Source organism: Podarcis filfolensis, assembly GCF_964270895.1.
Source record: "Podarcis filfolensis genome assembly, chromosome: 1".
Taxonomy (NCBI): Eukaryota; Metazoa; Chordata; class Lepidosauria; order Squamata; family Lacertidae; genus Podarcis; species Podarcis filfolensis.
The window spans coordinates 92,245,162-92,366,042 of record NC_139604.1 but is presented as its reverse complement, the minus strand read 5'-3'; the positions used below and the strand labels follow the sequence as shown (position 1 = coordinate 92,366,042).

General features: G+C 43.7%; 2 protein-coding genes and 1 long non-coding RNA gene across 3 annotated transcripts in view; all 3 read right to left on the bottom strand.

Moving 5' to 3' along the window:
* Positions 1–10,296: 10,296 nt before the first annotated feature.
* LOC310759455 (cytosolic phospholipase A2 epsilon-like) lies at positions 10,297–53,323 on the bottom strand. The gene is made up of 20 exons (XM_083606728.1): positions 53,177–53,323; positions 46,818–46,890; positions 36,257–36,393; positions 34,853–34,984; positions 33,123–33,163; positions 30,932–30,974; positions 28,889–28,943; positions 27,561–27,718; positions 26,834–26,911; positions 25,686–25,723; positions 24,022–24,181; positions 23,430–23,566; positions 21,459–21,681; positions 19,724–19,838; positions 18,194–18,331; positions 16,868–16,975; positions 15,850–16,041; positions 13,363–13,529; positions 12,424–12,610; positions 10,297–11,040 (listed from the first exon to the last, which is right to left on the bottom strand). The coding sequence occupies exons 1-20, from the start codon at positions 53,201–53,203 to the stop codon at positions 10,817–10,819; spliced, it is 2,433 nt and encodes an 810-aa protein (XP_083462854.1). The 5' UTR covers positions 53,204–53,323; the 3' UTR covers positions 10,297–10,816.
* A 5,320-nt stretch (positions 53,324–58,643) lies between these two features.
* Positions 58,644–106,279, bottom strand: LOC310759448 (cytosolic phospholipase A2 epsilon-like). The gene is made up of 21 exons (XM_083606715.1): positions 106,173–106,279; positions 105,809–105,841; positions 94,428–94,503; positions 89,541–89,677; positions 88,393–88,524; positions 86,713–86,753; positions 78,145–78,187; positions 77,096–77,159; positions 74,224–74,390; positions 73,117–73,209; positions 72,294–72,331; positions 70,644–70,779; positions 69,757–69,893; positions 66,940–67,162; positions 65,154–65,268; positions 64,736–64,873; positions 63,534–63,641; positions 62,403–62,591; positions 61,430–61,599; positions 60,827–61,013; positions 58,644–59,357 (listed from the first exon to the last, which is right to left on the bottom strand). The coding sequence occupies exons 1-21, from the start codon at positions 106,197–106,199 to the stop codon at positions 59,149–59,151; spliced, it is 2,463 nt and encodes an 820-aa protein (XP_083462841.1). The 5' UTR covers positions 106,200–106,279; the 3' UTR covers positions 58,644–59,148.
* Positions 106,280–116,333: 10,054 nt separating this feature from the next.
* Positions 116,334–120,881, bottom strand: part of LOC310759951 — a 5,753-nt gene continuing 1,205 nt past the window's right edge. Inside the window, exon 2 of the long non-coding RNA XR_014546667.1 lies at positions 116,334–116,535. This is a non-coding gene — a long non-coding RNA (uncharacterized lncRNA). The remainder of the gene's footprint in view (positions 116,536–120,881) is intronic.

Sequence of the window (120,881 nt, the reverse complement as noted above, 5' to 3'; positions counted from 1 at the left end):
CATCTTTATCCTGACTTTCATCGATAAGATTTCAGGGTGGTATACAACCAGGGTGTCAGGTGGCAAAGGAAACAATTTCCACAGCAGGTTGCCAGGGACAGATAAGACAAGAAAAAGTCCTTGCAACCTGCTTTTTATTCAATATATACAGAGAGAGGCTTAGAACGCAGCCTCTTGGAATAATGGTGTTGTCTCGAGTGAATCTCCACCCCACCCCCGTCTCTTCCACTTTCTCATTCGTCAAGCTCAACTTCTTTACTACGGGTGCCAAGAAGTGCCCTCTGTCTTTGAGCTCTTTGCTCTCCTACTTTCAAGGCTCGCTGGGTTCTTGGAGGTGGGGTCTGGGATGCTTTCTAAAGACACTGTGTCCCTCAGCTATCACCTCCCTGCTGCTTCCTCTCCTCCTCCTCTCCCATTATTTCCCAACTTTCCCCCTCTGCCTCTGAACTGTGAGCTCCCTCAAACCCCTGTTGTAATTCTAAACTGTCTCCCTCTTCTCTGGAAGGGTCATGTCAGCTCAGAGGCGAGAGGTGGAAGGGCAGTTGTGTTATAGGGAACCTCCGAAGATCTTGCGAAGCAGTTCCTCCTCTGGCGAGAAGGAAAGCCCCGCCTCCAGTGGGGAGGAGGTGCAGGGACCAGGAGATGCTAGGGAGAGCCTCAACACAGAGCCTGAGCAAAGCGGAGGGGGAGGGAAGTACCCCTTTGCCAGCGCCCACTCTGTGCACGGCTGTTATGCTGGGGAAGGTACAAGGACCGGCCACGCCCAGATTCTGTGAGCGACTGAGCCAGACATGAACTTGTGACGCTCTTCACTGTAAATAAAGGTAAAGGGACCCCTGACCATTAGGTCCAGTCTTGGCCAACTCTGGGTTGAGGCGCTCATCTCGCTTTACTGGCCAAGGGAGCTGGCATACAGCTTCCGGGTCATGTGGCCAGCATGACTAAGCCGCTTCTGGCGAACCAGAGCAGCGCACGGAAACGCCGTTTACCTTCCCGCCTGGAGCGGTACCTATTTATCTACTTGCACTTTGACGTGCTTTCGAACTGCTAGGTTGGCAGGAGCAGGGACCGAGCAACGGGAGCTCACCCTGTCGCAGGGATTCGAACCGCCAACCTTCTGATCAGCAAGTCCTAGGCTCTGTGGTTTAACCCACAGCGCCACCCACGTCCCTTCACTGTAAATAGTTTGCACTAATAATAAAGCTGGAAAGGACAGGTCGGAGTCTTGCCTGTTTGCTCTCAAGCAACCACACCACCACCTGAGAGGTCAGGCTGGGGAGGCAGTCTCCACCATTCCTCCTCTGTCCAGTCGCTGATACAGGGTGAATCATAGTACATATTGACTACCATCTGGGCTGTGATGCATGTGTCATAGCAGCAGTCAGCATCTAAGAAGATGGAGGAGGTGGAGAGGACAGCGAGTGAAGAAATAGGTTTGAGCGAAGGTGCACACCATCCCCGTGGGTGAAGACATGATGAATAAAGGGTGGAATGAACTAGACCCAACAACTTTATGGGATTAATAATTGGCCACAAATTTTTTGATGACTGATGTAGATAAGCTTTGGCTTAGGCATTGGGTGTGTATCCATTATTAGCCTCCTGGGGGAAGGCTGAGGTTAGGTCAGGGTCAAGCCTGGGTTATGTGCAGTGGTGAACCTACATTTCTGGGGTCCTGAAGCTTGAGGGGCCCTTCGCAACCAGCAATGAAGTCTGGGTAACCACTGTTATCTTCTTCCATGGGGTTGCTTACAACAACCTATACAACATCTGTGCTACTGACGCTCAAACTTTGGGACTGTTGAAATATATTCAGCAAACTGAGAGGGGTAGCTAATGCCGCTGAAGACAGAATCAGAATTCAAAATGATCTTAACAGATTGGAGAACTGGGTGCAAGCTAACAAAATGAATTTCATTAGGGAGAAAGGTGAGGTTCTTTGGAGGTCTTTAAGCAGAGGCTTGACAACCATATGTCAGGAGTGCTCTGATGGTGTTTCCTGCTTGGCATGGGGTTGGACTCGATGGCCCTTGTGGTCTCTTCCAACTCTATGATTGCACAATGCACAAATATAGAATGCGGGACACCTGGCTTACTAGCTGTACATGTGAAAAGTATCTAGGGGTCTTGGTGGACCACAAGTTTAACATGAGTCAACAGTGTGGTGCAGCAGCAAAAAAAAGGCTAATGCTATTCTAAACTGCATCAACAGAAATATGGTGTCCAGGTCAAGGGAATTAGTAGTATCATGCTATTCTGCCTTAGTCAGACCACACTTGGAATACTGTGTCCAATTCTGGGCACCACAATTTAAGAAGGATGTTGACAAGCTGGAACGTGTGCAGAGGAGGGCAACCAAGATGATCAAGGGTCTGGAAACAGACTTATGAGGAGCTCTTGAAGGAGCTGGGTATGTTTAGCCTGGAAAAAAGGAGGCAGAGAGGAGATATGGCAGCCATCTTAAAATATCTTAAGGGCTGACACATGGAGGAGGGAGCATGCTTGTTTTCTCCTGCTCTGGAGGCTAGGACTCAAACCAATGGCTTCAAGTTGCAGGAAAGGAGAGTCTGACTAAACATTCGGGGAAAAACTTTCTGACAGTAAGCAATGAAACAGATTCCCATGAGAGGTGGTGGACTCTCCTTCCTTGGAGGTTTTTAAGCAGAGGTTGGATGGCCATCTGTCGTGGATGCTTTAGCTGAGATTCCTGCATTGCAGGGGGTTGGACTAGATGACCCTTGGGGTCCCTTCCAACTCTAAGATTCTATGATTAGGCAAAAAATTAATAATTTGAGTTGTGTAAAAGAAAGAACTGTGAGTTGAAGGGGGACCTTCTGTACCAGAAACTGGGTGTGGATAGTGCAGCTGAAAGGGGAACAGCTGTGGACAGCCTGAGGAAGTAGCATCTAACAGGGGCCTGCCTATAAAAAGCAAATCTAGAGTGAGAGATTAGGGTGATGTCCACTGCTTCTAGGAACTCTTAGGATACTTTTGTGGGTGAGCTGAGGTTTGGGACCTTGGGTGAGTTTGGACCTTGGGTGAGAACCGGGAGGCTGCGTGGGAGAGTGCGTCAGAAGCAAAATGAAATGATATTGATTTTTATATATTAGTAGCTTTGTATTAATGTAACATTTTTATATGTAACTGTATCTTTGCATGGTATTGTTTTAGTTGTATTGTTGCTTCAGGTTTCTGTACGCCACTTAGATATATTTTAAATATTTTAAGCAGTATGGAATGTAAATAATCATCAATTTCCCCATCAGATTTTCCCAACTTGGTGCCCTCCAAAGATTTTGAACAATATATCCCATTAGTTTCAGCTATAATAGCCAACGGTGGGGCATGATAGGAGTTTTGATTTTAAACTTCTAGAAAGTGCTATGCTGAGGAAGACTGAAATAAAACAGCAGTATCAACACCATAGTGAAACAGGTATAAGCCACAACATATGCCAAGGCATTACAGTCATACCTTGGTTTTCTAACAACTTAGTTCTTGAATGTTTTGGCTCCTGAATGCCGCAAACGCGTAAGTGACTGTTCTGGTTTGTGAACTATTTTTGGAAGCCAAACGTCTGATGGGGCTTCCACGGTTTCCGATTGGCTGCAGGAGGTTCCTGCAGCTAATCAGAAGCCGCACTTTGGTTTCCACACGTTTTGGAAGTCAAATGGACTTCCAGAACGGATTCCATTTGACTTCCAAGGTACGACTGTATCTATCTTAAAATGTCAGTGTTCAAAATATTGTTTTGACTTGCTGATAAAAGTTTGTCACGTAGGTTCTGGGTACACCTCTTTAGGTGTACTGAAATTTTTTTCCACCGCTGAAAAATGAACAAGAAAAGGGGCCCACCCTTGTAGTTACAGCATTTAAAATCTAACAGGTTGCCATGCTCAAATACAGGGTCCAAAAGTAAACCAGTGTCAATAGGTAAAGCTTTTGCCATAATTGTATTTCTATGTATGGCCCAAACATCTTTAAAAACTGCCTCTTCGCTACAGATTCTCTTGGGTCTTAAGTTCAGTGGAGGGACCTTCTTGATGGTTTCACTGCCCTCATCAGTTCAGGTGGTGGAGGCCCAGGAGAGGGCCTTCTCTGCAGCAGCCCCTAAATTATGGCATTCTCTCCTTACAGAGTTCTGTCAGGTACCTTCATTTTGCAGCTTTTATCATGTATTGAAGACACACCTCTTTAGCCTAGACTTTGACGCTTGATCCTCATAGCTATCAGTATTTATTTAGGAACCACTTCAATTGTGATTGTAATTTGTTTTAAACTGTTTTTAATATTGTATTTTAGATTGCTGGTTTACTCAGGCATTTAAATCCATTGAATTAAGCATGTACAGTATAAACTCTCTCCCCAAATCCCATGATTACTAGGTGTTAGGACTCGAGTTCCCGGCTTGATAGCACAGTGAGCGTAGTTAATTAAAAAGGACGATTTATTGTCAAAACAAACAGAAAGCTCTGGACAGCTTTACACAGTCTCCACCATCATCAATCAAGATGACCCTTCTGAAGACTGCTTCCGGTGAGACCAGAAGCAACTGAACTTTCGCTCCATACATCTTTTGTTTTGCTTCCTATCTTGCAGCCCTCCCATTCGTCGAGACCTCAGACTGAGTGGGTCAGCTCCCTCCTCTTCTCCATTCTTAGAGAGGATGTCTCTTAGCTCTTTCCCACCTGTTTGTACTTCCGGTGAGCTTTGCCTGAGTTCTGGCTTGCTCTCCACCATTCCCTTATCAGCCAGCATTCCAAAGGGCGGGGGAGTTGGCACTAACTGATGCTCATCCTGCATGGCAGTTAACCTTCTCTGTTCCTGGCTGCTTCCTTCAGTTGGCAGCAACTGGAAGCTGGCTGATTCCTGACACTAGGTGAAGTTGCCAAATTGTGATTAGATAGTATTGCACAAAACGGCGTGGGGGTGATTAATAAATTTAGAGTGCTGCATTCTTCACTTGGTGCATTTTAAATGTAGCAGTCTTGCAGTGCTGAGTATGGGGAGATTTGCACATTTTTAGCAGAATTCATGCATGGTAGTGGTTCAACCTGTGTCCTAGCTTTCTGCAAAGAATGCTAATGAGCATAATACAGTGGTACCTTGGGTTACATACGCTTCAGGTTACATACGCTTCAGGTAACAGACTCCGCTAACCCAAAAATATTACCTCAGGTTAAGAACTTTGCTTCAGGATGAGAACAGAAATCAAACAGCAGCGGCGCGGTGGCAGCAGGCGGCCCCATTAGCTAAAGTGGTGCTTCAGGTTAAGAACAGTTTCAGGTTAAGAATGGACCTCCGGAACGAATTAAGTTCTTAACCCGAGGTCCGATGATGGGGGTCAGATTAAATATGGAGGAAACCAATTGTCTAATCCCCATACTCTTGCTTTCCATTTCACCAACAAGTTCTGAATTGTGAAGAGAGGCAAGTCTTTTTTTAGAGTGAACAAAAGCAGGTTACTTAAATGTTTCTTTCCAGATTTGTTTTATTTAAATTTTTATTTTGTCCCATTATGAAAGTCTGGGCTGAAAAGCTATAGCAAAGATCTGCAGAACAGGTTTTTAACCCACCTTGGTTGATTTTGCCCTAATTCAGAAAGGCCCAAACAAAAATTTCTTCCAAAATTGGGGAAAAAATGTTGGAGAAATTGAGCATGAGAAGGGGTTAATTTCCTTCATGAGTGTAACTGGGGTCATGGATGAGCTAAACACAGGTGCAATGTTAATAAAGCCAGTTACTATAGTAAAGGCCCAGTGCACCAACTATATCTTGTGATTAATGCATGCCAGCTCAGTGTGTCAATCTGTAGTTAGTCTATCTGTCTCTTAGTCAGTTAGCCAATCAGTATTAATTGTCCAGTGTTATGTCTTGAATTGCTGAACTTATTTAGAGCAACAGATATTCTTTGTACTTGTATGTATCAATATATATATATATGTATCTGAAAAAGCCTACAAGCTGTATATACAAGCTGTGTCCAGAACTGTATTATTGAGTCTTATCTTCTGCAACAGTAAACTATCTGACACTTTATCAGATTTTGTGTGGTGACTGGTACTGGGAGCAACCAGTACTATGTTGGTATCTCACCTAGGATCCTCAACAGGTATCAGCTGAAGGGAGTTCCCTTCAAAAATAAAATCTATTCATATTTTCCTTGCCTGGAGTGTAACATTGGCTACTGATTTTGATAAAGCCAGACCTGCAACTGCTCTTAATATTACAGTGATAACTATCTTGGGTGGAGAACCAGTTGCTCCTGTTTTATCCCGCTTGTTCAAAGCATAGCAGTGATTCCATGTGGCTGACTGCCAATGAAGAGTTTCTATTTCAGGCTGAATTACTGTCGTAGAATAATATTATTAAATATGAGCAAAGATTCTGCACTGGGGAAGCAGGTGCTAACTAGCTATTGCGAAAAACCAGCTAGCCATGGCTTACAGCAGAGACAAAACAATAGTCCAGTTGCATTTTTAAGGCTAAGAAACACATTATTGAATAAGCTTTCATGAATTATAAATAATGATCTGGTGAAGTGGAATCCAGTGCAAAATAACTTATGCCATAATAAAACCGTTTGCACCCTGGTATCTGACAAATGATCCAGACATGTTTAGTTGGATTAAGCTAGGGGCACTTTGTCAAATTTAAACCAGATAAACAAGGAAATACCTGCAGAGGAAAAACTCTTATAGGTATGGAAATCAACTGACATCAAGCCAAGCCTGCAGCTAGTTGGGCAACCCAGCCCTGTCTGTGGAAAAAGAGGATATGGCCTAAGTGTCTACCCCTTACTCCAGACCCTCTAAGTGTCCCTATTTTCCATGGAAGCCATCCTGGTTAGAGAAGCCATCCTGGTTTCTGATTTGATCCCAGAATGTCCCGCTTTTCCATCAGATGTCCCTGTTTTCATTGGAGAAATGTTGGAGGGTATAGAGTTATCCAGCCTCTGAGCTGTCTGAAGGCAATCCTGTCTAGGGATATTTGTTTAAATGTTTAGTGTTTTGTTACGTTGGAAGCTGCCCAAAATGTTGGGGCAACCCAATAAGATGTGTGGGGTATAAATAGTATAATTATCATTATGGAATGGGACGTCCCTAATTTCATTGTAGAAATGTTGGAGGGTATGTTATTCTAAGCCTCAACTTCAAGGTGAGTAGAAAGGCTTTCATGCCCTCCAACATTCCTCAGATGAAACTAGGGACATTTCTTACTCCCCCCCCAAAAAACCCCGAGTCCACTCAACCCCCCCCCCATTTTTGGTCTTCACCCCACCCCTGCAGAGCATTTCGTATCAGAAGGGTGAGTGCGACCACCATGACACCAACAGGACTCAATGCACACACCCTCCATGTCCTGAGAAAACTCCTTTTTCTCCTCTCTCCTCTCTCCTCTCTCCTCTCTCCTCTCTCCTCTCTCCTCTCTCCTCTCTTCTCTTCTCTTCTTGATTTACCAAAAGCATAACATACACCAATAATAATTTTTTGGAAAGTGGTAAGATTAGATGCAGACACACAAGATTAGGGACGCGGGTGGCGCTGTGGGTTAAACCACTGAGCCTAGGACTTGCTGATCAGAAGGTTGGCGATTTGAATACGCACGATGGGGTGAGCTCCCGTTGCTCGGTCCCAGCTCCTGCCAACCTAGCAGTTCGAAAGCACGTCAAAGTGCAAGTAGATAAATAGGTACCACTGCGACGGGAAGGTAAACAGCGTTTCCGTGTGCTGCTCTGGTTGGCCAGAAGTGGCTTAGTCATGCTGGCCACATGACCCGGAAGCTGTATGCAGGCTCCCTCGACCAATAGAGCGAGATGAGTGCCGCAACCCCAGAGTCGGCCATGACTGGACCTAATGGTCAGGGGTCCCTTTACCTTTTTAAGATCAGATGCAGACACACAAAGTTGTTGTGGGTTTTTTTAAAAAAGACTCCTTGCACTCAACCCCACTCCCCCTTTCTTCCTGCCCAGAGTGGCCCTGCCCTCTGCCCACCCCTCAGAGCCAGTGCGTCATGTGGGGCTGGGCCTTGGTGATGGCAGCTTCTCCTCCTCCTCACCCCCAATCCAGCAGCTGCTATGAGCTGCCCAAGGGAAGAAGCTGGCAGCAGCCTCCATGGAAAGACAACAGGGTGCTACCGGGGCTCATCCTTTCCGCTGATCTCAGCAGCGGCAGCACTGGTGGGGGAAATAGGGACATTCCAGGATCAATGAGCAATTCCTGTCTTTCCCCCACAGTTCCTGCCTATTTCTCACCTTGCCCATGCTAGCGTGAAAAGGACTGGAAACTGGCCATCTTGTTTGCTTAACAAAAGGGTGAAAGACCTGAGAGAGCAGACCTGGCTCTCTCTTTCTTTTTTCTGCCTTCCAGTATCCTTAGCATTGTGTAGATGGCTCCCATTGAGGAGTTGAGTATCCTCAAATCAGAAACAGGGACAGCTTCTGTAAATCCAGGATTGCCCCTGGAAAACAGGGACACTTGGAGGATCTGCAATTTAATATCCTAAAAGTAAGTGCGTGTTGTGTGTGTGTGTGTGTGTGAGAGAGAGAGAGAGAGAGAGAGAGAGAGTGGGGGAGGGGACAAGGGCCAATCTCAACATGATAGGGCAGCTGCTTAATGTGTTGCCTGCCCTGTTTGCATGTAACATGGGGTCAAGCAGTCTATTATTTTCTCTTTTTTGAAGCTATGTTTGTAAAGGATAAGGGTAGTAAGCTGCTAGATTTTAAAGTATTACAATTTGATCATGTTTAAACTGTAGTTGCTGCATCACAGCAGCAGCAAAGGCAAACTCCACCTCCCCCTTTCCAGGGTCTTGTTCTGACCCTTCCTCATATTGTGCTGTGTGCCATTGCTTTCCTGCAGCAGCAGCAGTAGCAGCAGCAGCAGCAGCAGCAAAGAGCTGCCTTTAGAGCAGCAAATGACTGCAGGCGAGGACTGATTTGGTACCCTGCTGGGTGAGGATACACAAATCATGTGCCCTTCTTGTTATGCCACGTACAACAATGGTCTATGTGTCCAGGGAACAATAACACAAAAGAAGATGTATTCCCTAGTAGTAATGAAACCCCCTTCAGTTTTAAACATATTACTTTTGTATTTATATTCAGCTAGAATTAGTTCTACCTACTGCTCTGATGGAGCTGCAAAATGCCATGGGTTCTATGTTTTTAATTACTGCAATAAATCCATCAATAAAAAGATGTTTGCTTAGTGTTATTCTCTTGCTTTTCCTGTCCTTCCACTAGTAGACAAGTGACATGATATCCTCGTCCCATTTACTGGGTGGCATAGTTTTGTTGTGAGCAAATAGCTGTACATTTCTGAACACAATTCAAAGTGTTAGTGCTGACCTTTAAAGCCCTAAATGGCCATGGCCCTGTATACCTGAAGGAGCATCTTAACCCCCATTGTTCAGCCCAGACACTGAGGTCCAGCTCTGAGGGCCTTCTGGTGGTTCCCTCACTGCAAGAAGTTACAGGGAACTAGGCAGAGGGTCTTACTGAAAGTGCACCAGTCCTGTGGATCACCCTCAAGTCAGATGTCAAGGAGATAAGTAACTATACAACTTTTAGAAGAAATCTGAAGCCAGCCCTATAAGTTCTTAATGTGTGATGTTTTATTATGCTTTTATATTTGCTGGAAGCCGTCCTGATGGGAAGGGTACAAATTTTTATTATTATTATTATTATTATTATTATTATTATTATTATTATTATTACAGTCTGTCACTTTCACATGTGTTCACCTGTAAATACATTCTGCATTAATCTGAAAAAAGTTTTAAAATGCACACCAAAAAATCCTTTTCTTTTCTTTTTACAAAAGAATTTGAGTGGTTAGGAAATTGATGGGGTAATACATTGAAAAATCTGCTCCACTTCCCAGTGGGGAGGAGTTGCGGTGGACCACATGGCCACCCACTCCCCTCCGGGGGCAGGGGCAGAGTCCTGCGTCACCCGGAGGTCCCTGCCATGCCATAGTTCCAGCCAGCCAATCCGCTGGCTGGAGGGCATGGCCAGGACCCATTTAAACCAAGGTGTGAGCCAGGGAATAGTAAAGAATCAATATTTATGCCTACAGGGAAACATTTGAATAATAAGGGATCTGAAAATATGGAAGGAATTGCAATGGTCTGTATGCCATGATCCAAACTTTTGTGGGCTCAAGTGCACAGATGGAACTCCACCTCCCACCCTGCCAATTACATACTAGAACCATTGCAATAATAGTAAACCTTGGCTAGGTGAGGTCTCCCATGTTGAAAAAAACCAAGAAAGTCAGTTTTGAATTATCTGAGTTCCTTTAAAACCAACTACCATTTTGATCAGCTATTAGATCTCTTCCCCACTTACAAGTTTTCTTCTTAAGCTGGCAAGGAAGTTGGGATGGGCAAATCTCTCAATTTCAGTTTCTCATTGTTTCAGTCTTAAGTTCATTTATCTACCTTCCACATCAGTTTGCATTTTTTTAAAAGCACTCATGAAAATTCAACAGCATTTTAGTGCAAATTTCTTCTAAGACACAATTTTGTACATTTTTGCCTAACATACACTTTTTGCAAAGCACTTTCCCCACATGTAATGCACTTTTGTACATATTGCTTCACTATTATATGCACTTAATGCATAATTTATCCTAGCATATGAATTTTTGTACACATTACTTGACTGGAGAACTGCATTGCAAAATTCAGAGAAGTGCGAATTTTGAAGCCTTGCTGTGTTTTGGTTTGCATATACTTTTGGAAAGTGCAAACTGGCACCTTTCAGTGGTAACTGAACTGAATTTCTCCCCCCATCCCTACAAGAAAGGTGTATTCATGAGGCAGCCTGAGATGACCAGGCCTGTTTTTTCTGGTCTACTACTTTGTGCAAAACATGAAGGATTGTGCTTGCATTATTCTGGACATTGTAGTTAGTTAGATTCAGCAGCTTGTTGAAATCCTCGTCTTGCAGTGAAACCTGTCTTGTGGAATATGGAGAAAAGGCACTAGAGATATCAACATTGCCCAGTGACATTTCAGCAGTGCTACGTTCCACACCTACAGAAGAAAAAAAGAAAAGGGAGTCAAGTCCTTAAACAGATCATCTCCAAAGCTTAGCCAGTGGAATCAGAAGGCATGCCAGGAAGGGCAGCAACCCTGTCTCTATCTAAATTTCATTTTTTGGGGGCGTCCTTACTGACCCAGTGGGAGTGTGGTTCAAAGACTAGACTGTTGGCTTGGATGTGGGGCACTCAGGCTCAGATTTTTAGATGTGAAGCTATGTGGGTGGACTTAGGCCAAATCCAACTCATTCTGAGCCATTCTCAACTCAAATCCAACTCAAATCCAAGCCATTCTGAGCTTCAAGAGGAAGGGAAAATTACAAAAGTGTCAAATCAGTAAATTAATGAATGTTTCAAAAGGAAGCATTCAGAAGATTACTGTGTAATCCTGAGTCAGGAGCATAAGCAATTTGCACTTTAGATTCCATAGAACAGGGGTAGGCAAACTAAGGCCCGGGGCCCGGATCCAGCCCAATTGCCTTCTCAATCCGGCCTGCAGACAGTCCAGGAATCAGCGTGTTTTTACATGAGTAGAATGTGTCCTTTTATTTAAAATGCACCTCTGGGTTATTTGTGGGGCATCAGAAATCGTTCATTTTTTTTCCAAAATATAGTCCGGCCCACCACATGGTCTGAAGGACGGTGGACCGGCCCACGGCTGAAAAAGGTTGCTGACCCCTGCCATAGAACAATTCCAAACAGGAAAATAGTTCTTCTGTATGATCAGAAAATGTTCAAATAGTTTGTTATGTTTAATTGTGTGATTGATTTTATTGATGAAATACAGCTAAGGCAGAAAGGTGGAATACAGCAATAATATAGCAATTTTCATATCATTTTAATAAAATGTGGGGATGTGGAAAGCTTTTTTGGGTTGTAAATTGCTTTGAGTTATCTTGAGCAAGAGAAAGGGACTAACATATTTATTATTATTATTAGTTCTGATTGGAAAACAAATGTCCAAAATTTACACTTCTGGTGTATAATATTCCTCCCCAGTCCCAGATTATGATTTCAGTACTCATGGAGTTGCCCTACAAAAATAAATATTCCAAGCCTACCTAACTTCACCTCACTATAAAAATATGGTCTAAGATCTTAATTGAGAAAAATCCACCCTAATCATTGTGCAACGATTTAAATGAAGTATCAGATTGTAAGATAAAGCATGCTAGCTAGGAAATCATTGGACTCTATCAGACTTGCTTTTGAATATGATTAAGATTGAGCTGTAAGTTCACAAACCAAAACACATTTCAACTTCATTAAAACCAGTAGGACTTTCTCAAAGAAAATGTGAGATTGTGTAAAATCTGTTTTGGATGAAGTACTTGATATAAATGTTATTTCTGTTATATATTGGCTGCCATTAACTCACCGGGTGCAAGATATCTTTGGAAGGTGTCATTCACTAGTGGGAAATAAATCACTGTGGGAGCATCTGGGTTGTGTGCATCTTCAAACACGTAGCACTCCTTTAGATTTTTCTTTTCTTCATCATTCAGCAAAGTGTTGGGAAATGGGATTCCTTGCTCTGTGAAGTATGTAGAGGCCCGCTCCAAAGGCTACGGTTGCAAAAAGAAGCATTTTTAGCAGGGGCCAAAGAAGAAACCAACCATGGAGTCCTTGACGAGCAGTAATTTCATTTGAAAACATAATATGATCATGATGGGATGCAAAACAAGATACAGAAAACTGTCCATGCTGTCAAAACAGGCATTTAATTTGTCATGAGAGGGAACCACTAGAGCCGAAAGGAAACTTCGAAATTGACTTTGAAATTCAGCAACATTGATTTTTTTAAAAAAATAACTTTTTTCTAAATCTTAAACAGACTTAAGAAAAACACAATTTAACCTAAAGGCGTGTTTATTAACTTTAAAGCACTTAAATTCAATACCAATTTGCCTCTCCTATACTTTTAGACCTTTTTAATTAAAAAAAAATCAAACCAACAGCATCAATAAGAATCATGAAAAATGTGAACAGTAAACATTTAAATTTTTTGCAACCAAATTTAGGCTAGGAGCATATGAATTTTTTCTGAAATAAATTGCACTTTTCTTGACTACAGAAATAGCTGACTCCAACCTTGGAAAGTTGAGATCTTTTTGATAATGAATTAAAAGACCATTTTAATCCTAATGTTGTGGCAGACCTCCTTTGGTTTTGAACTATATTAACTGGATTGTTTAGAACTTTAATAACAATAATAATAATAATAGTTATTAATTTCTGGATATTGTTTTCAATACATACATTTGGATTATCTTTCAAAAAGATTTAATAATAGTAAAAATTAATATACCCATCTAACCTTAGCTTGTGATCCTCCAGTGTAATTGAAGTGCAGAATGACATCAACTTTCCTCTCTGGTCTCAGAAGTGGAGGGCAACTGGTGTCAAAGAAAAATGCTGTATCCACCAGTTCCAGGTGATCTGCTGAATCTCTCAACTGATTAGGGGATTCATCAAGCACAGTATCTACAAAACAAGGCATTGACTTTAAAATGAAAAGAACCAACAAAATCCAGAAGTAATCGCCTTTCTGCTTCCCTTCAGAAAAATAATTTTATCACAAAACTAGCACCAATAAGTCAACAGATGTGGCAAAGAAGAACAAATCGCATTTGCTGGTCTTCCTCCACATAATAATTTTATTATTTGTACCCCACTCAACTGACTGGGTTGCCCCAGCCACTCTGGGTGGCTCTGAACAGATGTAAGAACACAACCAAACATCAAACATTAAAAACTTCCCTATACAGGGCATAGCTATCAACGTTTCCCTTTTTTAAAGGGAAATTCCCTTATTCCGAATAGGATTCCTCGCAAGAAAAGGGAAAACTTGACAGCTATGATATGGGGCTGCCTTCAGATGTCTTTGACCTCTATATGTTCTTCTACACTGAGCCTATGGTATACAAGTATTACACACACATACAGTCTGCATCCTGTATTTATGTACACATACATTTTGTACAGGTTGGAAGTGAGTGGTTGATTAGGCCCAGGAACAGTGCGCCCACAACCAGGGAGCAAGGTTGGGAAGCTGCAATAATCACAAGACAAACATCCTGTGATTTAAACAGGCCACATCCTTATTGACCCCAGATGTTAGTAGGTTTTGGCTTAGGCAATGGATGTGTATTCCAAATCATCCAACCTGTCTGCTGATTGTTTGGCACAGTTAATCCTGGGTCAAGAATGGCATACATCAAATCGGGGTGATCTCTCCACGGAAGGGGGGTGCTGTGGCTCATCGGCCCCATCTGGGCATCTGGATAGAAGCACCTCCCTCTGGACCCCTTTAATGGGGTATCCCAATTCTTTGGAGCCAGAGGGTAGACTCCAAACCTTGCCTTCTGCCTTGACTAAGGATCCAACCCAATGCCTTATCCGCCAACAAGTTGTGACAACGGCTATGAGGCAGGCAAAAACCCCAGACAGGCCCAATTTCTCTGGAGGAAAATTCCTGTCTGGGCCTCTTTTTAAGCCTAGGGATAATAGCAGATGGAAGACAGGGGTGTGAAGACTTCCCTGTTTTATGCCCGCCAAGCCATGTCTCCTGGCTTGTTCATGATTGGCCAAAACACTGGGGCAGCCCAGACAGCCAGTGGAGGAGGAAGTGACAGTCTCCATTGGCCACTCAGGGACCAGAAGACCACCATGGATCAGCTGCAGCTAAGCTGGACCTCAATCACTGCTCCCCACCTTGCAGTAAGCCATCCTTTCCCCCAGAATCTGCACATGAGTCTTGTATTGTGGCCTTCCAAACACATAAGGGTAAAGGTACCCCTGACCATTAGGTCCAGTCGTGACTGACTCTGGAGTTGTGGTGCTCATCTCGCTTTATTGGCCGAGGGAGCCGGCGTACAACTTCTGGGTCATGTGGCCAGCATGACTAAGCCGATTCTGGTGAACGAGAGCAGCACACGGAAACACCGTTTACCTTCCCGCCGGAGCGGTACCTATTTATCTACTTGCACTTTGACGTGCTTTCGAACTGCTGGGTTGGCAGGAGCAGGGACCGAACAATGGGAGCTCACACTGTCGCGGGGATTTAAACTGCCGACCTTCTGATCGGCAAGTCCTAGGCTCTGTGGTTTAACCCACAGCGCCACTCGCGTCCCTCTTCTAAACACATAACAGTCCCTTAATGGCTCACACATTTCAGGCCTCGTTAAAGAAACAACTTAGCATTCAGCTACACCTGTAGAAAGCAACTTGCAACTATCACATGAAGCCTGCTAAAAATGACTTGAAGTTTACATTGTAGGTGTAGTAATAGTAATAAACATCTGGAGGCCAGTGGAGATTCAAAAGTCATACTGGGCAATTTGGGATCACCCTCTGCAGGATGCAGGGAAACAGTGTTTTCAACATAGCACAGCACGACACAGGTGACCTGCCCAGGGTCAGGCACACTCCACAGAGTACTGACACAAAAGGACTCTACTCCCTTTGTGCTAGTGCTGAGAGCTGGCTTCAGTTATGTAGAGTGGTGCGGGCAGCAGCTGCTGCCATATGCAATGATGTGCCAGAGGTGAGGAACCATTGCAGAGATGCCGATGAACACAAGGAAAGAGTCTTTTCACCTAGTAGGTGTAAGTGCAGTTTCCACTATCCCCTTACATTCCACCCTGGCCCATTCATTCATTCTCTCTCTCAAAGCACAACAGTTGGAGCAGTGACGCAGTAATAATGACAGTAGTGAATTCTCTTCGATGAGAAAAATGTAATTGATTTAGCCTATGCTATGCAAATTGTTTATTTCCAAATGAAATTTATGCTACGGCTATACCTTTCCACTTAGAAAACTGTAGATCCTGTGCATACTCATTGTGCAGTTGGAACCCTTTTAAAAAATTATGGTACTTTGACACCGCTGGACGGTCTGTCAAAATATCCCGTAGAGTATTGGAAAGGCTGCCTGCTGGAGTGAACATGCGAGTCGGCATCTCGTGAGGTCTCTCCGGTAAGTCAGGTACTTCATCTGAAGAACAACAAAGTTAATTAAGGTAAACAGGTACATGAAAAGGGATGAGGAACAACCTGTTTTAAAAACCAGGTTCTTTATCTAAAGAAAGATAAAATTAATTAAACTAAACAGATACATGGATAGGGATGGTGTACAATATGCTTGTTTTAAAATGATTCAGGGGAGCTAATTAAAAGGTGGGTGAATTTTAGGATCAGACCTTTACTCTTGGGGTAAATATAGATACCATTATCTATAGTCACCTTGGCCTAGTAGATAAGCAATTACTCACACACAGTGGAGAGAGAGAGAGTATGGCTGTACTTCCTCTGAACCACTAAATGTGCACATGGGAATAAAAATTTTCAATAGGTCTGTTGAAATATTACATCCACACATATACCAGAAATCTAATACCCATAAGACCCAAACTGCATGCTTGATTTCTGGATTTTATTTGGGCCAACATAGCCATGCTAGCTGGGATTGATGGAACACGTAGTCCAAGCCATCTGGAAGGCACCAGGCTGCCAAAGTTTGCACTGTATCCATGAATGGCCAGTGACCACAGAGGCGGGAGAGGTGTGCAAGGTGGGTGGAAATGAAAGGCACATTCAGGCTGCCAACCATGTATGGGAGTATGCTCAGACATGAGTATCGACCATTCTGGAAAAAGGTAATATTATGATGAACTGAATCTGGGTGTTGAAGTTGCACCTAAACAAACCACTTGCATTGCAAAGTTCAGAATGAGTTATTTCCACGCAGCAAGACGCCAGCCCCCAAACCAATCTGTATATGGTTACATCAAAAATCACATGGAGCGTGGACTATAATTTACCAATTTCAGTGATATTATCTTGGGTCCACCTGTTCCAGAAGTCCTCTGAATTGTCAGCTGCATGCCAGGCATCCAACAGATTCTTGGAAAATATGCTACTCCACATTCCTGTGAAAGAAAGAGACAAATGAAGTAGAAGCATTCTCCCCTCAAAACTTTATCCTGAACTGGAAGCTGGTCCAGCAAATTATCTACCTCGACCCTCTTATTCTGGGGCAAAACAGTGGCACAATTTAAACTAGTATACAAATGTAGTTGTTGTTCCAGATTTCAAATTACATTTCATTTGAATTTATATATATTCCTGTTGCGACTTGTTTCAGGTTTTTCCTGGCCAGGACCAGCTGGCTTGTTTACTGCTGCATTTGAAACAATTCCTGTAGTCTTCCTAACCCAGCATCTTCCAGATATTTTGAACTACCACCAGCCCCCAAAGCAGCGGTTCTCAACCTGTGGGTCCCCAGATGTTGTTGGACTACAACTCCCATCATCCCTGAGCTCTGGCCCTGCTAGCTAGGGGTGATGGGAGTTGTAGTTCAACAACATCTGGGGACCCAAGGTTGAGAAAGGCTGTCCCAAAGGCTACATTGATGTGATACTTAGCTATGTATATGGATCAGGATAGGACTACACAGAATGAGGAACACTGACATTTTGCAAGAAAGGAAGGAAGGAAGGAAGGAAGGAAGGAAGGAAGGAAGCTGGTAAACTGCAAGTAGTATCAACATTAGTCTGCTGCACCAGACTAATGGGCCATCAATGGCTACTAGACGTAATGTCTGTATAGAACCTCCATCTTCAGAGGCAATATGCCACTAAATGAAATTTGCTGGTAGCAGGCTTTTTGTTGGTCACTCTTAGAAACAGGATGCTGGATTAGATGAGCATGTGATATGATCCACCATTGCTCCTTTTATGCTATGGGGTGACTGGAACTGTATTTTGAAGTGTGGCTAGACTATAAATTTGTAAAAGGTCATTATGATACTGGCATATCATAATCACTGGCATATCATATCATATCACTGGCATACTGGCATATGATTCTGTCCCCCTTCCATATAATCCCTAGCATGGAATTTGCCTTTTTTGTCATTTAACCATAATATATAGAATTTAAAGTTTGCTTCCACCCCTGGGAGTCACAATGCAATGAAAACAAAAGACACAGTGAGTGTGGAAATGTAACAGAAACCTGATATGCATCAGCGTTCCACATTTTTTCCCAAGTAGTGCAGGCTGTACCCACATTACCAAATGCATCATCGCCTACCCTCTTGTCAAGGTATGTCCTCCCTCCCACCCACCCCAGACATAAAAAGTCACCTTGCATAAAGCAGATCCTTGATTCTGGGAGCTTCTTCATCAGGTGCCCCATGAAAAACTCGCTTCCAAAATCTTCAGCACGAACAAACGCCCCATATTTCAGGAAGCCCGCCTCATATGGTGTGAACTCTACCCACTCTGCAAGGAAGCCAACATTCAACACATTTGCTATACTATGAAAAGAGAATGGGAAGCTTTCTCAGTTGAAAGTAATCACGCGAGGGGATTATGCTTATTTTCAAGCTCATAATTAACCCAGCAATTTGTGTTCCTCAAAAAGGATTAGGTATTTAAATAACAACTTCCGCAACTCATTTCTGCTTTTTAACACCTACAGGAAATACAAAAGATACATAAGGAAGTGTTTAGAGACACAAGGAAGTGTTTTATTCAGCCCGACACATTCCAAGCCAATGTCATCCTCATGGGCCATACGCAATATTTAAAAAGTATAAAACAATGTGACTGCCTTCTGTTTCCCCAACCTTATGCATGCATCAGCAGCAGCATGTGAAAGGGACAGAGCAGTAAGGGTGCCCTCCTGATTGTGGCTCTGCACATTCCAGGACGAGGAGGCTGTGAGATCAGGGGAACTCCAGGTTGGGGTGGCCCATAGCTCCCCTGCCCTCACTGCTGCCTCCCCCTGCCTAGTCCCCAATCCCAGCAAGCAGGAGTGGCAGCATGAAAAGGAAGAGGATGTCACTGCTACATTCTACTGTAGATACACCAAGGAGTGTATATATGGGATCACTGCCTGTCCTAAAGTGCACATAGAGGACAGCCGTTGAATTATGCTACATCAAGGGTTCAGTGCTATAGCAGAATGGATTTTATCACAATGTGTGTGTTGACTGGTTTACCAATCCCAGGATGTTTGTATTATCAGCTACCGTTTTACTGTGAATGGTCACTGTCAATAAAGTAATTATCACAGTCAACACTTCTCTGCATTTTTACACCCCACTCCCTAAAATATACATGCCACATGTACTTGCCACTCAGAATAATGCTGTATACATCTGATAAAGTGGACAATGGTCCATGAAAGCTTATGCCATAATAAGTGTCTCAGTGTTCAAGGGTGCCTCAGGACAGATGGACTAACATGGCTACCCTTCCAGAAACGGTGACAATGGAAAGTCCCTTTAAATCTACACAGTTGGTTAAGAAAATATGAAGATCCCTGTTGGATTGGGTCAAAGGACCACCTAATCCAGTATCCTGTTTCAACAGGTGGCCATTCTAGATCTAATAAATGACTTGTAGGGTAAAGTTAAGATGGTGTCACCCGTTCTCCTTCATCACAATCTGGAAGGGTGCTGGCACAGTTGTATCATGTAGTGGGAACTTTGGGTCCTCCAGTTGTGACTGAGCGACAGTTTCCATCAATTCTAGAAAACTAGGCCAGCTTGAGCTCAGCTTGAGTCCAGAAGATGAATTTTCCCTTTTTGTTGGTTCTGATATGTGCATACCTGACCATGTAATTTGCCATACAAACTTAAAATATGAAAAATGTTGGGAAAACATTACCTCTAAAATCTCTTGTGGTAACATTGTCCTTAACGTTCAAAGCCAGGTAGATTGGAAGAGGGTTCTGGCCTTTGCTCAATGCTCGTCGTTGATCTGAGAGTTTATGGTGGTTGTTCTGGGTTTGTGTAGGGAAAATAAATACACATTATATATTTGATTATCTGGGGAAAAGAGGAACTTGCAAGGCTGACCCCCAAACATTTTGCTGCCTCAGGTGAACAGCAAATGGTATCATCCAGCCCTCAAATCGAGGTGCACAGTACCCAAAGCTGTCTGGGTTGTTTTGAAACCTGAGGTAAAACATTTCACAAGCACCTCTCCCCCTCTCTGGCAGTAAAAATACAATAATAATAAATGAAATAGCTAACAGTTTTCTGCCTTTAAGGGGGGATTTCAATCATGATACAGGTTAAAGAAGGAAAGGCTATATGTTTCCTCCCTACACAGGAGCGGCCCAAGCCATTTTGCTGCCTGAGGCAAAGGACAAGATGGTGCATTTCCCATTTTGTGCACAAAATCTGACTAGACAGTTAATTGAATCACTAGTGATGGGCCAGAGTCCTCCACCTCACCCTAGGACAGCAAGCTAGCTAGCTTAGGGGCTGCAGGGCAGACCACACAGCAACATTCCTATCTACTTTCCACCCCTCAGAATTTGCTGCCTGAGGCAGCTGCCTCCCTGTGAATCATGCAAGGGCTGGCCTTGTCCCTACAGGTTGCAATCACAACAAAAATCCCTCCTAAGTATTGCATATTTTTAAAGGATCCAGCATAAATTCAAAGCACAGCATGAAAAATAGCCATGAAAGGACAGTATAGAACAGCCTGTCCCAACTTGCTGCCCTTCATTTGCTCTGAGCTACTACCCCCATCATCCCTGACTTGCAGACATGCTGACTTGTGTTGACGGAAGTTGCTGTTCACAGTGTCTGGATGGCAACAGATTGGGGAAGGCTGATACAGAGGGTACCAAAGTTTGCAGCGATTTCACCTCTGTACTAGACACATATGGTTGCTTAGACTGCACTTTCCAAAGGCAACATCCTCCATACCCCATCTTATTCCATCTACAGTATATCAGGGGAATATGGTATAGCCTTTGTTTTATTTTATTAGCATGAGGGCAAAGTAAGAAAAGAAGAGCAGCTGGCTCATCCAAAGGGAAGAATTTCGTTGCTGAAGTCAATTTGGGAATAGACTTTGGCTGTTGGACCAACCGCAAATTGCACGGAGCTAAAATGATTAATAATAAAGTGAACCATCAGAAATATCCTGACTTTGTCCAGCACCTGAGAGCCAACCCTGGCATTCAGCTGCAATCAGTGGTCATCACCAGAAAACCTGTAAAGCAACAGAGGCAGGGAGTAGTTTTTCACCCAAGCGTTTCGCAGAGCTGTAGCTACCGGGGGGGGGGGGCGGGACTAGCCAGGTGTTTTGCCCTGGGTGAAGCCTCCAGAGGGGCGCCATTGAGGGTCCCAGTCTATGTGTGTGTGCATGCAAATGTGCATAGGGGGTGCCAAACTGGGTCTTTGACCCAGGTGAAATAAAGCCTCATTTTGCCCCTGCTTTTGAGAATGGTAAGTGAGATTTAGCAACGGTGTATTTTGATGACATTATGCATCAATTTGGCAAAGTATTGATTCTATTCTCCTCTGCCCTGAGATCTTCAGATGATACAAATAATTCTGAAGGAAGAAACAGATAATATTTCTGAAAACAAACACATATAGAATACCCCATCATTCAGCATGGCTTCGATCATGAGTCCCCAAAGGTCTATGAAGGATGTCTTATATCCTGCTATGGTCCTCTGGCATAGCTCCTTATGGTAGGCTTTTAGGCTTTCCAGGGAAAAGGCACTCATTTTAGATTTGGCTGCTTGAATTCGAGCTTTCTTGATGATCTCCCCAAGATCTTTCTTTGACCAATCAGCATCTTCATACAAATCTGACATCGTCCTGGAAAAAAAAGGAAAGGAGATATGATTTGTTTTTATTCCAGACTGTATAATACAGGTTAAGTAAACAAGTAGTGTTGTGCAGAACCTTTTGCAATACATTTTTTTTCAACCATTCACTAGTAAAGGGTGGGCGGAATTTCGAAAGAAATGGGCTCTCACTCCCGCCGCCGCCACTCTTTCTCACTTTTGTAGGCAGGTGTTATCTTTGAAAGTTAAACATATTGTCTTTGAATGCTTGAACTGAGACAAACTTTGGAAAAACAATTCAGTCACCCTATCATCTAAAATATGCTATTTATTTTTAGTTTAGCTTAAATGTCCTTTTAAAAGAAAACACAGATCAGCAGCCCATCATCAACAAATCACCACTCTTCCCGCTCTTCACCACTCTTCTTCACCTGAGAGTAAGTCCCCTTGAACTCAATGGGGCCTAATCCTGAGCAGGCATATGTAGTGTTGTATTAGACTGTTAGGAAATTTGGCTCAGCTCACTGTGTTCTTTGAAACCAATAAACTCGCTCAGCTATTGAGGGGGGGAATTTGCAAATACTGAGAGGCACTGTTCTCATTTCTCCACTCCCAGGTAATAAATTATTAGTCCTGCCTTGTGACCTGTCAGGGAACTGTCATCGGAAGAACCGGAGGTGCAAGGGCTCCCAGAGGTTGGGAGAGACTTATCAGCTGAGGAGGGAACCAGCAGGGGGAGAGAAAGAGCTCCAAGGGAAAGTGAGTCGGAGGGATGGCTCAGAGACAATTCCAGCGAGAACAGTGGGGAGGTTTCAGGACCTCCTATAGGGACACCCACTCCTCGCCGGAAACTGTCACGCAGAGAGTCCAGAAGGCGTGTTTCCGTTAAGGAGCTTTTATGCTGGAAGAAATTCCGTAAACGCCCACTGTCGGATTCTGCCAGCAACTGACGGAGCCATGCTGATGGAGCTCCGTTACAGACAGGGATTTGTGGACTTAGCCAAACCCTGAGGGACTAGAAATTTTACGCACAAGCAGCTCATCATCCCATCACATGACCTGACCAAACAACTGACTCACGGAGCAACTGAGGAAAAATTATTCTGCACAGACTCACAATACCAAGGGCGTTCTGGAGTTTCACAAAATGTAAGCACTTCCTTGCTGGTGTGGAAAGCCAAAGGAGAAACTATGTACACCTACTTAATTGTGACAGTATGCTACGAAATCAACTAATAATTGCCTCTGATTTCACTGGTAGTCAAATAATGACGCAATATTGGAAGAAGGGTTTCAGCACAAGTAGCTCACACAAATCACAATTTACAAAAGAAGAAGAAGAAGAAGAAGAAGAGTTTGGATTTGATATCCCGCCTTTCACTCCCTTTAAGGAGTCTCAAAGCGGCTAACATTCTCCTTTCCCTTCCTCCCCCACAACAAACACTCTGTGAGGTGAGTGAGGCTGAGAGACTTCAAAGAAGTGTGACTGGCCCAAGGTCACCCAGCAGCTGCATGTGGAGGAGCAGAGACGCGAACCCGGTTCCCCAGATTACGAGACTACTGCTCTTAACCACTACACCTCGTGGCGTAGCATGGGGGGTGCAGGGGGGGCCGGCCGCACCGGGCGCAACATCTGGGGGTTAGGGCAAATCCATGGGTTAGGGGGCGCAAATCCACGGGTTAGGGGGCACAAATTACTTGCCTTGCCCCGGGTGCTGACAACCCACGCTACGCCACTGAGTCTACACCACACTGGCTCTCGGTGTTCTCATCCCTTACCATGTTGTCCCTGATGAGCCTGTTATATACGAAACACAGTCCAAAAGCTTCAGTCTCTGGAGACCCCAAAGGGTGCCATACATAGCGGTTAATGCTCTCATTCCACCTCCTGTAGTTGTCACAGCAATCACAGGCACCTGTTGAGCGCAAGAAAATAACCAGTTTTTTATTGGTTGTTATTTTATTTATTAAATTTGTGTACTGCCCTTCATCTGCAGATCTCAGGCCAGTTTCCTGTGGCCACTTCCCAAGAAATATAGGATTGCAGAGCTAACTTTTTAAAAAAACTTTTGTATAATGTTACTGTATTGCTTTGCTGAAACATAAACTGCCTTGGCAGCATTAATTTATTCTGAAAGGCATGTTAAAACTCCATTTAATAAATAAGTCCAGGGCCTCATTAGCAGAATAAGCAGAAGATTCTAAGATGCAGCAAGGCTGGGTCACAACATTTTGTAGTAGTGAAGAAATACACAGGACTAACACCACAGAGCCAATTTCCCATCATAAAACCACAGTCTAAAAATGCTTAAGTGCAGCACTAGATACCAAGCTCTGTAGGGATAAAATGGCACTCTTGTGATCCACTTACTTCATGGTCTTTCAGGTCTTGGTCTAAATGAAGAAGACTTTTCAGAGTAGCAGCAACCACTTTCTTCCGTTTCTGTAGGAAATTCTTTTCATCTGAGCACAGATCATATCCTAGACGCACATCAAGACTTTTCGGCCTTTTACAAAGCAGGCCCTGAGTCCTAAGGCCAAGAGAAATTTACGCAGACAGTTTTAAAGCCTGCTACATCTGCTGGCTGCAATCTATCAAAGAAACATTTGCTCGAGTGTGCACATGTGTGTGCACAATGTTTTTTTTTTTCCTAACCATCAGGGTAGAATGCAGCAGTAGCAGTCTTGCCCCTACCTCATGCTGAACCACAAGCTGATTTTTAAACAAACTGAATAGGTTGCTGTCAGGGGTGGCTGCTGTCCAACGGTGCTGACAAAATGGAAAGCAAACAGGAAGAGGAACCAGAGCCAGGGACAGGCAGAGCTAACTAACGCCATACCTTTAAAAGGTAAAGGTAAAGGGACTCCTGACCGTTAGGTCCAGTCATGACCGACTCTGGGGTTGCGGCGCTCATATCGCTTTATTGGCCAAGGGAGCCGGTGTACAGCTTCCGGGTCATGTGGCCAGCATGACTAAGCCGCTTCTGGTGAACCAGAGCAGCGCACAGAAACGCCATTTACCTTCCCGCCAGAGCGGTACCTATTTATCTACTTGCACTTTGATGTGCTTTTGAACTGCTAGGGTGGCAGGAGCTGGGACCGAGCAACGGGAGCTCACCCCGTCGCGGGGATTCGAACCGCCGACCTTCTGATCGGCAAGCCCTAAGCTCTGTGGTTTAACCCACAGCGCCACCCACGTCCCCAAACCATACCTTTACAACACATCAAATGTACATTTAAGGCACATGACTCCCTGCAAAGAATCATGGGAACCATAGTTTCCCCCTCACAAAGCTACAACCACCACAGTTCCCTTGAACTACAGTTCCCAAGATTCTTTGGGAGAAGTCATGTGCTTTGTGTGCTGGATGAACCTTAACTTTATGCTGTTGCTCTACCCAAGTTACGTCTCCACCCTCTTCCCCGATCAGTTAGTTTTACAACAGCAACACAGAGACCAAGGAGGAAGAATCTGACAGCAGTGCCACCTCCTGGACCAGGTGCGTGGTGCTGGCTGTATAAGCAGGATGTAAATAAAAAGGCAGGGAAGTGGAGGCTCAAGCTCAAGGTTTCTATGGAAAAAAGAAAGGGGAGGGAAGACTGAGCATATGATTCCGGGGAGCAATGTTTTCTGAGCAATGCCCATAATGTGGTTTTGTTAAAATCTGAACACACTTAATTGCAATGGACAGAATCCAGAAGGTAAATAAGTGTGCTTAAACGTATAGAAATCATAGTGCATAACAGCTGGATTGTGTCTCATTTGGTCCATGTAATTGTTAAGCATCTTAAGAACTGTTTCTCAAGGCAGATCACCTGGACAACAAACGGTTTTAAAAAACTTGGTACCAAATTGCTTTGAAGATGCATGTATTTCTTACATTCACACATAATGGTTTTTGGTGTTAATTCACCTCAAGCCAGACATTCAAAACATCATAGGTTTGTGAGATTCCATATAAAAGCAAAGTAGTTAAGGAGTGAGGGGAAATACATGTGACTGGGAGGGCTCAGGGTTATAAGAGGTTTTCTTACCAATCTTTTGACTTCACGCTCAAATCAAATATTTTGTTCTGGAAAAAAATAATCAAAAATACATACATGAGGGATGAACTGAATGTTTACATTTGAATTTTGAATGTCTGGGGGAAGACCCTTCCCCCAAAAAAAGAGATTAAGGGAGGGGGCAAACATTTGGTGGGGGAGGCCAAAGCTTGGATGAACATTTGTTTTTTAAAATGTACACTTTAATGAGATGCTGAGGGATTATTCCCATCTTTTGCTTACAAGTAACTGCTGGGTGGCAAAAACCCCGAAAGATGCAAAAATGATTTCCCTTCATTTGTGGACAGAAGGTTCTGCAAATGCTGGGTGGAGAGACATTCAGTTCAGTTCAGCTTGAAGATATATTGTTAAGTACCAAGGGACATTTGAGTATTCATTTCTGTCTGTTCCAGAAAGTATTTAAATTCCTCCGTGGTTTTACTTCTCCCCAAAAGTAACCCAAAATATATGTACTGTAGGTGGCACTTGCCATCTTCCTTTTAACCATGCAAAATTGGACCTGCATTCCCAAAATTGTATTTTTAAATAGATCAGAATCTCAAAATAAAACAATGCATTGATACAATGGCCCAAACAATGGCCCAAATAATGAAAGAACCAATTGGCTCCTTATTATGAAGTTAAAAATTGGTGATGGCAATAGATAAAATATCTACTGGGTGATGAGCATGAACTTGGGATAAGAGCAGTTTTATAACTACAGATTTTCATTTGTAAAGAGAGAAAGGGGAGAGGGGGGAGAGATAAAAAGTCTGTTTTCAAATCAAGCAAATTAAATAAATATGAACTGCCTTGGTTTGAGTGATAATGAAAGTATGGATTAGTTTACACCATAATTTATGGCAGGCAGGAAATTGTGAAACTTTCTTATCCATGTGCCCTGCATTTGGTGCTGAAATGTGCCAAAAGTATTAACATAATTCAAACTCTAGCTAAATATAAATCAGAGGATGTGGGCCACATTCATAGGAAAGCTTTACCTCAAGTGAATGACAAGAAAGAGTTAACATGGGGTGTTTTTTCTTGGTGTGAATGCACTCAATATTGTCCCATTATTTGAAAAAAGTGTTAATGCGCGCGGGGGGGGTGTATCCCTAGGAGTCAATAGGAAGTCTCACCGGTGGTATTGTCACTTGCTCTTTGATAGGAAGAGTGTTCAGGGGAACAGTTGCTGACTCATTCGTGTCTGAGGAGGCCTGCATATAAAATGAAATTTATCACTAGGAGAAAATCATCTAAAGCAGTTGATTATTTTCTTTCAGGGGCTCCTTAATCTAAAACTAGGAACCAGCTGCTTGGTGGTAAACCACGAGGGTAAAGTGTCTCCCTGGGCACTTGAAGCAGTGGGAGAGGAAGGGGGCAGGGGGGTGGTTTGCCCCGGGTGCCAGCCTGGGGGGGTGACATCGCCATGGACAGGCACCTCCCCCTTGGGACACTCGCTCAGGCAGGCGCCACCCCATTGGCACAACGCTCACACAGGTGGGCACCTCCCCCTTGGGATGCCATGCCCCCACAGGCGACGTACCACACCTCCACCGCTCCGGGTACTGAAACCTCTTCCTCCGTGACTAACTTCAAGTTTCCAGTTACTGTACTGAAATGTCCTGGCCTGCCCAAGACTGGCCATGGTTCTCTTCACCAGGAAGGGCTTCTCTGTAAAGGTTTCCAGTACAGGCTGGCAAGGATAGTCTTGCCCAGCACTTACTTATTTTACCTCTTGGTGTGCTCTCTGGCTTCATTGCCTCAGCTCTTACCCCTGGTGTCTCCTGGCTCCTACCTGATGAATGTCTGTGGCTCAGCCTTCCCTCAGCCTTATCACGGAGACAAAAAACCCCCCCAACATACCGTAAGAAGCTGTCTCCTCGGCAGTTCAATATCCAATTCTGATTGGTTATATTTGATGTAGTGAAATTTAGCAGGAGCAGCACGGCAAAGCCAGGTGCGCAACGTGAGGTTTTGAGCTTCTTCATGGGATCCTCCCACGGAAAGAGTGAATTTTCTTTCTACAGAAAGGTGTTGGTGGGGAAGCAATACAGAGATCTATATATTAATAATCCCACCAAAAAACTGATTTAAAATGGCTTTCATAAATAGTCTATAGATGCTGGAAGCAGCCTGGGACCCACTGTACCCTTTTTGCGAATGGAAGGTCATCTCCTGTTTGCAGAACTGATGGCAGTGCAATAGAGGAGAACCTTCACAAAAGGGGGAAAGGAGGCAGTACTCAGATTTCCTCCAACCCACTGCAGCAGATTTTGAAGGAATCAGGGGAAAGAAATTGAAAGCTATTTCCTGCCAGGGCCAGCAGAGAGCCAGTGTGGTGTAGTGGTTCAGAGTGATAGACTCATAATCTGGTGAACCAGGTTCGCGTCTCCGCTCCTCCACATGCAGCTGCTGGGTGACCTTGGGCCAGTCACATTTCTCTGAAGTCTCTTAGCCCCACTCACCTCGCAGAGTGTTTGTTGTGGGGGAGGAAGGGAAAGGAGAATGTTAGCTGCTTTGAGACTCCTTCGGGTAGTGATAAAGCGGGATATCGTATCCAAATTCTTCTTCCCTATCATGTAGAGCCATGTTTTCCAAACTTGGGTCTCCAACTTTTTCTGGACTATAACTTCCACCATCCATAGATAGCAGGACCAGTGGTCAGGGATGATGGGAACTGTAGTCCAAAAAAAAAAGCTGGAGACCCAAGTTTGGGAAACACTGATATAGAGGGTTCTACTCATGTTAAGTGAAATCCCCTTGCAGACTTTCTTTGCTCGATACAGGGAAGCATGGGGTTTGCCTCTTACTAGTGTGGAGAATTTGTGTTCAGGCATAATGCCTGAATAGGACTACAGTTAAAATGGTCATGAATGTTCTATGACTTCACAGCAATTCAGTAAAGACTAGGCATGGAGGAGACACCAGCTAGCTTGCAGAGAGGCTGACAAAACACCAGCTAGTTCTTATTTTGTTATATTACATATACACATGGAAAGCTGTCATATACAAAGTCACACCATTGGTCCATCTAGCTCTTTATTGTTCATACCAGCTGGCAGCAGTTCTCTGGGGCTTCAGGCAGGAGATTATTCCAACAATAACTTGGGATGCCAGGGACTGAACTGGGTGTACCACTGCCCTCCCACTGAACTAAGGCACTCCCCCAACCCCAATTAAAAATTGCCTACCTGTTTTCCTTCTTCCCCCATCTATTTGAACTTCCAAACAGGCAACTTCACGCGCCTGTAAAGGATAAAAATTAGAATCAAATAATGAATGTAGAACAAATTTTTATGCCGCAGCCTGGTTTTGCTATGTAAGGTGCTATTATGAAATCTAACTGATGCAAATGTAATAAACTTGGGCTTAATTTTAGCCACAGCCAGTCCCCACACGAAAACCTTCCAGGTCAAAGGTTATGTGTTCAGATAGATTTAACTCTGGCTTCTCTGAGTACTACAGTCATGCCTCATGTTACGTTTGCTTCATGTTACGATCTTTCAGGTAACGTCCTGCGGTGACCTGGAATTACCGGAAAGGGTTACTTCCGGGTTTCGCTGCTCGCGCATGCACAGACGCACAAAATGACGCCACGCGCATGTGCAGAAGAGGCGAATCGCAACCCACGCATGTGCAGACACGCCGCTGCGGGTTGCGCTCTTTTCATGTTGCGAACAGGCATCTGGAACGGATCCCATTCGCAACCAGAGGTACCATTGTATATGCAATGTAGCATTACATAAAATGTAATCTCTCTTATAAATTTAATGAATTATTTGCTCATCCACAATGAGCCAAGTAAATAGGATGCAACTGAAAAGACTGTTAGGAAAGGAACAAAATTCAGAGTAAGTCAGAATTTATTGGTGGATGTTCACACCTATGGAAAAAATATTACCACAGCACTTGGGGACTTTATTACCATGGAAACAAATCCTGCCCCCTGCCTCCAATACTAGATGGTCCATCCCCCAAAGAAAGGAATTCTAGACTGCCTTGCAGTATACAGACTCCGTCTCCACTACCACAGAAATGGTTTTGGAATCTAGAATAGAAAGATGCAGTATCTGCCCATCATAGCGATGAGCATTTTGCCAATGAAGGAACAAACAAAAACCTCTGGATTGCTTTAGTGACAAACTTGTCGCCACCTTCTGGTGAGCATGGGCCATGCTTATGCCAACTTTGAACCTAGAGAGGTGGTTTAAGATCAGCCCTACAGCTGTCCAGTGATCCCACTTTCTAAGTTAGGAGAAAGGCTGGGGGTTGTTTCCAAGGCAACTGGAGTGCCTCAGCCACACAAGACCAAACCTGTGCGAGCAGGAAAGGCCAGAATGGTGGGGTTTGCTTGAATGCCTCTGGGGAAAGGCATCTTGCACTCCTTTGCTTAGTAGCCCTTGGGCAAGAAGACTCTCACCCACCCACTCTTTTCTAGGGAAAGACTGGGGCAGGGTGGGTATCTTAGAGACTGCTACTTGAAGGCACCATGAACACCTTCAAGCAGCAGTGTCTAAGCTCATCATTAGGGAGGTGATAGCAGGAGACCTGTTGGGAGAAATGAGGGGCTGCCAAGCACAATCTTTTGCTTGACTAGTAAAGTAGCCCAAATTGTAGGTTCCTTTGCAAGGATTTCTCTTCTGTCAAACTACTGGCAATATCCATTAGGGCAGGAATGGGGGAAGCTGTTGATATCTAGCTCCCATAATCTCCAGCCAGTATGGCTCATTTCCAGGGATGATAGGAGCTGTAGTCCAACAACACCCCGCAGCTCAGCAGTTCCTCACCCCTGCACCAAGAATGTAACACGGTTTTATAGTTATGAATATTCTGCCAGCACATGTTGGAGTCTGTTAAATTCGCTAGGCAGCACAGGGGGAAATGTTAGTCACACAGAAGCTTAAATCAACTGGCATGTCCCAATCTCAGTGTTTTAGGAAGCTTCAGTATGAAGGTGGCAGGTATAGCATGCTTTGATTTTTACCACTTGGTGGCACTCATCTGATGGTGGAATTGGAGGTGGAGTGTGGAAACTGCAACCAAGCTTCTCTGTTCCAGTCTGAGCTTCCTCACCTTGGGGGAATTGAGTGGGAGAGCTAAGTAGCACAAATTCCAGTTCCAGCTTGTCATGCACAGGAAAGTTGCGCTTAGGTATGCAGAATTTGAGTGCTAGCACTTTATAGACCTAAGCTCTACTAGCTGGTCAGATAAAGAAACAGAATTAATAAACCTACCACCAAAACTCCATTAGTAAATATCTTCTCTGGGACATCTGGGCTGAAAGGTAAAAGAAAAGAAAATGATACTTTTCCAGTAGCTGTAAGGATGGCATTTTATTTGTATTTTGTTTTCTCATTTGTCAGCAGCTGTGTCTTTTGCGGCTTCCTAGTGGCTCCACAACTTGTTTGGCACAGCCAAATATTCACAAAACCAGGCCAAGAAGGGACATGCCATCCCCAGCATGGGCAGCATCCTGACTCAGCCTGGGAGTTCTTCAGGTACATCGGAAGCTGCCTGATACTGAGTATTGTCTGTACTGGCTGGCAGCAGCTCCCCAGGTTTCAGACAGGGGGTATTCCCAGTCCTACTTGGAGATGCTGGAGATTGAACTTGAGACCTTCTGCAGCCCTCCCCCAAGAATGGTGTCCTTTCCAGTGCGGGGAGGGGTATGAGCTCAGGAGGACGCCCAAGACAGCAAACAACAGGAGAGGGGGAGATGCCAGGAATTGGGGAGCCTCTCTGAAATGTTCATTCCAAAGGACACATCAGTGTGAGGGGCCTAAAGGAACGCTGGAAAAGCAATTACCGTATTTTTTGCTCTATAAGACTCACTTTTTCCCTCCTAAAAAGTAAGGGGAAATGTGTGTGCGTCTTATGGAGCGAATGCAGGCTGCGCAGCTATCCCAGAAGCCAGAACAGCAAGAGGGATTGCTGCTTTCACCGCGCAGCGATCCCTCTTGCTGTTCTGGCTTCTGAGATTCAGAATATCTTTTTTCTTGTTTTCCTCCTCCAAAAACTAGGTGCGTCTTGTGGTCTGGTGCGTCTTATAGAGCGAAAAATACGGTAAACAAGCAGACTTCCAAGCAATGTGGAACTTCTGGCTAAACCAATTGCATCAAGTTCTGGAGTAACAAAAACTCAGAACAAGCATATTACATATGCTAAACATGCTAATAATCTGCATACTCTCCCTTGCTTTTTCCTGTAAGCCTAATTGTAGTCGTTAACAGTCATCCACAGGTTTACCATACCCATTGAGTCAATCACCCATCTCCTACTACCCTCCTGAGAAAAACCCCACCCTCCCACTCTATATAAGGGTCTGGTGACTTCTGTTTCAGTGTATCTGAAGAAGTGTGCATGCACACGAAAGCTCATACCCAGAACAAACTTAGTTGGTCTCTAAGGTGCTACTGGACAATTTTAAAAAAAAAAAAAATCTATATTTTGACTGTGTCAGACCAACACGGCTACCTACCTGAATCAGAACAAGCAGATTATGGGACGAATCTCCCTTCCTGGTAACAACCATATGGTGGACAAGACTTGAGCGCATGTCTGGCATATGCTACAAATTGGAGCTGTGCGCTCTGAGGCAACCCCTGGGCCACCTGTCTCTCACTGGCATCTCTCCACACCATACTTACACATATGACAGCTCCAGAGCCCACACAGAGCTTCCCCACCCACAAGAGCAACTTTTCCATTCATTTATATAAAAGCAGAAGCTGTATGTACAAGAATGAGTTGTCTCTCCATGGAAGTGAACAGAGAAGACTGGTTGTAGAGGAGCCCTATAAAATGCTACAGAGCGGTGTTTCCCAACCTTGGATCTCCAGCTGCTTTCAAACTACAATTCCCATAATTTCTGACCATTGGTCTTGCTAGCTGGGATGATGGGAGGTGTAGTCCAAAACAGATGGAGACCCAAAGTTGGGAAACACTACTGTAGAACATGCAAGGCTCTGGATCAGGAATATCATGGCACATGCTGGCAGGAACTCTTCTCCCTGATCTCTAGTTTTCGATATGCAAGGAGTTTTATATGGAGCATCCAGTCGCAAGGTTTCTCCATCTGTCGACTGAGATGAAACAGTAAAGGAGTAGTTCTATCGTGCAGTCTCATTGATGAAATATTCCTGGCCTTCAATAGCCTCCCTATAAATACCCAGTGCTGAAGCCCTTTAGCAAATGCTCCTATATCCCCATCAATATGTTAGCCCCAGCTATGCCACATCGATCCTTCAGTGACCATTATTGCCCCAATAACAGAATATGAATACACACCATCAGCAATACCTAGTTAGATCTATATTAAAGGTTTTGTACCAAGAGAGATACAAGGCAAGCTCTTTATCAATGCTGCATTTATTTTATTTTTTGCATGGCAGTTTTGTTAATGGTATGTGCAACAATTGTTCTTACCTGCTCTCCATTGTGAATTCAACTTCTAGTTCCTCCTTACCCTGAAAGTTTAAAAAGCAAAAACAGTGACAGCATGTTCACACATTCCCTTGAATAATAAGCCCACTTCACACATTAGTTAAGTGAAGGGAGTCCATGCCCTGAGTTGTGGATATTCATGCTATGGAAGACTAGGAGCATAGTATTCCATAGGAGCTAGAATCCTGTCCAACCAGGTTTACAACTTCCTCCTGCAACTCAGAAGTCCACCCTCAATGAGTGGAAGTCAGGGGGCAGGACTGAGAAGCCAAGTCACCTCAGAGGCAGCTAGGGATGGAAGGACCTGACCATTTTGGTTTTCTCAGTTTCTCATCTTTCCAGTCATAAATCCAGTTCTCCACATTTCTGCAGAAACTTGTGATTATTATTTTTTAATCCTCTTGGACATTTGTCAGCATTTTAGTGTGGATTTCTGCTAATAAACACAATTTTAATGCAGTTTTTACTAATATACACATCTTTGCAAGCAGTTTCCCCTAAAAATGAGCATTTTGGTAAAGATTATTCAGCTGTCCCTAGCCTATACCTCTCAGGTCCGCTGTGGGGCCATTGACCAGGGGGTGGATGAGAGCCTACTAACAAAAGGCCGTGCTGATAATGTCCAAGACAGCCAGCTCTCCATACCACATAGAAGCACTGGTGATGCCCAAGCAGCTTTGGCTGCAGTCCAAACAGGAAAAAATATAGAACTCAAATCCCTTTAACTTCAGTCAAAAACAATTAGCCACATTTAATTCAATGGGACTTGAGTGTGACTAGCACTCTTTGGGTTTGGGTCCTGGTATACATTGCCTTGTCTGGTCTGGACTCAGATGTTTAAAGAAACACACATACTGTTCATACTTTACATGTTTGATATGGGAATCACTGGTGTATTCAGTATCAAAATGTTTCTTTCTACAGTGGTACCTCAATTTAAGAACTTGTTTACGAATGATTTGGTTTACGAACTCTGCAAAACTGGAAGCAGCGTTCCGGTTTGTGAACTTTACCTCCATCTACACATGGAAACCAAATGGTGGAAGGGCACCAGCGGTGAGAGGCCTCGTTAGGGAAAGCGTGCCTCAGTTTAAGAACAGATTCAGTTTAAGAACAGACTTCAGGAACGGATTAAGTTCGTAAACCAAGGTACCACTGTATTCAATTAGGTCAATTAGATATGTAATCCTCTATAGGTGGATGATTTGTTTATCAACAGCCACTGCTGTGAAGGGTCACCGAGCTCGTTTTGCATACATTTAAGATATCACTATATTTCCACAGCTAAGTAATGCTAAAATAACTAACCATAGTTGTTGTGAAGGGTAGGTTTGCATAATTTTAATTTGAATTATCAGGCTATACTTTTTTCCATTTCATTGCCATTTAACTTTAACCTTTAGATTCTTCTTCTTCTTCTTTTATACCCAAGCACATGTTTTTTTGTGTGTATACACACACACACACACACACACACACACACACTTCATGCATCTAATGAAGCGCACTCTAGTTCACAAACGCTTATGCTATGATAAAATTTGTCAGTCTTTAAGGTGCCACAAAACTCTTTTGTTGTTGTCTGTGTATTCAAAGCAAGTGTAATTCTTTTATATGGTGCCATTGCTTAATAGCTGAAAGGGAACTTCATTGAAAATTGAGAGAAATGTGGATTTGTTTTCCACAGCCTGTTTTTTACTTGCAGTACTCACTTTTGGATTCAGCTGAAAGCTCAGGCGGGTTGTTTCACCAAGTTGGATTTTAGAAACATCAAAGAAAACAGTGAGGAGATGGTCATCTGCAGTATGCTTATCTTCATCAGTAACTTTAAGCTCCAGAATGTTCTAGAGAAATCCAGAGAAGAACTTTAGAACCTCTCATAGACTAGCCTCACTCTCTAGGGGCACTTCATCCAAGGAAGAGGAGTGGGACTCCAGGAGCACCAAAGACCCCAAAGAGCTCACAACTGAGCAGTCTGATGTCCCCCACCCCAGACCTGAACTCAGGGCTGGCCCTACCAATAGTCAGAGTGAGGCAGTACTTCAGGTGGCAAATACTGGTGGACAGGAAGCAATAGAAAGGTGTCAGCGGACTGAGCTGTATGCACACCACATGGCTTGCCCTGCAACTCCTAAGCCAGACTGCTGCCCTCAGCTGTAGTGAATAAAATTATCCCACCACTAGTGCTGAAGGATTCAGTGCCAATCCACTGTTCTTCAGCTTCAAATGGGTCTTTGGCCTCAGGCATCAGAATGTATTGTGCTGCTCCTTTCTAGACCTTCTTCCCCTTGATCCAGACTCTCCCTCTTTTCTTCTAACCCCTCAAAAGCAGATAGTCCAGCAAGACATCCACAATCAGTGGAGGGGTACTTATCCAACAGCCGTAGGATTTCAATAGCAGGGTTTTTTCTCAGGAGGAGGGAGAAGCCAAAGAAGGATGTCTTGTGATCCAGAAGATTACCAGGAAAATAGAGGAGCTGCCTAAGAGGATATAAACCTTCCAATCTTTCCTGGGCCCTTGCTGAGATAACTTCATTTTATCTTAGTGCCAGCTGTGAACTTAACCTTCATCCAGCTCGGATTTGCCCTGCTCCCGAGTATGAGGAACTGTTGACAGACCCAACCAAGGCCCTGACTGGTATAACATCCTCACTACGCTGAAGATGTTTGTCACAGTCACACATGCCTCACCCCAGAAGTGAGGATGGAAAATCAGTGACCCTTCAGATATTGTTGGTCTCCAACTCCCATCAGCCACAGCCAGTATGGCCAATGGTCAAAGATTATGGGTGTTGTAGTCCAACAACATCTGAAGGGCTATATAGGTTCCTCATCCCTGTCCAAGGAGGTCAATCCAGGGGTAATTCCTGTTCTAAACTTTTAACCGTTTAATATTATGTATGTGTCATCTCCCAGAAAGCAGAACAGTCCTGTTTGAATTTGTATGATGTTAACACTTGGGAAGAGGAGTAAATATTGGGAGTATCTCCATAGTGATATCTCATTAGTTATGGCCCTTCTTTTAAGTGACACCTGTGCAGTTCCCAGTCCTCTGCTTCTGTGACTGCCTAAATAAGTAGCAATTCCTGTTTAAGAGCGTTGGCACAGCTCCTTACCTTTACTTCATTTTGAATCCTAAAGTGAAATGTTTCATTCCACACCGGGTCTTTGTTGTCCTTCACGGTCTGGGTCCTAGTCTTTTTCACTGAAGCAGTCGGCAGCCACAAAGTCACGTAGCAATCAGACTGGGTTACTATTGCAAAATATATGATTTTTTAGTGATAAAATAGCAATATGCAACTCATATGTATTTACAGCGCAAGCCTAAACATGTTAAATTTTGGAATGACTTCAAATGAGTTCTGTGAGTCTTCCTTCTGAGTAAATATGCTTAGGATTTAACTATCAGTGCAGTGTTTCATCTGTGCTTATTATATATAAATTCAGATATTCATGTCAGGTTGAATACAGGGTTTTTCTGGCAGAAATAACCAGTACAGTGGTACCTCGGGTTACATATGCTTCAGGTTACAGACTCCGCTAACCCAGAAATAGTGCTTCAGGTTAAGAACTTTGCTTCAGGATGAGAACAGAAATTATGCTCTGGCGGCGCGGTGGCAGCAGGAGGCCCCATTAGCTAAAGTGGTGCTTCAGGTTAAGAACAGTTTCAGGTTAAGAACAGACCTCCGGAACAAATTAAGTACTTAACCTGAGGTACCACTGTACTATGAACACAATCCAATTGGGACCTTAGCGCAGGGTGGAATTTTAGCACTTGGCACCCCCCCCCCCAAAAAAAAAATCCTGATCTGGATGATTTGCATTTCAGGAGTGGTGCCCCCAGTCTGAATTGGGTTCATGGTTAGGGATAAAGGGCTCAGGTGCCTATATTTCCCACGCCAAAATCCCAATCTGGATTAGGAATTGCGGGGGGGGGGGATTAAAGCGTACTGGTAATTTTTTAGAATTTTAAAGAAAATTCTGCAAATAGCATTATCAACATCCCACATAATTGGGCCCTTAGATCACTCTTAGACAATACACTCAGCGCAATGCAGAGCAGCTTATATTTTATGGCATCACATACACTGCCAAAGCTAGTAAACGAGGTACTAATTATTCCTTATACAAGCAGGGCTGGAGCTTTATTGTGGTTCATTCCCGGAAAGCAACCACATCTTAGTTCTAGATTAAGGAATGTTTGTCCTACACAGCACTTCAGACAATAGCAAGGAATTCATTACAAGAGATCACACGTCAGGAGCCCTATATTTTTTTCCCACCTGCATATAAAAAAAATAATACTTAATGCAACAAACAAAATTAATTAACACAAACGCTGATGCCAAAGCTGTTGATTTGAATTAACAAAAAGAACTGGAGTAGAGCGGATCACCAAGTCCAACATTCTGGTGAAGTTTGTGCTAAACAAAACACACACAAAAAGCATTTGGGAGCACTTTCCATGCCCTTTCAATCCCTCTCAGTGAGAGGAGACCTTAGCATGGAAATCATACTTGTCCAAAGCTATATGAAAAGCCATATTTGGGGGGGGGTGGAAGGGGGTAGCTCCATGCTGTAGCAAAACGTCTAACACTATCACAAGAAACCCTTTCATTCATAGCATCAATGGATTTGAAATAGTATTTTCAAAGAGCATCCGTGGACTGGAAATTTCACTTTGAGGATATTTTGTTTTTGTTTTTTCTCATTCTTTGCGTTTGCTTAACTGAAAATCAATTATAAATTATTTTTTTTAAAAAATGGAATCTACTCTTGCCATTTAATTTTGCAGCATCTTATGTACTTTGTCTCTTGCTTCTATAATGAGTTTTATACAATTTCATGAGATTAATTGCTTTATCTGCAGCTGCTGCTAAATTAGTTTGCAGTCTGATCTTTCTGCATCTGTGATGCACTTTATCTTCCCACTGCTGAGCTGAAATGTGTTTAGTTTGGTTTTATCTGGCTTTTGATACATTGCACTCTCTTGGCTCCGGGGTTTTGGATTTGTGCTCAGTTGTTTCACTAGATGATTGTGCAATTTTAAGTTGCATCAGCTCAGAAGGAAGAAAAGCACCCAACTGAAGTTATTACAGGCAGGGGCAGATTCAGTCAAGGGAGGACTGACAAGCTGGTTAAGAGTGAAAGGGAAATTGAAGGCTATTCCTTCTTCTGCCCCTTCCCCATCTGGTTATCGGAATTAATTTATCAATACCTTCTGATGTGAATATGTGGTCCCATTCATTTTTTAAAAAAAGCATTCCAAGGACCTCGGGGTTAGGCAACAAACTAGCTGGTCACAAACATACCTTTCTTGGGTGATTGCCCTGAAACTCCAGATATTTTTGGATATCACCAATTATCTGGATCCATTTAAATCTGGTTTCAGGCCTGGGTCCTGCACTGATGAATGACATGCTGAGAAAAGGATCGGGAGAGTGTGACTGAGCAAATTCTCAATTAACTCTTGGTGGGTGTGGATAGCATGGACTATGGTATCCTTCTAGACTGACTGTCTAGATTGAAAAATGGGGACTGTCTAGGATGAAGATCCATGACCAGCAGATGTTGTGGAGACTAGAGATAAAGATGAATAAGCTCAAAGGGGAGCTGATAGCAAAGGTCCAAAGGAGATTGAGCCATTGCCAGATCTTCCTCTGCCCAAACTTCTGTTGGGTCATCTCCCCATTCGCAGTTAGACCCTGATTGGATCTTTAGCGAGCCAAAAGCCCACATGACTGCAGAATGTCATCAATGCTCACTGAATTTGGTATGGTCTTGTTGGAATTCTGTACTCCCAAAATCTTCATGTGGGCAGGGGGCAGCCTTGCTCTCTCTCCTGCCAACTGGGCTTCAGTGCCCTGCTATATATCCACGACGTTTGAATATGCCTTACACCTGTGAAATCCAACACAAGTCTACCTAAACAATGTGCCTGATATCCCAGATAAAATCCATGGATGAACCATACAACTGGTGTCTACGTGTGCTGGATTTAAGAGTGCATAAAGCATATTCAAATGTGACACCCACAAATCAACAACTGGTGCCTTCAGAAGTGTGGCAGGTGCACTGAATGGATGGGGAAGGAAGAGACTAGAGAGAAGTAGCAAGCTTATATCACTAGCATACGTCTAGATGGGCCAAGGTGCACCATATTACCAAAAAGGCCTGTAAGAATAAGTCTAGGTTTCAAAGGCAGACACTTGTGACTGGAACTAAACAGGTTTTGCAGCATGCAGCCTCATAGACATGTGGGTGGAAAGAAAGCTCAGTGATTTTCCCAGCTGACTTGGGACAACATTCCTTCCCAGTTCTCAGGTATGTTGATGATCAATCTGATTGCAATCATGCAAGCAATACCTTGTCCATCCATCCACCCCCATGGCTCCCTATAGAATAGCATCTCTTCCTGTTTTCCAATTCCTAATTCTTTTGCGTGTCACTAGTCAAGACTCAATAGGTGGGGTTCTTCTTCCTTGCCTCCACCCAGACTTAGACCATGGGCACTGAGTAAAGCATACAGACCAACAATTAGTGGAATCTCAATCAGCCTATAACATCAGAGTTCAGCAGTCCTCAGGGATCCTTTCAGGCATATCAGAGCTCTGAGACATAACTGTGGCAGTTGCTGTCTCAAATTTCAGCAGTTCCCTGTGTGTCACCAAAATTGGGGGGCAGCCTCTCATGCTTCATTCTAAAGCATAGTTTGGCGCCCCTGAGGCTCTGCTCTCAGTGCAATCGAACTGGTCACACACCCCTAAATCTGCCTCTGCCAACAGTATAAGGTCAGATGATCAGGAGGCCAGATGTTAATGTTATAAATTACAACCAGGGCTTAGGCAAAAGCACACACACAAAAAGTTAAATGCACTTGGCAATTCTTCCTGTGCCGTTTTTTAAAAACAGGGCTTCTTCATGTTGATTGCATTATCCCACCTAATGGGGATCATCACACAGCACAATACCATTATGAGCATGATACCATTATGATGCTACAGTGATGCCATGAAATACAGCTAATTTGCAGCTGCATGGTGAGTGTGTCACTAAGCCATCTCAACAAGGGCAACCCTTCCCGCTTTGTTCTCTGTCAGCGGATGGATACTTTTGCCGCTATCAACACAACACCCTCAACATGGCTTACAAGTGATCGGCACTTTCCGGCCAATTAAGCATAATAACGTAAGTGCATAAGAATAGCCTGCTGGATCAAGCCAATGGCCCATCTAGTCCAGCATTCCTGTTCTCAGTGACTAACTAGATGCCTGCAGGAAACCAAGGAGCAGAACATGAGCACGAGAGCACTCTTCTGTCCTGTGGTTTCCTGCAACTGACATGCTTCTTACCATGGAGGCAGAGCATCAACATCATAGTCATCGATGGCCTTCTCCTCCATGAATTTGCCTCTTTTAAAGCCATTTTAATTGGTGGCCATCACTGTCTCCTGGGGGAGCGAGCGCCATAGTTTGATTATGAGCTGTGCGAAGAATAACTTTATTTTATGTGTCCTAAATCTTTCAAGGGACGTGGGTGGCGCTGTGGGTTAAACCACAGAGCCTAGGACTTGCCGATCAGAAGGTTGGCGGTTCGAATCCCCGTGACGGGGTGAGCTCCCGTTGCTCGGTTCCTGCTCCTGCCAACCTAGCAGTTCGAAAGCATGTCAAAGTGCAAGTAGATAAATAGGTACCGCTCCGGCGGGAAGGTAAACAGAGTTTCCATGTGCTGCTCTGGTTTGCCAGAAGCAGCTTAGACATACTGGCCACATGACCCGGAAGCTGTACGCCGGCTCCCTCAGCCAATAAAGTGAGATGAGCACCGCAACCCCAAAGTCGGCCACAACTGGACCTAATGGTCAGGGGTCCCTTTACCTTTTAAATCTTTCAACATTCTGCTTCTTTGGATGTCTGCAAGTTCTACTGTTATGAGAGAGGGAGAAAAACTCTTCTCTATCTACTTTCTCAATGCCAGGCATGATTTTATGAACTTCGATCATGTCACTGCTTACTCACCTTTTCTCTCAACTAAAAAGTCCTAAATGCTGCAACCATTCTTCATCAAGGAGCTGCTCCATCCCTGTTATCATTTTGGTTGCGCTTTTCTGAACCTTTTCCAATATCCTTTTTGAGGTGAGGTGAGGCAACCAGAACAGGACTTCAAATGTGGTCACACCATAGATTTGTATAATGGCATTTTGATATTGGCAGTTTTATTTTCAATTCCTTTCCTAATTATCTCTAGCGTAGAATCTGCCTTTCTAATGGCTGTCGCCCACTGGGTTGACATCTTCACTGAGCTATCTACTGTGATCCCAAGGTCTCACTCCTGTTCTGTCACCTCCATTTCAGACCCCACAAGCATGTATGTGAAATTAAGATTTTATTTAATTTTTTTGCTCCAGCATGTATTACTTTACACTTGTTCATATAGAAATTCATTTGCCATTTTACTGTTAGAGTTGTACAACAAATACCCCTGATCTGGCCCTTGTGTAGAAGTCAATTCACTCCACCACAAGAATGAACTTTAAAGCTTTGCTTCAGAACAGTTTTAAACACTTCGTTCTTTTGTAACATTTATATTATACATTGCAAAAATTAGCAATGATTTTCAGTTCCTATCTCCATTCTCAAAGTGAAATATTAAGCATCTTTAGTAAAATGAAGTTTCTCTGTACAGGAGTGCCAACTTGAATAAAATATTGTGGGGGCCCAGGTTAGCCACACACCTCATAATCAGTCACATGATTGAATGGGAATGCCCATCAATTTTGTGGGGGCCCGGCCTCTCAAATATTTTATTGTGGGGGCCAAAGCCTTCACGGCCCCTAGGAATTGGCTCCTAAGTCTCTATATATCTAAAAAAAAAAATTGCACTGTATCTGACTGATTTCCTCTGCCTGTTGCAAGCAACCTCCAGGTAAATAGACTTCCACAGGTTCTCTTTAGTTGTGTCTTGTGACGGGTCATGAGATGAGCCACAAGATGTTTAGCTCATTCACAATGGAAAAACACTACCTCTGTGCCTAAGGCACAAAAAAACCCCGCCTTCCCATACAGCATTTCTAAATACAATACTCTTAAACACATTAAACTTATAACTAACATTTACTGCCCATTCACCCAGTTTGGAGAGATCCTTTTGGAGCTCTCCACAATCTCATTTTGTTTCTGTTTTCTGTTTTTTTAAAAAAAAACACTGAACAATTTAGTGTCATAAGTAAACTTGGCCACCACAAAGCCAACCACTACCTTTTCACCTCCTCCCTAACCACTATTAACATCAAGGCTAGAAGTACATATGTGTCATCCATCAAATAGTTGTGGGAATAAAAGAATATGTTATGCTCCACTCAATTAAATTTGATAATTCTGCACAGCAAGAGAAATCAGATGTCCAAGGACAAGCAGGTTGGTCCAGCAGAGGCAGCGCTCTCTGGGAGGCAATCTGAGGGCTTTGCTGTTGAATTGTGGAGCAGTGAGTTTCCAGCAGCCTATTTCTGTTCTGCCTGACAGAGACTGACAAGAGGATAGAGCCAATAAAGCTAAAGGAACCCAGTGAGTTACATTTCCAAGTGCAGCAGGTGGTGTATATGACTATAGCCTCACATCTACCTTGCAATTCACCAATAAATTTTCATTTTCAGTTCTTAGGTCAGCCTCAGTTAGCAAGAATACAGTTCCAGTCCTAAATTGTCCCAGTCCTAAATTGTATATAGTATTCCAGGCCATGAGATCATTCGGTTAATATTGTATAATTTAATTTTTTCCTCATGATCCTGTGAATCAGCAATGTCTTTCAATTTAGCTTTGGACTCAGATGCCAGCACCTTGCTATGTCAGCCTACCAAATGTTGCAAAAATACAAGCTTAATAACTTTCCATTTTAAAACATTCTGCATTAGATGTTATTTCAACTGCCTAAACAAGTTTACATGAATAAAGTGTTCTGCTTTCTTCTGGTTCTTTTCACCTCACACTTTTTTCCATTTAGAGCTTGCTGCATTTAAAAAAATAAAATAAAATATTAAGGCCAGGGCACATCCTTTACAACCTTTTTACTGGCACAACTGGCACATTTTACTGGCACAATTTGTTTGCGCAACACCTTCCTATTATTCATGATGCTAATCTGGCTTCACATAAAATGAGGCTTGGAGATGTTGCTGATCACAAGCTTCCAGTAGTGACATACAAGAGACAACTTGCCAATTACTGCAATCGACGGTCGTACTCTTTGTTACTATAGTCTCCCTGAAATCCCACAGACATCAGAGACTATGCCACCATAATTTGGAGGTAAATGGTTTACAGGCAGCAGCTGAAATATCACCAAGTATGGTGGTATCTAACTAGTGACAGATGCCCACAGAGGCATTTTCATACACTTTTCCAAGGCTGGGTATTTGTTAGAACTCCTGGAATAAAATAAAAAGAAACAAGTAGAACCTGCAGCAAAACGTTGCCATGTGGAACATTCCACTTCCAGCTGGCCAATCATGCCCTTTTCCAGGAAACTCCATTCTATTTCCACTACCTCTGGTTTTCCTTCCACTAAGAGAAGACTCCCTGGAAAAGACCCTGGTGTTGGGAAAGATGGAGGACACAAGGAGAAGGGGATGACAGAGGACGAGATGGCTGGGCAGTGTTCTCAAAGCTACTAACATGAGTTTGACCAAACTGCGGGAGGCAGAGGAAGACAGGAGTGCCAGGCGTGCTCTGGTCCATGGGGTCATGAAGAGTCAGACACGACTAAACAACAACAACAATCCCCCATCAGTCAGCATCCTGTGATGACTGAGAATGCTCAGTTCTCACTGAGCTGTTGGGGGAGCTTTCCCATTAGGTTCCTCCCCACAAGCCTAAGATGTTTGTTTTTCTGCCAACTTTGGGGTTTACGCAAGCCGGCTATTGCATGTGGATGGTGCTCTTTTGGTAAATAAAAGATCTATGCTCAAAGATGCACTTGTTGTTGTTGTTTAGTCGTTTAGTCGTGTCCGACTCTTCGTGACCCCATGGACCAGAGCACGCCAGGCACTTCTGTCCTCCACTGCCTCCCGCAGTTTGATCAAACTCATGCTGGTAGCTTCAAGAACACCATCCAACCATCTCATCCTCTGTTGTCCCCTTCTCCTTGTGCCCTCCATCTTTCCCAACATCAGGGTCTTTTCCAGGGAGTCTTCTCTTCTCATGAGGTGGCCAAGATGCACTTATGTGTGATCAATTCTTGCTTCATCGAGCCATCATCTCATGTTAAGTAGTAAAGATACAGTGGTACTTTGGTTTACGAACTTAATCCGTTCCGGAAGTCCGTTCTTAAACCAAAATCATTCTTAAACCGAGGCACGCTTTCCCTAATGAGGCCTGCAGCCGCTGTTGCCCTTCCACCATTCGGATTACATTGCGAAGGTCCCGACCCCACTGCCCCCTTGGTTGAATAAAGACACATGACTCAAGTATTTAAGGTTAATGGGCTAAAATTAATGATCCATGTGATCCATGCGACGGTCGTCTGCAGGCTTGACTACTGTAATTCGCTCTACGCGGGACTGCCCTTGAAGCTGACCCAGAAACTCCAGAGGGTGCAGAATGCTGCAGCGAGGCTCCTCACGGGGTCTCTGCCATGGGAGCATATTCACCCAGTGCTTTTCAAACTGCACTGGCTCCTGGTAGAGTACAGGGTCAGATTTAAGGTGCTGCTTTTGACCTTTAAAGCCCTTCACGGCCTAGGACCCTCGTACCTACGGGACCGCCTCTCCCGGTATGCCCCACGGAGAGCCTCAAGGTCCATAAATAGCAACACCCTAGTGGTCCCGGGAAGGAAGTTAGATTGGCTTCAACCAGAGCCAGGGCCTTTTCAACTCTGGCTCCGGTCTGGTGGAACGCTCTGCCTCATGAGACCAGGGCCCTGCAGGATCTGATTTCTTTCCGCAGGGCCTGTAAGACAGAGTTGTTCCGCCTGGCCTTTGGCTTGGACCCAATTTGATTCCCTCCCTCTCTTTCTTTCTTCCTTTCCTTCTCCTCCTGCGATGAGGCTACATTTTAATATTTTAATGTTTCAATATTTTAATGTTGTATTTTAATTTTGTTTTTAAGTTGTAATCATTCAACTTGTTTTTATTATTACTTGTAAGCCGCTCTGAGCCCGGCCTTGGCTGGGGAGGGCGGGGTATAAATAAAAATTATTTATTATTATTATTATTATTATTATTATTATTATTATTATTATTAAAAAAGGCCACAACTTAATTGGTTACAGATAATGAGCAGTATTGGCTTAGGCATTGGATCTAACCAACTATATCTGACTCCAGCCCATCTGCAGGGTGTCCGAGAAGGGTTAACCACCAGTAGGGGGAGTCCTGCTGCTGCACATCAACTAGAAGCTTCCCCGGGGTTCACCGAAAGGGGTAGTGCCTATTGGATGATTGATTGGCAGCTTCGCTTGCCCCCGGAGCCCACACGCTTCCTCTGCGTGCCTCTGTTCCCTCTGGGCAGCTTCCAGCTGCAGCGTAGCAGAGCGTTGCACAGCGTTAGAAGCAGAACCGATAAGCCATGTGTGCGTAGTAAATCAGGCCGACGCTCGGTGTCCTTCCTTATCTTACAAATAGCTTTATTCTCGTACAGTTCAACAGAACGTAAATCCCGGTGACACAGAACTCATTTTCCGCTGCGCTCCAAACCAGAGCTAAGCTCACTCTGTCTCTCTCTCTCTCAGAGACACAGTAGAACACTCCCCTTCAGTGTTCTAAACACGCCTCAAAGAATGTGAGACGTCACTCAGAACTTCTTAACCCTGTAAGTTCTGACTCTCTCCATAGTGCCTTACGCCCTAACCTCCCTAGGCTTTGGACAGGACCACGCCCCCCGGAATCCTTTAACGGAATACCCTTCAATATGCGGGGCAGGTGATGGCGCTACCTCCCTTCTTCTCTTCTCCAAAAATATTCCAATGCCTAACCACCAAACCTTAAAAAGTTGTGACAATTTGCTACGAAGGTAGGCGAAAACCAAGTGGCTGGTGCCAATTTGCCAAGTGGAAAAATTCCTACCAGGCCCCTCAATGGCAACCAACTGAAGTCCATAGCAAGGTCAAAAGAGATGAAAACCTTAAAGGGCGGGAGGGGGGAAAGCTGGAAAGAGAGAGATCTCCCGTCCTGCCTTTATTGGGCAGGCCACACCCCCAGACCAACCAGATTGGTCAGCCTGGCCGGTGACACAGCCGGGAATCCCCCAGTCATGCAGGGCTGGCCCCTGCACACGTGGAGGGGTCGTGAGAGCCCACAACAACAACACCTCCTCAAGGCAGAAGTGGCCTTCTTAGACCGAGGTAAAGTTCTCAAGCTAGGACACTATTTTTGGTTTTGTGGAGTTCATAAACCAAATCATTCTTAAACAGTACTGTTCTTAAACCGAGGTACCAGTGTACTTTCAAATTGTATTTGCATAGGGCCGGGTGTAGTTTAGATCCTGCATAACACAACTTTTTCCTTCTATATGGCAATGTTTGAGCTAAGGTGGTTCTGCAGATGTAATTCTCTACTTGCACTGAATGTAAATGCTGACTTGTGAGGCATGCATATAAAAATCATTCAGTGATGAGTATATTTGTATGATTATGACTCTAGGCTTCTTAAAATGACAAGGAAGCTCTCACAACAACCGAAATACTCACGCAGGTCTGCCTTCCGGAGATTTTTCATTTTTATGACCTTTACGGTGAGAAGGCTGCAAGGAGCAGGTTCTGTCTGCAGAACAAAATCAAACATGAAGGATGGGTTAACATTTAGCTGATTGTAAAGATGGCATCTAGCTGACTTTTGACATACCACAGGATGCAGAATCACCCCCCTCCCCCAGCCTGGCATAGGAAAGGAGGAAGAAAAGCAAAATCACAAGCCCATCCTAGCAAAAACTCACAGATGCCTTGCTGCAATGAGGCATTAGATCGCACTGATGTAGCTAGAGCAACCCAAGCAAGGGAAATCTGTTCCGCCATATTGTCTGAAGTCTACTTACAATAATATACACTAGCCCATGAGTGCATCTGTCTGTGCTGTTGCAGATGGATCTAGGATGGCACGTGTTGGTTAGCTTCTCTCCTCCACTCCCATCCTCCTCCTTAACCCTTTTGTATCCTTTTCCATCACTTCAGCCCGGTGTACCATGAGATGCACTGCATAGGTTTATATTCCCTGGCACCTTCTACTCTAGTTATGAAATAGTGATAACGGAGATCCTTTTTGCTGCCTGAGGCAAAGCACAATATTGTGTTTCCTCTCATTCCACATATGGAAGCCAACTGGACTAGGAATTGAATCTTACTTTAACAGTAGGGTTCACCACAAGTGATGATAGAAGGCCAACATCTATTCATCCATCCATCCATCCATTCAATTTATATCCTGACTTTCCTCTTAAAGCAGCCCAGATTGACAACTTAGGAGGCACAAAGCAGGCTGCATGCCACAAACAGCTCCGTCCTTCAGCATTTGCAGTCTGAGGCAGCCTCCTCACTCTGTCTAATAGTAGGACAGGCCCTGGTAACACAAGGGTCTTTGTGTTCTTGACCACTTTTTTTTAGTGGCATAGTAACCAAAAGGCCTTTGGTCTTCATCTTACACCTTTCTGTCCAATTAATTTTTTAACACAGTACAAAGACGCTTGACGATTATTGGGGAAATAAGCAGTCAATTTCTGGGCTTCTTAAATAACTTTTCTTCACAACATTCCTGCACAGACACGGGCAAAGCCAGACTAGGAGTTCATGACTGAGGTGAATCTGATCCTTGCTCCAGAAATATGCAAAAGCCTACTGAGGCATTCCCCTCCTCTTATATTTATTCTTCAGTTCCATTGAAACGACTACAAATACTTAGCTGAAGCCTCAAATGTATCTAAAGCACTGCAGTACGGAGGGAAAGCTTTGGCAGCCTAGGACTGTGAAGAAAAATAAGGACATTTTCCATTTAATCAATTATTTTTCTATATCACACGACATCTAGATATTCATCATTTTCCAGAGTAACAAACCAAAATGGCACATCCAGGTCCCTGTCCCAAGGAACTTCCAATGTAAAAGACAATGCAGAAGAGAAAACAATCGAAGAGGAAGAAGATGGATTAGGGAATGATTTGTGCTTGGTTCAGTGCTTAGGCTTAGTTTCAGTAGGGCAAGGGTGAGGAACCTAAAGACCTCCAGATATTGCTGGACTAGGGCTCCCATCATTGCTGACCATTGACCAAGCTGGTTGTGGTGATGGGAGCTGGAGTGTGTGCAGATTACCATCTTAAAATGCAGCTAGCTTGATCTTTTTCTCAATTCAGACTGAAGCTGGTTTACAGGGGAATGCATCAAAATGCAGTATTTCCTATGCAATGGCTGAAATAAATGAATATTCTGGCTAACATTATGTGTACAGTGCTTCCCAAAGCAGCAGTGAGAGTGCACTGTATGCAGAGTAAACAGGAGTGTGTACACAGCCTTTGAGTCCAACACGATGGAGGGCCTCTGCAATAGGGGACAGAGGTTCTAGGTATATGGGGCTCATGGGGCTTCAGCTCCCTCAATATTTTGAAGCAGGGGGCCCAGCCCACCCAATATTGAGGGGGCCAACATCCCCTGCCAACGCCAGGCACTCTCTGTGTGCCACAGCCCCTGCCTGGGAGCCCAGGAGCTGGGAGGGGGCTGGGACAAATGAGGGCAAAGATTGTCCTCAGTGCGTCTAGCCCCTACCCTGCATATGCAGGGAGGAGGCCAATCACGGAGCCCAGCAGCTGCTTTCTGCCTCCTCCTGGCACATCGCAGCAGCAGGGACAGGATGCCCGCATGGCCTGGTGGGGTGGGCTGGAGGTGGGATGTATCACATGACGCATCATGTGATGTGCCCTCCCCAAATGTGGGGGGGGGTAAGTCAGCGCCCCTGATAGGGGATGTGAGGTAAAGGGCCAGAGTGGAGTACAGGGTCAGGTTTAAGGTGCTGGTTTTGACCTTTAAAGCACTTTCCGGCCTAGGACCCACGTACCTACGGGATCGCCTCTCGCGGTATGCCCCGCGGAGGACCTTAATGACAACATTTTGGAGGTCCTGGGTCGCAAGGTGGTTAAATTGGTCACAACTAGGGCCAGGGCCTTTTCAGTACTGGCCCCTACTTGGTGAAACGCTCTGTCACAAGAAACTAGGGCCCTGTGGGACTTGACCTTTCTGCAGGGTCTGCAAGACAGAGCTGCTCTGCCTGGCCTTTGGTTTGGACTCAGTCTGAGCCTTATGTTTCCCTCCCCTTATGGTTTTGATGAGGCTGCATTTTAATTTGCATTTTAACCTGTATTTTAAATTGGTTTCCGTCGCACCCCCCCATTATGGTTTTACTGTAATTTTACTGTTGTTAGCCACCCTGAGCCCGGCTCTGGCCGGGGAGGGCAGGTTATAAATAAAATTTATTTTTATTATTATTATCCGAGGAGGAGAGACAGTTACTAGAAGTGACCTTTCAGCTGATTATTATTGTCTTCTCACTGAACAACCTAGGCCCAAATGCATATCACAGCAGATGTCATTTGCCACTGCCTTTTAGCAGCTGCCCAAATGAGCAGCTTTGGCTAGCAGACAATTTACTAACACAGCTGAGTTGGTCACACCTCGTCATGCGCTGAAGGGAGGAGGTTTCAGCAAATAGCATCCAAGTTCTTTGGCTATCTGGCCTTGTGCTAAAAAGAACACTTTCCTCAGAATTTCTACAAATGTGTCACCAGAACAAGACCCTTGAAATATATCTTTAACTCCACTTGTGAGGAAATGCAGTTAGAATTGTGGAAACTCTCCTGACCAGATAATAAACGCTGATTTCTCTCCAAAATCACCATATCATGATGCGTATTTCCCTCCCCCACCCAAACAAAGCACACACCTTGCCCAGAATTCTACCTTAGGCAATATTAGTCAGATGTGTGAACTCCACCCGGAGAATTTCAACTTTCCTAAGATTCTCTGTAGATATTTTATTTTGAACCTTGAATTTCATTTTAAATGAACGCTGAGGAACCTCTGGACTGTGGGTCTAATTAGGGTCACTAGCCCTCTGCATTTGACCTGGAAGGCCATTTTGGCTAAACAAGCAAACCTGCTGCTCTAAATGTTGGGCAGGTAAAGATGTAGGTGGGCCAAACAGGGTTAACACATGAAGCTAGGCAAGCCCCAAGCTGATTTAACTTCAAAGAGAACTTTACACTTTTCACGTGATTATGTCTGGCAAGGTTTACAGGACAAGACTAGGTCTCCCCGTGACTCAAAATGCAATCAGTTGAAAATATGTTATGTATGCACAGATCAATGCCTTTGCACCATGTTCCACCTGATACAGTGACTGTTGCCAGATAACAAAGAGCATTTGCAACATCCTGTGTGACTTCGTCACACGTCATTCTTTCTGCCAGTTGTGGCACAACTCTGGGCTGTTCCAGCAAAGTTAGTTTTCCTGGCAAGGGATAGAGCCAGACACCTCCTATTTTCTGGCAGACAATGTATCTCATAGTAGCTGTTGATGTGGAAGTTATTGAGGATGATATGACAACTACTGGAGTTTGGTATGAATGATGAGGCTGTTAATCATACCCAAGAAAGGTCAGGCAAACATTTCATTGTTATTTTATGTGGGTTATTGAGTTTGGTGGGTTGCCAGCATGGTATAAAATATCCATTTTTGGCTCTTAGATCAGCCCAAAATCTGAGAAGGGTTTGTGCTCAGAGAAATGCATATTCACTTCATATTACCTAAAGCTCTGGTTAGCCCACCAAACCGTTTGCCCTTGCCTATAACTATTGCAATAAAAGTGCTTTCCATCCATGTTCATATAGGCCACAGAAGCACTACCCCTTCCTCGATGTCCTCTCCAGTGATGCTCTAAAAACTTCTGAGGTCCTTCAGACTTTTTCAAGAACCTTTCACTAAGCTTGTATAATTGGTTCATAGTTGAACCAATGACCAATTCCTTTTTTTTCTGCCAGCTCTATCTCTGATGCCTTTTACAGCTGCTCTATTCAGTTCTTAGTGGCCTACATAGTCACTGGAGAGGCTGAGTTATCATATTGATAAAACCATAATGCATTGCTATGCAGCCACTTACCAACTTTCACCATTAGCCTAATCAATGGGGGCTAACCTACAGAATACAGAAGATGTCATGGATGTCATCCAGAAGGGTGACTGATCTCATTTTGTTTCTGAATAAGGTGAATTTGGATCCCCACCAGTACTCCATCAAATATACATATTTTGTAGAATTAGCAGGTGGGCCACAGCTATTCTTTTGATATAACTTGCCACTCATCATACTATTATTTTATATGGCCAAAGCTGATCTGAGATATTATCCAATAGCATGGGATGGGAGTGATGGAAATATACATATAATGGTTTGTTATTAATGATCCTTTCAACCCTTAAAAGTTCTGAGAAGTGCTCTGCTCCAGGTGATTCTTGGTGGAGATACTTATAGATAAATCTAGAGAACTCTTAAAATGCCAACTTTGTGTTTTTTTTAATGAAATATTTATTAGGATTTTCAAATTCAATACAAAAGAAATCAAAAAGAAAAAAAAATACAAAAAAACAAAGGAAAAATTTAAAAACACATAAAATTTACAGTTCCATATTTTCATTACCATATTTCCCAGACTTCCCCACACTTCCCCTTCTTGCATTCCAATTCAAGTTGTTTGTTCAACAAGTTCTTATCCCCAATTTTTAACCTTTTTATATTTAATTCATTTTTTTTAACTTATTTTAACTTATAAACATCAATATTTGTACCTCAATACACAAATCTTTTTCCTAAAGTCGACCCTAATTCCATTCCACGAGTTTCCCAATTTTCATATTAATAACCAAACAACAACAAAAATGCCAACTTTGTACACTCTAAGCAGTTTGGGAATAATTGAATCAGGAAAATACATGGACTATGCTTTGAAGTAGTGGCCAGAAAGTGAAAGAAAAAGAAGAATAAATCAATTAAAAGAGGATAAACACGGCTGCCAACAGAGCATCAAGCCCCTGGGCATAATTTGTAATTATTTTGCTTTATAGTCCAACTCCTCCTCCACCACCCATGTCTAAGGCAAACATAAGTACTTTCCTTGCTAATCTAAAAGTAACCTTTCTCACCATGCTGAAAATTCAGTTCCTGTGTGTTATTGGTAGATTTCTACATGTTTTTTTAAACAGAAACACAAAAGAAAGCTAAGAATTCTAAAGCATGAACATCTAGTGTTTATTTTAATGTAACTTCAGCTTTGTATACACACAAAATCTGGAACTGCTGTTCTACATGGGGCTTTCCTCTGGAAAAGAAATGTGACTTTTCCCTCTGTCAGAGGCAAACTCTGCACTGCTCCCACGCTGACAGCTTCAGATTATACTGTTCTGGAGGGATAGGATGCATCATCAAGTATACGTGGCCCACAAAGACGAGCTCTGTGAAAGTTTCATGATTGCTACATAAACTGTGCTCTAGCTGACAAGAGCTCATCACTGCCTCAAGAGCTTTAACCCTTCTCACAATTTAAGCCCAGCCACAGTCTGAGTGGATGTTTACGAATTAAACCTTTCATGGGAATCTGACCGTTTTCTTAGCCAGCACTTATTAAGATGAAGGTATAGCCATAGCTGTCAAGCGTCCCTTATTTGGCAGAAAAGTCCCTTATCCCAGCGCCATGTCCCGCTGCTGTCCCTTATTGATGAGGCTTCGTTTGGCTGTTGGCTGGGCTTTCTGCCTTTGGCTCAGATGGGCTCAGAAGTTGAACATACCTGTGCCCAGAAAATCCCTTATTTTGGCTGCTGATCCCTTATTTTCAAATCTGTAAGTTGACAGCTATGGGTATAGCCCACAAATGGCTAAGAAGAAATGTTTTACAAAGCTGGAGATAGCAGAGAAAAAGCATACTAAAGAATCTTTGCAAAGACAAATCCCTACTTACAGTGCCCAAACAGCTAATCAAATAAAATGGATCTGAGTTGGTATTCTCCAACTCCTTACCTGTTGTTTGCTTGAAAATGCCCCCATTGTGGCCCTGGTCTGCTAGATTCCACAACAGTTTCCCAGCAGGCAGCAATGGCTAAAGCAAGTTTACAGCCTTTAAACTCAGGAGTTGTTGAGCAGGTGTTTTACGATCTAACTCACAGCTCCACCCCTGCTTAATTTCTCTCAATGTGTTGCAATCTCTTTCATTAAACTCATATGCTAAGAGCAATGATCAAATGCAGTAGAAGTCTACTTGCAGGTTTAATGAATACAAGACTGAGGGAATTTGAGACAAATCCCTTAGCCTAATAACAAAAAATCGACTAACTTTTTAAGTTTGGGAAAGGGAGGAAAGGACCCAGAAAGGATGTGAAGAGGGCATGCTAGATTGAGATATTTAGGAATTTTATGTCACATTACCCTTGTTTCTGTGAGGTCATCTGTGTGGCAAGTTCTACAACCCCCCTATTGCAACATTTAGAAGTTCTTAGGTGGTGTGCACCCATCCTGTGGTAAAATCCAAACCCCCATTTCTCTGGTGCTTCATGAAGTGGGGGCAGAAATACTCTCACAATTGGTAATGGTTTCCCATAAAAGCTGTATTTTGGCAGCAGTGGCAGCAACTGAGCCACCATTGCCCAAAGCCACTTTTTCAAACCAAAATAAAAAGGGCTGGATAATATTGCTGCTGCTGCTGCTACTCACTTCTATGGGGGGGGGAAACCCCAGGCTCCCCACTTCCCCAAATCGGTTTGCCAATTTTGGACCTCCCCTAATTTTTTGACACTGTGAAGGCTAATAGAACAGTTCAACCCAAAGCAAGGAGGCAACATTCATTTTCCCCAGCAAAAGGATTATAATTGACTAAAGGGGGCTGATGATGAGGAGCTGTCCAAGGTAGTGGACACATTTCCCAGGTGAGCCCCCTCCCTCTCTCAGCAGCATACAGACTCTTAGCATCAGTGAAGAAGGAGTGTCAAAAACCTTTCACAGTGGAGGAAAACACTTTTATTTTGTTAAGATGACCCAAACATTGATCTTGGGAGCTTCAGAAGCTGTGTCCTATCTTTGGCTTCCAGAATGAAAGCTGCCCCATTCTTGCATGAACACAGTTTGTTGTTTGGGTATCCATTGTTCTTTGTTGGTTTGTGGTAGGCGAACTGCATATTGGGATTTCTAGTGAAAGACATGAAAAGGATCTGGGGAAATAGGAAAGGTAGTCCAAGGCTGGAGTGTTTGGAGAAGAGCAAATTTTAGCTTTAGATTCCATTCTGTGTGAGTTGCATGGTTAAAAAAACCTCCTAATAAACTTGAGTCACTTCTGGATGACTTGCACAAAGTTTGTGGGGAGATAATATGGCATCAGTTATTTAATGAGCATTCATTATGATTTGTTTGTGGAAAAGTTCTACAATGCCATGTCAACTGTTCATTATCCCTCACTTTCCAGCACATTTTCTCATTGCTTTTCTTTTATTAAAAAATAAATAAAAGCATATATTAAAAACCACCAGCAATTTCAAGATTTTGATGTCTTTTACTGAAGCATGTTGAGTAGTCCCCGAAGCCCCTGAGGTTTGGGCAGACTTTGCCAAGACCCAGCCCATTTGTGTGCCAGGTTCTATCCTGTGGAACTCCTTGCCAATAGAAATTCAGAAGGAATTCTGCTTTCTTTCATCCACCTATTAAAAGCTGTTTTGGTCAGACAAGTATTTTGAACAACAATTTTTTTTTTACCAGCCCATTTTTACTGATATATTATTGATGCTTTTACTGCTTTTATCATAATATTTCATTTTTATGTTGTACATTGTCTTGTTATACTTTATAGGAAAGTGGGTTTTATGAATATTTAAATGTTATTAAATTAAATACATTGGAACAAAATATAGTGCCTGTCCTTACATAATTTGAAACATCACTAGGAAACATAATTTAGACATCCAAATACTGGCACATGACCAAGATAACTATTAAGATTAAGCTAAATATTATGGCAATAAACCTTTCCAAAATGACTTCTGGTACTCAGGGCAGAATTAATTCACTTCCTTGCCTGGTAATAAATGTCATGAAAGGTCCCCACATTGCCATGAAGTTATCCCATTTTGCAACTCCTCTGGGCTATGGAAGCTTCTCAGCCAACCCAATAAATCACACTTTAAATCACACTTTGGGCCACCAGCCTTGCGTTGTAAATGATGATGAGTTGATGTTAGTCATGGGCTATAACACTGCTATAACACATGGGCTATAACATTTGACAGGACCTAGGCTAGCTCAACCTCCACCACCAATTGTTCCATTATATCTGATATTTCCTGAAAAACCCTTTCACCAAACACTCGGCCCAGTATACCTGAAGGAGCGTCTCCATCCCCATCGTTCCGCCTGGATACTGAGGTCCAGCTCTGAGGGCCTTATGGCAGTTCCCTCACTATGAGAAGTGAGGTTACAGGGAACCAGGCAGAGGGCCTTCTCAGTAGATGCGCCTGCCCTGTGGAACGCCCTCTCATCAGATGTCAAGGAAATAAGCAACTATCTGACTTTTAGAAGACATCTGAAGGCAGCCCTGCTTAGGGAAGTTTTTAGTGTTTTATCATGTTTTTAATGTTCTGTTGGGAGCTGCCCCGAGTGGTTGGGGAAACCCAGTAAGATGGGTGGGGTATAAATAATAAATTATTTATTTACTACTACTACTACTTTGGCACAGCTCTGTCACATGTGGTAGTCCATGTGCAGGGAATCGCACTTTCTTCAAAACAACGAAGCCAAATCCTTATTGATATACCTCAGCTCTACTGGGGTATAATCCCACTGGCATCCCACCATGTAGGACCCCCCCCCCCTTTTGAAGAGGTTTTGTGGCACAAGAGACCAAATCTGTTTCAGTTGCACAAACCAAATTTGCCCCTAAATTAACCACATCTGTGAAATAGTGACTGACTGAAAGCACCCTCCGAATCCCTGATTTAAGAACACCAGTCTCTTTTCCAGTTTTAGAGACAGATTAACATCCCAGAACTCATTGTTAGCAGAGGGGAGAAATAGGCTACTTTCTCATTCGATGGTGATCTTGTGGCTGTTGTTTCCCCTCTCCCCACCCCACATCATTCCAGTCGCATAAGAATGTAGAACTGCATAGCAGAGCCAGGATCAAACAGGAAGACCATGCAAGGGTCAGAGGCCAGATAGGAACCAAGGCCTTCATCTAATTCTTCTCAGATGATCCCCTCCCACATCCTTTGTACATGGGTTTCAGGTCATTTGGCTTCAGAATATCAAGACAAAGCACTATATTAAAAAAAAAATTTTTTTTTTAAGTATCACACATACTTGTCCATGCAAGTTGTGGGAATATGTTAATAAAGGTGCAAAACAGCTATCTAATTGCAGCTTTGAGACTAGAAACCTGGAACTTTGGTTAAGCAACAGCGCTTAAGAAATCAGCCTGAAGGATAAAAGTAGAGTTGAGAGAAGTATCAAGAAATACAACAAAGACTGGGAGGTGTCCAGCATCCATGGGTTTGTCTTGTTGTTTTTGTAGGCTACACACAGAGGAAAGCTTTTTCAGAGATTTGAAGATGGAACAGTAAAGACCTTATTGCCACGGTGTAAATACACATCCCATTATCTTCATTGTCTTCATAAACGTTGCCGATTTTGAAGTGCTTCAAAAACCTGCCCAGCCAGCTTGATGAGACAGGACAGTGGGACAAAAATAATGACACAGCTAGTAGCATTAGGTGGAATCCCTGTTGTAGCTCCCAGCGCCCCCCGAAAATCAGTTCCAGAGAGTTGGGGGTCTCCCCAGAACAGGGTAGAAGGTGGGCTTTGGATGGAAAGGAGAATTGCCTCCTCTCCTGTTCCATTAGCACACATATCTGCTGTTTCAAAAGCCCTTCTGTGACCACAAAAATCCCACTGGTTTCTATGCATTATAATCTTATGGTCTAGTCTGGCGTTCAGCAACCTGGTGCCCCTCCAAATGTTTTGGACAACTCCAGTCAGCCCCAGCCAGCTGAGGTATCTACTGATGGAAGAAGAAGCACATGCTAGTGGGGGCTAAGAGGAGTTTGTTCAAAATACATAGCAGGCACCTGCTTGGCAAAGGCTAGAAGGCACATGACTTGGGGCTCATCAACACTTCATCTTATGCCATGCCAAGAAAGCATGAGTCAGAGCAGTTTCCTGCTTGCCATGCTCCTTTCCCAGGGAAAACCTGCTCTAGCTTTAAATCAGAACATGGAAAACCAACAGCAGGACAGCAGGACAAGAGGAAGTGTGGATAAGCCCTTAGTTGTATCTGGGTGGAGTTACAAGCTGCCTGTTGCTGATCTTGATGGAGAAAGACATTAAAGTTCTTTACTAGCTTCCTGTTCTCTAAACCTGGACATGCCTCACAGAATTCCAGGCTATGCTTTGAGAGCCGAGATTTAAAAATAGAACGTGGCAGTCTCTGCATCAGAATTAGAAAAATGTTTACTAGGAAACAGATTGCTAGGTATTAACAGAAGTAGGTAGGTAATGGGATAATTGTACGGTTGGGTGATCACCATATTTTTCGCTCCATAAGACGCACCTGACCATAAGACGCACCTAGTTTTTAGAGGAGGAAAGGAGGAAAGCCCCGTTTTTGGGAGGGGATCAGCTCACAGTTGTGCAGCTTCTTTTGCAAAGGGGGAAAGCCCCTTTTTTGAGGATCAGCTCAAAGTTGTTCACCTTACTTTGCAAAGGGAAAAAATCCTGTTTTTATGGGGTTCAACTCACAGTTCTGCAGCTTCTTTAGGAAAGGAAAGGGAGCCATTTCTACAGTTTCCAAACAGATGATCTAATCAGCCAGTTACATGTCACTGGGGAAACAGCCTCCTCAGAACATTCAACAATGGAGGCCTGGGCAAGGGGGCAGGGCCAGAATAGGAGCCAGCGATCGACCACACATTCGCTCCATAAGACGCACAGACATTTCCCCTTACTTTTTAGGAGGAAAAAAGTGCATCTTATGGAGCAAAAAATACGGTGACTATAGAAATGCACTGAGATTTAAAAGAGTTTGAGAGCATTGAGTGCATGGTTTATCTGGTTTTCTCACATGAAAGTGAAAACAGCTCCTCTTCTGCTGTACAGTGGTACCTTGGGTTACAGACACTTCAGGTTACAGACACTTCAGGTTACAGACTCCGCTAGCCCAGAAACAGTACCTCGGGTTAAGAACTTTGCTTCAGGATGAGAACAGAAATTGTGCTCTGGCGGTGCGGCAGCAGTGGGAGACCCATTAGCTAAAGTGGTGCTTCAGGTTAAGAACAGTTTCAGGTTAAGAACAAACCTCCAGAACGAATTAAGTTCTTAACCCGAGGTACCACTGTATCTCTCAAACAGCTAAGGATTCTAACGTGCTTGCTTCTCTATGTAATATACATTTTTCTCTTGGGGTGTATAAATCATTTGTTCGTGTGTATGCGCAACTGTAATGACTGCCCTGTTTTCTTTCTTTTTAAAATGAGTTTATTGAGTTTTCCATTAAAAAAAAGACATGCATATATACTGTACCATGACAACAACAAACATGAGTAACAAAATAAACTAAGCACAGAGAAGAAAAACATCAAATGAATGAGAAAATCAAGCAGGAGGATTTAAGGTAAGATTACAATATATAATTGTGCAGACAGATAATTAATTTCATTCTTTCTCAGAGTTTCTGATCCATCTGAGAATAGTTTCCCCAAAATAATCTATTGTAAAAGGAGGACTGGGTATCCCTGTATTGCAATTATACTATGATGCAGCTCACCTAAAAGAATGTGTTCCCAATATTACAAGGAAACATGGCTATCTCATTTTCAATAAACAAATATCTTGCAGTAGGTGCTCATGGAACAACTGTTCTCTTCATGTAGATTTACAACATGAATTTGAGTAGCAGCAAAAATGACGTGGACATCTATCTGCTTAGGATTGCAGCCTAGGACCCTCCACAGTGGTACTCATAATTTCTGCTTTTTTCTCCGCTCCACAGCTACACGCAAGGCTTCGACAATCTTGTTTTCATTGTTCAGGATGTTGTATTCAGTCAGTTTCACCAATCTGTCAAAATTCTCCTCTGAAAAGGTCACCTCTCTTGTAGCAAATGGGGAATGCAAGCTAGAGACATCCACATTGCCTTCTTCCATATCTGTGGGGCTGCGTTCCACACCTGTAGAAAGAACACCACCAAGAGTTTCACCAGGAGGTTTCCATCTCTAGGCCAAAACAGCAGAGTTCATCCATTCACGTTAATCTAAGAAGGGTAATATTATTGGCCTTGCTTAAATACTACATCCTCCTATAATGTACGAATACTCTAAGGGCATATAAAACTCAGCATGAAATCACACCAGAGTTTGCCCAAATAAATATGACAGCTCCAGCTGTCAGCTTGATGGGCCATTTGTTGAGAACCAGAGGCTGGCAATGAACTCACTCAAGTAAAATCACCTAAGTGGCCATTTTATGACCAGAGTCTTCCACCTACACAGCTCCCTGTGTCTCCTTCCCACTTTCCAGAGAGTCAACGGGATGGGAAATAGTGTAGACTATATTATTTGAGCGGGTGGCGCTGTAATCTAAACCACTGAGCTTCTTGGGCTTGCCGATCAGAAGGTTGGCGGTTTGAATCTGCACGACAGGATGAGCTGCTGTTGCTCTGTCCCAGCTTCTGCCAACCTAGTGGTTTGAAAGCACACCTGTGCAAGTAGATAAATAGGTACTGCTGCGACAGAAAGGTAAACGGCAGTTACGTGCACTCTGGCACTCGTCGCAGTGTCCCATTGTGCCAGAAACTGTTTAGTCATGGTGGCCACATGACCTGGAAAACTGCCTGTGGACAAATGTCAGCTCCCTGGGCCTGAAGTGAGATGGGCACTGCACCCCATAGTCAACTTTGACTGGACTTAACAGTCCAGGGGTCCTTTACCCTTACCTTTACCTTTACCTACAAGGCTATTGAGCCTTGAACTAGTGCCAGCCCTTTACCAGCATACAATTTTGCACACCCACCATTTGTAAGATAAACTAGTAGAGCATGAGACTCTTAATCCCAGGGTCATGGGTTCAAGCCCTGTGTTGGGCAAAAAGATCCCTGCATTGCAGGGATTTGGATTAGATGACTCTCATGGCCCTTTCCAACTCCACAATTCTATGATGTTGATGGATAGATATAGAGACAACCCTAATTACAGGAAGCTTATCAACCACAAAATGGCCACCTTGGGGGAAATGGGCGGAATATGTGCTAAAATAGAGACCTTTGTTTGACCCTTCTTTGACATTGTTGTATCATTGGTAGGTTGGCATTGTTGTATCATTGCTCAACCATTCTCCCAAGTTCTTGCTTTATAACACATGCGGACAATTCAGTGCACCATGACAAAGGCATCTGCACATTGGTCATTATAAAATTAAGACCTGGCTGTAGAGCAAAGACACTTTACCATGTGCTCAAAACTAGGCCAGATACAATCAACCTGTTAAGTTGTGGTTCAGTACACTTATAGGATTTGGTGCTCATGGAAAGACTAACAATTTGACCAAAGGAATACTTAAGTGTCTAGTCAGCAAAGAGCATTATTGGAGTGTGACTAGTCATTGTGATGTTGGGAAGTTCAGTGGCTTTTCGCAACTTACCAGGTTCTTTGTATTTTCTGAAAGTATCGTTTGTCAGTGGGAAAAAGAGCACAATAGGAGCCGCTGCATTATCTGTATCTTCAAACCAATAGCACTCCTTCAGGTTCTTCTTGTCTTCCTCACTGAGCTCCATGTTGGGAAATGGGATTCCGAGCTTAGCAATATAAGTGGAAAACTGGTCCAAATTCTAGGTAAGAAATCACAAAGAAATGGGCTGTGAAAATCAAATACAACACAAAACTAATGCTGCGCCAACCAAGTCTGTTTCAGCCTAGAGTGGCATCTAAGTAACTCGCTCCATCTGTATAAGGTTTCCACTTATGTAATGGAATTTTCCCTCCTCTTCTTTCCACATGTGCTCTACAACCTCTCTCCAAATCTGCTCCGGAGAGCTGGCGGAAACCTCCAAACATGTGGGGAGGTGGGATAGATTTCAGTTGAGAAAGCAGAAAACATTGTGCTGAAAGAACATTGTTGTATATCTCTCCTAAGCCTGCATGACTTTTGTAGGATTTGAAAGATGGACAGTCCACAGTGTGTGCCTGTTGCATTTTAATCTTTGCATAGGAGCTTATAGAAGAAAGAACAATTAAAAGATCTCACCAAGGTCTGTGAGCCCCCAGTGTAATTTAAATGCAGTATAAGATCCACTTTTCTCTCAGGTCTCAGAAGAGGTGGGTAGCTGGTATTGATGAAAAATCCAGTATCCACCAGAGACAGAGCATGCTCTGCTGTTTCCATTAGCTGGTTAGGGTAATCATCCACCACAGTATCTGAAAAGCAAATTTGCAGGTCAACTTTGTGCAAAAACAACAAAAGCTCCCAAGGCAAAAATAAAGGAATGTCCTCTAATTTCATCCAAACTTTGTGTATTAGTGCTTTTTAATTACAGCTTTAACCCTCGCTGCATCCCAGTGGGTTTTTTTAGAGGGAGGGAGAGCTGTTAAATAGTATTGTGAATGTTACTTTATTGTCCTTACTTATTTCGGAGGGGTTTTTTGGAGGAAACTTGAGGAATTTCCTTTTTAAAAATATGCAGACTTATGCTGAAATGTGGCATACTGAAAAGCCTGGAAAATGAGAAACCAAATTGGGGAGATTCTCCCATTCCCAGCAAACACTGCTATTCATCCCTGAAAATGTTGGAAGATGTTATGTGGGACACAAAGAGTGAGAAATGTATGTAACTGAAAATGTGAACATTTTTTTTCTAGGGTTAACTATGAAATATAAGGCAAAAAGTGGCAACAAACCAATCACATAACCAGTGCCAGAAGCAGATGCTGTCGAAATATCACCACAGCTGTTTTGTGCATAACTTTGCACTGGTTCTCCAACCTCTTTGAGCCTCTTTGGCCTTGTATTCTGAATCTTCCAAAATGTCTTTGGTGGAGCAAGCTGCCAGGTTCAAATGAAATGATTCTTTGGGGAGAACTGCTTGTGCCACACAATGAATTCCTAGTTTAATTAACACAAAACTAGATTACCCATTTTCCTGGGTCAAATGCTCTTGTATATTGTGTGACAACTGAGAAGCCAACAAGATATCACCACAAATGTAGGTTTATTACTGTGCCTTTCCATGCAGAAAAGTGCTCATTCTTCAAGTATTCCTCATGAAACTGGAAGCCTTTCAGGAAATTGGGATATTCTGCTATTGTTGGGCGCCCTGTTAAGACATCTCGGAGAGCATAAGATAGCTGGCCCTGGGGGGTGATTTTGCGGGTTTCCAGATCTCGTGGTCCTGAGGGCAAAAGAGAAGCATCTGCAAAAGACATAAGGGATGTTTAATGCCCCTTGATATCAATGACATTTTGCTCACAGAGCCTTGAGGAAGATCAATAATATAGTGAAAAAGCACCTCTTTTGCCTGCAGAATGTCACAGGTTCAGCCCTTTCAGTAAAAAGATATAAGGATATCTTGCTTAAGATTTCAAAAGACCACTGGCAGTCCAAACAGAAAAGAAAAACTAGGCTTGATGGACCAATGGTCAGAAATGATAAAATACTAGGAATAAAACCTAAGATAGCTTTGGACCGCAAGCACTGCCACAAATAATATTCTGTGGTGGCAACACTTCTGGAATAGCTATCACTTTGTGGTGTGCCATGCTCCAACACTGTTTTGTTTCATTTCAGACAAGGATACACCTCTTTGTCTAGGCTCTTGAGGATCAAGAATTGCTATATTTTGCCTCACATTGATTGAACATTTTTTTGGTGATTTTTCTGTGAGTCTTACTAATGTTGCTGATGATTAATTAATTATACACTGCTAATGATGCTTTCATTGTTGAGGTATGTACCACCATCAAATGAAGGGTGGATTAAAAATACCTCCAATTAATAAATAAAGCATCTTAAATACACATATTCATGAGCTGTTGTTGCACATAGCCTGAACACGCCGGAAAGATAAAAACCCTCCATAGACTAGGTTTTAAGTAGATTTGGTCTCTCACACTAGTTGTCAAGGGAACTGGGAGAATTGGGGCCTGGTTTTTTGTCTGGATCAATGTCTTCTCCTGTGTCTGATTACTTTCTTGGGTGGGCATTTTTTGTTTTAATGGAATCAAACAATAATGTTTCCTGTCTCCTTTTACTGGAACAAGTAATTAGTCTACGCAAATCTGTTATCAAACAGGAGTGTGTCAACAATTATTTTACAAAACAGAAAAATCTAAAAGAAGCAAGGATGTCACATTACCAATGTCTTCTACTTTGTCTTTTGTCCACCTGCTCCAAAAGTCTTCAGAGTTATGAGCCAAATTCCAGAAATACATGAAATCCATGGAAAATATGCTGCTCCACATCCCTGTGAAATGGAAGAGATTTCAAAATACTAAACAGGTGAAGCTTTGGAAGGAAACGGGTATTTTGCCTTGCACTGGAGCTCACTAATTGTATAAAGGCATCCAGAGTTGTGAAATATGGTTTCAGCCTGAAAAACTGTTTTGTAATTCTCTTTGGGAAATGGATTCCTGCAAGGGCTATGGATCTCAGCCCTGTAGTGTGGATGTAATGGGGCCATTGCTAGAAAATGTTTATATGGTTATTGTTCCCCATCCTGTCCAAAACATCATCTTGTTCATGTGTATATCTGTTTTGACAGGGGGGAGGGCAATGACCAGGGAACAATAGCCAAAGCCAGGGTAGGCAATGTGATACCATCTGGGTGTTGTTGGACTACCACTCCCATGGGGGCCCAACAACATCTAGAGGGCACCTTGTTGGTTACCCATGCATCTGGGCAACAGCAGCATATTTGCTCCATATATTCTCTCAGAAAACAAACACACATGCCCAAATGCTCACTAAGAAAGCTTAGTGGATTCTAAATTGAGCTAAGGAAATTGTGCCAGTTTCTAATTGTGCAGCAGAGAGAATTGCAGCACATGATGAGCTCCACCTGCTAACATGTCTTTGTGCCCTCAATTATTTAATGTATAGTTCTGACCTCCTTTGCTTCTGATCACCCTAGTCAAGATTCACATACCACTGGTTTGGAATACACTATTGATCATCACTGTCCCTTGCTTTTCTTCAAAAAACCAAGTAACACTGAAGTGGGATAGAAATAATAAACCAAACTAAACCTGAAACTAGGGAGAAATATTTGCTTTCCAGAATAACTCACAATAATCTGAACAATTATCAGTGTAAACCTTCACACTGCATTTAAATGTGTTGTGTAAAATATTACTGCACTGTGTTGCCTACATAACTCAGTACATCAACTTTCCCTGAAGTAGCTTTGCCAGTGAAGCCAAAACAAAAAACAAAACTGATTTAGACATTTGGGAACTACAATAAGAACTGATTGGGTGCTAGGTCAAGTGAATTGATCCTAGCTCTACTTTGCCTAAACTACTATTTTCTTTCTAATTGATCCTCCCCCGCCCTCAGCACCTTGCATGAAGCAGATTCGACTTTCTGGAAGCTTCTTCATCAGTCGTCCCATGAAGTACTCACTACCAAAATCTTCTGAATGGGTGTAGGCTCCATATTTGAAGTTCCCCACTTCATAAGGTGTGAACTCCAGCCACTCTGTGAAAACAACAAAATGGAGTTCGATTTCCCCTACTGATGTGGGGAAAGAGACTTGCACAGCCAAATCTTTTTACTCGCTAGCAGCAACAAGTGATGCCCAAGAATTCTCTAAAAGCAGAGTTTTATTTCTTGCCAAAGCAGGAAAGGTTACAGCAAGCAATTTGGAAAGTGTTAAGAGGATAGAACTCCAGTCTCTGTTTACACACAATCTCTGTTTACTCTGAGGTTGGTAGAACAACAAAGAGGACCCCTCATTGATTTATAATAGCAACATTACCTTTGTAATCTTGAGCACTGTACTGGTCTTTAAGATTGACAGTCAAATAAATGGGCAAGGGATTCTGACCCTCATTCACAGCCATTCGCTGACCTGAGATTGTACTATTGTCTTTCTGCAAATGAGAGAGAAGAACAACGGTGGTCAAAATTATAGTTTCATTAGTTTAAAACTGAGATGGAATCTAAGATCTGAATACGTGTCTGCATGCATGTGCACAGATTTTTATATTGTTATATTGTATTTGTTTGAAACAATTCTATACTGGCTTCCATGTCAAGTCTCAAGGCAGCGTGCAATATTAAAATGCATATCAAAACACTGAAATGCAGGGGGAAATGCAGCTGAAAACTAGGGCAACATTAAAAGCATAAATGTGTTCTACACAGGCGTGTGAAATACAGTGCCCTCTATGAAATACAGTGCCCTGTGGTCCTCAGAAAACACCTGATGAGCCCTTCACTGTGAGTTTGGGTGCTCTTGTCATCATTGGATCCTGTCCCATCAAGAACATTTCCCGTGGTGAAGTGGCTCTGCCTACACCTCTTAATACTCTCACTCCACCACTGGGGTGAATAGCCCCCAGACCTTCCCCTATTATTCTCTTTGCCTTCCTCCTCTGTTGAAAGGCTTCCCCTCTCTGTTCCTTCCCTTTCTCCTCTCTCCTACTGTCACCCTTCCTTGTGTTTCCCTCATCCAGGTCTCTGCCATTTGCCTCCCCCACTCAGTCTTTTTTTGTTCTTAAGTCTCTCCTTCTCTGTCCACTTTCTTTGTTCCCCTGAACTCCCAATCGCCCTACTCAGGACTTACTCTTGACATTCACACAGCTGCTGCTTTATTCTCCAGCTGAGCATGAACTCAAACCAATAGCTTCAAGTTACAAGAAAGGAGATCCTGACTAAAAACAGTGGAACAGACTCCCTTGGGAGGTTGTGGACTCTCCACTGAATAATTTTAAGCAGAGGTGGTATGCCCATCTGTCATGGATGCCTTAGTTGTGATTCCTGCATTGCAGGGGCTTGGATTAGATAACTCTTGGGGTTCTGTCCAACTCTGCAATTCTATGATTCTACACCTTGAGGCTTCTTCAGCTCCATTGTCCTGGCTCCCAATCTCCAGCACATCAGACTCACCTTCCAGGAGGAACAGAACAGAGACCGTCACTGTCTCCCAACAGAGGGTTTGACTTGATAGAATCCTCTAAATATCAGTTTATGGATGTGCACCTACCTGATGCTTGGATGACAAGGCCTATGCTGTCACATGGGATCAGATGGATAAGATTTGGCAGAGAGGGGTGCAGAATCAATGAGGCATGTAGGCTATGATGTGGGAGGAGTTCTGTTCTAAGAACATTAGAAAAGCCCAGCTCTATAAGCCCAATTCTCCATGAATTTTTCTAAACCCCTTTTAAAGCCATCTCGGCTTGTGGCAATCACCACATATTAAATAGAGTTGCCATATCTCAAAAAGTGAAAATCCAGACACAAATGTTATTGAGCAATTTTTGCAATCCATCCAAAGAAGCTTTTTTTCCAAGGAAATTTGTATGGGCTGCCATTTTTGGCAGACTAATCCTGGCTATGTCTGGCAAATTCCGGACATATGGCAGCCCTATCTTAAAGTAGCTGAATTTCATACCTTATTTATGCATTGTGTGAAAGCATACTTTCCTTTCAAACCACTGTCTTTCAAGCAACTGGGCCCTATGTGTATAAACCTCCATTTCCCCTTGATTAACCACCATGTTTCAAAATGGAGGGGAGGTGGGAAATACAACAATTACCTCATCATGTAACATGGATTCAATGACAAGCCCCCAGAGGTCTATGAATGAAGTGTTGTGTCCTTCTTCGCTTCTTTGTTTCAGTTCATTATAATAATACTTCAGTTTATCCATGGAAAAGGAGTTAAGCTTGGACTTAGTCACTTGCTTCCGGGCTTTGAGAATGGCTTCCTCCAGGTATTTCTGGGACCAATAAGCATCTTCATACAAATTTCCCATAGTCCTGAGTTTTGAAAGATACTATTAGACTGATATGCAACTAATAGCATAGAAACCCCAAGTTCAGAGAGAGACAAACTCTAGCTTTTCATAAGAGCTGCAAGCCAAATAATGTTTTCTTAAAAAAAATAATTTCAAATGTGCTTTTAGCTTATTACTCTATAAATTAAATTTGCATAGATCTGCATATGAATAAAAACAATTTTTCAGAAACAATAAGTATACTTAGATCAAAAGTGGGTAATCTTTTTCAATGCTTGAAGGCCACAAACCTCCATAAGCCATCTCCCAGGGACTGGGTGCCAGCAACGGGCATGGCCAGAGGTAAAAGTGGGAGGATCAATGGTTATAGCTCTTACCTTTGTCCAGTAGGCTACACTTCAGTCACAAAAACGTCACAGATTTCTACACACACACAAACACACACACCTTCATCCTGGCAGGCAAAAGGCTTAGATGATTCACACATGTATTTTTTTATTTAGATCAGGCACACATGTCTTATTTAACATTATTTTATTAATTTAATTCATGAGTCACCTATTTTATTTTATTTTTGGCTAAGCAACATACACAGTGAAACAATGACTTTAAAAAAAATACAGCAATTCAATCATACTACCCTAAATCAATGAACCAATCCAGTAATAGTACAACAATACTTTTTTATTGATGTTGATTTGTTTAGAATAATTTAAAAACTGCTTAATAAAAAGCCCCTCTAACAATATAAAACAATAATCAATAAACTACAGATAAAAGCAGCAAATATTAAAAACAAGTATCCATAACTAAATTATGTGTCCAGATAAGTGCTGAAACTCATTAGAGACAGGTAAATCAAATCCAGCAATCCAAAGAACAGCAACTCAGCCCAACTATTGCAGACCCTCCAAGTGTCCCTATTTTCCAGGGACATCCCTGATTTAGAGAAGCCATCCCAGTTTCTGATTTGATCCCAGAACCTCCCACTTTTCCTTAGGACATCCCTATTTTCATTGGACAAATGTTGGAGGGTATTGAGTTATCTGACCCCCCCCCCCGAGGCATCTGAAGGCAATTCTGTATAAGGAAGGTTTTTTTTAATGTTTAATGTTTTATTATGTTTTTATATATGTTGGAAGCTGCTCAGAGTAGCTGGGACAACTCAGTAAGATGTGTGGGGTATAAAAAGTAAAATTATCATCACAGAATGTGGCGTCCCTATTTTCATCAGCGAAATGTTAGAAGTTATGCTATTGTCATCATTCTGCAGATGCAGATTATTGGTGTTCAAAGATGCTAGAGATATTAAAAGGACTAAGGAAAGAGAGAGAAAAACTTTGCCTGGCATCAAAAAGATAAAAAGCTAAGCCTCTCAGGGTAGGGTATTCGATAGATGGAGGGTCACTGCCGGACAGACTCTCGTAGTGAAAGGGGCTTTTCTCCTCCTCTTCTAAGCTGTGTGATAATGGCCTATTTAGAGATGGTGCCTGCCACCTGCAGTTTTTATGAGCACTTACTTAAAAAATCCTAATCAGCTGCATTTTTGTGAATTAAAAAGTTTCAAGCCGAATGATCTAGCTGATTAATGAAAAGACGGCTTATCATATCAGCAGCAGCAGCAACTGCAAACTGGCACAGCTGCAAGGAAGCCAGGGGTTGACCACCGGTTGTGTTATTCAGCCTCAGCTGGTCACAGGGTCTTCTGAGACTTCCCACCAGAATTTCAAATGCAAAATGGCCGACCATTGCCAATCTAGGGGGTGCAGTTGTGGAGATGGACATGAGGGAGCCTATCTCCACTCAGGTCTGCCTCCACACGTTATATTCTGGCTGTGCCAGGAATGGGCAGAGCACTCAGCAATGGATATCCCATCTGCCCACCTGGTATTATCTTGGCCCTACACAAAGGTAAGCTAAAAGAGCACATGTTTGACCTTGCTGTGGAATTAATCAGATGCTGTATTTAGGACCAGGGAGGAATTTGCCTGTCTGGAGATTTTGCCTACCTCACAGGCAAACCTTCTGGCAGAAAAGCCATTGGGTTGGATCCTTAGTCTAAACTGGAACTAATGTTTATGGTACTCTGGTAAAGAAGTCTATGGGGAAAGTTTTGTCCAAAGGCCCAGACAGGGGCTAATGGGCCAAAAGGCTTCCCACATGGTGGCCTGGCAGTTCGCCCCATTTGATCTGCATTATGGGAGGGTTGCTTTAACCTAGGATTGACCCTAAAGGAGCAATGAGCCAGCAATCAGGATAGACTGATTCAGGATACATACCCAATGCTTATACCAAAGCCTGCTTATCTCTGTATTCAATAAAGTTGGGGCCATTTTAGTCCCAAGCTGTTGCCATGCCATTATTGGTTCTTATGCCCCCTGCCCCCGGTGAATCTAGGTTCGCTGTGCCTGCAAAGCTTTGTAGCCCTATATTTTTCATAAAGCGCAAGGTAAATATCAGTCATAACACAGTTATTTAAAAGGGAATTTTCTCCTGTGACCTAGGTAGCACTGGTAGCATGGAAAGCTTTATGTGTTGTCTTGAATACTGGGAGACCACATAAAACAGCAAACTGAATTGGGCATGCAAAATGTAGTGAAGAAAAGCCCTCCTTACCATGTTGTGCCAGACAAGCCTGTGAGATACGTAATGCAGTCTAAGAAATTCAGTTTCTGCAGACCCAGAAGGCTTCCATACATTGCTGCAAATGACCTGGTCCCACCACCTGTTGTCATGATTGCCACCACAGGCAACTGTTTAACACAGAGAAGCAAAGAATGAACAGTAAGCTGCTGGACCTTATTCCAAAAGTGCCATGTTTGTGAAAGAAAATAGCAGATGATCTGCAACATCGGTACTGTCATGTGCACTTAGCATTGACAGAGGTTTATAGAAGTTACCTTACATATTAAACATAATATTAGCAGTCCGGAATATTAAGTGCATTGAGTAAGGTGAAGCAAACAGCATATTGTTTCCCTCTTGTTCTTCCACTGTCCGTACAGGATACAGCTGCATCAGAAGAAGCTTTGGGTGGAACTGGGCATCTTTGCATCAATGTGTGTTCCACCCTATGAACCACAAGCCTTGATAAACCATTATAATTAAATATCTGGCATGTGATCCTTTTAAGAGAAATGGCTATGACCCAGGAGGCCAGCTTCTGGAGAGCTGACTCAGAGGTGTGGCACGGCTAGAGAAGTTAGTTTCTGATCTGTGCAGGCTCCTAGGCAACATCAGGAATAAAGTTTAATTGACCATTAACTCAGCTTGTAGTGTCTTCTTTCTTAAACAGCAGAAGGCAGTAGGAATGGACAAATCTATCCACTCTACTTTTCTCATTTTGTCCAAACTCAAATGCAAAACCCCCCTGAATTTTCCCTCCATTCCTAGGTTGCAGCCTGCCCCAAGATATCTAGCACTAGTTCATGAATGATGGAGCTAGCTGGCTACTCTAACCTTCTTGGGGAAAGAGGGAAATGAAAAGGTCCTGTGTCACCTACCTCATCATCCTGCAGCTTTTCCTTTAATTGGAGGATCTTCTTCACAGCTGTAGCAACATATTTCCTTCTCTTGGTAAGGAAATTTTGTTCTTCTGCACACAAGTCATAGGTCAGGTGCACATCTAAATCCTTTGACCTGCAATACATTGCTTTAGCATTGCTTCCAAAATCGCAATTCAGATGATTTGCATAGTTGACCTAGTTGAATATCATGAGCAGTAGTGGACCTTGGAGTATCAACTTTCAGTGGCAGCCCTGTGTGACACCAAAATTTGGCTCACACACCTCTCTCCTTCCATTCTACATCATAGTGGTGGCACCTCCAAGGTGCCCTCAAGGCTCCATGCCCAGTGCAACCAAACTGGACCAAACTGGTCGCATTTCCCTAAATCCACGATGATGCCACCTCCAACAAGAATGTAACTATGGCTCTTGCCAAGGGTACAACAATGATGAGACTGCAGGTAAAATGGAGCAGCCAGTTGTGTGATACAAAAAGCTGCTCCAAAATCATCTATACTATATTTATCTAGTCTTACTAAAGCTAATCTGACTTTTGCACCTATAGTGCAGTTACATCAACAGTGGCGGTCTTAGAGGCCCTGAGCCAGTGGCGTCGCAATGGGGGGCATGGGGGGTGGTACACCCCAGGTTCCATGCCTGCGGGGGTGACAAGAAGTCACCCCATAGGGGCTCATGGCAATGTGAGCAGCCATCGCGCCACAGCAGCCGCCTTTGGAGGAGACTCCGTTCGTGGCTGCAGCCACGAGCAGAGGATCCCAGCGCTGGCAGCAAACTGCTAAATACAGCGCATGTATGGCATTGCACACTTGTGCTGTACGTAGCGACGCTGCACATGTGCTGTATAGCAGTTTGCTGCCGGTGCTGCTCCAGCGCCGTATGGACGGTGCTGGGATCCCTCCGGCACCGCTACAGGCGTGTTCGTGGCTGCTGCGGCACTGGAGGGATCCCAGCACCGTCCGTATGGCACTGGAGTGGCGCCAGCGGCAAACCTCTATACAGCGCATGTGAGGCGGCGCTACGTACAGTGCATGCGTCGTACGTAGCGACGCCGCACATGTGCCCTGTCGTGATGCCTTCCCCGTGTGTCATGATGCCTTCCTTCGCCCCTGCCCTGAGCACTGAAAAGATTATGGTGCCCTCCATATGTAATTCAAAATCAACACCAAAATCAACACCAAAACAAAAAATACAATTATATTTTTCACGTAACTTACATGTAAGGCCCTCATGCCTCCTTCCCAAAGCCAGGTGCCTTCCTTGCCCACCTTTCAGAAGGCAGCATGAGGAGGGGGCGGGATTTTGGCATTACACAGGGTGCCATAGTGCCCAGGCCCACCACTGCTTTCTTGTGTTACCAAAACATTCCTGAAACATAGCATTTCTGCTCAGTCACAGTTAGGACTCCCCTTGCCCTGTTAATTTCATCTATGTTTAAGCGTTATAAGGTTGCCTTTTTATAGATCGGAGCAAGAGAAACTCACTCTAGATTCAGAAAGGGCAACAAAGTGTGTGAATTAGTTCCTGAATGATCTCACTTCTGACATTCAAAATCATAGTTTCCTGAGAAACGGAGAAACAAAACTGCACAAGCTTAGATGAAATGGGCAAAGAAAAACAATGTTTTACCAGTCTTTTGCCTTCACATGCAGATCAAACGTTGTGTCCTGAAAATCAAGAGAATGGGTAAAACCTCAGGCATATCATAAACTATTCTGCCCTTTTAAGAGCACAGCATGACAAACAAAGCAGTCCTGTTGTGGATCAGCTGGACTGCTACTGCAAATCTAGGCATTTGTGCTGAGACAGATAAAACAGCAACCAAGATTATGTTGGATCAATCCATCACCCTCTGTTGGATGATTTAGAAGGATTGGGTCCGGCATCATTTTCACTGTGTGTGTGCCAGCACATCTAAATCCTTTGACCTGCAATACATTGCTTTAGCATCGCTTCCAAAACACAGCAGGGGGATATCTCAGAGCCCGTTTAAGCCAGCTGTACTCAGCTTCTCTGAAGGAATAACCCAAACATCATGAACCTTCTGCTTGTTTGGGTTATTCCTTCAGAGAAGCTGAGTACAGCCGGCTTAACCTTGTTGGAAATTGGCACTGTTTACTTAATACCCACCTGCTTAACAGATTAGCAACTGAATTACATGTTCTTTGGGCCTAACTTGCCACAAATTTATCCATCTTTCTGCTAGGAAAAAGCAGAGTGATGCTCCTGAATTGGGCAAAAGTGCTTTTTTTCCTGGCTAATTATTAGGAACAGAGGAAGTTGCCTCATACTGAAGCAGACCACCGATCCATCTTGCTCACAGTGCAGTTATACGCATGTTTATGCAGAAGTTCTATTGAGTTAAAAGAGGCTTTGCAAACTGAGCTATAGCATTCCCACACTCACTGACAATTATTTAAATTAAATGTTTTCGTAAAGATAAAGCACTTACCTTTCTTAATGTTATTGTCTTTTCCATGGGAAGCTCATCCAAAGGTAAAACCACAGAGATATTACTTTCTGAGTTTCCTTTAAATGAAGCCAGCTAAAAATACACCAACAAAAATTAAAAGAAGGTATAGAAATTTAACACAAAAATTCTACATTACCCCGCGGTACAGTAACATTGACATATTTATCACAAGCTGATGTGCACCACTTCTGAAAGCTAAATGAAATTTGTGAATCCAGCCCTTGTTTTTGTTTCTGAAACCTCTAAATCCAGCTGTATACATTAAATACAATATACACACATTTTAAAAATAGAGCTTTTTCACGTTGGGGGTAACAGAGTTTGGTGACGAATCTCCCACACCCACCTTTATTTGTTTCAGTCAAACCACATTAAATATTATTATTTATTTATTTATACCCCGCCCATCTGGCTGGGTTTCCCCAGCCACTCTGGGCGGCTTCCAACAAAATATTAAAATACAGTAGTCCATCAAACATTAAAAGCTTCCTTAAACAGGGCTGCCTTCAGATGTCTTCTAAAAGTCTGGTAGTTGTTGCTCTCTTTGACATCTGGTGGGAGGGTGTTCCACAGGGTGGGTGCCACTACTGAGAAGGCCTGGTTCCCTGTAACTTGGCTTCTCGCAGTGAGCGAACTGCCAGAAGGCCCTCGGCACTGGACCTCAGTGTCCGGGCAGAACAATGGAGGTGGAGACGCTCCTTCAGGTATAAAGGAGGCTGTTTAGGGCTTTAAAGGTCAGCACCAACACTTTGAATTGTGCTCAGAAACATACTGGAAGCCAATGTAGGTATTCCAAGACCGCTGTTATGTGGTCTCAGCAACTGCTCCCAGTCACCAGTCTAGCTGACACATTCTGGATTAGTTGTAGTTTCCAGGTCACCTTCAAAGGTAGCCCCACATAGAGCACATTGCAGTAGTCCAAGTGAGAAATAACTAGAGCATGCACCACTCTGGCGAGACAGTCCGCGGACAGGTAGGGTCTCAGCCTGCGTACCAGATGGGGCTGGTAAACAGCTGCCCTGGGCACAGAATTGACCTGCGCCTCCATGGACTAATAATTATGCATTATTATCAAAGGAAACATACCTTTGACCACTGCATCTTCTTAGGTAGTATGATCTCCAAATTTGACTGATGATTCTTGATGCAGTGGAACTGAATGACAGTTCTGTTACTAGGTCTGGTGTCAGGAGCCAGAGGAATCTTCTGTGTTTCCTCATAGGAACCCTTTATTGTTAATGTCAGATCACCTTCTAAACAGAAAAAAAATGAAGCACAAATAGTTCACTTGCTTCAAAAAAAGGTTTTGTCCAAAAATCAATCTTGTCTATGATCCAGTTATTCAGAATCCTGGAAATTAAGAGGAGACCCATGCACAACAGGTAAAATGGGGTGTTGAAAATGGCAGCTTGTGATAATTCACATTTGAGACGAATTCTCTGGCCAATTCCTACAGCTCTCCTCCGATTCACCCAGACTGGTGACAGTGGCAATAAATGCAGGAATGGTGGAGAAATCTGGAAGCCTTGAGACACCACCTTTCTGGCACTTTGAACATTAGCATCCAAGATGCGAGGTATCCTAATGTTTCAGGTACAAAAGGGGAATGATGCCTCTCAGACTCTAGATTTCCTTCTCTGACACCCCCCTCCCCAGATGAGGACTTACAGGGAGCAGAAACTTGTGGGAAAGCATTCAGGAACCCCATTTCATTCCTGAATATGTTACCAGGAGTGTGAAGGGGCTTCAAAATTCAGAATTCAGCTTAAAGAAAGTAAAACACAAGCTCTTTTAGGAGGGAAATAGCTCAGTTAACCTAGTCAAATCCTAAATCAAGCCCTGAAAGATTTACCCATCACTAGTCCCCAGTGGCGCAATGGGTCAGTGTGTCTAACAGTTAATCAAAAGTTTGGTGGTTTGAGCCCCCACCCCTGTGGAGGCCTGTGGACAGCATTCCTGCATTGCAGAGGGTTGGACTAGATGAGCCGCAGGGTACCTTCCAACCTACAATTCTATTATTTAGTAATTCAATACTCGCTATATTTTATTCCCATCACCTTTAACTGTACATTAGTCTTTACAAATTTCAGAAATCTGAGCTCAAAAAAATGGCATATAACCAACAAAGCAGTGTTGATCTACAACCAAGGGAATATCATTCAGAGCAGCAATATTCAGCAGGCAATTCAGAGGGAGGGGGTTTCAGAGGCAGCCCAGGGATAAGGTAAGATGTTGATGCCCCCCCATGGCACATCTAGACTGCCCTTTTCTCTACTCAGTCTGGAGCTAGAACACTCAGTCAGATGTAAGAAAAACTGTGGAAGGATGTGAAACAACTGTAACTTGTGTGAACGGCAAGCATCAATCCTCTTACTACAACTCCTAATGTTTTCATTTGTTACCCATCTTTCACCCTAACATCTCAGTCAAGTCACAACAATTAAAGCACAAAGATAAAAACAGTTTAAAAAGAACTTATAAATCCCAAAGAGATGGGCTGGAAAATTTACATCTCAGGTATCCAAGCCAGGATAAAGAGGCGCATCTTCAGCTAAAAGCTGCATAATGAAGGTGGCAAACACACCTCTGTGCAGAAGGTGTCCTAGAACTTAGGGACTGCCATAGTGAATGCCCTCTCCTGGGCCATCACCACCCCAGCTTGCTGAGGACCAAGAGGACCTCTACCGATCTGAACACCCAAGGGGGCCTTGTTTGGAAAGAGAAGGCCTTTCAGGCATTTGAGGCCTATTTAGGGCTCTAAACATGTGAGCACCTTGAACTGGGAATGGAAATGAACTGGCAACCAATGCAGCCGTTGCATAACAGGGGTTATGTGAGATCTCAACAGAGCTCCAGCCAGTTACCAGAGCATGGAGTACGGTGGCCAAATCATCTCCGTCCCAAAGAGGCAGTAGTTGGTGACTCTTTTGGACAGAGATGATTTGGCCGCTGTACTCCATGCTCTGGAAAAAGGCACTCCTAGCCACTGAGGTCACCTGAGCCTCCAGTGACTGATTTATCCAGGAGCACCCCCAATCTGTGGACCTGCTCCTTCCAGCGAAGTGCAACCCCATCCAAAAGAGGCCATCTCCGCATTTCTCTGATGTGAGAACTCAGGACACATAACATCTCTGTCTTCTCAGGATTCAGCTTCAGTTTATTGACCTACAACCAACCCATCACTACCTACAAGCCCTGGTCTAACACCTCAACCTCCTCTCCCAATTCAGATGGAATAGGGAGACAGAGCTGGGTGTCATCTGTACATTGATGGCACTTGACTCTAACTCTCCTGATAGCAACTCGCAGTGGCTTCATATTGATATTAAATGCCATGGGGAACAAGATGGACCCTGCAGAACACCACAAGGCAACTCCCACGGTGCCAAACAGTAGCCTCCTATAAATTCTTTCTGGAGATACTTCTGCTATATGGACTACATGTTCTTGTACATTCTGCATTCACCACCAATAGGATGAATGGCATGAGCAAGGAAGCAGTACATGAAGCAAAGGATGTGTGTGGAATGTAAATGCCGGATATTCATTTGGAAGATATTCATTACCCTTCAAAACTGCCATGCGGACACAACACTAAACTGGATAAATCCCAAATACTGAGTCATAAAGACATTGTGAAATGGGTTAGTGCTATTTTGGACTGTCCACTCAAAGTACTTGAGTTTATTGAACTGTGCCACAAAAACACAACCTTCAAAGTGGCGTCAGTTGCAAATGTTTTTACTCAGGTAGGGACACCTAACCACAAAATAAATGAACACATTATCATGTGTGAAAGACATGAGCTTATCAAATTCTTCTTTTATCCCTTGAAACCAGAAACAAGTCAAGGGTCAAGAAAATGTAATAGATGTGATTATTATATATCTTCCAGTGTTTGTAAGCTATTGATTTAAAGCAACAAATACATAACGAGTTAAAGATGCAATGACCTCACCTGTGTATTGTTCCTTCAGCTTCTCAATATCCACTGTAACTTCCAAACATGAAACTTCTCGTGACTGCAGGAACAATGGGGAAATAAAGAGCAAAATGATCAATGGAATCAAATATTTGCAAACCTGCAGCATGAGATCTGACTGGTTATTCCAAATTAGTATACAAAATCCAGCATTCTGCCCCAGCCTCCTTGGTCCCTCCTAGCTCCCAGTCTTGCTGTCTTCCCAACCTTCCTGCTACTCTGCCCTTCCTTCCTATGACACACATCCCCATTCCAAACCTTTTTATTGACAACTCAACTCTTTGCCTCCTTTGTTTCTCACTCCTTCAATCTGCCAAGTAAAGGTGCATCTGGCTCGATAAGGAGGGAAACACAGAAAACCCACCTAAACCATCCATTGTGGGGACTGGACATGCCAAGGACTGAACCTGAGGCTTTCTGCATGCAGAGCATGTCATGTATTAATGTGCTACAGTCCCTCTCTGGGACAATGGGTACTCCATAGCTGGAGGGAGAGCTCTGGACCATTACATTGTCACCCAACCGGTTGGTCATATCCAAACAGCTCTCTGATGACTGTTATTAGTCCTGCTTGATTAATGTTAACAAATTACCCTACTTTCCATGTAACTATAAATGCCCAGAGAGGGTGTGATCCAGGTGGTTAAATGGCCTACATAGTTCTCATCGGGCTAGTAATTTCTAATCAACAACAAGAAGAAAAACATATGTAATTGCAAATCTCTGCAAAAAAGAAAAAACAATAATTTTAAGGGCTGATACATTCAAGTTGTGGGGTAGGAGATAGGGTTCAAATGAATAACAACAACAACAAAACCACTGGAAGGAATAGCAACTTGGTTGAAACCATTTTAACCAACAGATGTCATCTGCATTAGCTGAGCTGAAATAGGCAGAAGGAAGCAACTTAATCCCTCAGTACAGAAGCAGCACAGAGTGTTCCTTGCTTACTGCAAGACAATATGGGTTAAGGTTTGCACACAGCAGCCATTTTATAGAAAAGGACTCTGAAAATGGATAATTACCACCAAAGTTCCATTTGTAATGATGTTTTCAGGATCATCTGGGCTGAAAAACAAAATGGCAGATGAAAATATTACGGTCCATTAATATTTTCTGTGGGACCTTTAAGGCACAAAATACATTGTATTTAGTTAGGTATTATACCTTAATACCTTACTACCTATACCCTTCTCGTTGCATAGGTTTTTATAGCCAACAGGCTCTTTTGACAGATGGGGAACTGAGATGTAAAGATATATCCATTATGGATGGAAGTAAACACTGTTGGAAAAGACATTTAACTTCTAGAGCAGGGCTGGAGAACCTAGAGTCCTCCGGTTGTAGCTGAACTGCAGCTCCCATCATCCTGATCAATTGCCATGCTGGGTGGGCCTGATGGGAGTTGGAGTCCAACCACATTTGGAGAGTCACAGCTTCCCACGCCTCTTCTAAAGCTCTGGATGTTAAGCTACAGAACGAGGAGATGTGCTGCTGGTCCTCCTATAGTTCTTCCACTAGCCTCATATATGTTGTCATAGATTAGTACCGCAATGGACCCCAGAATCAGATTCACTTCAGTGTAGTAGACTTCTGAAGCAAGTCATTCAATGTGAATCCACACTGCATCATGTGGTTGGAGCTCCATGTTCCCTTGCATTAGGGACGAGAGAATTTCCAAGGCATTTGGCGGGTGGGTGGAATGGCAGGTCTCCTGACCCATTAAGACATCATGCCCTAACAATCAAAATGACCCCTGGTGTCCACCTTCAGCTGGGAGGAGGGGTGGATTCTTGCAACAGCGACTACCTGAAAGCCTTTCTTTCAGTGCCACTTAGCTCTCAGCCCCCGGATCCCCAAAGGTGCTGTCCTTCCTCCCACCCACAGCACAAATGGAGCTTAGAAACTCTCTTGATGTCAGTGTTCAATTGCTCTGCTGATCTTATATCCAGTCATTCCATCTCTGACACTGGCAGTCCCAACTGGCAGGGCCGTCTTTAGTAGATACAGCGCCGGGGTGCAAATATGTGCCCAGAGCCCCCAACTTACCACAGATAGTGTTGGGGTGGCCGTAGCTGTGCACTGCCAGCCATCGGGGGGCACAAGTCTTCCCCATGCCGCTGTGGGAGAACGATCCCCGCAGAGGCTTATGAGGGAAGCTGCACGCCTGCCAGCCTTATGGTTGGCGGGGCACAGCTGCCATGCATGCAGGGAAAGAGGAGGCCGCTGGCAAAGCCATGCAGCTCCCCCACTTGCTGGGGCACCACTGAGAGGCCAGCGCCCTGACGCAATGCACCACTAAGCCCTGTGGAAAAGACGGCTCTGCCAACTGGCTCCTTTGGTGCTCTGTGGTTTATACCAACTTGCCTTCTAATACAGGGCTGCCATGAGCTGCTCCTGATTGTGAGCCCCATAGCCCAGCATGAGGAGGTTTCACAAGTTGTAGGGAAGGAGAAAATGTCCCTTTCTCTTTCCCACCTCCTAAAAGTACTCCACTTCTATGGACCCTGAGGATTGCTACAAGCAGTTCTCAGGTGGCAGGGAGATCAGGGCCAGTCCAAGACAGTTTGCTGCCTGAAGCAGAAGACAAGATGGCACATTCCTACACGCATGCAGTTCCATGAAGAGAAGTGACTGGACTGGCAGCAGACCTTTACTTCAAGAGGAATGCCCCCAGCATTTGTCACCTTAAGCAATTGCCTCACTCTGCCTCATGGTAGGGCCAGAGAATCAGAAGAATCTATTTGCAACAGCCACTAGCCACAGCAATACAACGGACTGAAGACAGAGGTAAAAACTTAACAATACAAAATACATTCTGGAGGTTTACATCTATAATCAAATAATACATCTTATTCTAATCGCCTCTGCTAAAAAAATTGCCATTTTTGCTGTTACCTGGTTATCTTGATCTGCTAGAAGGAAGGACACAGTGGCAATGGTTGAGTAGCAGAGGACTACTACAACAGAAACACTGGCAGCTTTCTTACACCAAGTGAGACCACTACTCCAGCTTACTCTGTATTATCAAAACTGACTGGCTACAGCTCTCCGGGGAAGGCTCTCTCCCACACTTACCTGGAAGTGTCAGGGATTTAACCTTGGGCCTACTGCATGCTCTGAGTTACTAGTCTTTGTTGTGGATCCCTATCTGTAGCAACCGAAGACTTTCCAAGAATTTTTGATTTGGGGCCTGCTAGTAAGCCAAGTCCTAACATTCTAATGTTGGCAGGTCCGTATATTGGATTTTTATTTTTATTTTTTGGTCTTTTTAGTAGTCAAATGTCATTTTAGATAGCATGTGGAGTTTCAGATGCAGCCATGAATCAACTGTCTTCAGCCAAAGGAAGCAAGAGCAGCCGGTGGAGTATTTCAAACAAAGAATATTGAGGTTCATAATGTGTTCTGGCAAAATGAAATTTACACCCTTCATTACACCCCAATACTTCCAAAGTAGTGTGTAAAAGAATAGAGAGGGAGAGTCCCTTGACAGAACGTAACCTAGGACTCAGCTAGATTGGTAAAGAAAAAGTGATTTATATGCATTGAATATGCGATATAATGTACCACCAGATGGCATTATGGAGTCCCGTTTTTCTCTGTCTGGTTGCCCTGTTTAAATTTATAGCATTTAACTGAAACACTTCTTTAGTGTGTCTAGATCCAGCCCAAGTGTTAATGTTATATAGTAGCAAATTTAGCTTCTGCTAAAATCTAAAAAAGGGGGGGACACGGGTGGCGCTGTGGGTTAAACCACAGAGCCTAGGACTTGCCGATCAGAAGGTCGGCGGTTCGAATCCGTGCAATGGGGTGAGCTCCCGTTGCTCGGTCCCTGCTCCTGTCAACCTAGCAGTTTCAAAGCACGTCAAAGTGCAAGTAGATAAATAGGTACCACTCTGGCGGGAAGGTAAACGGCGTTTCCATGCTCTGCTCTGATTTGCCAGAAGTGGCTTAGTCAAGCTGTACACCGGCTCCCTCAGCCAATAAAGCGAGATGAGCACCACAACCCCAGAGCCGGTCATGACTGGACCTAAGGGTCAGGGGTCCCTTTACCTTTACCTTTAAAACTAAAAAAAAAAGGAGAAACTAATGTTGAGTGTGAATGTGTGCAACAGAAGAAAAGATGGAATCAAACTCTGATAATGCAAGGGGAGACGGTGTGAAATGTACATCTAAAATGTAAGAAGTACTGTATATGTTCTGGGAAAATAACTGGAAGTTAAATGATAAAAGGGAACAATGGGTGGCACATCATGTGTGCGGCGTGTGAAATCTCCTAGCACCATTATCAGCAGCAATTGCACAAAAAATTCCCATCTGGCTACAACCTATAAGCACTGTTCTGACAAATGTTCCCCACCCCCCCAAAAAAGAAAAGTTGCCCCAAATGCTCCAGGCAAATTTATAGTGGGACCTACTGAACACTTCTTTCTTTCATGGCTCGCCAAATGCCAGAATTATTCATTAATCTCCGACTACAACAATCCCATAAGGATTCAACTCAGTCAATATCTACAATGGCACAGATATGAAACATTTCTACCAAAATGAAATGAATGCATAAGTTGGTGTGAAGTTTGGTCTAAATGCCTGTCTTTTCTCCCGAAAAACACTTGGATGGGTTCACAAAATAATTCACCTTCACCTCGCTGTGAGAATGTAAATATTGTAAGGGACAACTCAGTGCAGTGTAGTGGTCAAATAACAGGACAAAGACTGGGAAAATTCAGGTTTAGAACTCTTGGGTCAGTTATGCTCTCCCAGCATAACCTACCTCACAGGGGTGTTGTGAGGATTCAATATGGTGGAGCATTAAGGAACGTGTTAGGCATTCTGAACTCCTTAGAGGGAGGGTGATTTAAAAACGCAATAAAATAAATTATAAAAACAGTGCCAGCGCTAAAACAAATATTTAAAAAACATAGACGAATACTTTACTAAAAAGAAAAAAGCATACAAGTTTGATTTTTCTTCATAGTCAATGTTTTAATATATATCTTATACATTTTATACATTTATTTACATTTTTCTTTAGCTTTTTTCCTTTGTGGTTTTCACGTAGGCTTCTTGCTGTTCTAGGAATACATAATCGTGCTCAGTTTCAAATCTGTTGGGAAGAGAGAAAAGTTAAATTAACCACCCATAGGCAGCATGTCCACAAAGATCAATCTTTAGGAATCAAACTCCCTCCTATGAGCCCAGATCCATGAGTAGGGCTTTCATGGTTTCCTCATCCATCTCCACGGCAAGAAGATGCCACAGAAGGGCTGGTGGGAACCACAATATTCACATAATACAAGGTGAGAAGTTTGTCTTCTATGCCTTGTTACATACCCTTTAACCTTCTTCTCTCAGTCAAATGCCCCAAAGTGGGGAAAGGATGCCTTCTGGTATAGACATGCCCGATAAATTACTTTTAGGAATGTGAAGCGCCATTTGCTTCTTCGAGAGCTACAAAAAGTTTATTAACCTCGAATCCTGTGCTCCGTTAGAAGCCAGGAGGCCTAGGGATATCGATACTGCGAATCCACCGGATCCAGCGTGTTCCCGTCGCTATAAGGCCTCCTTCATTACCACCACCATGAGGAACAGGAGGAGGAGCAGTAGTACGCGCAGCAGCAGCAACCCGGGGCTGTCTTTGGACCCTATGAACAAACAAGAGGAAAAAATGCTGTCACTTGTGAAACACGACAAAGCAATACAGGAAAACAAAAACACACCAATGGAGTAACTTAAGAAGAAGAGGAAGAACTTACCTCCTCAGTCCCTGCCTGCTAGGGCATCAGTTGCCTCCTTTAGGCAGATCTGGCCTCCATGTGGAGACTCAGTGGAGGATGGCAAAAGCATTCCATGACTCACCCCTGTGTAAAAAGGTAAAGGACCCCTGGACGGTTAAGTCCAGTCAAAGGCGACCTTGGGGTTGCGGCGCTCATCTCGCTTTCAGGCCAAGGGAGCCGATGTTTGTCCACAGACAGCTTTCCGGGTCATGTGGCCAGCATGACTAAACCACTTCTGGTGCAACAGAACACCGTGACGGAAGCCAGAGCACACAGAAACACCGTTTACCTTCCCACCACAGTGGTACCTATTTATCTGTTTGCACTGGCGTGCTTTCAAACTGCTAGGTTGGCAGGAGCTGGGACAGAGCAACGGAAGCTCATTGCGTTGCACGGATTCGAACTGCCAACGTTCTGATCGGCAAACTCAAGAGGCTCTGTGGTTTAGACCACAGCGCCACCCCCTGTGTACAGCTGCTCCAAGTGGTCAGAGGAATCATGGCATCTGGCTCAAGCATGAAGTTCATACATACCTGCTTCATAACATGATGCTTCCCAGCTTGAAGCACTCAGCTTGTGAACTGAGCACTTTGTCCCCCAAAGTTCTTCTCTGGCTCAGTAAACTTCTGGACATGTGTGCCACAACAATAACTACTCAATAGAGATATCAGGAGTCTGAGATGCCGCTGAACATGCTCACAATAGAAACCCAAGTGCCTTGGGCCTTGTGGCTTCCAGGGCTCCTGGACATCCCTACTGAATCCCTGCTGCTGCCATTTCAGTGTCCCAGAAAGGAATAGCCATTGCTCCCATTGCAGCAAGGTCCGTGAAGGGAAAGGGGCAGAATTCAGGAATTTACAGGTGTGGGAGAAGATGGGAGGAGGAAATGGCATTTTGACCCATTCACACTCCCCATGATGTTATCAGAACTGCAGCACAACTTCCACATATTGGTACTGAGCCCAGAAAAATGAGATGTGTTAAAATATACAAATTGAGCTGAAGAGAGTTCACCCATCACTAATTTTGTTCATGGACCACGTAACACCCATAGCAAATACTGATGTCTCAAGAAGAAGAAGAAGAAGAAGAAGAAGAAGAAGAAGAAGAAGAAGAGAGGAGGAGGAGGAGGAGGAGGAGGAGGAGGAGGAGGAGGAGGAGGAGGAGTTTGTATTTGATATCCCGCCTTTATCACTACCCGAAGGAGTCTCAAAGCGGCTAACATTCTCCTTTCCCTTCTTCCCCCACAACAAACACTCTGTGAGGTGAGTGGGGCTGAGAGACTTCAAAGAAGTGTGACTGGCCCAAGGTCACCCAGCAGCTGCATGTGGAGGAGCGGAGACGCGAACCCGGTTCCCCAGATTACGAGTCTACCGCTCTTAACCACTACACCACACTGGCTCTCAGAAAGAAGCGCAGCTGCAATGCTGTAATGTACACAAACACACCGACAACTGTTGTTAAATTCAAAATTTCACCATTTTTTGGTGCCAGCAATTCTACCCAGGCATTTCATGTTGACATGCGATTTTAGTAGGTGTAAATGTTTTTAAATGAATCATTTTATTTGTTATATTTTATTTTCTTGTATCTTGTTTTTAATGTTTGTTTCTTATTGGTACTGTCTTGTAAAGCACTTAGAGGCATTTTGTTTGAGTAAGTGGTATACGTATTTTGTTAAGTAAAAAAAAATTAATGTTAACTACTGAATCAGTCGATTTTGTTATGGTTGTGATGGCATATAACACCAAATGTAAAGGTAATTTCCAATGCCGGGTATGTAGTGATGGGGAGAGAGAGAGAGAGAGAGAGAGAGAGAGAGGAAAGAGAGAGAACTGGCTGTACTTGGAACAAGAAGTTCCCCTTTACAAATCCACACATAAAATTCCCAGAAAAATGGCATGGCATACAAACTGAGTTGTTCCAATAGAAATTATTAAACCAAAGTTAAAATAACACCACCTGCTTAAGAGTTAGTGATTCCTTCCAACTCTATGATTCTGTGATGAGATGTTTCAAGTGATGTTTAGCGTTCATGAACCACACTGAGCTACAGTGGTACCTCGGGTTACAGACGCTTCAGGTTACAGACTCCGCTAACCCAGAAATAGTACCTCGGGTTCAGAACTTTACCTCCGGATGAGAACAGAAATCACACAGTGGCAGCACAGCTGCAGCAGGAAGCCCCATTAGCTGAAGTGGTACCTCAGATTAAGAATAGTTTCAGGTTAAGAACAGACCTCTGGAATGAATTAAGTTCTTAACCCGAGATACCACTGTACTTGTCTCCAGTGGCAGATAAGCAAGGGCAGCAGAACGAACTCCCCCTGCCCTGTCTGCCTGAGGCTGCACTGCCCAAGCTGACAAAATGAGCACACCCCAGACCAGTTGCTGCCACACCATTCAAACTCCTGCTGCTGGCAGCAACTGCCTGCCTGAGCCCTCTGTGGCCAGGCCAATGCCTTGCTGAGATGTGAAGCGCCAGTGTCACCCCACCTGAGCCCCCCACTGACACCTCCTTGATTTATCTTCCCCATATAAAATGGTCAGGCCTCCTTGCATTTTGAAAACATGTATAAAGACACGGTCAGAAAAAAATCTGAAATCACACGCCCTTGTCCTTTCAGAAGGACCAGCGTCAAATCTTAGAGCCACTTCAAACATGATGAATCACTATTACATGCAAGGGGAAATGGAAAACTATTGGCAATTGCTGCTCACCTGACTACTTCGTTCACTACATGGTGTACAAGTGAGGTTAATGATTCACATTTTCCCAACCCATATAGGTAGTGAAGCAGATCCAGGAGAGGTACACATAGTGTGCTGCACTCCGCTTGCACACTTCTCCCACATTATTTGAACATATTTGGAGCATCTCTTAGACGCATGCACTCCATCTCCCAAAGCTCCTGGGACTAAGGTCATTTGCAGTTAGTGCCATTTTTAATAAACAAAGACACACAATTTAAAATATTTCCAGGTGAGTTCCCTTCCAGACATTTTTAAGACACAAAGAGTAAACCATAAGCAGAGTATAAATGGGTTCAGGTTTTATGTGTTTCATCCGTTTCTGGGATAAAAATGATATAAGGAAATAAGACACCACTATGCAGCCAGTTTTTCAGCCTGAAGAATGATACCTGATAGTGAATATACTAATCCAAACAGGGTTGGAACACACAGAGGGCCAAAGATTGAGGCCACCACAGAACCAATGTACAGTTTCACAGCCACTCTTTCAGTGGATAACATTCTCTGAATTTTAGTATAAAAAATAAAAATCTCGGGACCAGATTCAACTAAGCTATTCTGCTAATGGAAGCCAGCGCAAAGCTCCTACAAGTGCAAGAGGGCTTCTCCCACACACCTCCCCTCAAAGTGCTACCACATCATTACACCAGATTTCATTAGCATGAAAGAAATGGTTTTGAATTTGCATTTTTTAAACCTGCCATATTTTGAATTCGCGATACTTTTTTTTTCTTTGCTTTGTTTTTGTATCCTATTGTATGCTCGTAATTCAGCTGAAATGCTGATGGTAAAAAAATGAGCCTCTTTTCGGTTTCATTGAGTAATCTCAGCACAGCTAATTTCTCTCACCAAGGCAAACACACCAGCAAATAACAGATTCCTAACCCACGCAAGAAATGTGTTTGCAGCAGCCCTGCTAATCGACCATTACATCCACAGTCTCCCCAACATCTGTGTTACACACAAACACACAAGTTAAATTATAATTGCCTCTTATAGCCACACTGATGTGATTCTGCACATAAATTATAGAGTCTTGGCAATATTAAGAGTTGTACTCACATGGGCTGTAATGTGAACTCTACCTCCAACTCTTCCTGTGTCTAAAAAAAAAAATAGGAAAAAGAATGACTCCTCCCTATACAAAATCTCCCTTTCTACTTATCCATTGATAATATTTTATTTTTTGGCACTTTACCCTTCTCCCAGCTTGCAGAGAAGAAAGTAGAGTCAAGTAATGATTACGCCTCATTATCATAAGTATCATTTTATGTGTTCACAGTATTTCAATATCAATGTATACTATTTGGATGCTACAACCTTAGTTCCTTCCTGAAAACAGTCCCAGTAGTTCTCCACTCCTTTCATGCCCATGAGGAGGAGACAGGAAGCTTCCATTTCCAATTTTAAACAACTCAGTATTCCCCATGACATTCAAACTTGGGGGACTTTGATTTGTTTAAATTATGGTTAGTGAAATAAACCAGGATTTGACTGTTCTCAAGCCATGGTTTAAACAATCCACAGTTCCCAGAGTTCAGATGTCACAAGGAATACTGACTTCTTCTAAATCAGGAACAATGTCTTCCAATCTCCTCTGGTACACAAAGTAAGTTGAGAGGGGGATTGAATAGATGTATAAACATAGCAGTAAACCATGGCTTTCCCTTACATATGAACTGAGATAATGCAAGTTTACATCTGGGAAGTCACACTTGTGTATCTGAACATAATTCAATTATTCCTTCAGGTCCAGAAAATGTGTTGTTGCAAAAGTTGCTTCTAAAAGCAGTGAAGTAAAGTAGCAAGTACATCTCTTGTTTGTAACAATATAAAACACAATATTATTTTGTCATACTCACACTAAAGGATTATAATACAATTAAGCTTTAGTGACTTATTTTATAGTTCCATATTTAATAATAAAAATAAATTAACTAGACAACCCTGAATATATTGGATTTTCATTTTTCCCCACTGACAAACTCCATGATTTTCAAAGTTAAAAGGCAAAAACTTCTATGTTATATTCAGCCCAATTGTAATCTAAACTTTGAAGAGAGCTTAATTTTGAAAAAGCATTTAAGCGATAATTTGGCTATCAACATTATACATGAGCAAAATCAGCAAACAGGTTTACTCTTTAAAACGCACACAAATGACCAAATGTTGACAAAACTCAGTTTCTGTGTGCCAAAATTGCTGAGATTGGTCATTACCATATCAGCCTGTGTGCCCCGGAAATGTTATTTAAAAATCCACACATTAATCGAAATGCAATAAAGCGAGTATCTAATGCAGGGTAAAGTCCAATAATGCAATGAGCTGGTTCACATGTACTGCTAAGTCATGCTTAGCATGAATGCATGTAAGCATCCAGGCTCCCAGATAGGAAAATCCATCTGCTTTGCTCTCTCATCTGGTCCTGCTGCTTCTGCAATGCAGAGACCTAAACCATGGTTGGCATAGCACATCATCTGAACCCAGGATTATGGTTTGACTCACTTCAGACAAACCACAAAGTTTGTTAGAGGGCTACATCCCTTGGTTTGTCTTGAGGAGATAAATCACGAGCCATGGCTTAGCTCACTGCAACTGCAGAACTAGAGAACTGAGCAAAGCAAGAGTAATGTCCTTTAAGCAACAGTTTAACTTAGTGCTCCGTGGAAATTGAGCCAATATGTCACAGGCATGCAGTTGTTTCACTGTACGTATATTTCTCAGTGTAACTTCACCACTCACCGCTGGATTCAAGTTGAAGTTCACACGACTAGTTCGCCCAGTTTGCAGTTTACCGACATCAAAGAGAACTGTGAAAAGGTGGTCATCTTTGGTGAATGTATCTTCATCACAGACTTTTAGCTCCAGAATATTCTAGTAATAGAAACACATTGTGATAATAATTCTTTTTAGAAACCTGTATTTTGAGTTTCAAAGAAATGACAAATGAACTATGCAGGCTAGCGTATGCAAGTTCTGTTTCTTTAGGTCCATGAAGGATATGTAAATAAAACAGCCTATCCTTCTGGTTCCTCACTCCTAAAACTTATAGGCCTCTCCCCCAGAAGCTGTGTTTTCAGATGTCAACTGTTCTTTGCTGTTCTCTTTTCAGAAGCAGGTAAAGAGATTTTGGAGACTGCTATTTTTCTATTGTTTTATATAATTTTAAGCTGTGCTTTTATATTGTTTGAACAATGTGTTTGCTTTTATTTCACTCTGTAAACTGCCTTGTCAAGATTGCTATTGTAAGAGAGTCTGTAAGCTTATTTTAGTTTTGTTTAACAGCGTTTATAAATGTAAACTTGAAAAAATGAATGAAATTCTTAATTTTAATCAACAGTGTTGCACACTTTGGGAGTTCATCTTATGTGGGGGGGATTACTAAAGGTAAATACCCACATTTTGCCTGCATACTGCTTAAATTATTATTTTTAATGCTTTGGGTCACTGTGCTCATTCAGGGTGGAATCCATTTGGTTCCCTTGTGAGATGTTGCAGTGTGGACTGCTCCTGCTCAGGCTTCCAGCCAGCCTTCCTTCCAGGATATTCTATTCCATTACCCCTCTACCCCAATTTTCTCAAACCCCCTCCTCACCTAAAAGTTGGTATTCCATGTCTGCTGAGCATGATCAGTCTTTACTACACTGTTTTGTGGTGGGTTCCCTGTCCGTCTGTCCCCCCTCCACACACACACACATAGGTTTTTTCACTAAATATATTTTAGGGTTTCTGCAACCCTTTGAGTTCCTCCAAACCCACTGCCACTTCCCTCTTGCATGCAGATGTTGTCCCAGACTCAGAGAATGAGTTTGGGAATAGTATATAAGATTCATTTGTTAAAAGAACCTAATTAGAATGAGCAACATGGAAAAAAATACACATGGTCTCACCTTTACACGGCTGTCAATCCTGTAGCAAAAGGATTGATTCCACACTGGATTTTTACTGTTGGAAACAGTTATGGTCCGGACTTTTTCACTTGTAGCAGTTGGCAAGGATAGACACACGTAGCAATCAGATTCAGTAACTGTAGAATAAGATGATAAATTATATAGGAGTCCTTCAACACTGAAACAGATAGGGCATTACTAAGGCCTCGTTTGCATTATAAATTTACAGCAGTATCATACCACTTTAACCAGTCATGGTTCCCCCCCCCCCCAAAAAAGTAGAGTTTGTTAAGAGACCCATATTTCCCTCCCAGAGCTACAGTACAGTTTCCTGGGAGGGTGGACTGTCTGTTAAACCACTTAGGGAATTGTAGGTCTGTGAGGGCAATAGGGAAGGGTTCTGGAGTCTGACTCAGGGGATGGGGGGTAGTGTTTGGTGGGGACCGGTACCAGCCAGGAGGCAAGAATCAGAGGCAGGAGGCAAGCTTCAGAGCTAGAGGAAGAGGAGGAAAAGGCAGGCCAGGCAAGTGAAGGGCTGGGTGCTTCCCCACCCTCCCCTGCACCACTGTCTCCCAGAATTAGGAAGGAACTGAAAAGGGATGTGCAAAGGAAGTTTCCAAGCACACAGCCCATTGGCAGGGAGGTACATAAACTGGTGGGGAGGGCTGGCCCTGTTTCCACAACTGCTCCATAGAGCACAGACCTGGAAATAGCTGCCTAACCATTCAGTAGCATAGCGTGGGTTGCCAGTGTCCAGGGCTGCGCAGAGGAGAGAGTAGGAGGGACGGAAATGGAGGAAGTTAGCATGCACATTCAACTGTCTAACAGCATCCACGTCACCCGGGAGAGAGCAGCAACAGAGATAAGAAAATAAGAGTCATTCTATTGACTGGAAAGGCCACTTCCTGGTTCACATGGAGAAGCAGCTTTCAACAGAGCCCGGCATTGGAAGTGCACAGCTGTATTGAGGCAGCACTGGGTGTTGAAATTTTGTGGCCCTAATAATTTTGAGCCTGAGACAACTGCCCTTTTGCCATCCCCATGCTACACCACTGTAGCTCTGAGCCCGGCTTCGGCTGGGGAGGGCGGGATATAAATAAAAATTTATTTTTATTATTATTATTACTACTACTACTACTATTGGTGTGCGTATATATCCAGAGCTGTAGAAGTGACTGTGTTATCTTTGATAATAGATATTTCACTATCTGCCTTGTGCATTCCTCTGGCTGAGAAGCACCCCTGACAGGGAGAATCAAGGCCTTCTGGGGTATTAAGGCTGTGAGCCCCTCCATCGTAGGTTCAGGTTGTATATATATGTAAATAAACCACATATCATAAAGACACCACAGTCGCCGCTGTCCATTATTCTGAAGAAACCAAATCTTGGGTAATCTCACACCACACAGAGATTGGGGTGGCGTGTAACAATAATGTCCAAACTAGCCAAAATTCCAGTGTCCTTAAATCTTATTATATACAGTATATAATATATACTGTCTATATAGATATTATATACAATCTGTATTATATACTTTTTGCCAATAGTTTAAAAATACCTCTTCATTGTACTGTTTTATTGTTGTTAGCCGCCCTGAGCCCGGCTTCGGCTGGGGAGGGCGGAATAGAAATAAAATTTATTATTATTATTATTATTATTATTATTATTATTATTCATAAAGAGCGCAAAAGAATCCACCTGTACCATTTGTCTCAAACTTTAGGCCTCTCTCTTACATAATTGCAGCTTCCTATTACATCACCTCTTTCCTAATAAGCATATTATTTTGTCATCACTAGCCAGCACTTAAGAGCTTTGCATTTTTACATGTACAAGAAAAGACATTTTGCAGAGTGTTGAACTCGTATGTGTCCAGTGACTGGTAATTAATTGCCATGTAGCAATGTAAGTCAACAATAATGAATCACTTGGCGGCTGCAATCTTCAAAGGAGTCACACTCGTTTAGCATTGTCTTGAATATGTAATACCTTGGGTGTTAATTAAAAAAGCCACATCCCCACCCTTCTATCCCACTTAATGCTCATCAGCATGGATCCAAAAACAAGAAAGTTCAGAGAAGGAAATAATCCTCTTCCCTCCACCTGCCTTACCCCATGGCCAGCTGTGCCCCTAAAATCCTCTGGTGGGTTGTGGGCCTTCATAAACAGTGCAGGCTGGAGCACAAGAAGCTGATGGTGGGAGGGAGGGAGGAAAGGGATGAGAAACTTTCCTTCCATGAACTTCCTTAAGTTAACTGGAGGGCACCAGGCTGGGAAAGGCTGCCATAAGACAATAACAAATTGGCTTATTGGAAAAGGAGAGGGGGCATTCAGATGTGAGGAAACAGGAAGCCAAGCTTATTTGTGGTTTCCTAATTTGTTTCTCCCATTCATTCCTGGTGAGCAGCAAAATGGGAATGATCACGGAGCATGTAGCAGCACACTGCTGACACACAAGAAGAACCACAATGAACCAGAAAACTGGGCTGGGTCATTATGACATGTGAGCATGATCATTGAAGTCCAAAAGTGGGGTGGGGGATAGAAGGCTTTATCCCATGAAGCAAGGAGGAGCAGGAATGTGGGAATAGTGGATGAAAACTCAAAGTTCCTACTTGAACATAGAGAAACCATTGGTCAAATCAGATCACATTCTCCTTGTCCCTGTGGGTGGCAGGATTAGGAAATCAAACGTTGCCTTTGGATCCTGTGTTGCTGCCAAATGACACAACAGCCATCCCCGTGTAACAATATATGAAACAGCAATGTTAAGATGTTTCATGTTTCTGTAATGCCACAGAGTGGCAATTGACTCATTGTTACAATTAATAAGTCATTACTTGAAGCTATAAGCAGGAAACAAAGTGTGGTGGAGTCACTGGGGCACGTACTGTATCATGTCCCTAATAGCTATGAAGTATTCTGCCTGTCGGACAACATATCTGTCTGCCCCAGGTGTCTAAAATGAAAGGAAGTCACAGAGATAACCAGGGCCAAACATTTGCAACGTAACCAGAAATAACTTGTTTTCTACATATAACCCAAGAAGACAACCTTTTCCATAAGGAACCATCTTTTGAGGATGGGGGGGAGGGAGCCATTAAAATTAAGGATGCTTTTTCCATGGAGCTTCATAAATTTAGGTTTTGTTTTGTTTTAATGGAGTTGTTTTTAAAGGACTCCCTTGACAATCAAACATTATTCAGAAAGGATGGATGAGAATTGTCATTTGAAGGTTCATGGAATCTGGTGGACAGTGTGGATTTCTTTTGCAACGATAACTGTTGTATGGAACTGGGGTGTGCACCAACCACAAGATTCAGTTCACAACCTGATTTGGTACTTCAGACAACAGCTTGATTTGTTCTGAAGCACTTTGGTGTCAAATACAAATCCTGATTTTGGAAGAAGAAGAAGAAAATGAAGCATCATGGCCTTCCTAAATTCCAACCCACTGCTCCCTCCATTGGTGGAGTAGGAGTAGAGGCAGTAGCAACTTCTGGCGGGATCTCACCAAAACCTCACGAGACCTCACGGTGTGCACAGAATCCCATAAGATTTTGGTGAGAAGCTGCCACTGTGCAAGCTTTGTAAGGGAAGTGGCAGTGTGGGCAGAATTCTACCCCTGTGTAAGGTCAAGTAGAAAGTATCTTTCAGATGACCCTGGTGGTCTATCTTGACTCAGTCCATGTTCCTCCTTCATCATATAGATGCCAGCAGGATCTTGAGGGATCATGACAAGTCTTCTCTTGCCGATAGACCCACTCCAGAAATAAGGGAACCCTTTGCAGACATTGCATGAAGACTGAATGCTCAATTTACCAAAGCAGTAGCATCTTCAACAATAGTGTTATACATTTTGGGGACCCCCAAAACCCTAGAAATTAATAAATGGTAAAATTTTCATTATCTGGAGTACTGAAGCAAAGATTGCAGGCCAGTGGAAAAATACAAGCTAAGCTTCCTTTCCAAACCTCACCTGGGATAGAGGCATTAACATGACAAAAGGTTTTTAATCTGTTGGGAGCCACCCAGAGTGGCTGGGGAAACCCAGCCAGATGGGCGGGGTATAAATAAATAATAATTTGCCCATCTAAGAGGAATCTTGAGCCTGGGCAGACAGAAGATTGCCAGGGTAACGGGGTGTGAGATGACAAGAAAAGGGTGTCTTTAGAAAGATGTGCTGGGAAGAAGGGGGAGAAAAAAAGACAGAGATCCATCTTGGGCAGGATGGCTGAAGACTGGCGGGCTGGGAGAGATGCTTTTGACTCCTGTTCAAGCCCTACTTGAAATGACCATGCTGTAAGATCTGGACTCTCTCCATGCAGACTGATGTTGTAAATATGTGAATAAACCATATTTCTTAAAGCTATGACAGTCTCTGCCACAACTTCAATTCTCCTGGAGTGGATTTTTCTGTGAAAAGGCTTGAGAGCTCAACTGTGCTACTAATCACAAATTTTCAGTTTGATCATGTGCACAAAGGCATCCTGTTCCTTAATTCTTAGCATATGGCTAAGTGGGACACATTTCTGTTTACTCTGCATACAGTGCGCTCCCACCACTGGTTTGGGAAGCAGGGTGCACACAACATTAGCCCCAATCCATACATATCCTGTATCTATCCTGGCATTTCTTATGCAGTGTTGTATTTTGATGCATTTCCCCCCCAAAACCAGCTTCAATCTGGACTGAGAAAAAGAAAAGCCTCATTGCATGTTAAGCTGGTAAGGTGTACACAGCCTACGGCTGCCCAGCTGAGCCACAATTTTGTACCTGGCTGTGGTTGATCAACCTCGGGGTTCTAGCAAAAACAAAGTAGATCTGCAAGTCTGCCCACCCAGCTCTAGAAGGATGGAATATTTGGCAGCAACAGAGATACTCACAAATATCTGCCTTCTGGATATTCCTGGCTCTCAGTATTCTTATTGTGAGGAGTCTGAAAGGAGTTTCTTCTTTGTGCTGATATAAAAAAGCAACAATAAATGAATGGACATGGGGATTTGAGGGTGCCCATTAACATGCATATATACAAATAGGATGGAAAATGAATGATATAGCATAAAATGGGGAAAAGTTTTGCTTCTGCAATTTGGTGATTTCTCACTGATGCAATGCAGTACTTCACAAAACACCTGCCCTGTTTGTATTGCATATTTTAGAAAAAGTGTTAAAGAGTTAGAGAAACAAATAAGCAGAAATTTATTAGAGTCAAGCCTCACAACCCCAAGCAGGAAACATTTCTCTGAGTGTAATTTCTAGCCAAATAGAGTCCTTATGAGACCTCTCCTCTTTGATAGTGAGCCCTCTGCATCACTTCCCAAAGTAGGGATCTCCCCCCCACACACACACTTGGGGAAGGTAGAGAAGGGAGGACCAGCTGCAAACAATGACTCAGCATAAGAGCAGGTAGAGAAGGAGCTGGATATATGAGTCTCCGACTCCTCTTTGCTTTTGCAGGGTTAATAGCTCCTCACTGAGCTCACTGGGCTTCCGGCTCCAGAAATCTTCCTGACTCAGCTACTGCTACGGCCCTGACTCTGGCTCCAGCCTCCTGGACTCATTAAAAGTAAAACAAGTCTATCAGTGACAACAAGCGAAACAGCTTGTTCCTTGCTGCACAAGTTCAGATCTGTGCATCTGGCAGCTTCACTGCTACAATTGTTTTAACTCTGTGTGGTTTTTTTAAAAAAATATGTGGGGTTTTGTTACTGTTGTTTTTTTCTTGAGGGGAGATGTGCCTGGGAAGAGAGGAGCTGGGAAGAGCAGGGGCACAATTCTAATTTTGACCTATACAGTGCTGATTTTGACCTATACAGTGGTACCTCGGATGCAAACAGGATCCATTCTGGAGCCCCATTCACATCCTGAACAGAACGTAAAACACATCTGCACATGCGCGGGTCACGTTTTGCCGCTTCCGCGCATGACGTCATTTTGACTGTCTGCACATGCGTGAGTGGCAAAACCCGGAAGTAACGCGCTCTGTTACTTCTGGGTCGCCGTGGAGCGCAACCGGAAAATACTTATGCTGAAGGGTATGAGTGTAAAGCCTTAAATGGCTCAGGACCGCAATACCTCAACAACCACGTCTCTCCTTATGAAATTACCCAGACCCTGCAATCATCATCTGAAGCTCTTCTTCAGGTCCCTCCTCTATGAGAGGTCTGGAGGGTGGCAAAACAAGAAGTATTGTTTAGGAAGGATCGCCTAGCACCTTCGTGCCATATCTTTAGTAAAGGTAAAGGGACCCCTGACCATTAGGTCCAGTCGTGACCAACTCTGGGGTTGAGTGCTCATCTCGCTCTATAGGCCAAGGGAGCCGGCGTTTCTCCGCAGACAGCTTCCGGGTCATGTGGCCAGCATGACTAAGCCGCTTCTGGCGAACCTGAGCAGCACACGGAAACACCGTTTACCTTCCCGCTGGAGCGGTACCTATTTATCTACTTGCACTTTGACATGCTTTCGAACTGCTAGGTTGGCATGAGCAGGGACTGAACAACGGGAGCTCACCCAGTCGCAGGGATTCGAACCGCTGACCTTCTGATCGGCAAGTCCTAGGCTCTGTGGTTTAACCCACAGCGCCACCCGCATCCCTATCTTTAGGCACCAAGCAAAAACATTCATCTTCTTCCAGGCCTTTGGGTAATTAAACAATCTATGGCCTTTTAAACTGTGGGAAGGGTTATAGTTTTTGTTTGTTATTATGTTAGGTATATTGTAAACCACCTTGTGATCCTCAGATGAAAGGAGGTACAGCAAATTAATAAATAATAACATAAATAAACAATGATAATGTAATCTGTTGTGGCAAACTACGTTTCCCCAGGCTCATGCTAAAACACAATGGCGACAAACCAAAGAAACATGAGCACACACAGCCTGACTGATTTGCTCAGAAGTCTCTACTGGACAAAGGAATTCTCCGCCTCCTTCAATTGCACAATTTCATTATGTTGTTCTGCCTCTGTGGTCTGAATTTCAATTCGGTGAACTTCCCACACAATAATCAATGTGGTGCAATGCTTCACAACATACTGCTGGAATTGTTTGGAAACTGTGACGAGGCAAGATATGGTGGGATTTCAAACCCTGTGGCATCATGCTGACATCACAAGACGGAATTACCGCACCATGTCCAACCTGATGGGAAGAGCTATCCATTTGGAAATCACCATGTGAATCAGTCATGATTGTCATGTTCTGTTGCACTGTTTGCCAGTGACTATTACTAATAGTGACTATTACTATTACTAATATGAAATGTGAGGAAAAGGTGAGGGACTACCAGTGCAAGTTTAGCCAATCAAACATAAAGCTGAAAAAAGTTAAAGAAGACTGCATGCTGTGTGTTGAAAGAAAACTATATGAAAATGATATATTGTTGGTATTTAACACCAAGCAAACTGGCAAAGATGTATAAAACTAGTTCAAATGTTTCTGGAAATGTAAAAAGAAGGAACTTCTTTTTACTCTTTTCTATATGTGGTGGTTATGTGATAAAGTAAAGGTGTTCTGGGGAATGATCTATAATGAGTTAAAGAAAATGTTTAAATATACATCTGTTAAGAAACCAGAAGCCTTTTCGTTAGGAGAAGAGCTACCGAGAAAAGACAAACAATTATTTATGTATGCAACAACAGCAGCAAGAGTATTACCAGCCCAGAAATGGAAGCAAGAAGAACTACCATCAAAAGAAGATTGGCAAACTAAGCTAATGAACTATGCAGAAATGGCAAGACTGACAAGGAAGATCAGAAACCAAGGAGATCAAGTATTTGAAAAAGAATGGAGTAAATATTTGAATTATTTAAAAGACCATTGTAAGCACTTAAAATTATTGGCAGAATTGTGAAGAGCTTGTATTGTGAATGTTTATTATAATTATTATTATTTTTTGCATATTTGATTCAGAATTGGTATATTAATACATGCAGTTAATTGGGAATTATTTTAGAAACCCGTGGAGGGAAGGGAGGAGGTCTGAAGGTTAAATTGAAGTTGTGAAAAAAGATATAAAATATGGATGTTAAGGAAAATCTGAGAACAATAAAAATATTTATATTTAAAAAAATCAAACATAAAGCTGAGGGTAAAATTCACTAAGGTGACAGAACACATGAGATCTCAGGAGATTTTGGTGAGCTCTTGTGAGCTCTCATTGGAAGCCGGCGCTTCATGGGCACTTCATTCAGGTAAGGAAGGTGTGGCACTGGTGGCAGGGGGGCAGCCAGTGGCGTAGCGTGGGTTGTCAGCACCCGGGGCAAGGCAAGTAATTTGCGCCCCCTAACCCATGGATTTGCGCCCCCTAACCCGTGGATTTGCGCCCCCTAACCCATGGATTTGCCCTAACCCCAGATGTTGCGCCCGGTGCGGCCCGCCCCCCCTGCACCCCCCACGCTACGCCACTGGGGGCAGCAGAGGCGTGCGGCATGCTCTCATTTTGCCTCAACCTGCAAAACGGAACACACCACCTCTGTGTCCCCTCTCCTCTCCCCATGCGCTCTTCTGGGGGTTCTGGGGATTTGACAGGACACTGAGCTGAGGAGAAAGGAAAAGCTCTGCTGAATCAGCAGAACATTTGCAAAAGTTTGTTCCAGCAGCTAGCTATCAGCTTTACCCTTTTGAATCAGGCTACTCGGCTTCTCAATTTATTTATTTTTAGCTAGGAAAGAGTTCATTGTGTTTTAATCCTTAAACCTAAACCAAATTTGTGGATTTCTCTGGCAAGTCCCAGCCATCATAGTCAATGGTCGGGGATGATGCTCTGAGCCGCCCTGAGATCTTTGGATGAAGGGCGGTATAGAAATTTAATAAATAAAAAGGTAATAATAAATAATGATGGGACCTGCTGTCCAGCAACATCTGGAAGGCCACAGGTTCCCCAGCCCTGTCCTTGTGAATAATAATGAATAATCTCTTATTTGTCCCTTGAATAACCTCTGCACATTATGTGATGCCATAAAAACTTCTTTTTTATGGAATTTTACAATTTCATGTACTATTTTGTATTTTTAAAAAGGCAGTGAGAGGGGGAGAACAAACTAAAGCCCCCTTCCTTAAAAAGAGAAAATGGCATTAGGACAGTTTCAAGAGGATATTCAAGAGGCTAAGCAGTGGTGTCCAAACATTTTTCAGAGAGGGCCAGATTTGATGAAGTGAAGGGCCATGGGGGCCGACCAAAGGGCCAACCAAAGTTGTTAACCTTTTTTTAGGATTGAACTTATTGAGAGTTTTTTAGGATTTTACCCCAGGAAATAAACTGCCGCAGGGGCCGGATTAAACCAAAACGGACTTTGAACATGCCTCAGCTAACGAGAGGCTTCTCATCAGTAGTCCCCCAACCTGGTACAACAGGCAGAAATACATTGGACTGAACTTGCTAGGAATAAATGTTTTGGTTTCAAGGCACTGGGCACTGGGCATGCTCCAGTCAAAGTAATGCACATGTGCAATGGCTATCTCAAATGTACAAACCGCAATTTAAATGTGACCTAAGTTGCCAAATTGGATGGAAGCTGGCTTGAGGGAAAGCACATCAAGCCATAGTATCTCTCAAGCAGCTATGGGATAGATATGGATTGTGGCCAATATCATTTGTACACGACTTCAGACATTAGCATTGAGAGAACACTGGAGCCAAAGTGAACTATAATGTTTACACAGGCTTAAAGGAAGCATGCAACATCTGTGTAGGAGATTGCTTTGCACTTTATTTTGTTATAATGTAAATTATTATAATCACAATATACCGTGCCTTGTGAAAACACAGACTGAAAATGCAATTTAATAGATCATTTCAAAGAGCTTCCATTTCTAAAGCAGTAACTGCATTAGTATCTTCAATAAAAACAACAAGGAGGATTCTATCTAATGTAGCACTAAATTAAAGTCACTTTGCACTATTCTTGTTCCACTGGCAAAATGTTGTTGTGCAAGAGAAGGTGAAACATGGCAGAATGAGTTCCTGCTTGTGCAAGTGTTGCATTCAATCCCTCTGTTGTGCAACATTAAAACTCACCCATCTGCCAGTGCAAGTACTTTTGCTCTACTGGACAAGAAATATTGGCTATAGCTCAGAGTCTTGTGGTACTGTGAAGGATTTTGATTTTATCTTTTGTAGTCTAGAGCCTAGTTAATCAAATATAGTAACTGTTAGCTTGAGTTTCAGGTGTGTAGAGACACATCTGGTTTAGAGAGGAGGAGTGTAAAAAGTGAGGTCAGAGGAAAATTAAGTACAGTGGACACTCAGGTTGCGAACATGATCCATGCAGGATGCACGTTCGCAACCCACAGCGTTCGCTATCCGCAGCGGCACATCTGCGCACGCGCAGGTTGAGATTCGACGCTTCTGCATGTGCGCAACTGCTGAAACCCGGAAGTAACCCGTTCCAGTACTTCTGGGTTTCGGCGGTCCGTAACCCAAAAAAACGCAACCTGAAGCGTCTGTAACCCGAGGTATGACTGTATGATGATAAATTGCATTACTAACAGTGGCCATTCAGAAAACAGTTGTTGGTGATAACACAGCCAATCATCATCAACAAAAACGACAACAACAACATTGTAGAATTAGATTAAGAATAAGAGTAAAAACAATAAGAATTTTTAAACAAACTGTTCAAGCCTCTTGTTGAATTGCCATTGTTAACTGTGGATTGCCACTCCTAATAACTTAATCATCACCATCTATGCCTTCTGCATTTCATTTTCCTTTGACCTCACTGTTTACAGTCTCCCAGCAGCCATACATAACATGTACACAACACTTTGTGTCAGTTGTAAGTTTGCTGAGGAATAGGCAGTGGTATCATTTGCACTCACTACACAGACTTGCATTACTTTAACCAAGTGCCCTCCAGATGTTTTGGTCTACAACTCCCATCAATCCCACCCAACATGGCTATATAGAGTGACATCTTGTCAAGTCAAGAGGTTTGATAAAACCCAATGAAAAACTGAGAGAGAGAGAGAGAGAGAGAGAGAGAGAGAGAGAGAGAGAGTCCCCTGAAGTTCTTTTCCCAAGGCTTTTGGGAAGCCGGAAACACTAGTCATTCTTATAAAACCCTAAGCATACAACAGCCCTCAATTATAACCAGACACCTATTTCTGGTTATAATCAAAAAATAAAACAGCACATAAGTAAGATGCTGAAGCTCAGAATTATGACACTTGGGAACTCATAACGTTCACCTCAACAACAACAACAACCAGAAAAGGTGGGCAGCATGACCCCCAGAAAATTTCTTTGGATTTGATTTGAGCTAATTCAAATTCTAAGTCATTCTCAGTTTTTTGAGAAGCAGCTTGGTTTATTTTCCAGGCACTCCAAAGCGATATAGACAATCCAACAAATGGTCTTAAAACTAAACCTTCTTTGAAGTTTAAACTTGAATTTATCCAAAAGCATTCCTGCCCCCACAACACGTAATGGTGCCTTGATACCATATTTAATTTAAAGTAACATGCTTCCATCTCTGTGCAAATTGGTACACCAGGAAGAAACAAGCCCACAAAACCATACGTGATGTCTTCCTCAGTTTATGGTAGGCCTGCACAACTTGTGAAACATCAAGCAAATGCAATCTATCAAATATCAAATATTTATAGCAATACTGTAGATGCCCAGTAAACATTCTGAGGTCTGCAAAGAACACAAATCAGGTGATTTGCAGGCTTGCTACAAGAGACTGAATTGGACCTTTAAAGCCCAACATGGTTGAATCCCTGAGTTACCTTAGGCAATGTCTTCCCCTGTGTGATCCCACAAGGCTTTTAAGATCTACCAATGAGGCCCTGCATGCTGAAAACATTGGTATGAATGGAGATGACAATTGTTTAATTTGGGAGGCCCATTCCAGCATCTTCAGAATTTAAAGTGCCATGGTTAGACTTGCAGCTAGGCAAGATTCACATAGAGGCATCCTTTGCATAAAGCAGCGGTGAGAAACCTGCAGTTCTCCATTCTCCAGTCCCAAAACATCTGGAGGGCCGAGTTTGCCTATGCCTGAGTTAGGTTATCCATGTCCAGATAGGGACATAGCTGGGCCACCAGCTGAAACTGATGGAAGGCACTCAGGGTACCTTGCAGCTTTGAGATCACATCACAGCACATCTTGAGGAGTTTGCATGTGGGCTGGCTTCTAATGCGGAGTAGGCTTAGACTTGATTGGATTCAATATTTTTCTACCCTTACCAAAAGCCTATTTCAGTTCCATCTCCTAGGAAACATTCATATATGAAGCAGGCTGGTCCCAAAGAAACCGCATTACTACTACTATACAGTGGTACCTCGGGTTAAGTACGTAATTCGTTCCGGAGGTCCGTTCTTAACCTGAAACTGTTCTTAACCTGAAGCACCACTTTAGCTAATGGGTCCTCCTTCTCCAGCCGCGCCGCTAGAGCACGATTTCTGTTCTTATCCTGAAGCAAAGTTCTTAACCTGAAGCACTATTTCTGGGTTAGTGGAGTGTGTAACCTGAAGCGTATGTAACCTGAAGCGTATGTAACCTGAGATACCACTGCATTATGATATTAGTTAGGGGTGTGCATCGGTTCTGTGTGAGTGTTAAATAAAACAAATTGGGGGGATTGACGTGGAAGCAAGGTGTCAACAGCCCTCCTACACTGGGGCTAAACAAAGTCTCATGACACCTTGTTTCTGAAATTTTTCATACCTTGTATCTATGTGTCCCTATAAATTGCTATGTTTCTCTGAGGTCATGAGCTATTCAAGACTGAGGTTGTCCAAAATGTTGCCCACAGAGCACTGTAGAGCTCTGGATTTGTTTGTTTGTTTGTTTGTTTGTTTGTTTGTTTGTTTGTTTGTTTGTTTGTTTTTAAAGCACAGCAGCAGAGGATATTTTTAAAAGTTACAAGTTTAATTTAATTTTAGAAAATTCTACATTCTACATCAGGGGTCAGCAAACTTTTTCAGCAGGGGCCCAGTCCACTGTCCCTCTGACCTTGTGGGGGGCCGGACTATAATTCGAAGGGGGAAAATGAACGAATTCCTATGCCCCACAAATAAGCCAGAGATGCATTTGAAATAAAAGGACACATTCTACTCATGTAAAAACATGCTGATTCCCAGACCATCCGCGGGCCAGATTTAGAAGGTGATTGGGCCCGATCCAGTCCCAGGCCTTAGTTTGCCTACCCATGTTCTACATTAATAAACAAACAAACAAACAAACAAACAAACCCAAAGTTCTTCAGAACTCTGCAGGCAGCATTCTCAACAGCCTCACACTAAAATGCATATCAGAGGCTTGTAAAGGTCTAGGCATGTAAGGCCTATTGAAGGACATAAATAACCACCAGAAAAGGCTGGTGTGAAGATGCAAAGTTTAAACAAATGTACAAGCGAGAATGCACACCGCTCAGCATCCTCCTACTAGCTATGAAGTAAGAAAGAGACAGCCATCTGCTCCCCACCCCCATAAGACATGATGGGAGAAAGTAATCTTTTACTTTCCCCACAAAAAGTCACAGAACCTATCTGTCTGCAATTTTGCTGGATTAATGCACTCTGTGCCAGTAAATTTCATCCCCTTTTACCAAAAGAAGGAAAAGTTATAGCTGTTTTTAGATTCCCCACTATAGTGAATGGGGAATCACAGAACTTCGTTTTGTACAAATCAGCTTGAAAACTGAAACACAGATCAAAACAGAGAGCTCAAAGCAACTCAGAAATTGATTGGATTAAAAACAACAACAACCCCGAAACAAATACATGGTGAATCTTGGGGTCTGTGAACACCCTTAATATTAATTTGGCAATCTGCATAAGCCAAGATGTTCCATTAGGGTGTACTTTCTGTCAATCCCCCTGCCCCCTATGATTACAATCATACAAGGGGGAAAGCAGTTATGAGCCTCCTGACCCCCAATACTCTCACTAGTCCCCATTGCTATTTTTGCAGGCCCCTCTTTTAGAATTGGGTTCTAAATCACATGGGGACCCTTTCTGAGTAGAGCAGGTTCACCAATGGAGATGTTCAGCCCCCAATACTTGGGGAGCTGCAAGAATGAAGCTGTCCAGGGAGGCACGTCCACCAACTCATGCATGCTCTTCCCCTTGTGAGATGGTCATGGGAGGGCAGAGGAGAACACAATAGGCCTCATATCAGTAATAATCCCATTCTTGCTGAATATTGTGATATTTCCATCACTACAGAGGACTTCAATATGGCCAGAATCATTAGGGATTTACAACAGCTGTTCAGGCAAACAGAAGTGGTACAGAATGGCCGCTTACCATCCTCCCAGTGCATGGCAGTTGTGGCCTGACGCGGTGCCTCCTTTTTCCCCCAGACACACCACGCTATCTTAGCTGTTTTTCCCTGTCCCCCTTGACCGCAGCGGATGCTCACGGGTTCCCGCCAAACCCATCCATTCAGAGGAGCCAATCTGCTCCAGACCCAGGGGGGGGGGATGAGGAGTGGACCTGAGGGAGGCAAGCTTCCTTTGGGTCCATCCTCCATCAATTTGCCCAGCCAACCCCTCAGCACAGCATCCAGTCAGCTGGGAGCATCACCCACCCTTTCATTAATAGTTTGTTACTGCTCTAACATTTCCTTTTCAGCTAGGAGGGCTTTGCTGTGGTCTTTTGACAGTTGCTGTATTCGGAGCCGGGAATGAATTTTCCCTGCTTTGCAGGTTTCACCTTCCCCTTAGCACTAGTCACAACTTTGGCGGTTTAGGCCTTGGGCGTAATCCTATAGTCTTTCATCCAATTCGGGTGCGGTGAAATGGTGACTCACCCAGCCCCTGTTCTCTGTGGCAGCGATAACATGGTACCCTGTTAGAAGGGTCTGGTGGAGAGTCTCTGTCCCAAGAGCCACTTGGTAGGGCTAGCGGGCCATAGAGCTTCCCTCGGCATTTGGAGGCCATCTGCGTAAACCTGCCTTTTGTGATGGATTCACCCCCGAATAGACCCGGTCATGCCTCAGCCCCCCAGCAGGGGTGGGGCTGAGAGGGATATATGCCCAATACCTTCCTACATCTATGCCAAGGCTTCCTACATCTGAAATCAATAAAGGTGTAGCCATTTTGAATCCCAGACAGTTGTCGTGTCCATTCATTTCCCACTCAGTAGTTAGGCACGCCGGGTGGGGGACTCTGTGGCTGGGCATGCAAATAATTCTGAATTTTGTCCATCTTCACTGTAATATCTAAAGCAGGTGTGTTGCAACCGACACAAGGCATTATCACCACACTCTTGAGTCTCTGATACAGGGATGGAGAACCTGCGGCCTTCTAGATATTGCTGGACTACAACTCACATCACCATTAACCCTGCTGGCTGGGGATGATGGAAACTGGAGTCCAATCTCTGGAGGACTCAGTGCTTTTTTTCAGGGGGTACTCAAGGGTACGCAACACCGGCACCTCTTTTTTTGTTGTTAAAAAGTGTGGCACTTACTGTAACAGCCTCATGGTGAGTACCGGCACCTATTTTTCTAGGGAAAAAGCACTGAGGACCAAAGATTAGCCACCACTATTAGAGCATCTCCCAATTCTCAGAGAAAGAGGGGTAGCTCAGTTGTTTTCAACACTATAGCCGTTCATCAGTACAAAAACATACTTGTTCAAAGAAACAATAGGAAGTAACACCCCAATTAGTGTATCCCATATTACTATTCTTTATTGCTATTATTGCAATTTTTAATTGATTTTATTCTTGCAACTTTGATACAGCACTGGGGAGGATTATCGGGGGGGGGGATTCAGTACATCTCCCAATATAAAAAGATAAACTTCTGAAAGGCCTTTTCCATATAATTTTTACAGTTGCACTGTAGCCTGCTTTTCATGTGTAAAACCCGCTGAATGAAATGCTGCTCTCATTTGAGACTAACTATCTGGCATCCTTAGAGTTCCGACTTTTTTTAATATAATATTCTCAGGATAAATCCTGAATGTCCCTAAGCAGAAAACACTGTGTAGAACCTTATATAGTAACATACAGCCATATTTCCATGAAACAAATTGAGAAAGGAACAAAAAGAAGGAGGAACAAATCTATAATGAGAGACATTTTGAAAATAGAACAGTTCCCAAGAACAAAGTAAGAATCTGAGTGTGCTGGTACAGAGATGAAAATTATAAGATCTGGTGAACCACCACAACATTCAGCATTTATCCATGTATACAGTGTGTTTGCGATTGAAATTATGGCACGTTTTCATCCTAACATCCACTCCCCTGACACACGTCATAACAAACTTATGTTCTGAAGGTGTTTACCCCATTTCATACATACCGGTCTTGCCAAATTTCGATTATTTGCTAAGCCCTAAAGAAAGAAAGAAAAATAGATTAAAAATAGCCACTCGGTGTTGTTACAAGTTCCACCTACATGCATAAATACTTCACAGCTCTCCTACCAGAGTGGTTTGTTTAATTGTTTGTAAGGTTTCTCACTCGCTCTCAGGCTATATGTACCAAAGGGAATCAAACCAAAAGGGCAGAGATGAAAGGCAACTCTTTCAAGCAAGTACAGCACCTGTGGATTTGTCAAGTTGCTCAAACATGTTCTACCTACATTTGAAAGCACTCATAACGAGCTTCAGAATGGGCTTCCTATAAGCCCAGGCTGTTTGGCTTGATTTGCAAAGTTTTCTTACCTCAGGTGAACTTGAATTAGCTCCCATCGTGGTATCTGCTGCATATGATCCAGTTGCTCGAAGTGGTGCTTGAGTGATAAAGTTCACAGCTGACAGTGCCTCCTGGGTGAAGTAGATGAGCAGGTGACTCATGACCCCACCCCTTTCTGAATTCCAAGGAATGAAAATAGCTCCCTCCCTATTTCCTTCAGTATCTTGAAGCCAGTCATTTGAGTTAATTGATGCTGAAGGTCCCCGTGTTGTGGTGGAGGTGACTTAAGTGGCTATAGGTCATTGTGGCCATACAACTTGGTTGATGAGAACATCCATTTAACTATTCAGCCTGTGTAATGAGCTCTCAAAGTCTAGGAAAGTTACGCTGTTTAAATGAAGCTATGTGAACTACCTGGAGATGAAGCAGCTTGAGGTGAAGGACCACTTTGTGGGAACCCAATACAAAGATGGTGGTCGTATCCCTGTATCTTTTCCCCTGGACTTCTCAGTATCTGGAGAATGGGGAACCATTAAATGTGCAAATAAATGTTTGGAAAATTATTTAAGTAAATGCAAAGAAGAAAGATTGTTGGTTAGATAGCAGTTCATGGCCACTCTATGATCTTCCTCCACTGAAAAATGCAGGTGTTTGACTGACGTAGCCCTTAATCTGCATAACAAGACTTAACCAATAAAGATTTTATAGAACATTGATAAAGAGAATACTCCCATATTTGTGGGTGTTGATGAAAATGTGACGAGGACATAGAGAAGGCTTGGAGTTGGGTAACAGAATCATCTATTTCCCCACTACAGAGATTCAAAGCTTGCCAAAAGTCTTAATGGCCAAAATATGAGGCCTTTTGGGTTGAAGAGTGGATATAAAATATCAGTAAGCATTTAGCCAACATGTACATAGAGCTAGTCAGCTGAAATTAATACAGCTCTAGAATCACTTATCTTGTTCTGAATGGTGTCCAATTTGTGGCACACCAGTCCGGTCTACAAAAACGTTCATATTGCAGGAAACCATATAATAGCACCATGATGAACCAGGGAACATCATTCCCCTCCAGGTATAACAGGTGCCCATTATCTGCACTTTTCAGAAGAAAATGGATGTCATGTTTGTTCCAGTGGACTTTTCCAGCTGATTGAATGGATCTCTGCCATGGGTGCCATTTTTGTATTGTTTTGCTTTTTGTGGTTTTAACTGGTTTGTGTGTTTTTTGCTATTTTTTATTGTACATCACATTGAGACTTGTGTGGAAGGCGATTAATAATACAGCTGTACCTCGGTTCTCAAACGTCTCAAAAGTCGAATGTTTCAGTTTTCGAACACTGAAAACCCGGAAATAAATGCTTCAGTTTCCAAAAGCTTTTCGGAAGTCGAACACACTACGTGGCTTCCATATTGAGTTTTCCGGAAGTAAATGCTTCAGTTTCCGAATGATTCGGAACTCAGTCTTCTGAAATGGATTACGGTTGAAAACCGAGGTACCACTGTATATCATAGGAGCACCTCCATCACAAAATTATACCAGGATGGGACCAAAGTACAGCACTTGCCTGTTTAGGAAACCTCAAAAATTGTTGAACTTTTTAAAGGAAAACCCAAAAGTTGTTGATCTTTTTCAGTAAAAGCTACAAGAATTTTTGAGCTTTTTGGGACATTTGCTGGATTCTAAAAAAATAATCCAGGACGCCATTTTTGGAAGTGAATTCCAGGAAAATCAAGATGTATGGCCATCATCCCTGAGCATTGTCCCTGCTGGCTACGGAAGTTGTAGTCTGAATATCTGAATGGCACCATGTTGGCTATTCCTGAGATATATTACCCAGGAAGGATAGCTCCTTCTTTCTATTTATGCACTACCAAGCTTTTGCAACACAGTTAAAAGTGACAATTACTTCATAGCAGGTAGAAGCAGCTTAACGTCTTCCTTATCCATGAAAAGAAACATATGCAAATAATTGCTTGGGGCCACCTTAGGCTCATGTGTCAACTTGTCTTATTTCTGTCAACTCAGTTGAATTTCTGTGCCTTGCCCATTTGTTCCCTGAACACAGCAACTAATAATAAACGTACTTACATGGAAGGAAATCCCATTGACTATAGTGTACCAGTCTCAAGTTGGAAAGTTGGAAATTTTCCATTATTAATCCAGAATGTTCCACTGTTAATACAGAATCTCCATTTTAGTTTCTTTTTATAGATAAGATCAACCACCAAATAAGAATCTCACCATGCTCTAAGTAGCAAGCAACCTCAAAGCATGAGAAATTTATTCCGATCTTCAAATAACTGGAGGGGGTACTGAGATTCTGAGGTCCCCAGAGGGGTGCCCCAAAACACTCGTTTTCAGACACTTCCCTATGCAAGGGAAGATTTCAAAACTATTGTAGGGAGGGGGAGGCAGAGCATGAAATTAACGTGTAAATTTTTGGTACTAAAAAGAAGTAAAACTGGATTTCTTTTAAGTATACAAAGCTTACAAGTACAGTGGTACCTCGGGTTAAGTACTTAATTCGTTCCGGAGGTCCGTTCTTAACCTGAAACTGTTCTTAACCTGAAGCACCACTTTAGCTAATGGGGCCGCACCACCAGAGCACAATTTCTGTTCTCATCCTGAAGCAAAGTTCTTAATCCAAGGTAATATTTCTGGGTTAGCAGAGTCTGTAACCTGAAGCGTATATAACCTGAAGCGTATGTAATCCGAGGTACTACTGTACACAAAGATAAAGAGGTAAGAGCCAGGAAACTATCAAATTAGATAATAAGGCAGGGTTAGCTTGCCCTTCACAAGGAAGAACCAGTTCCTGGTTGGTACAGGCAAGGCTAGCCTTACTATGAGCCACAATGAGCTTCATGGCTCAGATGGCAGATTGGGAGAGGTGTCAGTTTGTTGGTCCCTATCAGCCACATGTCACCATGGCTACATCTTCACAGCTGCTGCTGCTGCTTTTGTCATGTGGAGCCCTTGCCCCATGTCTCACTGCGGGGAAGAGGCCCTTCCTTACATTGAGGCATTGTGGGTCCCAAAGACCCCATTGGGACTTCTTTCAGAAATAGCTGTATGTTGTGCATAGTTGTCTGTGGAAAAATGCAAATGCACGGGAACCTACTCACATGTAGAGGCTCTGTGCTATCAGGATACCCATGCAACCTCACCTCTCAGGCATGTAGAGGGCCTACCTGTGAGTAGTGCTCAGGAGTTCAAATACCACTGCTGACAACCACACATGGCATGTAGTTGTTGCAGAAAGAAGACCTGGTGGCAGAGCTGGGGCTAAAAACACAGATCTGCTCCACGGTCAACAAAGATATGCTCTAGCTGAGAGTAAGGCATGACTAGGGCTAGAGAATTCTCAATACCACCACCACCAAGCCACAGCTCACAGCTCACCACCACCAAGCCACAGCTCACAGCATTATCTGGAGGAAGCCATGACAGTTAAACTGGTAAAATACAATATGCATTAGTGTAGCTATCAGCTATCTGGCTCACATGGATTGCAATCCAACGTGTTTATTCATAGATGCTCGGCACTGTGTGTGCTGCTGAGCCTGTACTTTTCCTTCCCTGACTAAACGTCTCTTTCGCCCAAGTAAGACATCCACGTGCACAGTTAAAGTACACAACTTCCTCCCAAATAATTTTGGGAACAGTAGTTTGTTATAATGGTAGTAAGGAGAAAGGTAAAGGACCCCTGGATGGTTACATCTAGTCAAATGGGGTTGTGGCGGTCATCTTGCTTCAGGCCAAGGGAGCCAGTGTTTGTCTATAGACAGCTTTCCAGGTTATGTGGCCAGCATGACTAAACCACTTCTGGCTCAATGGAAACACAGTGACAGAAACCAGAGCGCATGGAAATGCCATCTACCTTCGCGCCGCAGTGGTAACTATTTATCTACTCATGGTGGCATGCTTTTGAACTGCTAGGTTGGGAGGAGCTGGGACAGAGCAATGGGAGCTCACCCCATTGCATGGATTCAAACCGCTGACCTTCTGATCGGCAAGCCCAAGAGCCTCTGTGGTTTAGACCACAGCGCCACCCGTATCCCCCTAATGGTAGTAGGAACTGTAGGTCTATGAGGAGGAAACTACATTGCCCGTGGTCTTTAGCAAAAAGTTGGATCTTAGATTTGTTATCATATATAGTTAAACTAGCACAATAAATGCCAAAAGCTAGTAAGTGATTCTGGTATATTCTGAAGCATGAAAGCAATCCAGCATAATGGCCCTACAATGGTAAAGAAAGTATTGCAGAGGACAATTTAAGGGAGTGGGACTCTATAACATAGCAGTCAGAAGCCAGGCTGCTTGTTTTAAAAAAAATGGACCAAAGATTATAAAGACTGAAATATAGCCCTGTCTGGTTTTAAAGACACAAAGCAAAAACATGCCTTTAAAAAAATATTGTTACAGTGGTACCTCGGGTTACAGATGCTTCAGGTTACAGACGCTTCAGGTTACAGACTCCGCTAACCCAGAAATAGTACCTCGGATTAAGAACTTTGCTTCAGAATGAGAACAGAAATCACGCAGCAGTGGCACGGCAGCAGAGGGAGGCCCCATTAGCTAAAGTGGTACCTCAGGTTAAGAACAGTTTCAGGTTAAGAACGGACCTCCAGAACGAATTAAGTTCTTAACCCGAGGTACCACTGTACTGTTGTTAGTAGCATCAGTAGTTGCACTTCAGGTGTGGTATGACCAAAGTGTAGATTCCTATAAAATGTGTATAATTTAAATTGGGGGGGGGGCAGGTAGGTTGCATTACCAAAACAAAAAGTCTGCACAAAATGAAATCAGATGGACCTATGACTGAACATCAACAAAATTGAAATAGGATGTAATTATCTTGCTCTGTCCATCCATAGCTAGAAGATCTACACCTGTTTAGTTTGGGGGGGAATAGACTGGGGTGGGGGGCTCAATAAAATGCTACTGCTATCACCTTTTGAGGGCAAAACAATGGTGACAGCACCACACATACACCTAGCATAAGAGGGAGAAAAAAGAAAAGGCATTTTTAATGGGGGGAGGACTATTTTTTTATTTAAAAAATATATTAAAGGTAAGTGTGTGTGTGTTACACACACACATGCACTGACTCTTCCCAAAAAAATCTGAAGCGCACACACACACACACACACACACACACACACACACGGATTTTGCCATTCTTGAATAGGGCAGCAAAACTAAGATGACCATTTCCATTTTACATTCAGTTTCTTACATGTGTATGTACATCATTTTATTACTCAGTGCTTGATGACTGTACCTGAAAGTGTGTACTGACTTAACTGAAAAGCATTGTGGGTTACGTGATGTGACTGTTTTACCTGTCATGTTAAGTTTGTTATGGCTCATTCACAAATGCAACCAGTTGCTCAATTAGGACACATTTGCAACATACATTTAACACATATTTAAACCACGTGGCTTCCCCCAAGGAATCCTGGGAACAATAGTTTAACCCTAACAGGTACACCTCCCAGCACCCATAACAAACTCAGTTCCTCAGGATTCCCAGGATTATCTGGGGAGAAACCATGTGGTTTAAATATATGGTATAGCTGTGATCCTAATTAACTATAGTTTGTTCCTATGCCCACCTTCTGGCAAAAAGGACCCACAAAGCTTAAGACAGATACAAAATGCCAGGCAAAAAAATTAAATTGTAAAAAGTTTAAGGGGAAAATACTCTTATCTTATCAAACCAACAACTGAAAGCCAAATTCTTGATTCCTTTTGCCTAAGGCAAAGGCCAGCTCCCACACACCCACCCCCAAAATGTCAGGAAGCTATAGTACATCCTCCAACAGTAGCTCCCCCTTATAAGAGGAGCAAGTGGGAAAGCTTGTCCCTTTGTCATGGACAGGCTGGATACAGAGGAGTGGAAGAGGGCAAAAGCTGGGGAACCCCCAAGGGAGGGCAGCTCAGAGCCAGGGGTTTGGTGGTGGGACAATGATCTATGGTCAGAGGGAGCAGACTGGGAGGAAGAGGTGAAAGAAACTGAAAAGGCAACAGGCTTTGTGGTGTCAGAAGCAGCAGCAGGGTTTAGTGCAGGGGTCGGCAACCTAAGGCCCATGGGCCACAAGCAACCCACGGGGGTCGTTTAACTGGCCCACGAGCCGCCCCCGAACCAAGCCACCTACTTGGTGAGTTCCCACGCGCTGCACTAAACCAGCACAGCGCGGTGCAGGGACTTGCTTCTGCGGTGCTGAAAATCATGTCTGCATAGACTCCGGAAATCGCAGGCACACGCGCTCACATACACAAGCAATCTGGTTCACGGAGGGATCTCCACTGGAGTGAACCGGTGCAGGCGAGGTAAACCTTGCCAACCCCTGGTTTAGTGGCCAGGAAGAGGCTGTGGCACAGGGTAATCCAGACTCAGAGAGCCAGTGTGGTGTAGTGGTTAAGAGCGGTAGACTCGTAATCTGGTGAACCAGGTTCGCGTCTCCGCTCCTCCACATGCAGCTTCTGGGTGACCTTGGGCCAGTCACACTTCTCCGAAGTCTCTCAGCCCCACTCACCTCACAGAGTGTTTGTTGGGGGGAGGAAGGGAAAGGAGAATGTTAGCCGCTTTGAGACTCCTTTGGGTAGAGATAAAGCAGGATATCAAATCCAAACTCCTCTTCTTCTTCTTCAAACTCTTCTTCAGAAGCAGGAAAGGACGTGGGGCTGGAGACAGAGATGAAGCAGGCTGCTGAAACGGCCAGGCAGTCTTCCCCTTCCTCTCCTTCTGCAACCAGCTCCCCTTCCCACCTACCCCTGTCCCCCGGAACACACAGAGGAATGAAGAAGGTGAAGCAATGAGAGGCAAGACAACAAAGTCTTAGGCTGCTGAGGGAGGATGTGGGAGAGGAGCCTTAGATAGCAGTTGGAAGGAGAGGACCTTCAGTCCTCACAACTGCTTCATTGCGGCAAGACCTCCTGGGAAGGGAAAGGAAGGGATGTTGTGACCACTAAGACTGAACAGTTTTGTTTCCTTGAATCGAATCGAATCTTTATTACGGTCATAGACCAGCATAAGGAAGGGGGGGTACAGTCTTTTAAAATCTGGAAAACGGTTTGAAAAACTAAAAAGAATAACAAGTCTATAAGAATCTAAAGGAAGCAAGGAAAGTCTAAAAGAAGTGTTGGGAACATTAGACAGGAGTGTCAGATTGTAAGAGGTTAATATATATAAGACTATAGCTATCAGTCTACAGAGCACTCTGATATGAGTGCTCATTAATCTAGTTTGTGGCACGGGTCATCGTCCAACAAATTTTGAGCGCTGCTGTGCCGAATCTGGCAACATTGTATGTTGTATGTTGTAGCAGGGTTGGTATCTGAAAGCAGCAAGAAGCAAGAAGGCGCCCTGGGTGTTGTTGTTGTTTAGTTGTTTAGTCGTGTCCGACTCTTCGTGACCCCATGGACCAGAGCACACCAGGCACTCCTGTCTTCCACTGCCTCAAACTCATGTTGGTAGCTTCAAGAACACTGGGTACTTATGCAGTAATGGTAAGATGAAGCTAGTATGAATGTCTCTGTAATACAGGCACTATAGAAGCACATGCTCTGTTGTTTCTATTTGACCAGAGTCACAGGGGCATTGTCTCTCCAGGTAAGCAATCCAAGGACAGCCCAGGGGAGGGCATGACATAGAGCCAAGGTAAAGGCCCTCCGGTGCTTAGGGACTTTGAGTTTAGCTAGATATGCCATAGGGTAGGCAGAGTACCTGGAGGATTCATTGGCAATAAAAGTTGGAGTCCAGGCTAGATCCAATTGGCGCTCAGTGTCTACTACACATTGTTTTATGAGAGCTTTGGCTTGGTCATAGCCCATGCTGAGTAGAAAGCCTCGAATAAAGAGCTAACTTCACTGACATTTAGTGCCTTCTTTTATTGCTGACCTAGGCATGACTCCGGCTGCTGACAGCTTTGGTGAATCAAACATAGTCTCTCCGCTGCAGCAAGTGGGAGATATGTGAGTGTGAATCAGCCCTGAAAAGGCACGTGAGAGCACACTTCAGATACATCAAGGATGTCCTTTGGATGGAGAGCTAAACCACAGTACAGTAGGAACAGTCAAGGCTAGTGAAGGGCGGTTCTGTCAATTTCAGTTCTCTCAACTTCTCATTTATCAAATTTTAAATTCAGTTCCCCACCTTTCTGCAGCAATTTGTGATTAAAAACAAACAAACTTCATGAAAATCTCTCTGTGTTTTAGTTTGAATTTCTCCTAATAAACACGTTTATGCAGCTTTGACACCATATTTTTGCAAGCAATGTCCCCTAATATGTGCATGTTTGTAAGCATTCTTTAGTTGCAGAAATGCACCCCAAAATTCAAAGAAGTTCAAAATTCAAAAGATAACTGTGTTTTGCTTCTCATACTGTTTTGGAAAGTGTGAATTTGATAAATTCACCTTTATATATGACATGAATTGAAATTCTCCCCCATCACTAGACAGGACACTAACGGAGGCTCTGTTATCAACAGCATTGCATGGGAAGTGCAAGAGCAGTATCTAGTGGAGAAGGTAGGAGGAACAGCGTACATCACTGTTACTCATACTGTAAAGAGTTGCTGTGCTATATGTGCTGACCTTGCCAGTCCAGCTAAATGAGAAATCAACATGAGAACAAGCACAACCCTCGGATGGGTTTATATGTGACCCTGATCCTGCCTGCCTGATCCTGCCTTCACCACCCTCAAAACTCATGGGGTGGTGCCCAAGAGACTGCTGAAATTATTTTTAGAGATTAACTGAAAAATAAGCTATTGTTTACTACCACGGCCAGTAGACAGGGGCTGATCCAAAATATGTGTGACAGAAACTGCAAATGGACAGCGCAAAAGCAATCAGATGTCTAATTAAAAGGCAACCCTGAATAAAAGGTGTGTTGCCTGTCCCAATTGGGAAGCTGAACAATGTCTTGGTGGCCATCGGTCCTGGATTTGCAAGCCAACACCTACACCATTTGCCATGGTAGTGACATGTAGCATATTGTTTTTCACCTGAAATGATAATACAGGAATGACCAGTAGCAGGTGGCATGGTGGGGCAGCCGCAGTGCTCACCTGACCTCCAGGCATGTTGCTGCTGCTTACTAGGTAAGGTTAAAAAAAAAGGTAAAGGACACCTGGATGGTTAAGTCCAGTCAAAGGTGACTATGGGGTTGCGGCGCTCATCTCGCTTTCAGGCTGAGGGAGCTGGCATCTGTCCACAGACAGCTTTTTGGGTCATGTGGCCTCTTCTGGCACAATGGAACACCATGACGGAAACCAGAGTGCACAGAAACGCTGTTTACCTTCCCTCCGCAGTGGTACCTATTTAGCTACTTACACTGGTATGCTTTTGAACTGCTAGGTTGGCAGGAGCTGGGACAGAGGAACGGGAGCTGACCCTATTGTGGGGATTCAAACCTCTGACTGTCTAATCAGCAAGCACAAGGGGCTCAGTGGTTTAGACCACAGTGCCAGAAGAGAGGGGCAAGGGGTGGCAAGGCAGCCAATGCACCAATGGGAGCACCAAATTGGCTCCACTGATGTGTTTGCACCATGCCATCCTCGGTAAGCAGCAGTGACACAACCATCCAAGGGTTAGCTGGATGCTATGTCACCACCACCCCATCCACTGCTGAGGTCAACCAACAAAAGAAAATGTATGTGTTTTTGGTGGGAATGCATCCTGGCTTTGTAATATGAACTTGGTGGCTTCTCCCCCATCTCCTGATTTCTCCCACTCATATAGCTGTTCAAAATGCATGATCCTTTGGGGGTTATATGTCTAGTGGTCTTAGGCATGACACAGACAGTGAGGCCCAAGGCCAGCCTGAAAGCTCATCTTATCTTATTCTGTGGAAAGAGAATTAACACAGGTCTCCAGGTAGCTGTGCATATTAAAGCTAAGATGGTGCTGATGATCCTTTTTTATTTGTTGTCATATTTTTGGTGATCATGATAATATATGAGGAAATTATGGTGGGGGGGGGAGTTTCCCATTCTTGTATTTCTTTTCTTTGTTACAAGTTTATATGACTTATTTAAATTACAACTTTGTAAACATAATACTTTAAAATATATATATGGTTGCATGCCACCCCAATCTCTGAGCTGTGCAAGATTTCAGGGGTTCCAAGCAGATACCCAGAGTTTGTGTTTCCTTTTGGGAATGACAGTGGTGTCTTTAAGATATATGGTTTATTTACACACATATAAAATCTGAGCCTGCAATGGAGGGATTCACAGAATTAACACCCCAAAAAGGGGCTTGCTTCTCCCATAGTTACAGTCTTGGATTCAAACACTGTGCTTTGCCTTCCCCCCCCCCCCCTTTCTAGCTGCAACTTTATCTCTAGGTGACATTACACACACTTCACTTCAAACTCTAATGTGATGGGATGGTGAGCTGCTTGTGCGTAAAATCCTGATCCCTCAGAGTTTGGCTAAGTTCCCAATCCTCTGTCTGTGATGGAGCTCCTTAAGCATGGCTCCATCAATCGCTCGTTGAATCGGACAGTGGGCGTTTACGGAACTTCTTCCAGCGTAAAAGCTCCTTGACGGAAACGCGTCTTCTGGACTCTCGGCGTGACAGTTTCCGCCGAGGAGTGGGTGTGCCTACGGGAGGTCCTGAAACCTCTCCACTGTTCCCACTTGAAGTATCTCTGAGCTCTCCCTCCGACTCACTTTCCCTTGTAACTCCACTTCTCCCCCTGCTGGTCCCCTCCTCCGCTGAGTGGTCTCTCTCACCCTCCATGAGCCCTTTCACCTCCTTCGTCTCAGATGACAGTTCCCTGACATCCACCTCCCCTCTAGGGCCCCCTTCACCCCCTTCCCTCCCCTCCTCTGCGGGAGGCGAGGGAGCAAAACCCCTGAAGGAACCTCCCTCATCTTCCGAAGTTTCGAACACTTCCCTCCACCTTTTGCTGTTCCCGGTTTCCAAGTACTCCTCCTCCTCGGAGTCTGTACCCTCTTCCAACTCCGATTCCCTGAATCCCTCCAGTTCCTCCTCATCGTCGGTGGTGCCAAAGTACTCCCTCCGGAACCTCGCTACTGGTTGAGGTTTCCTGGGGAACCTTTGGTGGAACGTTTCGATCAAGACCTCGTCATGGACCTCCTCTGCCTTCACCCAGGTGTTTTCCGACTCCGGTTCCCCTTCCCACGCGACCAAATACTCCACCTGATTACCCTTCCACCTGGAGTCGATGATTTCTGCCACATAGTTGCGGCTTTCCCTTTCTTCTATGGCTGGCCCCCGTGTGGATACCCCTTCACCTTCCCCCCTGTATGGTGACAGTAATGACCTGTGGAATACTGGGTGCAGTTTCATGTGGTTCGGTAACCGGAGTCTGAAAGCCACTGGGTTGACCTGTTGGATGACCTCAAATGGTCCCAATCTTTTGGGTCTCAATTTCTTGCAACTACCCTTGAACGGCAACCCTTGGGTTGATAGCCAGACCCGACTCCCCACCCTAATTGTTTCACCTTCCCTTCTGCTCTTGTCTGCCTGCCTCTTATATTCTTCTTTGGCCCTTTCTAAGTTGTGTTGGAGTTGACGATGGATCGCTTCCATTTCTTCTACAAACAGTTCAGCGGCCGGAACACTCCATCTCTCTCCTCCTTCCCCTGGAAACGCCCTGGGGTGGCACCCATAATTAGCCAAAAAGGGGCTCATCCCGGTGGACACATTCTCTGCATTATTGTAAGCAAATTCCGCTAGTGCCAACTTTTCGACCCAATCGTTTTCTCTGTCATTGACATAACACCTCAGGTATTGTTGAAGGATACCGTTTGCCCTCTCCGCCTGCCCATTGGTCTCAGGGTGCCTGGCAGTCGAAAAGTTGACCTCTACGTGCAACAAGCTCATAAGCTTCCTCCAGAATCTGGACGTGAACTGTTTCCCTCTGTCGGAAACCAGCCTCAAGGGGGCGCCATGCAGCCTAAAAATATGTTCTACAAACAATTTTGCTGTCTCTTCCGCCGTGACTGCATGTGAGCAAGCTACAAAGTGACCCATCTTAGTTAACTGGTCTACTACGACTAGTATGGCGGTTTTCCCCTGGGATTTGGGCAGATCAGTCATAAAATCTATCGACACCGCCTCCCACGGTCGTTCTGGTGTGGGTAACGGTTCTAAATACCCCGCTGGTGCCCGCCTTTCTCCTTTGGCTCTCTGGCATTGGTCACACCTTCTCACATACTCCCGTACATCCTCCCTCACCTTGGGCCACCAAAACTCCCTGGTCACCAACCACATGGTCTTGTGTTGCCCAAAATGCCCCGCTGTGGGATTGTCGTGCAGCTGTTTGAGTACTCTCCCCCTCAATTCCCCTTCGGGTATATATAGCGCCCCTTTGTAATACAATGCCCCGTTTCTTTCTTCAAAACCTCCGGGGTCTTCTCCCTCTCCCCTTAAACCTCTGAGCTTATCCTGGGCGTACTCATCATTTACCGTTCCCTCTACCAGTTCGCTTTGCCCCACCCAGGCCGCACCACACACCCAGTGGTCCTCTGGGATAATATGTCTCTCTTCTGGCGCTCCCTCCCCCTCCAAATATTCCGGTTTGCAAGAGAGAGCGTCCGCTCTGATGTTTTCTGGACCTGGCACATAGCAGATTTCAAAATGGAATTTGGAGAACTCCTGGGCCCATCTCACTTGTCGTTGGTTGAGCACTCGTGCCGTTCTCCAATACTCCAAATTCTTGTGGTCCGTACATACTTGTACCTTATGCTGTGCACCAATTAGTAAGTGTCTCCATCTCCGGAACGCTTCGTGAATGGCGAGTAGTTCTCGGTCATATACCGTGTAGTTCCTCTCGGATTTGTTCAGCTTACGCGAAAAGAAGGCACACGGTCTCCATTCCGACTTATTGCTCCCTGGCTGAAGTAGCACCGCCCCCACCGCGCGGTCTGAGGCATCAGTTTCCACTCTCATGGGTTTTTGTAAATCCACATGCAGGAGCTGTTCTTCCGAAGCGAATGCCTTTTTCAATTCCTCAAAAGCGTGCTCCGCCTCCGCCGTCCAAACGAATTTCTTCTTGCTGCTCAGACAGTCCGTGATGGGAGCCGTTAAGTGGGCAAAGTTCTTGATGAATTTACGGTAAAAGTTCCCAAACCCTAAGAACCTTTGCACATCTTTTTTCGTTTTCGGTGTCTTCCATTCCAGCACCGCCTGTACCTTGCCTGGATCCATGGCTAATCCCTTGTCTGATAGGCGGTACCCCAGGAATTCCACCTCCTTGGCGTGGAACTGACACTTCTCCAATTTCACCCACAACTGGTTTGCTTGCAGCTGGCTCAGCACTTCCCTGACATCCTTTACATGCTGCTCCTCATTCTCTGAATATATCAGCACGTCATCGAGAAAGGCCACGCAATTCTTGTAGAGCAAAGGTCCCAGTACATGGTTCATGAGCGATTGAAAACAGGCGGAGCCTGCTTGTAATCCAAAGGGCATAACGAGATATTCGAAAGCCCCTAGGGGGGTGAACATCGTTGTCTTCCATTCATCCCCCTTCTTTATTCGTATCAGGTTGTACGCTCCTCTCAGGTCCAGTTTCGTGAATATCTTTCCCTTCCTCACCCTGGTCAAAATGTCATCAATTCTGGGCATGGGGAAAGTCACTGGTTCTGACACGGCATTTAGCCGCCGGTAGTCCACGATCAATCTCGGTTTATCCGTGTTTTTTTTGTCCACAAAAAACACTGGGCTGCCCCCCACCGCTCTGGACTCTCTGATGAAACCTCTCTTCATGTTTTTGTCAATAAACTCCCTCAACTCCTGCATTTCCCTGTCTGACATGGCGTACAGCTTGCCCACGGGGAGCTGGGCCCCAGGGACCAGGTTGATTTGGCAGTCAAAGTCTCTATGCGGTGGTAGTTTATCTGCTTCCCTTTCGCTGAAGACCTTGCTCAGGTCAGCGTATTGTTTGGGCACCTTCCCTTTGTCCGCCACTTCCATCCCTGCTAGGGAGGCTTTTGCCCCTTCTGGCACCTTTCCCTCTTTGCAGTGTTCCAAGCAATGTGCTGACCCAAAGGAGACCACTCTCTGATGCCAGCCCACTAGCGGGTCATGCAACGCTAGCCAGCTCGTTCCCAAAATGACTGGCGCCCCTCCCAGGGTGGCTACATTGAACGCTATCCTTTCAGTGTGCCTTGCCACCCTCATAACCATTGGGACGGTCTGTAGGCTAACTTCTCCCCCCAACAGCTCCCTCCCATCGATCGTGGTGACCTGCAGGGGGTTGCTTAAAGGGAGTGTCTGTATCTGGTGTTCAGCTGCAAACTCCTTGCTCATAAAATTACAGGAGCTGCCTGAGTCCAACAGCGCCTTGGTCTTTAGTGGGTATCCGTTTGCCAGCTCTAGCAGCACCTCTATTACTAGAGCTGGTCTTGGAGGTTCCGGAGTGGGCACTTTTACTGCTCCTTGGCCTGTCTGCAGTGCCCTGACAGCGGCAGACAGGCGTTGGCTTTTACTGGCTCCTGGACTTCCTCCTCCTTCCCCCCAACAGCTCCCGCCATCCCTTGCCATTCCTTTCTTTGTGGGCAGACTCTGGCAAAGTGACCTGGCTGCTGGCAGAGGTAACATTTCTTGGCGCTCTTTCCCTCCTTCTTCCTCCCTTCACTGGGATTTGAAACTGCGCGCGCGCGCGCTGTCCCAACTTCCATCGGCTCTCCGGGCGGGAAACTGGGTTCTGGAATCTCTGGAATGCGGAAATCCCTCCAACGCTCC

What these genes read in the sequence shown, in the direction of transcription:
- LOC310759455 (XM_083606728.1), bottom strand. Translation starts at nt 53,203, where the DNA reads ATGGGGGCATTTTCAAGCAAACAACAG. An exon ending in AAGACCTGAAAGACCATGAA is followed by an intron (nt 23,567 to 24,021) that starts GTAAGTGGATCA and finishes TGCGCTCAACAG; the next exon opens with GTGCCTGTGATTGCTGTGAC. An exon ending in CCAAAGATATCTTGCACCCG is followed by an intron (nt 11,041 to 12,423) that starts GTGAGTTAATGG and finishes TTTCTTCTGTAG; the next exon opens with GTGTGGAACGTAGCACTGCT.
- LOC310759448 (XM_083606715.1), bottom strand. Translation starts at nt 106,199, where the DNA reads ATGGGAGCTAATTCAAGTTCACCTGAG. An exon ending in ACTTCAACTTGAATCCAGCG is followed by an intron (nt 86,754 to 88,392) that starts GTGAGTGGTGAA and finishes TTTTTTTTTTAG; the next exon opens with ACACAGGAAGAGTTGGAGGT. An exon ending in CTGGGGGCTCACAGACCTTG is followed by an intron (nt 61,014 to 61,429) that starts GTGAGATCTTTT and finishes TTTCTTACCTAG; the next exon opens with AATTTGGACCAGTTTTCCAC.